The 144,179-nt window shown below is 32.9% G+C and overlaps 12 protein-coding genes and 1 long non-coding RNA gene across 14 annotated transcripts; 8 read left to right on the top strand and 5 right to left on the bottom strand.

Moving 5' to 3' along the window:
* The first annotated feature begins 4,468 nt into the window (after nt 1–4,468).
* LOC122611174 (cellulose synthase A catalytic subunit 1 [UDP-forming]-like) lies at nt 4,469–12,477 on the top strand. Of its 2 annotated transcripts, none has more exons than XM_043784150.1 (14): nt 4,469–4,643; nt 5,263–5,461; nt 5,539–5,717; nt 5,856–5,973; nt 6,077–6,269; nt 6,602–6,868; nt 7,600–7,945; nt 8,252–8,389; nt 8,534–8,659; nt 9,009–9,221; nt 9,621–9,885; nt 10,354–10,550; nt 11,228–11,578; nt 11,679–12,477. In XM_043784150.1, exons 1-14 carry the CDS (start codon nt 4,563–4,565, stop codon nt 12,264–12,266), a joined length of 3,261 nt encoding a protein of 1,086 aa, XP_043640085.1. In that variant the 5' UTR covers nt 4,469–4,562; the 3' UTR covers nt 12,267–12,477. The 2 variants fall into 2 exon arrangements, with proteins under 2 accessions (XP_043640085.1, XP_043640086.1); XM_043784151.1 differs by having other exon boundaries at nt 5,266–5,461.
* A 7,222-nt stretch (nt 12,478–19,699) lies between these two features.
* On the top strand, nt 19,700–20,979 carry LOC122610437 (uncharacterized mitochondrial protein AtMg00810-like). The gene is made up of 3 exons (XM_043783428.1): nt 19,700–19,840; nt 19,898–19,987; nt 20,047–20,979. Exons 1-3 carry the CDS (start codon nt 19,700–19,702, stop codon nt 20,977–20,979), a joined length of 1,164 nt encoding a protein of 387 aa, XP_043639363.1.
* Nucleotides 20,980–24,944: 3,965 nt separating this feature from the next.
* On the top strand, nt 24,945–25,801 carry LOC122579347. Its single transcript, XM_043751507.1, has one exon. It carries the CDS (start codon nt 24,982–24,984, stop codon nt 25,639–25,641), a length of 660 nt encoding a protein of 219 aa, XP_043607442.1. The 5' UTR covers nt 24,945–24,981; the 3' UTR covers nt 25,642–25,801.
* A 1,663-nt stretch (nt 25,802–27,464) lies between these two features.
* Nucleotides 27,465–28,863, top strand: LOC122578165 (histone H2AX-like). Its single transcript, XM_043750067.1, has 2 exons — nt 27,465–27,763; nt 28,506–28,863. The coding sequence occupies exons 1-2, from the start codon at nt 27,560–27,562 to the stop codon at nt 28,728–28,730; spliced, it is 429 nt and encodes a 142-aa protein (XP_043606002.1). The 5' UTR covers nt 27,465–27,559; the 3' UTR covers nt 28,731–28,863.
* Nucleotides 28,864–57,587: 28,724 nt separating this feature from the next.
* On the top strand, nt 57,588–70,004 carry LOC122611269 (putative ABC transporter C family member 15). The gene is made up of 11 exons (XM_043784269.1): nt 57,588–57,761; nt 63,569–65,907; nt 66,102–66,188; nt 66,274–66,906; nt 67,081–67,245; nt 67,319–67,613; nt 67,943–68,157; nt 68,532–68,837; nt 69,067–69,130; nt 69,204–69,443; nt 69,708–70,004. The coding sequence occupies exons 1-11, from the start codon at nt 57,737–57,739 to the stop codon at nt 69,815–69,817; spliced, it is 4,479 nt and encodes a 1,492-aa protein (XP_043640204.1). The 5' UTR covers nt 57,588–57,736; the 3' UTR covers nt 69,818–70,004.
* A 1,287-nt stretch (nt 70,005–71,291) lies between these two features.
* On the bottom strand, nt 71,292–76,826 carry LOC122611353 (ribose-phosphate pyrophosphokinase 1). The gene is made up of 9 exons (XM_043784373.1): nt 76,658–76,826; nt 75,705–75,881; nt 75,360–75,608; nt 75,100–75,243; nt 74,700–74,867; nt 74,313–74,382; nt 73,850–73,931; nt 71,810–71,969; nt 71,292–71,576 (listed from the first exon to the last, which is right to left on the bottom strand). Exons 1-9 carry the CDS (start codon nt 76,739–76,741, stop codon nt 71,538–71,540), a joined length of 1,173 nt encoding a protein of 390 aa, XP_043640308.1. The 5' UTR covers nt 76,742–76,826; the 3' UTR covers nt 71,292–71,537.
* A 7,807-nt stretch (nt 76,827–84,633) lies between these two features.
* LOC122578212 (probable carboxylesterase 6) lies at nt 84,634–85,670 on the top strand. The gene has a single exon (XM_043750122.1). The coding sequence runs from the start codon at nt 84,741–84,743 to the stop codon at nt 85,668–85,670; it is 930 nt and encodes a 309-aa protein (XP_043606057.1). The 5' UTR covers nt 84,634–84,740.
* LOC122578213 (protein BUNDLE SHEATH DEFECTIVE 2, chloroplastic-like) lies at nt 85,567–87,875 on the bottom strand. The gene is made up of 5 exons (XM_043750123.1): nt 87,767–87,875; nt 87,614–87,687; nt 86,983–87,049; nt 86,177–86,273; nt 85,567–85,902 (listed from the first exon to the last, which is right to left on the bottom strand). The coding sequence occupies exons 1-5, from the start codon at nt 87,831–87,833 to the stop codon at nt 85,821–85,823; spliced, it is 387 nt and encodes a 128-aa protein (XP_043606058.1). The 5' UTR covers nt 87,834–87,875; the 3' UTR covers nt 85,567–85,820.
* Nucleotides 87,876–89,721: 1,846 nt separating this feature from the next.
* LOC122610322 (DEAD-box ATP-dependent RNA helicase 15) lies at nt 89,722–94,813 on the top strand. Its single transcript, XM_043783316.1, has 12 exons — nt 89,722–89,833; nt 89,937–90,063; nt 90,922–91,022; nt 91,325–91,497; nt 91,593–91,824; nt 91,902–92,020; nt 92,566–92,622; nt 93,019–93,203; nt 93,579–93,723; nt 93,805–93,888; nt 94,275–94,338; nt 94,541–94,813. The coding sequence occupies exons 2-12, from the start codon at nt 89,942–89,944 to the stop codon at nt 94,549–94,551; spliced, it is 1,293 nt and encodes a 430-aa protein (XP_043639251.1). The 5' UTR covers nt 89,722–89,833; nt 89,937–89,941; the 3' UTR covers nt 94,552–94,813.
* A 3,086-nt stretch (nt 94,814–97,899) lies between these two features.
* Nucleotides 97,900–98,898, bottom strand: LOC122610438. Its single transcript, XM_043783430.1, has one exon. The coding sequence runs from the start codon at nt 98,896–98,898 to the stop codon at nt 97,900–97,902; it is 999 nt and encodes a 332-aa protein (XP_043639365.1).
* Nucleotides 98,899–108,953: 10,055 nt separating this feature from the next.
* Nucleotides 108,954–109,632, top strand: LOC122610439 (seed leukoagglutinin-like). Its single transcript, XM_043783431.1, has 3 exons — nt 108,954–109,218; nt 109,488–109,544; nt 109,592–109,632. Exons 1-3 carry the CDS (start codon nt 108,954–108,956, stop codon nt 109,630–109,632), a joined length of 363 nt encoding a protein of 120 aa, XP_043639366.1.
* A 39-nt stretch (nt 109,633–109,671) lies between these two features.
* On the bottom strand, nt 109,672–111,456 carry LOC122580362. The gene is made up of 2 exons (XR_006320778.1): nt 110,124–111,456; nt 109,672–109,993 (listed from the first exon to the last, which is right to left on the bottom strand). It is a non-coding gene; the product is annotated as an uncharacterized LOC122580362 (long non-coding RNA).
* A 174-nt stretch (nt 111,457–111,630) lies between these two features.
* Nucleotides 111,631–115,986, bottom strand: LOC122578204 (phosphatase IMPL1, chloroplastic). The gene is made up of 10 exons (XM_043750112.1): nt 115,523–115,986; nt 115,222–115,289; nt 114,850–114,983; nt 114,605–114,693; nt 114,152–114,209; nt 113,998–114,050; nt 113,173–113,271; nt 112,574–112,687; nt 112,110–112,211; nt 111,631–111,854 (listed from the first exon to the last, which is right to left on the bottom strand). The coding sequence occupies exons 1-10, from the start codon at nt 115,868–115,870 to the stop codon at nt 111,756–111,758; spliced, it is 1,164 nt and encodes a 387-aa protein (XP_043606047.1). The 5' UTR covers nt 115,871–115,986; the 3' UTR covers nt 111,631–111,755.
* Nucleotides 115,987–144,179: the final 28,193 nt, after the last annotated feature.

Here is a 144,179-nt window from a genome sequence, read left to right on the forward strand (position 1 = left end):
GGATAGCTTATGAGTAATTAGGAAAGATCTTTAATATTAAAAAAAGTTTTAAGAGGTGTCAAGTGTACTACCAAACTCCTCTTTTAGTTATAATACAGCATATATTTACAATGTGATATTATTATGAAAGTTAATTAAGAATTAAAATATAAACACGCTTATGATCTTGTACATAACATTCAAGTACATGTATTTGTTCATGATATGGGCTCATAATACGAATATGTTTATTTTCAATCACTTGTCCTATGATAAATTAATAACAAATAGGATTGTTTTCATATTTTTAATAGCAATTAAAACTTTGATTTGAGTGACAATTGTAACTTTAAACATTAATACGCAAAACTAATCTTATATAAAAAGGAAGAAAATTTTATACCTTTTTGATTGAGAGATAGAGTGAATCTTCAATGGAGTTCATATTGATTTGGATTTAGCATTCAAGTAACCCTCTGTTGTAAATCGTGTTTTGTTTAGTTATCGTCCCATGTTCTGTGAAACCTATTTTGTTTATCCTGAAAAGTAATTTACATAGAATTAGAAGGCAAACGGGCAACAAGCTGCGCCGCTAACCCTTTTTGTATCACAAACTCTAAGCGTTTAAAAACTATATTCGTAGACCTTGGCATCGCAATATTACTGTGCATAAATCGTTGAACCTTGTCAAGTAACTCAATGTTACTGTGTTTAGCATTGACTGATCCAATGATGAGTTAGGGGGTTCACCACCCCCACCCTAAACTCACAATTGTTACGGAGGAAGTTTATTTATTTTAATAGTAGACCCTAACTTGTTAGAAAATTCAATTGGTTCACGTTTATGTCACTACATATATAGCTCTTTTGTGTCCACGTATTAATATGTTAATTATGTTTATTATTGTGAAGGATTGATTCAATCGGCCAAAATTATCTATGGTAGTTACCCCATTTTTAAGTTCCATTTCTTTTTGTAATGCTCCGATCTTGTACAATATACACGGGCTATTCACATCTGTTTTTTGTGTTTTTTTATGCGACTTTGCCAAGTAATAAAAGTATTGAGAGTTAGAGTCTAAAATACTAGTGATTATTATTATCTAACCCCAAACAAAAACTCAACAATCAATGCAAACCCATTCAAAAATTTTTAGTAAGGTACTCTTATAAATCTAGCCCCCATCTTTTAAAATTTCTGGATCCGCCACTGGTGTTTAAGATAAGGATGTTGTATATCGTCATCTGTTATTATGTTTGGGATAGGTATCTAGAATTCATATTGTGTTTATATAAAATATTAAATTTATTATTATTTATAATTTTTAATTATATAATCTAATATATTATTAAATTGGACGACATCATCAAAATTGTATTGACATACCAATCTACGATGTCTATAGGTATCACTTTATAATATTTTATAATGTTTACTTATAAGCTAATATTTATCTTTAGTCATGTTGTCAACATTGGTATTTATATGTGTAAATCTATATTTATTTATAAGATAAAAAGTCAAGAAAAGTAAAAATTACATTGAATACATATATTGTATTTTATCTTTAGAAATAATTTTTTGTAGACAATATTTCATATGTTGAAATTTTTTTAATTAATTAAATGATTAAATTTTTTTCAAGTTGATAGCTAAAAATAGATATAAGTTAAGTATTCAAGGATAAAAAATTATATAATTTAGATGGGAAACAAAAAAAATGTAAATTAATGAGATTTTTTATACAAATATTAATATAAATTATTTATACCTATAGAGAGATTTTAAGAGTGTCAAATGTAACCCCAACATACTATCTCTAAATATATATAAAAAAGAAACCTTAATTCATAATTGTAGAAGTATAGACCTTTAGATGAAGTTTAATTTTTAATTAGAGCCATTAGATCAAATGATATTGTCATATACCTTATTTAACCTTTTTTGATTTAAATTTATTTTAATAAATTTAATTTATTATTATTTCCTTATTTAAGTTTGTAGACATTATTAATTAATGTTTTTAATGATTTAATTATGGAAACTTATATTATTATATTTTATATCATTTTTTATCTTTAAAATTAGTTTTTATTCTTTTAACAATAAAATTTTCTTTTTTTAATGTAACACGTTTTTATCAAATTATATTTTTGTATAGTTATTTTATCATATAACGAATAAAATTTGTTATAAGGAATTTTTTATATAGGATTTTTATCATATAATGTTTTTATTAAATAAATATTTTGAAAACCGGAGCGGATGTCAAACCGTCCTTCTAAATAAAGAACTAAAAACAAATATGGAGTAGTAAGTTATCACAATTATATATCAGAAAAGTAATTGTATGAAAATTGCAATGATATTATGCATAATTTTAAGTTAGATTAACACAACAACTATATTATTCGAGTAAAACGTTAAAGCACAAGTATAATGACAATGCAGACATATCCGGATGAATGAAATTCATCCAAAGAATAAAAACCTTACTTAGCAAGACCTCTAATAGATGATGTATCCATTTTTCAACTGTCTGGTCACTGTTATCCGGAATCTAAACAACCACTAATATATCTTCATGTTTTTTTAATAGTTTAATTCTTACCTTAAATATTTGTCAACTTATAATATTATAAAAAATTAACATGTCATTAATTATATATGTTTCCCGCGTATTACGAATAATAATATAGATCATATTCGTTTCTGGTTTAGTCACTTATCATAAAACTATAAAAGTAATACTAGCTAATGATAAAAAATGACAAACATTTGTAAAATTAGAGAGTATTCATTGATCCATATAAACATTCTTGTATGTAACATTAATTAATCACACATTTGTCGTTAAAAGAGTGCACCGACAGAGACTTGAAGTGTCGGAAAGGATTAACCGGCTATGACAGGTAAACCAATAACTACAGCCTGTCAACAGCCAAACATCCCTATCATCAAAACCGGTGACTAAATTATAAAGATGGGGACTTTGGTACTACCAAAATTGCTTAATCTGTTGTGCTATCGCAATTAAAAGTCTAATTATGGCTACAAAGAGTACACGGCTTGGCTAGCTTTCAATTTCACATAGTAAAATATTATACATTTGTAACTGTATATTGGAATAGTCTTTAGGTGTAAACCTTTAACTTTGATTTAGTTTTTATTCTTTTGAAACGGTTTGTTTCGAATCATCTCCACTTACCCTACAAAGGTAAAACCACTCGACATAACTGACATTGTCTTAAACGGATTTGTGTTATAGTAGAATAGATTCGCGAGGAAACTATACCAAGACATGTTAGCCAAGACTCAAATCCGTGTTTGGTGAGAAAAACTCTATGACTCAACAAGCTAAGCTAGAATGGTTATCGATTTTACCTTTTTTAAAAAATTTATCTTGACTTTAATGTATTTTGTTGACTTTATTACCTTTGAATTAATTTTTAGCTTTTCGTAAATTAAGTTTATCAAGCAAATGAAGCCTAGCTCAATTGACAGATGCATCCCTGGTTTTTCTCATAGGTATTGGGTTCGACTCTTGGGAGTAACAAGTCTATGAGTTTTTTCCCTGAATCACCTGTAACGGCTTATGGTCTACATCTCGTAGTCTAGAGTACGTGCAGGGCTTCACCATTATACGGTGAGGTGTTCCCTGATGTCGAATACCGACTAACTGTTAAAAAAAATAATAATAAGTTTATCAATACGCAAAACTTTACATTTTGTTAATTGCTTTAAAGGTAACAATATTTCTAACTTCTTCAAAGCTTAGTTAATAGTTCTAGTACACATCGTTTAAGAGTTATATTATTTTTTCAGTTTTTCTCTCTTAAAGTACATCATTGTTTCTCATTAATCCCACTTGTGTCTATATTGTTGGTTTTTATTCTCAAGTATATCTATGTTCGCGTCATTTTCTCAAGCATGTCCTTTTAGTTCGTATTGCATGTTTTTGTTTGTTAAATTTGCAAAATGACCTAATTGAGACAAACGACAAAAAAACATATTATGAGCATCATTTGAAACATGTTAGATTGTATAAGATAATACTCGTATTAAGGAATAAAAGTTTGTAACTCATCAACAAAGCCATACATCAATACTATTTAAAGTATATCCAAGATATAGATTTGTTTAATTTAAACTAAGCTAAGTTTTTGGTTTTGTAACGTTTAAATTGTGAACTATATTACCAATGTGCAAAACCTACAAACCTAAAGGACCAAAACTGCAAAGAGTAGTAAACCAAAAATACAGCTCTACTGCGGCTGGCTGGCTAGCTAGCTGATATTCAGACAGTCAAATTCAATTGAATAAAAAAAAAATATTTTTTAGCAGAGAGCCGGAGCTTTAGCTGGTAACCAGTAACCGGTTAAGCCAGTAAACAAGATTTTATTACACAACTAATTCACATAAATTAAAAAATATAGTGGTCCAAAAAGCAGTGGCATATATTATGCATAAATCTATCAACTGATGATATAATACTTATTACACTTTCACTCTGAATATCACATTTACAAAAAATGGCCCATTAATTTTTGGGTTTTATACAGAAATATTTCTTTCTTGAAAAATGGAGGCAAATGGTGGATTGGTGGCTGGATCTCATAAAAGGAATGAATTAGTCAGAATTAGACATGATTCTGATGGAGGGGTATTTTGCTTTTTCCTTTTTTTCTTTTTAATACTTCATAATTTTCATGCATTAAATTTTGATAATAATTTTGTGTGTGTAGATCTAAGTGAATTTTATGATGTGGGTTTTGTTTTATCTGAATTATGAATTTTTTTTATATAGATATATAGAAGATATATAAGTACAATCAGCTCAGTAGACTGTAGAAGCATAATTTAGAAACTTTTTTGATTCTTTTTGATTTATCTATATAAGTTTTCTGTTTGTGATTTTAATTTGGTTTAGGATTTTGTATAATTCAGATACTTCTCTGATTTTTTTGGCAAATTGTGAATAAATATATATGTTTATTTACCTTTAATGTAGTCAGTGCTAATATAATGGTTTTAGTGGTTAAATTTTGATAGTTAAAAGTTCATTTTGAGAATTATTATTTATTTTTTGTTTTTGATGATTGATCTGTCCATTCTAGTGAAACTATCAATAAACAGAATTTTTATTTTCTGTTTATTTAAAGTCGAAATAATCTGATATGTAGAAGCATGAAAGTACCTTAAAGTTCATAGCTTTAATAAGCTGAAACTCGATTTATGGTAAGTTATTGGACTCAATAAGTTTTGGTTTAATGATAATGCAGCAGCCAAAACCATTGAAGAATTTAAATGGGCAGATATGTCAGATTTGTAGCGAGACTGTAGGACTAACAGAAACCGGTGATATATTTGTTGCTTGCAATGAGTGTGCTTTCCCGATATGTAGGCCATGCTATGAGTATGAACGAAGAGAGGGAAATCAGTTGTGTCCTCAGTGCAAGACTAGATATAAACGACACAAAGGTTAGCTTCTTGACTTTTTGTCAATGGTGGAGGATAAATAAAGTTTTGGCTTTTAATAACGTGGATTCATCTTTTAGGGAGTGTGCGAGTTGATGGCGATGATGATGAGGATGATGTTGATGACTTGGAGAACGAGTTTGATTATCCTCAAGGAAACAAGGCAAGACGCCAATGGCAGGGAGAGGATCCTGGTCTTTCTTTATCTGCTAGACACGAGTCTCAACAATCAGTTCCCCGTCTCACTGGTGGCCAACAAGTGAGTGATCATTTCATAGACAAGACTTGCTAATTGAGATTGTCAAGAATGTACAGGACGATAGTCAATGTCCAAAATATATAAAATTGGCGATTACATTCTGTTGTAAATACGTAGGCTTACATTTTCGATTTTCAGGTATCGGGTGAAATTCCAAGTGTTACTGACAATTTGTCTGTAAGAAGTACATCTGGTCCACTAGGCCCTGGTGACAAGCATGTACACTCACTTCCATATGTTGATCCTAGACAACCAGGTGTGTTCTGACTATACCTACTATGGAGAAAAAACTATAAATTGACAGATAATAGTTTCATATATTTGCAAAAATGTTTGATATATTTTGTACTTCCTTGTAGTTCCTGTAAGAATTGTAGATCCGTCAAAAGACTTGAATACTTATGGTCTCAGTAATGTTGACTGGAAGGAAAGGGTGGAAGGGTGGAAGCTAAAACAGGATAAGAATATGATGCAAATGAGTAACAAATACAACGGTGAAGGAAGAGGAGGTGAGATTGAACGCACTGGATCGAATGGAGAAGAATTGCAAATGTAAGGCTCATCTTACTATACTGTATCCTTTTAACAATTTAAATGTGTAATTTTATGTTACGTGTCAAAATTTTGGGGTTTGGCTGACCTAAAACACTTTCTAACAAAGATCATAATGGTTTGAGCTACTTGAATCCAGGCTACTTTTATTTGTTTATTGTGTTTACCTGCTAGAGATTAATTGACAATCTGTATCACCACAATCATATGCACATAGGTCACAATGGCCACTTCTGTTGAAATATTAGAACTATCTAATTGGTATAAATCATTAACCTACACAATGATTAATGATCTTTGATCACATGCTGACTGGGTTTGTGTTGTGTCAGGGCCGATGATGCTCGCCAACCAATGAGCCGTGTGGTGCCTATTTCATCTGCTCATCTAACTCCGTATCGTGTTGTGATCATTCTACGGTTGATCATTTTGGGTTTTTTCTTGCAATACCGTTGCAGTCATCCGGTGAATGATGCTTATCCTTTGTGGTTGGTATCTGTTATCTGTGAGGTGTGGTTTGCGTTATCCTGGCTTCTCGATCAATTCCCAAAATGGTTTCCGGTTGAGCGTGAGACCTACCTTGACAGGCTTGCAATGAGGTAAACTGAACATTGATCGTAACTCTTTAGTTTGGAAAGTATGTAGGTTCGTGCCTTTCAGTAATTGCTAATGATACATACCTCTCGAGGTGACAGAATTGTCAGGCTGGCTGGTTTGAGAAACAAATCTAGTTGGGTGGGTTGGCCCGAAAAGCTTTTTGTCTAAAGCTATTGCCTTTTCAAAAAAAAAAACAAAACGCGTGGTGAATGTAATGAAAATTTTACTTGACCCACCTATTTTGGATGATATAATGCTAGTTCACTTTAACGTTATAATTTATTTGAGTATGTCTGGCGCCCCATTTGTTCTAATCTGTTGCCCAGGAAAAAAGCATTTTTGTCATAAACACTTTTTATCACAAAAATATACAATATTTTGTCACAGAAATAAATTGTTTGAGTACTTAAGAATAATAATCCATGAGGTTTATATATATAAATTTGTATTTTAAAATTGCAATCATTTGGATTTTCCTTTTTAACGAGTTAACGACTACATTTGAAATACTGGAAAGAAATACCATTCTGGTAATATGTCCAAAAGAATTAAAAGCAAATCTTAGGCTTGTTTTTCGCCTATTTCTCTTTTTCTAATTTTTCTTATTTAATCGACTACATATAAGAAATAGCCTGAACAGATCTATTTGTAAGTCAACGAGTCAAAATTGCCAATGCCGCCTCTAGGAAATACATTTCAATATGATTATGAAGAGGAATATGTGTTGTTTCAGATATGATAGGGAGGGAGAGCCATCACAGCTAGCACCTATTGATGTGTTTGTGAGTACTGTGGATCCTTTGAAAGAACCTCCGCTCATCACAGCAAACACTGTGCTGTCAATTCTAGCTGTGGATTACCCTGTGGACAAAGTCTCATGCTATGTATCTGATGACGGTTCTGCTATGCTGACATTTGAGGCACTCTCCGAGACCGCTGAGTTCGCAAAGAAGTGGGTACCGTTCTGCAAGAAACATAGCATCGAACCCAGAGCACCTGAGTTCTATTTTGCTCAGAAGATAGATTATTTAAAGGACAAGATTCAGCCTTCTTTTGTCAAGGAACGTAGAGCAATGAAGGTGAGTAATTCGATTTGATGTTGACTTTTAGGGTCATAGCTAGGATATCAGATTTTCTTAATTGAAAAATTGACATGTTTAATTTGTAGTTAATGAGAATTGACTAACCCTGTTGAACTATGTAAAGAGTTATGCGGAATGTGAAAATTAATTATATCTATTTCAGTCCGAGCAAAATGTTTTCAAATAATTATAATACCAATTAAATAGCCATTGGTCATTAATAGAGTTGTACGAATAATTTTTTCGCAGGTTTATATTTTTTTAATATTTTGCAATTTTATTCATAATATATATTGATGACAGAGAGAATACGAAGAGTTTAAGGTGCGGATCAATGCTCTTGTAGCCAAAGCACAAAAGGTGCCGGAAGAAGGTTGGACAATGCAAGATGGAACTCCATGGCCCGGAAATAACCCGAGGGATCATCCAGGAATGATCCAGGTGAACCATGTTCAGTATATAGATTTATATATGAAAATCATTTTTACTTGCCTGTTGTGATCATTGCAAATTATTCATTTTTTATTGAAGGGTACTTTGGCATTTGACTAATAGTCAAACATTAATTTTGATATGGTTGTGTAGGTTTTCTTAGGACACAGTGGAGGTGTTGATACAGATGGAAATGAGCTACCGCGCCTAGTCTATGTTTCTCGTGAGAAACGTCCCGGTTTCCAACATCACAAGAAAGCCGGTGCTATGAATGCTTTGGTTAGTTCACTCATTTATCTAATCTTTTTTAAGGTTCTTGAAAACATTTTCATGGTGTCAAGATAAGCGGGTCGGGCAGGTTGGACAAACAGGTCAATGGGGGGTTTTGGTCACTTTGGTACTGGATAAAATTTAACGTCTGGTCTGGTTTCAACCCATAGGATCTGTTCCCATTTTACCTAAATTTTTTAATCCGACTATTTGAGATACAATGCAACCCCCAAGTGACCAACTTATAAGTAAAAATGGGTTTAGGTGCCACGTCTTATTAGGAACAATGTACTGTTTGAGTGTTGTATATGTGATGCATTGATTTTTTATAGTGACAAAAGCCTTTATTTTATTACAGATACGAGTTTCTGCCGTTTTGACCAATGGGGCATATATATTGAATGTCGATTGTGATCATTACTTCAACAACAGTAAAGCTTGTAAAGAAGCCATGTGTTTTATGATGGATCCTGCTTATGGAAAGAAGACATGCTATGTTCAATTCCCTCAAAGATTTGATGGGATTGATTTGCATGATCGATATGCTAACCGCAACATTGTCTTCTTTGACGTATGTTTGATTCTTAGCCCCATTAGTTTCTAACACTTGAATAAATTAAATAGACATCGCCCCTTGATTATCTGAATAATAGTTTGATACTAGCTGCAACAAAACTGATCATTTATGGCCTATGGGTAACGTAGTATTACCTAATTGCGCTTTGCGTTTGGTTAAAGCTAATTTTAGAGACTTTTAGTCTCATCTCACATGAGGAGTCTCTTAACAAAATTACCTTTTTGTTCATTTTATGTATTGATTCTTTTGAAGTTCAGAATTGGCCAAACTTTGCTAAGCTGATTATTTTATTCTTCCACCTATAAACTACAAAAGCGCATCTGGTAGATAGTATTGGTCATGAGTAAGATCCATACTCATCTCATTTCCCTTTCAAATATTGTATTTTTTCAGATCAACTTGAAGGGGCTAGATGGCATTCAGGGCCCTGTCTACGTGGGGACAGGGTGTTGTTTCAACAGACAAGCTCTCTATGGATATGACCCGGTATTAACCGAGGCAGATTTAGAACCAAATATTATCATAAAGAGCTGTTGTGGTTCACGAAAGAAAGGAAGAAATAGTAACAAAAAGTATATAGATAATAAAAGAGTAATGAATAGAACTGAATCAACGGTTCCCATGTTCAATGTGGAGGACATGGATGAGGGAGTTGAAGGTTTGCTCTTTTCTCTGCATTTTATCTGAATTATGACTTGTTTTGCTACACTTTCCCTTTGGCATTTAGAAAATCACTCGAGTAGGTTATGGTGTTTGGATTTGTGTTTTAAACTGAGTATCTGATTATTGTGATTTTAATTCTCAATATATTCAATATTTAGTTATTGAACATGTTCTGTTTCCATCCATCTCATATTAAAATCCGATTAACGCAAGGTTCTATAAAACTTTATGTTAAAGGATATTATCTTGGTTCCTGAAATAGTCAAACTTGATGTCTACAAACTTTAAACATAAATCCAAGTACTATCTCAACATCCCGTTTTATCAAAAATGATATATGGTTCTGATTATCCTGATGTGGTTAAACAATTGTTATATTAGGATTTAGGTGGTTATAATATGATGCATTTTGCCATTTTACGAATCACAAGCTTGATGTGTCGACTGAACAATTGTTATACAGGTTATGATGAGGAAAAGTCTCTACTCATGTCACAAAGAAGCTTAGAGAAGCGATTTGGTCAATCTTCGGTATTCATTGCTGCTACTTTTATGGAGATGGGAGGTATTCCACTCACCACAAATCCCGCTACCCTTTTGAAGGAGGCTATCCATGTTATTAGCTGTGGTTATGAAGACAAGAGTGAATGGGGTAAAGAGGTAACCTTATACATCTCTAACCCTTGCAACATGAGCTTCTGTACATGCAAATCCTTATAACTGATGTTATAAACTTGTTGGCGTCCTGGGTACTCTATTTGCTATTAATTTGTGATCTAGTCCCAATCTGCTAACCGGAGCTTGTTAGTTAACAGACTAATGATGTAAAAAACGGTTCTACTACTGAAAGGACCATTTTACACTTCTGGTGATATCCTTACGAACATTCTAGGATTTTCCTATGGACAGTCTTTAAATATCTTGTACCACTCTGCTGCTTTCCATTTTCTACCACAGCCCTCCTCACCTAAGTTATAAAACTTCTTAATATGCAAGGAAATATAATCATATGTTTTCACTTTTCCTTTAATGCGACACTGGCCAGCTTTCCTTTCTAGTGAGTCATTGGTGTAACTTCTTTTTGATCATATGTTTTTCACTTTGCCTTTTATGCAACACTAACCAGCTTTCCTGTCTAGTGAATCACTAGTGTAACTTCATTTGCCAAGATATTAAGCCTATGAACAACTTCCATGTTAATATTTTGTAGTTTAACTTTGTTTTATTATGAAAAGTCTACCATTTTGCAAAATTCATTCCTTAACTAATTGATATTCTCTTTGAAATACCATGAATATGGCTTGACTAATGCTGGTTAATTGTTTATTGATTTTTAGATTGGGTGGATTTATGGATCAGTGACGGAGGATATTTTGACGGGATTTAAGATGCATGCAAGAGGATGGATCTCTATTTACTGCATGCCTCCACGCCCGGCCTTCAAGGGTTCTGCTCCGATCAATCTTTCTGATCGTTTGAATCAGGTTCTTCGGTGGGCTTTAGGTTCAATTGAGATTTTACTGAGCAGACATTGTCCCATTTGGTATGGATATAATGGTAAACTGAAACTCTTGGAACGACTGGCCTACATCAATACCATCGTCTATCCTCTCACCTCAATTCCACTACTTGCTTATTGTGTGCTTCCAGCTGTCTGTCTTCTGACCGGAAAGTTTATCATTCCCGAGGTATGTAACAATGCAAGCTAATTTTTTTTTGTCACTAAGAAGTGTTGGTCTTGAATATAAGCAAAACATGCCTGCTAATCTGTCATCTTCTTTCTTGCAGATTAGCAACTATGCTAGTATTTGGTTTATTCTTCTTTTCATTTCCATTGCTGCAACCGGAATATTGGAGTTACGGTGGAGTGGTGTGAGTATTGAAGATTGGTGGAGAAACGAACAATTTTGGGTCATCGGTGGGACCTCTGCCCATCTCTTTGCCGTCTTCCAAGGTCTGCTCAAAGTTCTTGCTGGAATCGACACTAATTTTACTGTTACATCGAAAGCAAATGATGAAGATGGTGATTTTGCTGAACTCTACATTTTCAAATGGACGGCTCTCCTCATTCCTCCAACCACCGTCCTTGTGGTGAACTTGATCGGAATCGTCTCTGGTGTTTCCTCAGCTATCAACAGTGGCTATCAATCATGGGGCCCGTTATTCGGGAAGCTGTTTTTCGCCATCTGGGTCATTGTTCATTTGTATCCTTTCCTAAAGGGTTTGTTGGGCCGACAAAATAGGACACCAACAATTGTTATTGTGTGGTCGATTCTTCTTGCTTCAATTTTCTCGCTCCTGTGGGTGAGAATCGACCCCTTTACCGGAGACGATAAGCTTGATTCTATTAGAGGGCAATGCGGGATTGATTGTTAGTTTTTCATGCTTGCTTTGGTATATACACAAGAAATGAAAGAATACCAGAAAGATGGTTTATATGTATCTATTTATTTATGACCTTCCTTTTTTCCCAAGTAGTATTTTGGTAGTGAAAACAGATGGGAAGGGATGACTTCCCGATTGCGAGTGTGGGAATATGATGTATAAATAGAAGTCTTGTTTGTGTAGAAGTTGTTTATTGGCATTACACTGGTGTAGCTATATATTTGTCAGGAAATACTAAACACAATGGTTAATAAATCCTTTCAAAACAGCATAAACTAAGATGAACAGATTTTGATTAAAAGCACACAACAACGGGAATTCCACTTTGTTTCGTCAATGTGACCTCACAACTAGTTATTATGCATGTATGAAATAAGAGCAAGATCCAACAAATCTTATCTGGCTCTTAATAGAAGTTTCGTAATTAAATACAATCTAATCTCTAGGTGCTCTTGGTTTTGGATACTTGAAAGGATCGAATGTTAACATTACTTTCAAAGTGGTGGTGGAGGTTAGACATAGGTTAAGTATCTTGGTGTGTAAATTAACTTTTATATTTGTTCTATTGTGCGAATGTAATTTTTCATCTAGTTCATTGGATGTAAGTAACCCCGCTTAATTAAATGTTTAATGTAAAATTTTTACGTTGACCAATCAAAAACTTCTATGTGGCAGCTCATATGATTTGCCACGTATGCACTTTTATATTAATTGTTCAGTTTAGCGGGTTATATATAATGAACCAAATGAAAATTACATTCACACAATAAAAAATGTGTAAAAGTTACTTACACTCCGAGATACTAAGCCCTTGAAACATAAGACAAAAATGGGTCTAAAAAAGAAGGTAAATTGAAGAATCTGGAGGGCCAATGTCTGATTCATTATTACTATGTGCGCGGTGCTTATCACATGAAGAGTGTATTGATAATGAACAAAATATATTAAGTTTTTAACTATTAAATTTATTGATTAAAAAAACGGACTTTAATGTTTCTCTTTTAACATCGGAATTGTGTAAGGAAGTATATTAAATTTGGCTTGACTTGATATTGTGTATATTTAACTTTAAAACTTTTTATAGTGTGTCTTGAACTCTTGTTTTAACATTAGTGATGTATCCAATTTACAACATCTATGTATTAACTTTATTGATCATTTTGTTACATTATATATTCAACAATTGTATGTATCCAATTATGTCTGATTTTTTTATTATGCTTATGCAATTTTAGTTATTTTTGTTATTATATGTATCATTTTTAATCTTGATGATATGTTACATCGTGAAAAGATTAAAGTTGTATTACACATAATAACAAATTAAAAAAAGTTTAGTACACTATTATGTACTAATAAAACTAGATTTAGAACTATGTTAAATACATGAATTGTTTGTTTATGACATATTAAAAATAATATTTAGTTTATGTAATCCAAGAAAAGATGCAAATGAACAAACCAGTGAATTTAAATATAAAGAATGTAGTTAAATATAAAAGAACAAACCGATAAATTCAATTATAAAATAATTTGATGAAAATCAAAGCTACATAATGTAATACTGGAACATTTACGAAAACGCTTAACTTGTTCGTTTATTAATATCATGTCAAGACTTGCTGTTGTAACTGTTTTCTTAACAATACAATTTAAAAAAACTTCTTATAGTTTTGTTGTAGTATTTGTTTTTCATAAAAGTTTTAGATTATATAGTTGTTATCAGTTAGATATATTATTTATTATATCATGTACTAATAAAATGATTGTTAGTTTTAGACACTACTACAAAATTGCCAATTTCCGACGGAAAATTCTGACAGAAAAAATCTGTCGGAAATCTGCCACAGATTTCTGACGGAATTCCGACAAAGAAAAGGTGATACACAAAAAAGTGAGCAACTGTCGAAGATTCTGGCAGATTAGTCACGGAATTCAGACGGATCTAAATCCTGTCGGAATTCTGTGGGAGAAACTCAAAATATTCCGACAGATTACCGACGACATTTTAATATTCTGTCGAAATTCTGTCGGATATATTTTTTAGAATTTTTAATTTAATTTGAAACTTATTCCGTCGGAAATCCGTTAGAACGTTTTCGACGGATTATCGACAGATACACATTTTTAAAAATAAAAAAATAGAAGCTATAGTGTCCGTCGGACATCTGTCGGAAAGATATAAAAAGACGATATTTTGTCGGAAAGATATACATTTTCTGTCGGAAAGATATACATTTTCTGTCGGTATTTCCCTGTTTTGTTGTAGCTAGAAGGGATAAGTGTACCGAAATGTATATAGCTAAGACTGAAAAGTTATATCGTACACGAATTATCAAAATCTCTATCGTATGCACAAACTTAGTATAAATGTTCATATCATGTAACAAAGTTTGTGTATACGGTAGAGTCTCAAATCAATGGTGCCAACAGGAAGCACAATCAATGGTGCCAACAGGAAGCACATTCAAATTTGAAGTAGCACAAATTAAAAATGACAAACACGACGGCCACATATCCACGAAATCAAAAAAGAACTTGACCGAATTCATGTTTGACTTTTACAATAATTATTTGCTATCTACAACAATTTATGTTTTACGCAATTGTAAACTATGCAATAAAACATGTACATTTGTTGTAAATGGCTAATAATTGTTGTAAATATATCACTTCCCCTTAAAAAAGGAAAACTTATATCTTGTGTTAATGACAACCTTAGGGTATTAATTAATTTAATACATTAAAATTTGTACTTTGTCTTGTGAAAATTTAGGGGACTGATTATTGATATATAAAGTACTACTTTTTACGTATGTAATAAGTTGTTAATGACAACCTTAGGGCTGTCATTATCATTTTTCTTATATTAAATAAAACAAGATTGTGATGAAATAAGCATTTTATAGAAATACTTGACTTACAATTCGACTCTTTTTTTCTTGAATTTGAATCATTTCCTCTTTATCGCCATTAGTGTGTTTCTTCTTTTTCTTTGTTTGGTGGAGATCTACTCCCATGCTAAGTGTCTTTGTTGTGTTTGCATGTATCACTAGTCTTCAATGCTTCCGTTGTTCACTTTGTAATGTTGTTTGTCTGCCTCCTCGGTCTTCTTGGACTTGGTTTTGGTCTGATTTCACCCGCACTGCTAATGTAGGCTTTTGGGGGGTAATGGCATCGGCACACTATTCGTCTAAATAAGTTCTCTTTCGTGTTCCAATAGTTCTGACCCGCAAAGTAAAGTTGTTGCTCTTGTTTGTATACAGGCCGGCTAATAGAATAGTATGGGAAATCTGGAAAAGAGGAGTAGACAATCTGGGATGCAAGTTTCCCTGCATGTGGCTCGTCTGTGATAACTTCTTCGGATTTGCGTGAACTAGCGGACCGATCACTAAGTGGGGATGCTCCCTCCAGCATGAGTGAACCTTTTCGAAAGTGATTTGATTCGATTCCTAGGATTTTCATTTTTCCGGGATTTCTCGCTTAATATCTAATGTCCCTAAGGGAATCCTTAGATGTGAAAGTGAGGAGATAGAAGAGTTCAGCCGAGGAGCCGAGTGACGTGCCAGCGCTACTAATTGAGTGCCAGCACGTAGTTGTGCTGTCAGTAAGAAGGTAGCCGGCGCCTTTCGAAGCCTAAGCCCTTTCTATCTGTTTACATGGCAATTTCAAATCTCCTCTCAAAAATTATTTTTTTCTTCATTTATTTGATTATGATGTCATAACATTTTTTTAAATTAAAATTAGTTTTACTTTTAATTTTTATATTTTGATGTCATAATTCTTTACAAAAAAATGTTATATTTTCTTTTCAAAACTTGAATCATTCATATATGGTATTTTACATTTTCATTATCCGTACAATTTTGTTGTAACACATTTTAATTTATCCGCACAATATACCGGTTAATAAGCTAATTATATTTACTTAATCACAAGGTACACTATTCCAAGTTTGTAAGTAACATAATTATGTTTGTTGTTTATGCACACAATAAGTATATTTGATACAAAAACTTGAAGATAGCTATGTGTGTTTTGTTTATCCAAAGTAAAAAATATTTTAGATATTATATATATATATATATAAGAATATGTTCAATCAATTTTGTTGTAAATTCAGTGACGACGGTACAATTTACAAAACTTTATTAATATACCCGGGTTGAACTCGGATTAATTAGCTGGTTAAAAAAAAATCAAAATTACAACATATAATGATATAAATACAAAACGAATTTTGATTTAAAAAGATTTTAATGAAATGTATATATACCCAACATGTAGAGATATGTTTGTATATTATATGTATATTGTAGGGTCCTTTTTATCATTAGCTAATAATTGTTAAACTTAGCTTGTAGTTACTTTATTTTTCATTGTATTCAAGCCACTTATGGTTTCACTTTGAGGTTAATGAAATTTATCATTCTCCAAATTCTCTCTGTTTTCTCATGGTATCAAAGACAAACTTCTTATCTAATCCGTTCATCGCCAAATTCATATTGATCCTTTCTTGATCAATTTCAAAAACCATTAACCAATATTAATTCCATTTGTTCCAGTTCGATTCAATTTTTCTTCGTTCCGTGCATTCCTTTGTTCTTCTGGCCCATTGATTTATTCCCACAATTCCATTATCATTCTGTTCAATTTTCCGTCTCCTGATCTAAATCCAATTGACCTTCAATTTTGTCGCTTAATTCAATTAATTTCTTTAGTATCCCAATTTCATCTGATTCAGTTCATCACATAGCCGCCATCAAGAAACCCTTCTGTTTCATTGAACTTGAGTTTCATTGAAGTTAATTTTCTTTGGACCTAATTCTCTTTGACCTTAATTCCTTATACCTTGATTTCCTTCAAATTTAATCCGTAAATTTAACTTCCATTGAAGTTAATTCCATCGAAGTTAATTTCATTAAACTTAATTTCCATTCAAGTTATTTTCTTCGACCTTATTCACTTTGAACTTGATTTCAATTTCATTGACCTTATACTCTTTGTCAACCACTTTGAACTTAATTCCATTGAACTTAAGTTAATCCATGGATCTTAGTTCTATTGAAGTTAATCTATTGATATTAATTTCATTGAAGTTAGTCTATTCAACTTAACTTCACTGAAGCTATTTTTCATCAGCTTTTGACATAGTGCAGCTTTCTTTGTGTTCACTACAATTCATTATCAAAAAAAAAAATTTAAAAAATCACTTAGGTCAAGACTTCTTTCAGATATGTCAGATAATGCTCAATGGCTTCACAGTTGGTACAAAGTTCTTGTTAATAATGAAGAGGTTGTATTTGGCATAGCTCCCAATGGGAAGAGATCAAAATTTTTCTGTACAAATTGTCGTATATGGGGACACAACATAGATAGATGTTTCAAAGTTCGTACCAGTAGTTCTAACAGGAACTCTAACCATGCGTTTCCAGTTTCGAGGCTATTGCACCACCTGTTGCTACTGTTCCTTCAACTGATCCAGTATTTACTCAAGAGCAGATGCGTCTATTAATAGCTATGATGTCACAACATAATTTGACTCCCAGGATTGGTACAGGAGTAGATTTGTCTGCTGCTTATCTAGCCGGTAAGAGATTCTGTTTTGTTTCATATTGTTTTGAAAAGAGTTGGGTTGTTGGTAGTGGTGCTACCGATCACATGACACCAAATCTTCACATGTATCTTGAATACACAGTTCTTGTTGAACCATGTTACATTGAAATGCCAAATGGTCAAAAGGCAAGAGTTCATCACATTGGTTCTGTTCGTCTAAATGAACATGTCATTCTAAAAAATGTGTTTCATGTTCCAGATTTTCAATTCAATCTTCTGTCTGTGTACAAAGTCTTACATCAATATTGCTTCTATCACCTTTACTACTGCCTGTTGTGTTCTTAACATTCCTACGATGCAACAACCTCTTGTTCTTGGGAACGTTCAACATGGATTATACTTTGTAGCACCTTCTGACAAGGTCACCTCCACTTCGGTGCTTTCTCTTACGGCTTCCAACACCAAGTGTTCAGCTCAAGTTTGGCATTGTCGTCTGGGGCATTTTCCTTTCGATCGAATCAAATGTATTGATTCTTTGCAGTGCTCTTCTTCTTCTGTACCTTCAGATATTTGCACTACTTCCCCGAAAGCACGAATGAACATACTTTATTTCCTTTTAGTTCTATCAAAACATCTGCTATATTCGAGTTAATTCATGTTGACATATGGGGTCCTTATTCTAGGCCTACTCATAATGGTTTTAGGTATTTTCTAACCATCGTTGATGATTTCTCTCGAACCACCTGGACACTAAGAGTGCCGTTGTTCAAACTCTTACTATTGTCATTGCTTACATTGAGAACCATTTCAAGACGACTGTTAAAATCATTTGCACGGACAATGGGATTGAATTCAAAGATTCTAGAGCAAATAAATTTTATTCAGAAAAGGGCATCATACATCAAACTTTATGTAATGCCACACCACAACAGAATGGTGTTGTTGAACGTAAACAAAAGCATCTTCTTGAAACTGCAAGAGCTCTTTTCTTCCAAGCCAATCTCCCTATTTCTTATTGGGGAGATTGCATTCTCACTACTTCATATTTGATCAACCGATTTCCACTTTCAATCTCTCAAATTAAGATACCTTTTGAAATCTTGACCAACGAAGCTCCTTCATATGATCACATTCGTTCTTTTGGGTGTCTGTGTTATGTTTCCACCCTTCAGCATATCATGCTTAAATTTGAGTCTCGTTCTACCCCATGCGTTTTCTTGGGATATCCTTTCGGTAAGAAATCCTACAAGTGTCTTAACCTTCAAACACGTCAAATCATTTATATCCGTGATGTTGTTTTTCATGAACAACACTTTCCTTTTCACTATTTGCCAAAGCATCCCGATACAATCGTATTTCCATTACCACTTGAGGACCCTTCTCACAATTTTGTCCCTAAAAACACTACCTCTATTGTACCGTCTAATTGAGTTTCACCACAAATTCCCGATAATTACCTTCTACAAGATGAACTTTCTACACCTGTTGTTTCAAATAATCCTGCTGGGAATATTTCAGATTCCATAAATGCTTATGTACCTGTTACTTCTGCACCACTCGGTCAACCTAATGCTGAGCCAGTTCCCGTTCGTCGCTCTGAGCGAATTCCCGTGCAACCTACTCATATGAAAGATTTTGCCTGTCCCAAATCTACCACTCACAAACACTGGTGTAATCTAGTTTCTTTCTCTAGTTTGCCAGTTTCACATCAAGCCTTTTCAGTTCATGCTAACACTTTCACTGAACCTAGAACTTACAATGAGGCTTCCAAAGATCCTGATTGGGTACAAATAATGAATAAAGAAATTGATGCTCTTCAAGCTAATGGCACTTAGTAAGTGTGTGATCTTCCTCCCGATAAGGAAGCAATGGGTAATCGTTGGGTTTACAAGGTTAAGCTCAAATCTAATGGTTCATTGGAACGTTTCAAAGGAAGATTGGTCGTTCATGGTAACCATCAACGCGAGGGCGTTGATTATTTTGATACTTTTTCTCCCGTTGTCAAAATGGCAACTGCTCGTTGTATCCTTGCTATTGTTGCGTCTAAGCATTGGAAAATACATTAGATGGAGGTCAACAATGCTTTTCTTCATGGTGATTTTTCTGAAGAGGTTTATATGAAGATGCCTCTTGGTATTCCTAATCCTAAAAATAAGGTTTGTCGACTTCGAAAATCTCTTATGGTCTCAAACAAGCAAGTCGACAATGGTTTCAGAAGCTTTCTACTGCACTTCAAGATCAAGGTTTTACACAGTCCAAGAATGATTATAGTCTTTTTCTCAAGACCGTTAATGGTCAAATGACTATTGTTGCAGTGTATGTTGATGACATCTTGGTTACTGGTTCAGATTCTACTTCTGTTTCCCAACTCAAGGATTTTCTACATCAACAATTCACCATTAAAGACTTGGGTTTTCTAAATTTTTTTCTAGGCTTGGAGGTTCATTATCGTGATGATGGAATTATTATGAATCAAAGGAAGTTTACTCAAGAATTGCTTGCTGAAACAAGTTTCTCAGATGTTAAACCCGTTGTTACTCCTTTTCCTCAAAATATGAAGTTTTCTGACCCTTGTAGCCCTTATGTAAAAGACCAGTCTACTTATCGATCATTGATAGGTAAGCTTAATTTTTTGACTCACACACGTCCAAACTTGTCTTTCACGGTTCAGACTTTAAGTCAATTCATGCAAAATCCACAACAGATTCACTTGGACGGTGTTCATCATTTGTTAAGGTACTTAAAGGGCACCAGCGGTCAAGGTATTTTACTTAACGGCTCAACGAACATGAGTCTTCATGTTTACTCGGATTCTGATTGGGCAGCATGCCCTATTTCTCATCGTTCCGTCACAGGCTATGTTATTCTATTCGGAGGTTCTCCAATTAGTTGGAAGTCCAAAAAGCAGTATACCATTTCTCGTTCTTCTCCAGAGGCTGAATATCGTGCCATGGCCAATGCTGCTGCTGAACTTACATGGCTAGTTCGTATATTGAAAGAGTTGGGTGTCACCAATTTAAAACCAGTCACTCTTCATTGTGATAACCAGTCTGCTCTTCACATTGCGAAAAATCCTGTTTTTCATGACGTACGAAACACATTGAGCTTGATTGTCACTTTACAAGGGAAAAAGTCATGGAAAGATTAATCAAGCTCACCTACCTACCAACACGGAATCAACAGGCTGATGTTCTTACTAAGATTTTGCCTTCAAACCAGTTTCAACAATTGTTATCCAAGCTGGGGATGTCAAAATCCCATCCTCCATCTTGAAAGGGGGGGGGGTATAGAGATATGTTTGTATATTATATGTATACTGTAGGGTCCTTTTTATCATTAGCTAATAATTGTTAGACTTAGCTTGTAGTTACAGTAAAACCTCTGTAAATTAATAATGTTGGGACCGTGATATTTTATTAAATTATCGAGATATTATTATATCGATAAATTAATAAATTATTAATTTAAAGAGGTTCATGTATCACTTTTAAGATTTTCATATCCAATGTACAGTCACACATTAAATGACACAAGAGTCCAAAGCAAATTGCTTTCAACACGATAAAATTCGTTCCATGAATTTAATTGACTCAAGTAATTTAAACGATATAACTATGGAGAAGACATTCGTGAGCTTGAGAGCTCGAGTACGGGTATGCATTATTAGCACAAAACGGATATGAATGAGTTGCGGGATTATCTTGATGAAAATAATGAATGTTATGAGATTCAAAGCATTAAAGAATTTGTGATGGATACTGTTCAAAATCTAGTTGATGATGAAGTTGAGGAATACAATAGTTTTTGAAATCGATCACTCAGAAAGAAAAATTATAAGCGGCTAACAACTTCTCACAACTTTTTGTTGCGACAATGTCTCAACTCTTAAGTGCAATGTAGAAATTTAAATATATATTCAACATAGATATAAAGTTTTAAAAAAAACAAGTGAATATAGATTATTTTTTACTAAACAATATTAAAATTTTGAAATATTTAAGCAATTATTAATTTATAGTTTTGATGGGACCTATATTTTTACCTTGGGGTTTCAAAAAAGTCATTATATTATTATTTTATTGATTGGTGTCTAATTTTGTACTAGTCCCCAGTTGGGACTGAACAAATTATTAGTTTTATCGAGGTTATTAATTTATCGAGTATTAATTTATAGAGGTTATACTGTACTTTATTTTTCATTGTATTTAAGCCACTTATGGTTTCATTTTGAGGTTAATGAAATTTATCATTCTCCAAATTCTTTATGTTTTCTCACAACACTACCTATTACGCATTTTCTTAGAAATTGTTGGCAACTTGTTTGCAGCCTCTTGCCCTCTTTAAAACCTGTATACCTATTCCATGTATTTAACTTGTTAATATCTATGACCCTTTTAATATAGATGAACTACTGGTGTCATATTGGATTGCTTGATACTGATTTGAATCTGACATGGATCAACACCTATAACTAACCTCCATCAAGTAATGAAGAAATCCAGTGTATTGGGTTAAAAGCCTTAATTTTTTATTTTTTTTTAAAGGCGAATTTCGTTAGAAACTTCGTTTCGCAATTCGACAGCGGGAGGTTTAGCATACGTTGTCTTAATCGGGTCCGCGTTAAAGAGCTCTCTCGAAATAGGAATGTCTATTTCAATTACCCGATAGGGGGAAAACCCCCCACTAATCCGCCCGAAAGCACGACGATTAATAGGGGTAAGCCCTCCCCCTCAGACTTGAACATGAGTATACCCAAGTCAAGCCCTCATAAAGATACTTAATTCCTTTGTCCTCCTCAAGGCTTGAACACAAGATTTCATGCAAAGGGAGATGGTCTTTCAACCATTAAGCTAAAGCTCAAAGGAAGAAAAAAAAAACTAAAAGCTAAATTCTGCGATAAAATTGACAATCCTATCGTAATAATAATCTTATTATTAAGGTGCATTAAATTGTGCGGTGATGTACCTTAATCACACTATACCTTCACACTTAGACTATCTTCAATGCTAAGGACCCTCTTAAGTGTTCTTGAGCTGCCACATTATATCCTTACAAATCCTTATACATCTTTATAAATCCTTCAAATCCTATAATTTTATCTCCAACCATACAAACATCCTTACATATTCTTACATAATCTTTTACCTCTAACTAAAAACAAAAATATATTAGGTAAGGACAAGTAAGGGTATGCCCTTAGGTAAGTATATTCTTCAAAAAATCTTTAATTTTGGACAAAATTCAACGGCAAATGATATCCAAGGACACTCAAAGATATCAAAGGACACCCAAAGATATTTAAAGACTATTTTTTGCGCGTGAAATGACAAAAATGAAGTACGAATCAATATTGGGTGCATTCAGGTGAAAGACCCAATTTTAAACGATAAAAATAAAATTGTTCTAAATGTTACATTTACATAAAATAACATTAACATTAAAGATTAATCTCTTCTCTTATATATTAATAAAACAAAATTTTTTTCAAAAATTATTTTTAGAAAAAAAATGACATGACAAACCCTCATATTTTGCTAGCATAATATTTAAATAGATATGATATCATAATCTTTGTATTTTTATTTTCTTATTGTTTTTTTTTTTACCTTAAACATGCTTACTTCATTTAGCTATCTTAAACTTTCATCCATTTTTCTATTCTCGTATAAATAATTTTTAAAATATATATACAATGATAAATGAATAGTCATCAACATTAACATTAAACCTTTTACGAGGTTTTTTTTTAAAATTTTGAACTTTTCAACTTTTTTCTTCTAATATTAATCTGAACAGAAATTGTCTGGGTCATAACCGATTTAACTTAAAAAACCCGGGTTGAACTCGTGTTTAATTAGCTAGTAAAAATAGTGAATAGATATGTTCAACAATAAATGATGTGTACATTCAAAAGGAGAGGATAAATATATCATGAATTTTGATAAATTTATCTTAGGGGGTGTTTGGTATTGCGATTATAAAACAAAATCTGCTTTTTCAAAATAGATTATGCTTTTTCAAAACTGCGTTTTGAAAAAGCATGCAGGTGCATGCTTCTCCAAAACTGCGTTTTCATAGCCAATAATCACTTTTTCATACAAACACTTTTTTAGATTATTTACGTTTGTAAAACGTAATAATCAGATAATTATTTTATAACGCAATCTCAAACACCCTCTTACTGTTTTACTGTAAGTTACAACAAACTATACAAATAAATTATATAATGTAATATGTAGTGTTAATATCATCTCTATCCAAGTGGTCAAGAGTCAAGTTGAATATTGGATGATAACGTATGTTGCAACATGGAAAGGGGGGCCTATTTTCTCAAGTTGCTCGGTGGACAAACCACAATTTAAAGTAAACGCATTAGGCATACGTGGTCCTCATCTCATTCAACATCAATTTGAACCATTGTGATTATATTTTGCAAAACATATACGAGTAATAAAATATTCGATATAAATTAATATGCAAAATGATTAAAAACCATTATTTTTATTCTCAAGACTACTAATACTAAAAACAAAAAAGTAACAATAATAACTTAAAAAAGAAATTAATTAATCTAACCTAAAAAACAACCTAATAATCAACCTAGTAATATAATGATGACATTTGATATAATCAAAAAATTAGATTGAAAGAGAAAATTAGTGTATTACACAATGAATAGATTATATTTGTTATGTAATAAAAGTTTTAGGTTGATTATTGGATAGTGATAAATAATCTACTATAATTAATAGCCATTTAAAACAAATATACATATTTTATGGCACAATGTACAACTGTGTAAAACATGTATTATTGTAGATTGTTAAAATTTATTATAGATTTATCATTCTCTTTGATTATTAGGTTGACATATCATTACTCATTTAAAAAAGTTGTATAATTTTACTTTTTATAGTAGAAAACTTTACTTCTTATATATCATATTTTTTTTTTTCATAACAGCAAGTAGATAATATATGTTCATAGTCGTTTTGACTTTGAAAAGTGTGCATTCAGCGTTGCAACTTTGACTATTCATTACAACATTAATTAAATCAAATCAAATTAAATGTATGTATATACGACTATATATACAACACCATGTAACTAAATGAGATATATCTTCATTCATTCATATCAACCAAAAAATATGGCAACAAAACTCAAAGAAGTCTCATTAACAAGCAACAACCTACAAGACCAACAAATTCTTATGGAAGCCGGTGAATTAAGAGCTAATGAACAACATAATAATTCTCACACGAAAAAAAAAGGCATACTCTCAAGAGCATGGGCTAGATATGTAAACAATGACCATAATTGGCTAGATAAGCAACGTGGAATTTTAATCCTTTGTGCATTAGTCGTAGCGGGAATGGCTTTTCATTCGGGAATTAGTCCACCAGGAGGTAATATTTTGGACTCAAAGAATGGTAGATATGAGCTAGGAAATGCGGTTCAAACGGAAGTAGACATGGACCAATTTATTTCATTTGTGACTTACAATACTTTTACTATGATAATTTCATTGGGTATTGTGCTTGTGTTGATAAGTGGTTTCCAAATGAGGAATAAGTTTTGGATGTGGGTGCTTACAATTGCAACATTGTTTGCACTTGTGTTCATGGTGGCTACTTATTTACAATCACTCGCGATGATGGCTCCAGATATGTATGTCGATGTGACGAGTGTTATAATCTGTTTGATTTGGATGTTGGCTTGTGGGGTTATGGCATTGGTTCATACTATATTTTTTGTTGTATGGGTTGTTATGAAGCTTGCCAAGAAGAAGATGCCGGAGATAGAATAAAGGTATGATGAAAACACAACCGAGGTCGTTTAATGGGGTTCCTTTTTGTTTTTTTTTTAGTGTGTGTGTGTGGATAATCTGTGTCGTTGTTTCTTAATTTGTATCTATATATCTTTTGTATGAAGTTAATTAATCACACTAATGTACTTTATGTTTGAAACTCGTATAGTATGTATATGGTTTAATTTGTTTAAGTTTCTTGTAAAGTTAATTAAGATCAAGATGTTTTCGCCAGTGCGATAATTTGGTTGACAAAATTTACACAACATATATACGTATAGTATTTTCGTGTATGGTTATTGTAATTTATATGGTTTAAAAGGTACGGAGTAGTATTTGTTCATATAGTATGAGTATATCAATTGAGTTTTATAAATGTTAGAAATGTAATCATACAAATGTTCGAAATTACGTTTACTTTATTTCAATGCAAATACATTTTTATCTAAACTATTTTCACTTCTATTTTCACATTTTCACTTGAATGTCCACTTATAATGTTAATACATGTATTTTTTTTGTTAATGTTGACTATTATTGAAACTATGTTATCATTGTGACATCTCGCTTAATTGATTGCTCACTTATACTGCTTTTTATTATCACAACATGGCACACATTGTCAATGGTATTCGCTGTAACGAACGAGTACAATGCTAGTTTTTTTTTAAATCTTTTGAAATTCTAACAGTACGTACTCATTGTATATTTTCGTATGAACGAGTATGGTACCCGCACAATGCGGCGACAGTAGTGGGGAAGACGGTCTGCTTTATTAGGGATTTTGAGTAGTTACGTAAAGAAAAAAAAAAGGCAACTAAGGTATTTCAAAGAGATAAATATTTAATTGGGAGGAGGAGATTTACTTTATTAGGGAGTAGAGATAAGTAGATAACGAATGCACTAATTAAGGTAAATGAAGAACTTTATACTAATATTTTCTTAGTAAGAATAGAGGATATAATGAGATTTATCAAAATGAAAAGAGTATAGTGTTTTATACATTTTCTTAGTAAGAATCTTGAAATTAATAACACGGATTCACGACATATGACCTTGATGAGGTTAGTGTTTTATATATAATTACATAGTATCAATTATGTTATTATAAAAATATAATATGTTTATCTTGTGTATTATGAAAAAATATAATCTAATATGTTTTAAACAATCGATATTTATCACTTATATAATTTACCATATAACCGTATCTAGACGTGGGCAAAATAGTTCTTTTGGAGAAAGCGGTTGCAAACTGGAACCAGTTTTGGTCAACGCGATCAAAAACCGGTTTTGACCAAACCGGAACTGGTTTTGGTCAAAAGGTTAACCGTTTTTTTTTCCAATAAACGAAACGAACCGATATGGAACCAATAAATAAGCGATTATATGAATAAAAAACTGGAACTGGTTTGGAACAGGCAGTTCTTCCAAAAAAGGTTTTCTTTCGGTTTGATTTTTCGAAACTGGTTCTCCCAAAACCCGTTTTTTTGGACTTGTTTAACTGTACCTATACAAATTAAAAATATTCTAACTCTAATTTTAAAGGGCTCGTCAAACGTGATCACATGAGACGGAATATGTCCTTGTGAGGAGGCCCAATCCAAATGGTGTTTTAAATTAGTAAAGGGCCTGGTCTAGTTGGGTTGGTAGTTTTGACTTGGTACAAAATTAACATTCCCGCTACAGATACGTAAAAACCCGGGAGTGGAAAATTAAAAAAAAAAAAAACAATAATGCCACTCTGGCAATCCGTGAGAATCCAATCCAGCCAATCATAAGCGCCAACCTTTCATTATAAATAAATCCCCTTTCATTCGGGCTTTTCTCATCCCAATTTTGAAAATCCACTCTCATTCTAGAAACTACTAAAATAATAATAACGGGTGCAGTTAGGGTTTAATATTAACAATCAAATATGAGCGGCGGCGATTCGGAATCAAAGAAAGGAGGAAGGGGAAAACAAAAAACGACGAAATCCGTATCTCGATCGTCAAAGGCTGGTCTTCAGTTTCCAGTTGGTCGGATCGCTAGATTCCTTAAGGCCGGAAAGTATGCTGAACGTGTTGGTGCTGGTGCCCCCGTTTACCTCTCCGCCGTCCTCGAATATCTTGCCGCCGAGGTAATTAATTAATTTGCTTTTTTTTTTCCTTTCCTTTTTAATCATTATATACACAGGGCCGAGCCATGTAATGTTTTTTTTTTTTTGTTAATAAATTTTGGTTCATCTAAAAACTTTTTTGTGATCTAGGTGGTTTATTTCATATATAAATAGATATATACTCGCGCAATGCGCCGTCAGTGGTGGTAACTGGCGGCGGCGGCGGCGGCGTGCGGCGGTAGGGTAGGGTTTATTAATATAAAATTTGTTGGTATAAAAGACTGTAGTATATTCAGAGGTGGCTCAACAGTACTATGGAACTAGGCGGTCGCTTTAGGCTCTAAATTTTCGAGGACTCAATATTTTGTATATTCGACTTAATGTTTGGATTTTGGACTAACTGCGATATATAATTTGCATTATAGTAACGTCCTTATTGGTTTTGGTATCAACATCCATATCTTTTTTATTACTAGTAGTTTATAATAAAAATCGAGTTATTTTTTTTTGTTTTTCTCTTTTAGTCTAATTTTTATGGTAATGAACTAGGCCTCAAAAATTAATAACTCTATACAAATAGAATATGTATATTAAGAGTATAATAATATTATGTTTGAAATATTTAAACTAGTTATAAAGGAGAGTGGTAGTATAGGTATTTTAAATTTTTTTAAAAAAAATTTGGAAGGTTTATATGATTTATGAGTTAGTATAGATATAGATGTATAAACAAAGAAAGTTTGATAATGAAATGGTGGTGTAGGTATTGGAATTGGCAGGGAATGCAGCAAGGGATAACAAGAAGAGTAGAATAGTGCCAAGGCATATTCAGTTGGCAGTGAGGAATGATGAAGAGCTGAGCAAACTATTGGGGTCTGTCACAATCGCAAATGGTGGTGTTTTACCAAATATTAATTCTGTTTTACTTCCCAAAACGCATGGCAAGGATAAAGCTGATCTACACGCCTCTGCTTCTCAAGAGTTCTGATCACATCCTCTCAAAGACGACTTATATTTCAATTTCTTTTAATCTACAAATTTTTATGATGAATTTTGGTGTTGCTATGCTATGTCATCAATCAGTTACTTGGTAATTTTATTCGTTTGGTTGTTGGCTGATATTTTTGATGGATTTTGTCTTTTGGGCTTTGGTGTGGTGCTATATGACACTAGACATCATTTGTTATATATCTATTATCACCTCTTTCATTTTTAGAAATAGTTACTCAAATGTTATAAGAAAATTTACTAAATTACCCTTTAATAAAAACCTACTATGAAAAGTGTTTTATAAATTACTAACTTTGCCCTTAATTAATTAATTTACATCATAAATTCTTATTTTAATACTTAACACTTTAAACTTTTATCTTCTAAAACTTTTTACTATCACAATTACATAAACCTACACTACTTGACACCGTCACCACTACTAACAGTACCATCACCGCCACCACTAGACTGTCTTCTACACCACTGTCGTCGCATTGTGCGGGTACCATGCTCGTTTCGAAGTTAAAATTATGATGAGGTGGTGTTGCTATGTCATCAAATTTTGGGAATATTATTAATCAATCAGTTACTAATTGAATTCGTTTGGTTTGTTGCTTCCTTCTGACAGATTTTTCTTTTTGGGCTTTGGTTTAGTACTATATGATAGACATCATTTGTTATGCATTTATTAGACTAGAGATTTCAAAGCTTAGAGCTGTAACTTCATCATTAGATTTAAACAGGGTGTTTTAGCTTCACCTTCTCTAATTAAATACTTACATGAGCGACACTTTACGAAAACCTTGAATCACACATTCACAAGAAAACTCTCAGCCATACCAGCCCCTCCTCTCACCCTCTTGTTAATACTATAATATCAACTACGAACAAGTTATAGCGTATATCACACAACAACAGATCGAGCCTATGACGAAAACTACTTGTCTTCTCATTATTTGTATCAATGTAATATACTCACGATAGCCTACCCTTCTATTGACTCAATTCGATCAACATAAACACAATAGCGAACCAGAAAATTTCCATGAATATGTCAAACCCATAAGGTACCATCATTAACCACTCTCTAGCTTTCTCCCTATCTCACACAACACTTGTCTTGGTGACAGGGTCTAAATATCATGATCTACTAACGACTTCAATTTCATGTGTGATAAGAATAACCCAAAACTCAAACACGAAACTATACTAGTAACAGAACCATGATATTGCCCCATTGAGCAACCCAGTTCCATGCAACACAAACGCACAGAGAATAACGGTGTACAAACAGCTATAGATGGAGATCGTGATTATCGCCATCAACTAGCTAGTCGTATTGTGAACGTACTAAAAGGAAACAAATATACTCCATATCATCCGATAACCTACAACTCACGAACCTCCCCCCCCTCAATATCTTATGATCCTCGGGTTCGTTTTCAATATACACAACATATTTGGTGATCGAGATCACCATGGCATATGTTGATCAATACCTCGCATGTCTTTCTTTTTAGGTCTAAGGTTTCTCTATGTAGGAAATTTATATATATGTCATTTATTATGCCAATCCAAGTAAACTATTGAAACCGACTTCATAAGAATTCCTTTTAATATTAACTAGTTCTACAATTGTACAGGGAAACCCCTTATACTTTCATCTTATAATTAAACCGATTCATAGTTAATCTAGTCGAATTTTTATAAATATATCAAGGATAAATGTGACGAGTGCCCAATCCGGATATGTAACCCGAGTCAAAACTTATATATCCAACTTGATCATATGTTATTAATAGTCATTTACTTTGTATATCATATCTATAACTTTACAAATCAAGCCTTATACTATCTTGTCAGGAGAAATAAATGACTATTAAATAATTCACTTAATTTTTATAATAACAAATTTATATACTTACAAATTTAGGATGTTACAATATGCTTAACAGAACACCTGTATTAATTAGGGTTCTTACCGTATATAGTGTCAAGATCATAATCTTCATCTTCCTTCGATCGGATGTTCCAACCTATTTTTGTGGTTGGAATCGTAATTGGGGGTTAGGGTTAGGTTAGAAAGTAGTTTAGGTATGAAATGAGGAATTAATTGATTAAATTGGGTATTTGAGAAGTGGAACTGATATTATACGTGCAAAATTACAAAAATACCCCTCACGTGACTCACACGTGAGGATTTTTTGACGGCCATTAAACGTCCATTTGGTCCATGTATGGTCCGAGTGGGGTTTTAAAAACGTTAGGTATGGTCCGAGTGGAAATTAAACGTCAGGTATAAAACCAGTAATATATAGTAAACGTCAGAGAAATTAAACGTCAGGTATGAAACCAGTAATATATAGTAAACGTCAGGTACCATTTCAGTAACTTACCTATCTTTTTTTAAAACAAAAACCTAAAATCTTCATCTTAACATCAAAATATGGAAATATCTCAAGTAAGTTTTCGTATGTGATTGCATATATGTATTATGTATATATAACTTCGTGACTTCGTGCATGTAATCAGCATCTATTGTGGTGTTTTTTTTTTCTTCGTGTGTGTGTGTTTAATTTTGTATGAGATGATGTTTACTAATTTCAATAAACTCCTAACTTAAAAATCTTTTATACTGTTTTTAAATTTATTCAATGATTATTACTTGTATGATTGGGCAATTTCATAATTAAACTCTTAATACTAATATATTATGCATCGGTAAGTTTAGACTTTAATAGTTTAATGCATAGTTCAAATTTATAACGATTGTTCCCATGTATATGAACTAAAGAAGATTTTTAACAGAAAGAGTGCATATTAAATTTATGTAATTTATTTTTTAGGATGATGATACTTTTGTTGAAGAGACTCAATATGAACAACATGATGGTACTTTGGAAGACGATGGCAAAGAAGTTGAATGAGTTTCCAAAAAAGCTAAAAAGAAGGAAATGAGTGGTCCGAATCTTGATAATACTCTGACGTGGTTTTCAAAAAGGTGGATGGAGTGGAAAAGAAGCACGGAAAGTGCAAGCATTGCAAAAAGTTGATCAAAGCCGACTCTATAAAAAATGGTACTTTGTCTTATAAAACACTTGAAAAGTTGTGAAGTAAATCCCGAAGTTAGAGCTAGGAAACAAAGACAAGCTAACATAGTGTTTAATAAAGATACTAGCGGGGAGGGGGGTAGTAGTGTTAATGTTTGGATACATGTGACCTAAGAATTAAGGAAGCTTTATTAGACTTTTTTTTGTTTGTGCGAAAGTGCCATTTAAGCTTGTAGAACATTGGGCTTTTGTTAGATTGGTAAGCCGATTGAATGCATCGCGTCATAAACTCTCTAAGGACATTGCCTATCTTAGGGAATTTAAATATATATGCAATGTTTTGACTTTTGACAAATGAGACTTTATAACAGTAACAAAATCATAATATATATAATATAGTCATTAGCTAGTTATTAAAATCAAATATATCTATCTATATAACACATAATTTTTAACAATTTCTTACTCCATTCAAACATGTGCCCTGACCGAAGGTTGAATCCCCTCTCTTCCGGCCTCCCATGCTAATAAGAATCATACAACAATTTCTTGATAGAAACTTACACGAAAATTAGATTGTAGCAAACTAAAAATGTAACATGTTGTTCGCTACAAATCAATAAATGCGTCTTTTATCGAGTTGTACTCCTATAAAATAACTTGTCTGCATAGACAGCATAGTACATACCAATGATTAGGCCCAAGTGATATACCAATAAGATGGCCTTTATATCAGATGTATGTTTTTATACAGCAGCCCAAATAAAAGCCTACATACCTTGTCTACTCTCTTTAACAAATAAAAGATTCTGATACAGTATAACTATAAGTTGACTACGACGAAAATGACAACGGCACCCACTCTCGGGAAAAAGTAAGGTATGAGGGGGGTATGATGTAGTCGATCGGCTTTACCTCTACTCAAAGGTAAAAAAATTGCTTCCAAAAGGACCTTTGGTCTTGGTCTTGTCTTTAAAAAATATTTGCAACCGTAAGATTATCATAAGTATTAATGATAGTTGATATGTGATGCAATTTTATTGTTTTTTTAACTATATAATGTATATAATAAAGCAATTACCGATACACATTTTCACCTTATCATTTGCATTTATTATAAAAATAATCAATCTAGACAAATTATACACTTACTATTCTAAATATAGTCCATCACAATTGTGTATCATCAAAACTAGATGGGTACCCGCGTGATGCTGCGGTACCTTTAAAAAGGTGATGGTTAAATGTGTCGGTACCTTTTTGCAGTTAAACAGAGAGAGCGAGGGAGAGATGAAACCAATCTTTTTGTAGGTTGATGTTGATTGCCGTCGAGATAAAACTAATTTTTATATTAGGATTCAGGCGAGAGCAAGAGATAAGGGGATTCATGATAGACATTGGGAAATAGATGGAATAGTAGTACTGGAAAATCACTTAAAAGAGTGGAAGAGATATTTGTTTGTAGGAGGGTATAATAGGTATTTCAAAGGTAGAATGTTTGGAAAAAAAATATGTAGTTTAATTTTATATGGAGTATAGATATAGCCAAACAACATCATTTTATTCGTACTACTGTGTGCATCCTTCAATATTATATATATATTTTCAGGTAACAAACTAACAAAGTATCATCAAGTTACACAATTAATTCGTTTTAAGACATACATATTTAAGATGTCACTGAACAAATTTATTTGAGATTTATGTGGCCTAGTGGGACAAATTAATAACGAGGCACTTTTTTTTTACAGTAAATCTACTTTACTTTTATACAACATGCGTGACGGATTAAATTTTCCAGTTTATCATGTAAAAGACATGAGCTTCTATCAAGTGGACTAACCATATTGACAACAATAAACTAGTTTATGATTTGAAAATTAATTATATCATAACTTTTGATTAATCTATCAATTATGAGCATATTATGCTTGTATAGGTCTGTTATTTGAGTTGTACCAAATTGTACATTAAGAAAAAATCATGATACTTGTATATAGGGATGAGCATTTGGGCCGAAACCCGTGCACATCCCTACTTGTATAAGTTCCCTTAGAATATTAGAAGAATATATTGTTGGAATCACGTTAATGTGACCGTCACTAATCATGTATCATTCCTGATATGATAATTGACAATAACTGAAGTCCTTATGTCTAGGTAAATATATGATAGGCGTATTTACTCTTAGAGACGTAGTATAGGGTTTCCCATTAGGTGATTATAACTAAGAGGACTAATGATACGCACATTAAACACCAGAAGGGTTGAATGTGTAAATACTAAAGGGTTGAATGTGTAATTACCCTCGTTATAAATAGAGGTAATTAACCTTAAGTTAAGATTAATCCTAACACATAATAAACCCTAAAATTCGTGTGGGTATTCCTCTCAAATTCGTGCATCATGTTCTAGCCGAATTACTCATCCCAGTATTACTCAATCACCTTGTTATGGGAACCCGAAATCAGTAGCAATTATGCTTTAATGTTCTTACAGGTTCCACAGGACGATTGGGGATGTTTTATCACTCGAATCGAATCATGTTTATTCCAACATGTGGTATCAGAGCCTCGTTACGAGCTATAAGTCATGATTTGGTTCGAATTTGATGTTTTTCGCGAACTAAAAATCTGCAGAAAGAAGAACACGAAGATGACATCATCACGACTTCGTGCTGATGTCATCCTCGTGATGACGTCATCAAGACTTATGCTCATTTTCATGCTTACGTCATCTTCGTGCTTACGTCATCTTCACGCTTACGTCATCACTCGAACTTCAGCTATCATCGTACGCGAACTCGTGCTTATGTCATCACGAGCTTATGACAACTTCGTGCTGACATCATCACGAACCGAATACATATTCGTGCTTACGTCTCCACGACTAAAGGATGTCTTCGTGTTTACATTATCACGAACTTACTAACTATTTCGTGCTTATTAAGTTACCAGTTATGACTTAAGTTCGTGTTATACTAAAGAAGATCTTAGCTGATGAATGTGTTCGTGCTTACTATTTTACCCTATAATTTTGTGTCTGAATTTGTCTCTAACTTTTCAAAAATAATTTTTTCTAAGACGTTTTTACCATAGCTCGATCCCAGCCAGGGGCTCTGCCCCTTGGACCTCGCTCCCAGGGTGCTGCCCCCAGACCCACGTAATGTTTGGGGGCTTCGCACTAATGTACATGGTTTCATCATTTGTGCCCAAAGGTCAAATGTGATTCTCATGGTGCGTTTTTTTCCTTTTAGCATAATGAATACTTAGTATATTGATTCTGCCCAAATGTGATTTAATATTCTTTGTGTGCTAAAAAGGATTATCTTCATGCATAATATACACGATTCTTGATTTTGTGCCCAAAGGTTAAAAGACAAGCGTTGTGTTGCATGACCCTAATGCTCATTTGTACTTAGATATTAGTTACTTCTGCCCAAAGGTAATGTAAATTCTAAGTAGAGCCTTATGTTAACTTATTGTTTTGGTGTTTACAATAGGTTTACTTATCACTGGCTTCATTAATATAATGGTCTTAGTCTCATTATTCTTAGGAACATTACTTTAGCCTCTTATGTATTTTAGGCATTACGTTAGTTCCATTATTATAGACATTACTTAATAAGCCTTAGATATCTAATTATGAGGAACATTATTATTGGCCCTTAGTTAGTTTTAGGCATTACTTTAGTTCCCTTACTTTATAGATATTGCTTAGTCTGCCTTAGATAGCTAATCATGTCACCATAACTTCATTACTATTAGGCCTACTTATTTTAGGCATTACTTTAATAATTTTCTATTACTTGTATCATAATTTGTTATCCTCTTTATTTCCACTGTAGTACCTAACTTAGGCATTAAGCCGCTTATTGATGCAAACTTTGCTTTATGAAAGGATTAATTACCTCTAACTCTAAAGATGCTAGACCTTGACTATGTCATTCGCCATAATGAACCTACTGCTATTACTGCTAACGTTTCCGCAGCTCAAAAACCGAATTTTAAAAAGTGGGATAAGGCGAATCACTTGTCACTAATGATGGTCAGGAACTTCATCAATTCAAGTATCTGAGGGAATGTATAAAGCGTATGCAAGTAGCTTAAGAATAAAGGAAATAGCAATATTTGTGAACACATAATGAATATGACTGACATGACTCATAAGTTTAAGAGTCCTAAAATTGAAGTCTGACAATTTTCTTGTGCATTTTCTAATGATCTCATTGCATGCTCATTTTGACACCTTCAAAAAAAAAAAAAATAACTTTAGCGCTATGAAGGATAAATGGTCAATGAGTGAACTAAATGCTATATGTGTGCAAGAAAATGGTCGTCTTAAGTTGGGCCAACCTAAAGTGTTCACCTTACTACCACTACTAATTCCATTAAGAGGAAATATATGACAATAATAATACTACAAATAAAGTTCAAAAGGCTAATCATGGTGCTGTTGCTTTTAGCTTTAAGTCCTTGACTAGCAATCCTAACTGCAAATTCTCATTGTGCCCAGATTGCCTTAATTTCAAGGAACTGCTAGCTAATAAATGTAACTTATTTCATGTAATATTTGTTTTATTTATGTTTGATGTACTTATTAATACATGTGTGAGTGATTCTAGTTCTATGATTCATGTTATCAACTCTATAATGGAGTTCCATACAATCCAGAAGCTATCAAATGACCAAAGAAAGCTTAGAGTTGGAAGGATTGATCTCTTATATGTCGAAACCATGGAGACTTATGATTTACATATAAACACTTGAAAGTGTATTAGACTAGTGGATACCTTATGTGTACTGAGAATTTCTCGGAACTTTGTATCTATTTCTCTAGTTTAAGACCTTGAAAGTTATGTAATAATTCATGGTTACGACGAGATTGCCATTACTCATAATAATGAATTTCTTGGTCATAGTTTCTTTGATGAATTGTTGTGTAAGTTAGAACCAGATCATAACTTCTCACATTTTTTGTTGTCTCCTAATATTGATGACATAACTAAAATAAAGACAAAATCACCTAAATAGTTAGAGAATTCCTCCATAATGTGGCATAAACATCTTGGCCACATTTCACGAGTTCGCATGATACGACTCATAAAGGATGGAATATTACATTCTCTTGACTTTTGTGATTTTGAAACATGTATTCAATGGCTTAAGGGATTAAGAAAGGAGCCACTAGAAGTTCCAACTTGTTGGAAATAATTCACTCTGATGTTAGTAGCCCCTATCCCGCATCCATGCATCATTTATTAGAATCATTAACGATTATTCACATTATATGCACCTATATTTGATCTGAACCCTTAGAGACTTTTATTGATCTTAAAATTTTTGGTTTTAAACCAACTTGATCATAAAATAAAAGTTGTGAGATTAGATAGAGGAGGTGAGTATTATGGTTGACATATTGATATTGGTTAAGCTCTTAATCCTTTCCATAACTTTTGAAAGGAACAAGACATAAGTGACCAATATACCATGTTTGGTTCTCCTCAACAAAATTTTATGTTGCTAAAAAGAGAAATAGAACCTTAATGGACATGGTGAAAAGTATATTTGTCAACACTAACTGACCTACTTTCCTTTGGACTAAGGTCTTACGCACAACTGTTCATATACTCAATGAGAGGTCCATTAGAATCTGTCCTTAAGACTCCTGAACAGAAAGGAAACTAACTCTGAATTATATGAATATATGAGACTGTACTGCCAAATCATAACTCTATATCTCTACCTTAACGAAACTGGATCCTAAATCCTTTACTTGTTTCTCTATTGGTTATTAGTCTTACTGTCTTTCCTACACTACTAGCATTATTGACACGTAGCATGTCACATTTCTTGAGAACTAAGAGATCAGTGGGAGCACGACAAATTATAACTTAAAATTTGCAAGAAGTACAAGAAGCGGGGGGAACCACTCGTCGGTTATTATTACTCCTCCGATAACTCCTCTTGTACCCAACACTGCTCCTAAAATGTCACTGATCCACCTTCTCTATCAGAATTCTAAACCTCCTAATTAGAGTACTACTAATGATAAAGCATCTTATTAATAATGCTAAAGCAAAACATCTTACTACTAATGCTAAAGCATCTTCCTTATTGAACCTGAAAATCAACTTAGGAGATCATCTCGGTCACTCATGACCATAACTTTGATGATTTCATAACTTACTGAAGTTGAGGGCATTGGAAAGCTTACTAATCCTATTCCTTATTAAGAAGCCATTAATAGCGATCAGGTCACTTAGTGGAATGAAGCCATGATTTAATAGCTTAATTCTGTGTAACATAATGACGTTTGGGACTTGGTTGAGTTTCTTGAAGAATCCAAATCTATAAGTTGTAAGTGAATCTTCAAAACCAAATTAGACCCGAATGGAAACGTCAAACGCTATAAGGCCATAACCATTTGCGAAGGGCTTTACTCAAAAGGAAGGAATCGATTATCAAGAGACCTTATCTCCTGTCTCATAGAAATTCCTTAAGGATCGTCATGGCATTCGTAACTTATTATGATTTAAAGTTACATTAGATGGATGTCAAGACCACTTTCCTAAATGCAAACTTGCATTAAGACGGATACATGTGAACCTAAAGTTCCATAAAGTAAAAAGTACATGATCTGCAAGTTGAATAAGTCTATATACGGGTTGAAGCAAGCATCACTAAAATGGTACCTTAAGTTTAATGAAGTCCTAAGAGGACAAGACTTCTTAAGAAAATCAAGTTGATTAATGCACCTATCTCAAGATCAGTGGGAGTAAATTTACAATCCTTGTTTTGCACGTGGATGATATACTTGCAAGTAATAACTTGGATATGTTGCATGAGTCAAAGCGTTTACTTTTCGTAGAATGTCGACATAAAAGATATCGGTGATGCCTTTAATGTCACAGGTATCGAAATACATCGGGATAGGCGTAATGATGTTCTAGTTCTTTCTCAAAAGGCTTATATTGAACACATCTTTGAACGCCATAACATGCAACACTACACACCCACTATAGATCTATTAGTAAAAAAGGAAATGTATATGATTGTTTCCAAAGTCTGAATATTGAGATTAAAGAAAGGGCAAATGAGGATGATACCTTACTCATAAATAGTTGAGAGTATTATGTACGCTCAGGTCTGTACTCGTCTAGATATCTCTCATATTGCCGGTATGCTTGGGAGTTAAGTATATAATCCCGGATTAGCATATTGGAAAATGGCTAAAAAAGGTTCTACGATATCTGCAAAGGACCAAAGACTACATATTAACTTATAGAAGAGGTGACAACTTAGAAGTAGTAGGATGTTTTAATTCCAATAAGAAATCTACTTCTGAATGTATATTTATGATTAGCTGGCAAACCTATCTTTTGACGGAGTCATAAGTAGAAACTGACTACAACGTCTACCATGATGTCTGAATGTTCATAATTTCATGTCATGAGATGTTGTTAAAGAACCTGGTCAGTGGACTCGAAAGTCGTCAACTTTATTATTAGACCATTGATGTTTTACTGTGATAACTCAGCTACCGTAATTTTTTGAACAGTAACAGTTCAACTGGCGCTGAGATGTATCTTGATACAAAGTATCTGTTTGTGAACAGATTGAGGAAAATGTTCTTTGTATTGAGTACATAAGTACACATAATATGCTAATGGATCCAATGACCGAAGGTCTTCCTCCTAAAATCTTCGTAGGATATGTATCGAAGATGAGGCTTACTTAAAGACATATTATGATAGCATGTTGTACTTATTGGTCATTATTATTATGTTAATGAAAAATTTTCCTCCTTATTCAGATTTTGTTTGTCTATTAGTTACACTTCGAGCTCATAACAGTATAAAGACATTATATAACAAAATTTGTCTTAGTTAATTGATCATTGCTTATTAGTTTTAAATTTGAGTCATAGTTTGACTAGTGGGGGTCCTGAGTTGATGTTCTTCTCTACGACTGTACTTATTGGCTATGATTTCGGTTTAAAACAAAATGAGTATTATTCCGGAACTTATTTAAATACTCATAGATAAATGATCGCTCAGTCAAGTGAGAGAATGTTGGAACCACGTTAGTGTGACCATCACTGATCATGTATCAATCCTGATATTATAATTGACAATAACTGAAATCCCTATGTCTAGGTAAATATATGCTGGACGTATTTACTCTTAGAGACGTAGTATAGGGTTTCCCATTAGGTGATTGTAACTAAGAGGACTAATGATACACACATTAAATATCAGAAGGGTTGAATGTGTAAATACTAAAGGGTTGAATGTGTAATTACTCTCGTTATAAATAGAGGGTAATTAACCCTAAGTTAAGGTTAATCCCAACACATAATAAACCTTAAAATTCGTGTGGGTATTCCTCTCAAATTCGTGCATCATGTTCTAGCCGAATTACTCATCCCATTATTACTCAATCACCTTGTTATGGGAACCCGAAATCAATAGCAATTATGCTTTAATGTTCTGACAGGTTCCACAGGACGATTGAGAATGTTTTATCACTCGAATCGAATCATGTTTATTCTAACATATATATATCTAATATATATGTCACAGTATAATATACTACGTAGTTATAACAAATCTATACGCCAACATCATTCATGCTATACTAATTTTTAATTAAGAATTCATAATATCTTAAAAACTAGTTTACAATCCAATTCGATGGAAGCAAAAAAAAAAATGTATCAAGTGGCCATATAAGTAAGATCTAAACTAATGTTTAAAATCGATAGCTAAAGTCCCGAAATATAAAGAATGACTTACGTAAAATGGAATTGTTTTTATAGAATATTACAAAAAAAAAAAAAAAATTTTGAACATTCAGGTTTTATTGATCATTGAACTAACAAGAAGATAGGAGTACAATCCGAAAAGGAAGAAATTGATCCAAGTAGAATATTACAATTACAATGGTCGATGACAAAGAAAAAAGAATCGTGCTTTTGGCTGCTTTATGAAATTTCATGTGCCGTGTGTGTGCGCGCTTTTCCCAATTATTTCTTTTCATACTCTTTTGTTTCTTTCGGTTTTTGTGTTTCTTTTCTTAAAATTTTATATATTTATTTAGTAAAAGCATATTTTCGTAGAAAATTAATGCGATGAATTCTTTCACTTTATCTATCTCGTAGTCAAGCCTTCCAAAATAAATAAATAAACAAATCAATATAATAAAAAATTTTCGTGTTCATGTAGTCATTTGAATTTTATATATTAATAATGACTTTTCAAATAAAACACCGTATATCATATAGCCCACTCATTTGTCTATATAGATTTTAAGGGATGTTAGGTATTGCGATTAGAAAACAAAATCTACGTTTTCAAAATAGATCATGCGTTTTCAAAATTGAGTTTTGAAAAAGCATGCAGGTATATGTTTCTCCAAAATTGCGTTTTCATAGCCGATAATCATTTTTTCATACAAACACTTTTTTAGTTTATTTGCGTTTTACAAATGTAATAATCAGATAATCATTTTATAACACAATCCCAAACACCCTCTAAATGTCTATTCTTCCTATAGATATTACTTGTTTATGTTTATTAATGGTACAAAATTTAGAGGTGTTTAAGGTTAAAACATCAACATAAATTTTGGCTTGTACACAGGTGCAACATAACATTTTTATTGACCTATACACATTAAACTTTCAAAATTTGTATATGTCTAGTGTTTTCGACTAGACTTTGACAAAATTTACGAAAACTTTCACTTTCATAAATAATTAATTTATTTGGCAATTTTTTTTCACCTTTGTCACCACTTTTTTTTTTATATACAAATCGTATTTATCCTTTTTTATCATCTTTATATCCTTTCTCCACCAAGCATGTGGAAACATATTTTTTCTAAAAATATTATGGATTTCGTTGAAAAATTGTTAAACGTGTCATATGTTCTTGAACAACAAAAGAAATGAAACTTTTTAACAATATTATGACAAAAATCTCCAGCACTTTGCTATAATATATGTGAAAGTTTATGTTAATTAAAAACTACATTGTGTTATTGGGATACAGAGTGGAAAAACGTTAGCAATTTAATTTAATTTAATTTTTTTTAACAGATGCGGATCAAATATTATAATAGGGTCTAAAATATATTGTTTTAACCGAGTTCGTGCTATATAGAGATCCCCACCTAATACCTAAACCCATTTGGAAACTTTAATATGATAACTTATGTTGATTTTTATGAACTAAATTATCTATATTGAGATAATAATAAAAATACATTGTTATTTTGTTATAACTACCTGTTTAATTAGAATTATACCTTTAATCTCATGTACCATTTGGTATTCATTAATCAGGTGAATTTCAATCACTTAATAATCCTTTGATTATCTCAAATTTGCCTTTAACAAGACTCGAACCTAGAATCCCCTTAGAAAGTAGCGACTAATTGCTAACTGCTATCCTCCTAAATAAGAACTAATCAAATCCAAGTTAAATCAAAGAAAGACCAAAAGATAATTGTTTAAAGATTGGAGGAGACATCCTTAGTTTTATTCATAAGTTTTAGGTTCGATTTATCGGAGTGATAAGTCTGTGAAGTTTTTTCCCTAAATTGTTTGTGAGTACATTTTGTCCGAGTTGCTCGAGGAGGATAATGTTAAAAAAATAACGAAAATAAAAAATTGAAGTTAAAGAAAGATGCGTTGCTGAAGTAAATTGTCTCATTAATCGTCTGTCTCGAGAAACAAATTTATTTTAATTTAGCCCGTTATCTTACTCAATAAACAATATATTTTCATGATTCTACTATGAGATCAAATATTAGATGAACAATGAGTTTGTAATAAATTAGAAGAAAAAGTTAACTGAGCAAAAAATCATTAGATTTGTAGACTCTGATATTTTCTTATCTTATTTAACTATTTTCAATTTTTCGCTATTATTTTTGTTTTGTGACAAAAAGAGTAACTATTTATATATTGGGAAAATATCCGTACTGCAGACTTTACCTAAGCTTAGATACTATCATTTTAAAAAAATTTACAAATTAAACTTTGAATTTGATAAACATACATAGACCCCCTTGAATTTTACATAACATCCCCCTGCTTTACCTAAGATAGGTACTATATGTTTTACCTAATATTTCCCGTTATATATTTAGGGTAATGGAGAAAATCCTAGCCCTGGTACCACATATAGATATCCATCAACTAACTCGTATGAGTCATATGATGTCGGTACAATACATCCATCATAATCCCCACATGATTTGGACAACCCGCGTAATTAAACTTCACATGTGGGCTTAGGCTTCATTGGTCGGGTACCTTAAAAGAAATATTTTTTGTGTCAATTAGGGTTCAAACTGAGACCTTAAGATTAGCAAGTGTTTTTCTTACCATTAAGCTAACTTCTTGTTGGTTATTTATTTATTTTTATCTTTCGACTTATTATGTTTTTTTAATTAATTTCATTATGACAGCTTTTACATATGATATGTATTACACACAAAGATTTATCGAAAAAGTCCAATCAATGAAAATAATTTATCATTTTTTATGAAAAAACATAATTATTTACTGTTAACTTTTAGCTATAACTTTTTACAAATCTAGCATTGTACCTATTGAGTCCTGTTTGTATGTATGTGAGAGATAAATTTAAGTTTATGCTGAAACTGGTTATAAAATTGCGTCAAAAGTAGTATGTTGTTTGTGAGGAGCCAAGTTACCAAGTAGTATACTAGTATATACTAGTAATTTACCCTTATCGCGGAATACGTTTTATTTACACAAAAAGATTTTGGATACAAATAATATATGGTAGTATTAGAGCAACTACATTTATATCAAATCTTCGAACCCAAGTTTAAAAAGGTCAAAGAAATATGTAGAAGTAGGAAAAATAACATATAAGAAGCATAAGAATAATAAGACATAAAAACATAGAACAAGCAAATAACTATATTGATGTATGACACTCTGATAACGACGAAGTTGGTATAATATACTATTTTACTTTAAATGTTACATGAACATAAGACGTAATGATGATTACAATTATCTATACTCCTTATTAAAAAGAATATACCCCCTGTTGAAAGTTATAGTGGAGAAAATGTCAGAATTGCCCTCCATTAAAACAATACCTCCTAAATACAATACAACCCCACTCTAAATGAAACAAAACACCATTAGTCCCTCAACCTTTAAAATAACTATACTAACCATTATATTAATTAGATCTACATAATAGTCCACACTATTCGTCGTCACCACTGTCAGTCGCCACCGCCGCCCGTCACCATCGCATTGTGGACACCGCCGCCGCATTTGTGCGGGTACCATGCTATTTATAAACTAAAAAAAATTATATATAACGAAACGGAAGAATGAAAAGACACCTATTTTTTTGAAAAAATGAGAACCCAAAAATCTGTGAAACTTTTTTAATAAAAACATGAGAACCCGAAAGCTTGGTGTGAAAAAACTAAAAAAAATAAACTTTGATGAGAGACAAAAGTTAAAAGATAAAAACTTAGAGGTTAAAAATAAACATACGTAAAAGTCATATTAAAAGTTAAAAAGTTAGAAGTTTAGGGTTTAAAATGAAATTAATAAAGGTGAAAGAAAATGCTATACTTTAAACTTGAAAACCTGTATTACTTATATTGCATAAGGAAGTTGTACTTTAATGCATAAAACAGTTATAAATTTCATATTGCTATTTAGAATATATATATATACATACATATATATATATATATAAATAGATGTATTAATTAATCTCTTACGTACAACAATTATATAAGTACAACTAGCATGGTACCTACGCAATACGACATTAGCGGTAGCGACAATGGCAATGATGACGGTCTAGTGATGTCGGCGACACGTGGTGATGACAGCGACTATTGGTGGTAGTGGCGGTATTGAGTGGTGTAAATTGATGTAATGGTGATAGTGAACATATTTTAAAAGATAATGAATTAAAATGTAAATTAGTAAGATAAAAACTTATGTGTAAATTAGTTCATTAAGAACCGATTGATTAACTTATTTAGGATAATGATAGGTATGCCTAATTAACATGCCTAAAAGTATGTCTACCTCATTGAATTTTTGACACATGGATTCCATTTTTTTTTCTTCTTAATCTTTATCATTGATCTTGCCATGTGTCAATATTTCGTTATTAGACATACCTTTAGGCTTACATTTTAAACACATTAATCATTCCATTTATAATACTCTTTCATATAGGATGTTCATTAAGGACAATTTTATACTTTCACAACTAATTATTTTGTAACAGTTTTTAAGAATGAGGGATCACTTTTATAAAAGAGTAAATATACTCAAATGAAACCAGCAAACTGAAAACGAAAATGCTGAGCCCAATTTTAACAAGCGATACGATCGCCATCACATTGTAGTCAAGACGACGGGCCTTCGTTGCGACCTTTACTGGCACATGATCGTTGACCGACGTACTATTGGATCAATTTAATAGCCACCACGTTAACTTGTACTTAGAGTTTTGGACGTGTTGAGTCTTTTCTTTATTTTTTTTTCTCTCTAATGCCTTTAATTGATGTGTAATTGGTATTTTACTATGTGGTACCAACACAATGAGAGTCCAATGTAATGTTTACCAGTATAAGTAGTGCAACATTTTCGGTTATTATGTTACTATCTTACTGACGTGACACTAACAAACTGAATTTTAAGTGTGATTATAAAGAGATGACGTTAAGTTGGGACATAGTATTGTAAAAGACATAGAATAATTCGTAAAATAAGACAAAGTTGTCATTCGTATGGCATCCAAATCCATTTTCGTCTTCATTATCTACCGGGACCGAAACCAACAAGGCTCCTTGGACATATGACTGGGACCGGGTTGAACAAGGCTTCTTAGTACTTGGTTTTTTCCACAGGTCTTGTGTTTAACTCTTAGGAGTGACAAGTTTGTAAATTTTTCCACAAGTTTGTAATTCATTATCATACCTGAATTACCTGTAACCGCTTATGGTCTACATCTCGTAGCCTAGAATACGTGCAGGGCTTCACCATTATATGGTGAGATATTCCCTGATGTCGAAAATCCTGAATAACTGTTCAAAAAAAATTATAAGAAAAACCAATTTTGTTGTATGAATCTTCAAATGTGAGGTAACATATCTAGTCGAGAAATGGATTTGAATCAACGTAATGTACGTGTTATGATATAAGTTTTGACATATACCGTAAAAAATGATTTTAAAGTTAACAAATCAACAATTGTATTTGATTTTGATATAAGCATGATATGAAAGTGACAAGATGTAAATAGTTTTTGCATTCCTCACAAAAGTAAAAAGACTCTTCCGATAAAAAATATGAATAAATCTTAAATAAATCGCAATGTTAAATAAGAGGCAAGGGTGTAGTGCCAATTTGTTGGTAATTTGGCAAGTTTTGGCAAAAAACTAGCCAGTGATAAGAAACCACATGTATTTAGTCAAAAACTTGCCAATACTAGCCGATCATTGTCAAATTCCATGGTATAGTGCCCAAAACTTGCCAATACAAGTCGATCCTTGCAAAAAAATTAAACACTCTCCCACATGCACTTTTTTTTTTTTTTGCCAAAACTGGCCACGTGGACTTGCCCAACGTTCACTAGCATCGGCCAAAACTAACCGATATACCTTGTCAAAACTTGTTGATACAAGCCGATGCATGTGCTATAAGATTGCCAATGAGTTGATGCTAGCCGATGCTTTTTACCGACTACACCTTTGCCCCTAATAGATCACATTTCATTAGTGTTGAATCTTGAGTATCGAGCAAATTAAAGATAATTCTTTGACCATTTGGAGAAACGTCACAGCTAATAGTTTGAAGTATAACTTAATACACACACATTACACCATTTTCAAAAGATTTTTGTGAAAAAAGTCTCTATATGATTATCCATTTTTTTAACTTCTCCATACCTCATCTTTGTTACGATTTACATATTGAATTGAATCTGTTGAATTTGGAGAATAATTTAGGAGAGAATCGAAGAGAAATGAAAGTAAAATCTTGTAATTTGTTTTCACTCTTGAGTTAATTAGAAATATATAGAATTGTTTATAACACAAATTGCCTATGATGCCAAACTATATTATGTAACTAGAATTTTATCTGTGCAATGCGACGATGGTAGTGGTGGTGGCATGACGGGTGGTGACGGTGTAGTTATTATTGTAAAAATAATTAATGTAAAAGGTGTAGTGTAGTTATTTTAGCAGTTGATGAGTTTATGTTGTAAATTACATTATTTCATTATAGGTATTATGGATATTTTAAGTGAAGATGTTTAAATTAATTAATAAAAGGGAGAATTAACTATTAATTCATTAAGGGTAGAATAGTCATTTTGTATTGGGACATTTTTATGAGAGCAAGAGTGTTGAAAAGTGTTAGAAAATGGAGTATTATAATTTTATAAAGTAGTAGAGATAATTGTGGGGTTATGTAGGGCTGTAAACGAACCGAACGGAGCCTTGTTCATGTTTGTTCGTTTAATTTAACGAACGGTTCACGAACAGATAAACGAACATAATGACTTGTTCATGTTCGTTCGTTTGTGTTCATGAACGAATGTTCACGAACACAAATGAACGAACACTAACGAATGAAAGCTTTATAAATTAAGTATTTTTATTTAAACATTTCTTAAATAACTAGGTATTAATATATATTATATAAAAGAAATATTTATATTTAAACTATTTTTTATTGTATAGGTTATTATGTGTATATATATGTAAACGAATATAACGGATTATTGTTCACGAACATAAACCAACTATTGCTCACGAACGATGGTTCATGAACTATTGTTTACGAACGACCGTTCATGAACATAAACGAACGAACGTTCACGAACAGATTATCGAACATTCATGAACGTAAATGAACGAATGAGAGCTTTGTTCATGTTCGTTCATTTAACTAAAAGAACGAACACGAACGAACTTTCCGCTGAACGGTTAATTAACTGTTCGTAAACTGTTCAGTTCGTTTACAGCCCTAGGGTTATGTGGGTACCAATTTGATATATGGAGCAAAACGTTCTTATCAATCTATTTTTTTTTTATTTTTTGTTAATTTTAATTGCACTCTTTTGTTTGGATACTACTAGATAGCGATGTGAACCCGCCTTCCTTACCTTTATCAATAGATAGGTTTGTAGTAGGAGCAAGTTATATAGTGTTAACTGCCTAGAGTGGTCATGTGACCTAATTTCTTTCTTATTGTACAAATGTCTTATAATCTCTCTCTTGTTACATTTTGTTTACAATACAAATTGCTCTTCCAAGTTGGTGCTCGAAGTGGAAATCATAGGGATTTATAAATAGAGCTTAAGCTACAATTGTCCAAACTCCCGACCCAAACGACAATAGATATATTTTTTTTATGTACACATTAAATTTTTATTTTTTAAAACAACAAACTATATATTCTATTTATACTCTACAAGAATGTCTGGATGAAAGTTATGACTTCCAAAAACCCCTCAATAATTCAACCCCACATATATAATGATGAAGGAGACTCGAAACCAAATACATTCTCTCAATTCAGGTTAAATATCTTACATTTTGTGTTACTATAAAATCATCATAACATAATAAGCATGTTTACAGATAAGGTTTATATGAGAACCATTTCAATTGAAAAAACAATTAAAACTCTTATATATTAACTTGATGTTTATATATAAACTAGTAGATTTCAGACCCCGTGTTGTGGGGCTCAATTGTCTTGTTAAAACTGTTACGTTATCTTAGTGTATTTGCATTAAATCTTCAACCGTTAAATAAAAATCATTCGGTCATGAATATGTTTAATTTGTTTAAAAGTGTGCAAAAAACCAAGAAGTAACTCGTAGTAAAAAAACCGAACCGAATGCAATGTGGTAAAATCTTCAATATATTAGTTGTGAATTCAATGCATGATGCGATTAGACAAACTCCAAATAGTGGTACAACGGAAAAAAAAATTCAATAAGTAAACAAAAAAAACTCGAAAGAGATACGATATTACGAAATCCAAATGGTGGTATGGGGTGTGATGTGGACGAACACTGATCGCCCAAGTTTTTTAAAAGTGTGCAAAGATCTAGAAAATATCCGATAGTTGAAAACCCAAGTAGGATGTGATAAGGTAAAAATCTCAATATATTAGTTAAGAATTCAAACGGATATGATGTAGCAAAATGTAAGTAATGATACAGGGTGTGACTACTGTTGGAGTGTGATCATTTTATTATAAATCGCATGTCCGGGAATAATTTAAGTCTACGGGGTTACACGAAATGACATGGTAACTCGATAATATTAATTGATACATTAAAGTAATATATTAATTAGTTTGATCACGAAATGATTAATTAAACATAATTAAGGGGTTAATTATATTTAATTGATTAAAGAGGAGGATTAAAATGTGAAAATCGAAAATGGACTTGGACCTAAAGTCCATCATGGGGGACGGCTAAATGAAGGCTTGTTTAAGCCTTTATGTAGCTTATTTTCCAAGCTAAGAAAACCTAATTAAGTCCTATGAATAGAGGCTTAATTCTAGGTTTTTCACATAAGCAAATTCTCTCCTTTTTCTTCCTTGCTTTGAAGTGGCAGAAATTCCTTCTTCTTGAGGGGTTTCGACTTTGAAGTTGAAGGTTCAAGCAAAAGGTTTGTTTGGTTTGTGATCGAGTACTAGCATACGTTTTTCGGGGTGTCTAGTGTGCGATCGTAGAGGGGTTTTGCTTTAAACCCTAATCATTAATAATAATCTTGTTATTATTATTTTTATTGGAGCTTGCATAAGGTACACGACTCAATTCTAGTCTTTGTTAATTAATTTGATGGCATATATGTTTCGATTTCTTCCGTTGCGCTTACTCGTGATTATGTATGTTTATGTACTCATATTCTAACAGTGGTATCACGAGCCACATATGTGATCTATTAATTACAAAGATCAAAAGTTGAAGGGGGGGTTTAAGGGTTGGTTGATTTTAATTAATTGTTAAATAATTAAAAGGTTGTTTTTCACATTTTAATTAATTAAATCGGATCTTGATTAAATAAAAATTAAGTTTTTTGTTTAATTATAATTTCAACCTCATTCAATGGAGATTGAAACCCTCAATCAAGTTTTGAATTATGAATTGACATGATTTATGTGATGAATTGCATGATTATGTGTATCTTGATTATTTAAAGTTGTTAAATAATAGTAAAATCACAAGAAATTCATGCAAAATTTATTGTGATTTTACTGGATATATAGAGATATATTTTGCAAAGCATGATGATCCAATAATTAGGGTTGATTATTAGATAATTATGTGACAATGTGAATTTTTCGTGTAAATTTACTGATGTGCGACAGTTTACTAAAAAATTTATATCAATTAATCGGTAATGAGTTAGAAGCCCAAATTCGAACCGTAGATTTTCGACTCATAGGGCTACAACTTTTTAGTTCTGGTAGAAAGCTGAATCGGACTAGAAACAGGATTAAACTGGTCGTGAAGCTACTGGAAATTTTCAGTCAGCATGTTTTATGTGTTTATATGCTAATTGTTAGTTATTTTGTTTAAAGGCTTACGCAATCAAGGTAACTTGATGCATGTGGTCCTCTTCTTCGGAAGGGGGAGCCGGGTTTAAACATATGCATGAACCATAGTGACCATGTTTAAGTGGCCTACCTTAACTTGTTACTTGATTAAGTAGTTCGGAAATTAGTAAGTTTATTAATTTTTGTATTGTTTATAAGTTGTATAAAAGTAATGCAAAAATTGGTTTTTGAAATAAACTTGACTAAGAACTATCGAAATAGAGATTTCATTAATAAAATTGGAGTCTTGCAACCTTGGGATACACCGGCTCACCCATTTTAACAAACTCTAAGAGAGGTATAAGTCGGAGTGCGCTAGCCTTCTAAAAGGGCGGGTTTTTAATTGCGTTCATCGCAAACCTTTGCCCTTGCGCTTCTTTGTGCGTTCAAATGGAGCTACCGAGCTCTCTTGTGTTGTAAGACTAGACAAATAGTTTTATTAAATATTATGTTTCGAAGATTATGCATGAGTCTTCAAACATAAACTTTTGATTCACATCAAATGCATTACCCATTTAAAGTTAAGTCAATGCCACCCACTTTGCTAAGAACACTTGCCAGTGCTTTTTGCTCTACGTGAGACGTAGGTGAATTGTATCTCTTCAAGGTGGATTACCACTCGTTGTGAGACAGCGGTGGACTATCTACATGTTCTTAATTGGGCGACTTAAAACGAGTTAAGAGGTGAGACCTTAACCCGTGGCATAAGATGAGACAAAACATGTTTACAAAACACTTAATACCCCTTTACAGTGTTGTTGTAAGTCCCATAATTCTAGGAGTTGCATGAATGCAATTATCGATTCTCAATTACTTTTTGAATACCGTCATTTCTAGCAGATCAACTGTTGAAATAATTGTATGTCAAGTTGGATCCTAGCCTTAGTGAAAGTAATTTGTTAGATGAATTTAACAAGGGTAATATTACATTTCTTAAGGATAATTATCGGAATACTGATAATTGAACTTTTGTCTGTTTTGTAGATGGCAACAAACAATACCACTCAAAACATACATCAATCGGCATTTAGGTCGATGTTGGAAAGGGAAAAGCTTTCTGGGCCGAATTTCAATGATTGGTATCGTCAGCTCAGGATTGTTTTGAGAGCTGAGAGGAAATACCAAGTCCTTGAAGAGCCAAGACCCATTGCACCTGCTGCCAATGCTTCTAATGAAGCATTAGCGGATTATGCTGCTTCATATGATAGACATAATGAGGTCGCTTGTCTGATGTTGGGAAGCATGAATGCTGACCTACAAAAGCAATTTGAGCATTCATTTCCATGTGATATGCTTACTGAACTCAAGTCTATGTTCGAGAAGCAAGCTGGCGTGGAGTTATTCGATCTTATCGATGTACTTCATGACTTGCGACATGAACAAGGAACACCGGTGAGCGCTCATATCCTTAAGATGAAAGGATATTTTGAGCAGTTGGAGAGGTTGAATTATCCTTATGCAAAGCAAGTACAAATTGGTCTGATTCTCAAGTCCTTATCTAAGGATTTTGAAGAGTTTGGACGCAATTATACTATGCATAGCATGGATAAAACCGTTATGGAACTTCTTGCCATGGCTAATGAGTTTGAAAAGAAGTTGCCAAAGAAAACTGCTACTCCTAATGTTCTCATGATCAAAGGGGGAAAGGTCCAAAAAGGCAAACAACCGAAGGGAAAGGGCAAGGCTGAAGGTAAAGGAAAGCAAATTGCTACTGCTCCTAAACCTAAGAAGACCCCTCCGGCGAAGAAGGAACATCCCGCTAAGAACCTACCTTGTTACCATTGTAATGAAGTGGGTCATTGGAAGCGGAATTGTCCCAAGTATCTTGCTGAGTTGAAGAAGAAGCAGCCCGGTACGTCCGGGACTTCAGGTATATTCTTCACCATTGAATTATATTCATTTTCTAAGCGGATTTCATGGGTTTACGACACTGGGTGTGGTACTCATATCTGTAATTCATTACAGGGGCTTAGATGGGGAAAGAAACTGAAACCAGGATCTTTACAACTGTTCGTGGGAAATGACCTACCAGCAGCTGTAGAAGAAATCGGAGATTATCATTTGGTTTTACCTAGTGGTTTAATAATTGTTTTGAACGATTGTCATTATGCACCTTCTATTACTAGAGGTGTTATTTCAGTTTCTTTGTTGAAAAACAATGGATTCGTTAATGTCTTTAATGATATTGGTATTTCAGTTTCTCGAAATAATGTTCATTATTTTGATGCTATTGTTTGTGATGGTATTTATGAAATTGATATGCGTAGTTGTGATTCAAAGGATAATTCAATGTATAATGTTAGCAAACGAGTCAAGCCCAATTCGGACTCGACTTATCTTTGGCATTGTCGACTTGCTCATGTTGGCAAGAAACGCATTGAAAGACTTCAAAGGGATGGTGTCTTGCAAACAAATGATGAATCATTTGAAAAATGCGTATCTTGTGTTTCTGGCAAAATGACAAGGAAACCTTTTCAAAATAAACCGGAAAGGGATAAAGATCTACTTGGACTAATACATTCGGATGTATGTGGCCCATTTAGACATGTGTCAAGGAAAGGTGCTAGCTATTTCGTCACTTTTACGGATGATTTCAGTCGTTATGGTTATGTTTACTTGATTAAGCATAAACATAAAGTCTTTGAAACATTCAAGGAATTTAAGAGTGAAGTGGAGAATCAACTCGGTAAAACCATCAAGATCCTTCGTTCGGATCGAGGTGGTGAATACTTAAGTCAAGAGTTTAAAGATTATCTTAAAGCTTGTGGAATAGTTCAACAGCTTACCCCTCCATATACTCCTCAACACAATGGTGTTTCGGAGAGGAGGAATCGAACCTTGTTGGAAATGGTTCGATCAATGATGAATCATACGACTCTTCCTTTTTCGTTTTGGGATTATGCCCTTGAGACTGCTGTTCGCATTCTCAATATGGTTCCAACTAAGAAAGTTGATAAGACACCGCATGAATTATGGCATGGAAGTGTTCCTCATTTGTCTTACTTAAAGGTCTGGGGATGTGAGGCACTGGTGAAACGAGATACGCCTGACAAGCTTGCACCTAGATCTGTCAAGTGCATCTTTGTAGGATACCCAAAGGAAACGATGGGTTACTACTTCTACTTTCCTACGGAAAACACTGTCAAGGTTCATCGATATGCTGAGTTCTTTGAGGAGAAACTCATATCTCAAGAAGACAGTGGGAGGATTGTTGAACTTGATGAGCATCAAGAAGATGTGTCAACTTCTAAAGATACTAGCAATCTTCAACTTGGGGGGGGGGGGAATGTTCAAAGAGATGAATCTCAAGATGAACTTCAAGTTGAAGATGAAGCGATTCCACTTCGTAGGTCCTCAAGAACAATACGTGCTCGTGATAAATTAAATCTTATAATTGAGTCTGAAGAACACGTAGTAGGAGATTTGAATGAACCTCCTAATTTCAATGTTGCATTATCAGATTCGGAATCTGAAAAATGGCTTGAAGCTGCGAATGTGGAAATGAAATCCATGAAAGACAATCAAGTCTGGAGCTTGGTTGATCTTCCACCAAATGGTAGAACCATTGGGTGCAAGTGGATCTTCAAGAAGAAGACCGACATGGATGGAAATATACACATCTATAAAGCTCATCTTGTGGCGAAAGGTTATACTCAACTCTTTGGAGTTGATTATGAGGAAACCTTTTCTCCGGTTGCGGACATTAAAGCTATTCGGATCATCTTAGCCATAGCAACGTACTATGACTTTGAGATATGGCAAATGGATGTCAAAACCGCTTTCTTGAATGGTTTTCTAGACGAGGAAGTCTATATGGACCAACCTAAAGGTTTTGTCAATCCAAAACATCCCAAAAAAATATGCAAGCTTCAAAGGTCCATTTATGGACTAAAGCAAGCATCAAGGAGTTGAAATAAAAGGTTTGATGAAGAGATCAAAAATTTTGATTTTGTTCAGAATCCTGATGAGCCATGTGTATATCGCAGAGCTAGTGGGAGTAATGTTACTTTCCTTGTCTTGTATGTCGATGACATATTGATAATAGGAAATCACATTCCAATGTTGAAAGACGTTAAATCTTATCTTGGAAAGTGTTTTGCTATAAAAGACTTGGGTGAAGCAGCATTCATACTTGGAATCAAAATCTATAGAGATAGAAGTAAACGATTGATCGGATTAAGTCAAAGTGCGTATATAGATAAGATCTTGAAGAGATTCAAGATGGGAAATTCTAAGCGCGGGAACTTGTCTATGCAAGAAGGACTTAATTTATCCAACAAGAATGGTGCTTCTATACCTGAAGAGGTGGAGCGTATGAAGAGAGTCCCTTATGCTTCGGTGGTGGGATCTATCATGTATGCGGTTAGATGCACTAGACCTGACATTGCGTTCGCGCAAAATATAGTAAGCCGATATCAGCAAAATCCCGGAGAGGATCATTGGACTGCTGTGAAAAACATTCTTAAGTACATGTGTGCTACTAAAGAATTGTTTTTGGTGTATGGAGGAAATCCAGATGAAGAGCTTAAAGTCATTGGATATTGTGATGCTGGATTTCAGACTGATAAGGATGATACCAAGTCTCAGTCAGCGTATGTCTTCATTTTAAATGGAGGAGCAATAGATTGGAAGAGTAAGAAGCAATCTACCGTTGCTATGTCTGCTACAGAGTCTGAGTATATAGCTGCTTCGGATGCAACAATGGAAGCTGTTTGGATCAGAAAGTTTATTTCTGGGCTTGATGTGATGCCATCAAATAATACACCTATGGATCTGTACTGTGACAATTCTGGAGCAATTGTCATTGCCAATGAACCTGGGGTTCAAAAAGGTGCCAGACATTACCAAAGGAGATATCACTATGTTCGAGAGCAAATCGAATCACGTGAAATCAATTTACTCAAAGTTCACACAGATAATAACTTGGCGGATCCTTTTACAAAGGCATTGTCAAAGGGAAAGCTCAACAAGCATGCAGAAGGCTTAGGTCTTAGATATTGCTAAGTTATATCATGTAAATCTGTGATTGGTATTTAGATAATGGGATGTTAAACAATTGTTATTTTCAATAAATGAATTTTTTATACGCGGTATAAGTGGTTTCATTTTTATAATAATTGTGTCCTATATTTGCATATTTAAATCCATGAATATTAGTTGAATATTCTAAATGTCTATTGTCGATTAATTATATGTGAATATAATTAAAGTAAGACAATTGTGAGAGATTGGTGAAAATATTTAAGGGAATATTTTGAAGATGGTGGATCGTACCAAACTCACATGATATTCAAAAGGTGAATATTGGACTTACCCCACAGAACGAATTATCATTTTATGGATCGGCGTCATTAAATGAAATTTGTGAAATGGTTACTTTATTTATCCTTTGACTTGAGATACAAGTGAGTTATGCATGTGTGGATTGCATTTCTTGATATAGTTTCTAACTGTCCTGAACAAGGCAGTAATAAAGGGCTATTTTCAAAAATGTTAAGAAACGACATGGCCAGACACTTGTAGTCAATACAGGATTTGTTCCTTCAATTTGAAACTGAAGTATGATACCATTTGGCGCCCTCATTAATTAATTAAGATGTTTGTATGGCCATACCCAAATGAACTCAAGGGGAGGTCTTGACTAATTTGGTAATCTTAATTAATTGTAGAAATGAGAAACATAATCGTTAAATTATGAAATGACATTGATCCATATTCATATTTAACAAGGGTATCTGAACAAAGGGATATTAAAGACTAAATCATTTCAACTTGGCAATTTAAGAATCTATTCTTAAATATTTCCAGGAGCATTGGAGTGTTGCTAGACGCCAACTAATGTTATTGCCTTTATAATAACATGCTCAAGTGGGAGTTGTTGGAGTGTGATCATTTTATTATAAATTGCATGTCCGGGAATAATTTAAGCCTACGGGGTCACACGAAATGACACGGTAACTCGATAATATTAATTGATATATTAAAGTAATATATTAATTAGTTTGATCACGAAATGATTAATTAAACATAATTAAGGGGTTAATTATATTTAATTGATTAAAGAGGAGGATTAAAATGTGAAAATCAAAAATGGACTTGGACCTAAAGTCCATCATGGGGGACGGCTAAATGAAGGCTTGTTTAAGCCTTTATGTAGCTTATTTTCCAAGCTAAGAAAACCTAATTAAGTCCTATAAATAGAGGCTTAATTCTAGGTTTTTCACATAAGCAAATTCTCTCCTTTTTTTTCCTTGCTTTGAAGTGGCAGAAATTCCTTCTTCTTGAGGGGTTTCGACTTTGAAGTTGAAGGTTCAAGCAAAAGGTTTGTTTGGTTTGTGATCGAGTACTAGCATACGTTTTTCGGGGTGTCTAGTGTGCGATCGTAGAGGGGTTTTGCTTTAAACCCTAATCATTAATAATAATCTTGTTATTATTATTTTTATTGGAGCTTGCATAAGGTACACGACTCAATTCTAGTCTTTGTTAATTAATTTGATTACATATATGTTTCGATTTCTTCCGTTGCGCTTACTCGTGATTATGTATTTTTATGTACTCATATTCTAACAACTACAAAAGATTAGATGACTCAAAGAGGTAAAAGTGTGAAAAACAAAAATCAAAAAACAACTTGTAGTAGAAAAACCAGAAGGATGTTATATTGTAAAATTCGAATACTAATACGAAGTGATACATGAACGAATAGCACTCGCCAAGTAAACGAGATACTATTCACATGGTTTTACTTTTAATGTATAATATAATATAATATAATATAATATAATATAATATAATATAATATAATGATACGTGAAAATATTCGTACAAATATGAATTTATCAAATTATATGTAACATTAGCTAGGTTCGCACTTTACCTTAGTGTTTGCTATATACTCCTACATAAGTAGTTACCAACTTACCACACGTTACCATAATTAGTTCTTGCGTGATGATTTCATTATAATAGTTAGTGCATTGCATATTTGGTTTTGTATTTTTGTTATTAAATCATGGAAGACAACTAAGATATGATAGTTAATTCAATTCGTACGTGATTGAATCATTATTATTTTACGACCATTATATATAGTTTTGTCTTTACATCTTATCTCCGTTTCTTTACATATACTTGCATTTCCCTTTTCTTTTCTATCTTTTAATATCAACAACACATTCTAAATGCTTGATGACTCCGTACGTACTTTTTCATATATAACATCACTACCAAACGTTATATAGTTCATATCCCATTTTCAGGGGTGACAATAAGTGACAACATTCAAGTTGGAGAAGATATGCTCAAATCCGGCACCATAACAGGTCGGTTTTCCTTTCGATTTTTTCTTCTTAATTATAAAATCGGTTCTCGGGCATGAATCTTAATCTTCTCCCTAAATTAATTAGACTTGTTTTAGTCGTGAATTCGGATATTGAATTCAATGCTCATATATACTCATATTTAAGATGAATTTATGCTGTCCGAGTAACCAAGAGTTTTTTCATGTAGAAATTATACTAAACATTGAATGAAACTAATAAACACAAAAGAGAAACATAGTAAAATGCCTGTTTTATTTATAAGGATAAACAACATATATACTTGTACAATGTGTTTGACACAATCTATGCTGTCCCGTTAAATCTTTTTGTTGTTCACGTTTATATAAAACAAGATGCATGTAATTAAAACTCTTATTGCCGTTCAAAAAGAAGAAAAAAATCAATCCTTTTTTAATAACCTGTGGGTTATTAAACCCCTTTTCTAACCAATCCTTTTTTTCTTTTGGAAATCTCCTTTGCTAAATATTATCTTTCATATCAAAAACATTCTACTTAAATTCATATTAAATGTATGATTATTTAATACGTTTTAACTACTAACAAAAACAGTTTAGTAAATTAATAATAAGCCCTTTGAACCGGAGTGGTATTTTAGCACCAGCCATTATCTTTTTTTCGAACATTCAGTCGGTATGCGACATCAGGGAAACCTCACTGTATGATGGTAAAGTCTTGCACGTACCCTAGACGACGAGATGTTAACCATGGGCCGTTACAAGTATTCGGAGGAAAAACCCCAAGACTTGTCATCCTTAAGAATCGAATTCAAGACATTGAATAAAACCTGGAATGTCTCTGACCAGTTGGACTAGTCATCATTGACACCAGTCATTATCTTAAAATAAGGAATAGTGTCATGCCACTTTCTTAGCACATTAGGGCACACCCAAAACAGACTTAGAACCAAAATCGGAAACTTGTATTGTTATTATATTATTAAGCTTCAAAAATAACTACTAACTCGGGTACCGAAAGAGGTGCTTTAAAACTTTACTCTCGAGCCACTTTTGATTTGTGTCAATTTTGAAGTTATTTCAAAAACTTTATTCAAAGGAGCTGAGTCATGATCCATCCATCACTTGTAATCTTGTATAAAGCCAATATGCAACTTTGTTTACTTCGAAACTTCTTTTGTCATTTTCACTTTGAGAAAGACTAGTTGTTGTAGTTTCAGAATGAAAAAGAAAAAAATAATGGTACTTGATTTATTTCTATGTGGTGTAATCATTTTTAACTCTAATTCAATATCTCTTCAAAAGCCAACGAAAAATTATCCCTTTTATAAATGAGCTTGATAAAGTGATCGGATTGGTTTATAATGTCTATGTGTATTAAGTCAATACATTTGTTTTTGTTTATCAAGTCAAAAATTAAACGCTTGTATTGACTTAATTAAATTTTTATTAAGTACATAGAGTTCTAAATAAACAGGACCTTAATGACTCTAGAGTTCACTCAACTTACTACTTAGATGACTCTAACCACACGTCGGTTTTAGATGTTGGACAAATATCTTTAAAACCTAAAGGATAAAAACTCTTATAAACTAAAAGGCTAAAAGCCCTACCAATAAAGGTAAGGCTACCGGTTAGTTATTCAGCTAACCTATTGAGAAAAAGGTCCTTGTACACTCTTAAAACGCAAACGATGTTTGGTAACCAAAACTTACCATCTTTAGTTCTAGGGAAAGTTGTGACATAACCAGTGTCGTCCCTGAGGATTTATGGATCTAGTCTGAGAAAAAAAAGGCTTCTAAACTAAGTGTAACAAATTATATTAAATAAACTGACAATCAAAAAATAATTTATGAGACGATTAATAATTTAATAATTAAATCTAAATTTTAAAATTAACAATATAAGATTATGTTTAAATAAGTAAAATCTAAAATCTAAATTTAGAAAATAAATAAAATTTCAATATATTCAAAATAATATAAAGAAAATTTTTTAAAAAATGATAAGCAGCAAACCTGTTATGTTATTATTTTCTTAAATAATATATGAGAAAAGTGAATATGTGATTGTCATGTACCTAAACTTAGGTATAAAACACATCACATATTTTTTTAAATATTTTTTGTATAATGAATATTAAAAAAATGATTGGGCTCAATGTTTTTATGATAAAAAAAATTAAATGTGTGAATTTTATACATAAGCTTAGATACATGATAACTACATATTTCCCATCCTCCTAATATATAAAATGAGAAAAATGACTACTTACGTTGTCAAAAAAAAGTAGACAATCAAGTGACAATGTCACGGCGGTTTGACTGCTCAGTTTTGAGATAACGTACCGAATAAACTTTTTTCTATCTACAAAAGTATGTAAGTAGCTTTTATATGCGGATTAAATTATATGTTTTAAATTTAGATTATTGTTAGAATATATAATAGACTTAGTTAATTCCATATACTAATACATAACTTTTAATATATATAACATTAAAAATAGAAAAAATCGAACCCCTTAAAAATCGGGTCTCGGTCAGTCGGCCACTTCGACCACCCTCTAAGCCGGCCATGGACATGACTTAGTTTTTAAACCGGTATCTTAGGGGGGTTGGCAGAGAACGGAAGAAAGGTGAAAGAGTTTCCTACACCGTGCGGGACACCGCTGCTGACGGTGAGGGGAAAGTGAGAGGAGGGGAACTTTGCCGCAGAGAGGAAAGTGAGGGGAAGGATGAATTCTTGTCTTTTATGGTAGACTATTTGTCTTTTTGTGGATTTTCTTATATATATATGTAGTACAGTGTGATATGAGAGGTCAGTAAGAGGAATGGATGCCAACAAAAATGTGAGGTGAATTAGAGGAAAATAAGATAACATAAATGAATTAGTTGGAAATAGAAAAAGAAAAAAATTAGACTCCATTATCATCCCGTTAATTATATCTAATGAATCCATTCGATCATTGTTCCATGCATAATACCATATAGGCATATATCACTACATCAAATTAACGGTGGTTAACATGCCTTGTAGTTCTTTTTTTTTTTTTTAATCGAAAATATATACATCATGCTCAGAAAGTTCAGTTAAGCGATAATATAATCAAGTCATTTACTCTTTAATTATCTTTTTATCATTTTGTCAACTTAGCAGAGACAGAGAATAAATGTTTTGTTGTTTTCTTATCGTATCATCGAAGGCAGTGTAAAAGATGTGGCCATGGTATATTATTCTTCTTGTCACCCGAGTTGATATAAACGAGTTTATATATCTAGAATTCATGCCCAAATATCTTTTAATAACAAAATAATGTTAACTCTAGATGAGGAATTAAACAAATTTTGATGATAAACCCTTTCAAAGTCTTTTGCCTTTAGATAACAACTAGTGTCAGTCTTTTAGATTTTAAACTCAGAGTTTCGTCTTTTAAAATAACATTTAAATAAAAAATGAAATTTATAACAACAATTATCTAATATCTCATTGAGATGTAAATAATTTTACCTTTTATTTAAAATTGAGATGAATAACACATAGTATAATATTTAAGATAGAAAAGATAAAACATAATTATAAAGTTCGAAACAAAATTAGAAAGTAAAGAGTGATTTTACTTCAGCAACTCATGGTATTGATAATAGAAGAGTTGTTATAATCAAACATTCTGTCTTATATGGAAAATCGAATATATGTCCACGTCTATACATTAGCACTTATTATTAAATTAAGGGCCCGTTTTTTTAGTCATTAAGTTGACAATAATAGAGCCACTAATCAAATTAAGGGCTCGTTTTTTTAGTCATTAATGCATTAAGTCGTTGTATATATAATGTCGGTATATAGTAAAAATAGGTTAATAATGATTATTTTTATTTATTAGATAAAAAAAACATAGAATTTGACTAAATGCGTTAAGTTTTTAATTAGGGTGGACGGGTAGAGTAGGCACCGGACCGGTACCGGTTGGGTGGGGAGGAGTCTGGGCACAGTGGTGCCGGTTTGGATGCCGATAGTTTTGAACGTTACAAAAAAGAAAAAAAAAAAACAACTGGGGCCCAAATGCAACAGTTGAAAAAAAATATATATTTCTCTCTTTCTCTTTCTCTTCTCTTTATCTTTTCTTCTTCACTTTTCCCCTTTTTTTCTTCTTGCCGTCGCTGCTTCTTTCTTCCTTTCTTATTTTATTTTTTTTCAATCAAATCATCCATCTAAACCCACAAAAATGAATAGGGAGAATAAATCAAAACAACCCAGTTACTCAAATCTACCCAAAAAACGCAGAAACCCAACTCCTTAGTTGTATGTTTTACTTGTTTTTGTGTGTTAGAATAAAATTATGTGTTTTAAGTTGTATTAGTTTTAATTTATTAAATAAAATGTTTTAGTTTTAAAAATAAATAGAAATGAAATTAAATAGAAAAGGGTGGGGAGGGGAGAGGTGGCAAGGTGCTCCTAACAATCGGGGAGGGAAGAGGAGGAGAAGAAAAATCAAGGAGAGGAGGGGAGGAGTGGACAAGCTCTCCCCCACCCTTATGAAGTATATTTAGTGGGGAAAAAATGACCTAAAACAAATAAGTAAATACCACAACAAACAGTAAAATCACCATCATAAACCACCACACTTAAACAGTATTTTGTCCAGTTATTTGTTTATTCCAAATTACTTTGTGACATCTTCTCTTTTAATAAAATTAACATCAAAATTAACTGACTTTTTTTCGGATGCAATCATATAACGTTAAATCACCTCTGTTATCGGGCATTATTGTGGTTATCAAATGTTTTTAAAATTTCTAGTAAACAAAACAAAATTAATAGATTAAAAATTACACGACACAAACACATTACGTAAGATACCAAATTAGATATTCAACTTATTATTATTGCATTGTCGTATTTTTTAGATTGTCATCTTCTAAAGTTTTAAATTTCACAGTGAAAATTCATGAGAGAATGAAAACACTTTTGTTTGTTGACTCTTCATCATAATGACATCATATATAAAGAACTTTTATTGGTTCATCTTTATAAATTTGTAAACGAACATGTCGAACTTAAACTCTTAAAGTTCTCTGCAGACGTTTTCGCATAGATAAACGTATATGAGTATAAAAATTTCATACAATGGAATATCATGATGTATATTGTTACATAAAAGGACGGGTCGAAATTGTCACCTCAAATTTCCATAGACAATGTCTTATGATTAATCATTTAATTGAATGGTCACATATGTCCATATATACGTAGGTTTTGGTTTTAGTAAAATAAATATTAAAACTAAACAAATAAAATATATTTTTTGTCATAACTGAAAATAGTTGTGCATCATAAAAAATCTTCTTGCAACAGCGTATAATACTTGTGTTATATGAATATTTGTGCATCCAATTTATCATAATCTAGTGACCTAATATTAATATTAGATTATGTGTTCCATATGACCGTATGTAATATTGCAATCAAAAATGCAGAGGCAGATCCACCTTTGAGCGAGGTGGTCCCAAGCCCACCTTCAAGTTAGCCCATTAACTATTAAATTTTTATATATATATGTCACATATCCGAGTCTAAGCATAGAAGATCATATGTTTTAAAGATCTCATCCAATTTTTTGCTACATACTAATATTGGATATCATTGTACGACATAATGTTTTCATTTTTTATTTTTTTACAATCCATTGAAGTATATTGTCATTGTTAATGTTTGGCGTTGTTTGTGAGAATTTTATGAAATGCCCCTAATGAAAAAAGAATTCTGGATCCTGCAAAAATGTATTACTTTATGAATGCTAGTAAAATGTTGTTATGGTGCATACATAAACAGGTTTGAAGTTTCGTGAGATTTGGGAGCCATGGCTGCAGCCAGGCTCACCCTGCATGTGGGAAAGTGCCAGCATCATTCTCCAGCTCGGCTTCTTGGCAGTTCTGTTAATCGGCATTGTGAAAAGACTCATTGAGTCATGGTCCTTCCACGAAACAAAAGTCAAGAGCCATGAAACATACCCAACCAACATCAAGATCGGTCTCTTTTATAAATCGAGTCTAGCCTGCTCCATTCTTGTACTTGGAACACATATGATGATGCCATTGACCTTAAAAACTAGAAATGAAGCACATTGCAAACTACAAATCGTGATTTTGTCATCTGAAATCATGCAAATTGTGTCATGGGTCATGACCTTGGTTGCATTATACATGATCCCAAAACATAGAAATGTCAAGTTTCCATGGATTTTAAGAGTCTGGTGGCTTTGCACTTTCTTGTTAGCGGTTTCTAGGTCAACTCTAGATGTCCACTTTCTAGTTTCTCATCATGAACACCCACGACTACCCGAATACATTGACTTAATTGCACTTCTAGCCTCGGCTTTCTTATTATTTCTGGCCATAAAAGGAAAAACAGACATAGCCCTGACTGACCAAAATCCAATCACCCAACCATTTCTAGACAGAAACCCAAACCCAAAAGACCATTTAGAATCAAAAAGAGAATGCCCATATGGAAAAGCTTCAGTTTTTCAACTTGTTACGTTTTCTTGGCTCAACCCGCTGTTTGTGGCTGGAAACAAGAAACCACTTGACCAAGATGAAGTCCCGGATGTTGATACCATTGATTCTGGTCGCTTTACATCAGAATCATTCGATGAATGCTTGAGGAAAGTTGGAACCGAAAAGCCTTCTATCTACAAAGCAATCTATCTTTTCACAAGAAAGAAAATGGCAATCAATGCCCTTTTCGCCATTACAAGTGCTGCAGCATCATACGTAGGGCCATACCTTATCAGTGATTTGGTGAATTTTCTGAATGAAAAGAAAAACAGAACTTTAACAAGCGGCTATCTTATTGCACTAGGATTCTTGGGTGCAAAATTCGTGGAGACAATAACACAACGACAATGGATCTTTGGTGCCCGTCAACTGGGACTTAGACTTAGGGCTGCTTTAATCTCTCATATATACAAAAAGGGGCTCGTGTTATCAAGCCGTTCATGCCAAACTCACACAAGTGGTGAAATTATCAACATTATGAGTGTGGACATCCAACGAATAACAGATTTCATGTGGTATATTAACACATTCTTTATGTTACCTATTCAAATCACATTAGCAATGGTTATTCTTCACATAAATCTTGGGATGGGGTCGTTTGTGGGACTAGCAGCAACGATGATATTAATGTCTGGCAACATACCTTTAACAAGAGTCCAGAAATGGTACCAATCGAAAATTATGGAGTCAAAGGATACACGAATGAAGTCAACTTCAGAAGTTTTACGAAACATAAAGACACTGAAACTACAAGCCTGGGATACTCACTATCTTAAAAAACTCGAAGGTTTCAGGAAGGTTGAGTATGATTGGCTCTGGAAATCACTTAAACTGAACGCTTTTGTAGCATTTGTTTTCTGGGGTGCGCCAACGTTTATCTCTGTGCTGACTTTTGGAGGCTGTGTTTTGATGGGTATCCCACTCACAGCTGGGAGAGTTCTTTCTGCTTTAGCTACATTTCGGATGTTACAAGATCCTATCTTTAATCTACCTGATTTACTAAACGTAATTGCACAAGGGAAAGTGTCTGCAGATCGTGTGGCTTCTTACCTCCAAGAAGAAGAGATTCAGACAGATACGGTTGAATTTATTCCTAGAAATCAAACAGAATTTGATGTAATGATTGAAAACGGAAGGTTCAGCTGGGACCCAGATTCAAGAACCCCAAATCTTGATCAGATAGAGCTACAAGTGAAAAGGGGAATGAAGGTAGCCATTTGTGGAACTGTTGGGTCTGGAAAATCAAGTCTTTTATCATGCATACTCGGTGAGATGCCCAAGTCATCAGGAACTGTGAAAATAAGCGGTTCAAAAGCTTATGTTCCTCAGTCTGCATGGATCTTGACAGGGAACATTAGAGAGAATATATTGTTTGGAAATGCTTATGATCAAATGAAGTATGACAAGACAATCAAAGCATGTGCCTTGAGTAAAGATTTTGAGCTTTTCTCTACTGGAGACCTGACAGAAATTGGGGAAAGAGGGATAAACATGAGTGGAGGCCAAAAGCAAAGGATTCAGATTGCCCGTGCAGTGTATGATGACGCTGATATATATCTCCTCGATGATCCCTTTAGTGCTGTAGACGCCCACACAGGAACCGAACTCTTTCAGGTTTGTAATATCTCACATTTAGATGTCTGCGGCACATGACAATACATATCAATTCTGGCAAATGATTTTTAGATAGACAAGCAATTTCTATTTATCAGCTTACAAATTAGTCCTTTACAAAATTCTGTTATTTCAGCAGGATTGCCAAATGTTAACATCTTACAAAAATCTGGTATACTACTGATATAATGCAGGAATGCCTTTTGGGGATACTCAAAGAGAAGACCGTACTCTACGTGACACATCAGGTTGAGTTTCTTCCAGCTGCAGACCTCATTCTAGTAAGCCAGACAGTTTTTTATGAAATATAATACAGAGGATCTTTTTGTAGTTACTATCTAAAATCTAAATATAAATTCAAAACAGGTTATGCAAAATGGAAAAATTGCCCAATACGGAACATTTAAGGAACTTTTGAAACAAAACATAGGATTTGAAGTTCTTGTTGGAGCTCATAACCAAGCACTAGAATCGGTGCAAGCAGTTGAGAGTTCAAGCAGAGAAACCGATCCAACAACAATAGAAGAAGAACCAACTTTGATGACAGAACTAACACAAAAGCAAGATTCTGAGCATAATCTATGTGTAGACATCTCAGGAAAAGAAGGAAAGTTGGTTCATGAAGAAGAAAGGGAAAAAGGAAGCATAGGGAAAGATATCTATTGGTCTTATTTGACTTTAGCGAAAGGTGGTGTCCTAGTGCCTATTATACTTCTGGCTCAGTCATCTTTCCAACTTCTACAAATCGCTAGCAATTATTGGATGGCATGGGCATGTCCTACCGATTCAACTGAGATTGTGACAGGGATGGGATTCATTTTACTTGTTTATACACTATTGGCGTTTGGAAGTTCACTCTGCATATTAGTTCGTGCCTCACTTGTTGCTATAGCAGGCCTTCTAACTTCTGAAAAGCTTTTCAACAATATGTTGCGCAGCATTTTCCGTGCACCTATGGCTTTCTTTGACTCAACTCCAACCGGAAGAATCTTGAATCGGGTGAGTAACTTCATTATTATTCAACTTATAGCAGGCCTCATTAATATCTTTGTGTGTGGATAATAAGTTCTATTAATTCCAAACGCTTCTCTACATAGTTATATTTTATCATGGACCAAGTCCAGGGGATTGGATATGTTGTAATATATATTGTTGACTTTAAATATACAACAGGCATCCACAGATCAAAGTGTTATAGATTTAGAAATGGCAAACCGAATAGGATGGTGTGCATTTTCAATGATTCAGCTTCTTGGAACGATGGCAGTAATGTCACAGGTAGCATGGGAAGTATTCGCCATCCTTGTTCCAGTGACAGCCATCTGCGTTTGGTATCAAGTAAGAAGATTTATTCAAGTTTAAGTTTTAAAAGTTAAAGGAATTTACACAGACAATCTATTCGTGATTTCAGAGGTATTACATACCAACTGCAAGAGAACTGGCACGTTTAGCAGGTATAGAGAGAGCTCCAATCCTTCACCATTTTGCGGAATCACTTACGGGTGCAGCAACTATTCGTGCTTTCCAACAACAGGACAGATTTATTGAGAAGAATCTTTGTCTCATTGACAATCATTCAAGACCATGGTTTCATAATGTGGCAGCAATCGAGTGGCTTTGTTTCAGGCTGAACCAGTTATCAAATTTCGTGTTCGCGTTTTCATTAGTCCTCCTAGTAACTCTTCCAGATGGAATCATTGATCCAAGTAAGTGGATAAACTTGTGCATTAGACATGAAAAATTCAGTGAATCTACTTATAAATGGGTTAATTCCGGTTGTTTTTTACTTTATAAAGGGTTGATTCGAAAAGTAGCTTAAACCAGAGTCAACGGGTTGAAAGTCGCCCGCAGAGTATCTTTTATACATATAGCCCATCATAACCATTGTAATTATTTATTTTGGAGATCATAATTATTTATATTGACTATAAAAGAGACAACCCCTACTATAATCTGACCTATTTAATTTGAACTTATTTTATCTGTTATTGAACCAGATAATTAATGGAAAGTATTTTTGTTTCTATTTTGGCAGGCATTGCAGGATTAGCCGTAACTTATGGAATCAATTTGAACGTTCAGCAAGCTGCGGTGATATGGAATATATGCAATGCAGAAAACAAAATGATCTCAGTGGAAAGAGTTTTACAGTACTCAAAACTTACTAGTGAGGCACCACTAGTAATAGAAGACTCTCGACCATCAAATGAATGGCCAGAAAACGGAACAATCTCTTTTACCAATTTGCAGGTAACCCTATTCTACCTATGATAATGACAATTAAAGTTGGCAATTTCGACTCATTTGATTAATAGATTGGCCAACTTCAATTGTGTCTAACTTGTCATATGGGTCCAATACGCTGAAACGTTTCCATATTCCTTAGGCCACTTTGATTGCATACACATTCTTAAATCATTTTATTCAATAGTTTAGATTGTTATTGTTTCTGTAAAACTATTCAAAAACATGCATCAAAATGACGCGTTTCAACCCAGACCCATAGGCCATATCAACTATTTTCCCAACCCGCCCATCTTGCCAACTCTAATCAAGATAAACTAACTCAATGCCAAAAATTAACTCAACAGGGCATGAAACTTACACAATTGCATCATTTGCAGATTCGATATGCAGATCATCTTCCATCTGTATTGAAAAACATTACCTGCACATTTCCAGGAAGAAAGAAAGTTGGTGTTGTTGGTAGAACCGGAAGTGGAAAGTCGACACTCATACAAGCAATTTTCAGAGTTGTAGAGCCTACTGAAGGGTTCATTACGATAGATGGGGTAGATATTTGTAAGATAGGCCTCCATGACTTGAGATCAAGACTTAGCATTATTCCTCAAGATCCCACTATGTTTGAAGGAACAGTTAGAGGAAACCTTGACCCCCTAAACCAATATCCTGATGCAGAAATCTGGGAGGTAAGTGCTACAATATAACAATGATCGTACGAAGGGTACAACATCAATATTCTAAGTTCAAATTCACAAGAATATCATTACCTTGAACCATTCTTGAACATGCTAAATTATTGACATCAGAGATTTCATTCAAAACCATAGCACTTATTCTTGACAGAACTTATATCTACACAACTTACTGTTATCTGCACAGGTGACCCTATCTAAAAATTCCAATATGTTGTTTCAGGCTTTGGACAAATGTCAACTTGGAGATATTGTTCGTGGAAAGGACGAGAAACTAGAATATCCAGGTGAGATAATTTGAGTTTTATATACATATGTATTCATATGAAAAGGTATGAAGAAACCAAAGTCGTTTTGCAGTGGTCGAGGGAGGAGAAAACTGGAGTGTTGGGCAAAGACAATTATTTTGTCTTGGTCGAGCATTACTTAAGAAAAGCAGCATTCTTGTTCTTGATGAAGCAACGGCATCCATTGATTCTGCAACCGATGGAATTTTACAAAAGATTATTAGTGAAGAATTTAAAGAAAGAACTATTGTCACGATAGCACACAGAATCCACACGGTTATTGACAGTGATCTTGTTTTGGTGCTGAGTGATGGTAAGCATGATCACATACTATTTTTCCTTGACTTTGAATATATTTTAACGCCAAAGTCATAGGCATATAACTCCAGATTAATAAATTTCAAAAGAGAAACGGTAACATAAAACTTCAAAAAAACTGCTAAACTGGATATGCTCTAATGTTTTATTTACAAACAAATTTTCTCGTTTTTGTAAATGAAAAGTGTTGAATTTTGAGTATGACTCATCTGTTATCAAATAACAAAAGCTGAAATATATTAATGTGATTTTTAAACAGGAAAAGTAGCAGAGTTTGACTCACCTGCAAGGTTGTTAGAAAGGGAAAACTCGTTCTTTTCAAGACTCATCAAGGAGTACTCGAAGAGGTCAAACTTCGACAAAAAGTGAGCTAACTAATAGCCTGTACACCGAAAAGGGAGGGATTCTTAGGAGCAAGCTAACATATCCGAACACTTCATTAATGAAGATATGTTTGTGCGTGTAGTTCAGTATTCTTAACGAATAAATGAAACAAAAACATGTATGCCCTTCAAATTCTTCATGTAGTAAATCGGCTAAATAACATTTAAGGAAACCATCTGTCTTCAAAATGCAAGGGCAATCTTGTTTACAAAAACATATTATCTTAACTATCAACCTTAATGCATTAAGATCATCCTTAGCATTTATGCTTTTCCGATCATCAATTGTAACCCGTGAACATTGTGTTGTCATACATCTAACCTAAACGGATGCTAAACCACGGAAATAGCCATGGTTTTAAATTGCAGACAGACCCATAAGTGGGTGATAAACATCTAGCAACCACAGGTAGAAAATAGAAAGACCAGGAAATGAAGTAATTTTATTACAAAATCATTCTACTAATATATATAAAAAAAAAACAAATACTAACATGGTACCCGCGCAATGCGATGCAATGCGGTGATGGTGGTGATGATGCTCTAGTGGTCTATTGGTGGTGGTGACAGTGTCGAGTGGTGTAGATTGAGATATTTTAGAAGATAAGAACTTAGAGTGTAAATTAGTAAGACGAGAGTAAGTACACGCGTGTTGCGGCGGTAAGATGGTAGGATGATAGGTCATAGGTTGTGATAGGTCATAGGTTGTGATATGTCATAGGATGTGATAGCCAAATGTCTTAGCCGTACGGGCTCCACCCTCGAATTTAAAAATTCGTCGAAAGTATATCGAATGGCATCTCTAATGAAAGAGCATGAAAATTTAAGAACATCCATATAATTTTTATAATTTATCGATTTACGGTTTTTGAGATAATAAATTTAGAACGAATTAGAGAAATTTATGGAGAAGAAAGAAATATGAGTGGTTGAAATTTGAAGAAAGAAAAAAAATGAGTAGTTAAGATTTATTCTAAGGGTATTATAAATAAATAATATAGACATTTTAGGGTTTTACTTGTATAAAGTTGAAAAAATAAAGGAAAAACATGCTTTATAATGTAATAGGTCTAGTAGAGATAGTAGAGTTAAAACTTTAGGGTGTAAATTAATTCAAGGGCAAATTGGGTAATATCTAATAACTCTTTCTCTTCAAAGGGGTTATTAGGTCGTTTCCAAATTAACTATCATGTAATCATGTTACTATCTCTAAAATGAAAGGGGTCTAGAAATTTTGTAAAGTAATAAAGATAACCAAACACCCAATTTTTTTAAGCTCTATAAGTCAAACACGAGAATACATCAAATAAGTTTTACCATATCTTTGAGTATTTAGGAAAATTATATATATCCATACCCTTTGCATCCATCGTTAAATACCAGACTACACAACATTTTTTTGCGTCTAAGAATAATGAGCAGATACTACACACACATTACACATTTGTATAACACGCATGTGCACACGGATATGTTTCATATTACAATGACAGTCAAGGAAAAAGATATGGTCATGAGTTCCCATTTTCTCCCGCAATGAAGAGAAAAATGCACAAGAAGTCGTCGGTGTAATTTAATTTATTACGCAGGCCTTTACACAACAAGAGTTTGAATTTGCTAAGGGACTAAATTTGTACACAAGAGGGAGTTGAGATGAGCCAGATGGAAGTAATGAAAGCCATGCTAGACATATATTGTTGAGAGTATCAGTCAATGCCCAGGCCAGATAAGTGTTCAAAACCTCCCTGTATACGAAATATTATAATTAAAATTAGTAGTAGCCCAAATATTAGATCAGAATCAGAAACAGTATGAATTTTAAGTCAAAAAGTGAAATATTCACTTTGGAACATTAGAGTTTTCTTGCTAAAGATGAAATGGGGTATTTTTCCGCTTTCTTTATAAGAAAAACATATAAACAGCAACTGCAAGAGGGACAATCAATGCGAAAAAAGCGTACAAGTTTAATAATACTTACAGAGTAGTCATCGTGCACACGCCAAATGCTCTCACCAAGTAGATTTGCCACTGATAGGACAGTCAGCTGTGGAAAATAGTTCTTTTCTGATATGGGAATAGTATTTGTTATAATCACCTCTTGAAACAGACCGCTTGACAACCTCTCAATCGCAGGTGGACTGCAGTAAACAACAGTCACTTAAATATCAAGTTTTATCAACATAAAACGCAACATAACACCACCATCGAAGACACATTATTATGTTTAAGGTCACATTCATTTGGCAACTATTTTGAGAATTAAAGATAAAATTACCTAAATGGTCAAAAATGATAGTGTATGTCTAGATTTGGACACCTATAAATTTATTTACTAATTTGGTTAAGCAATAATTACTACCTACCTTCTTTAGTAAGAAATGAAAGTATCCCAATAAAATTATGCCATGTGTTTCACATATTAATTTTTACATTTCTATCAATTTACAAATCCTAACCATTAATTATTTCATCTCCTATCTTCTTACTATCTACCTCCACTTGATGTTTATGTTTCATATTTACCGAGGATATAAAAACTACACCATGACAATAGTAGGTTCATGCATAAAAAATGGTAACAAATTGACTTCATGCCTTAAATCATATAACAAACTTGTGAATTAAAATTGCAACTTCAATAACAAAAAAAAATTCGTTTCACTAAGAAAAACACAAGGGAGGCCGACTAAATTACATGACAAAGATATCTCCTCGAATGTCCCTCGGCAAATTTGTTAAATCTTTTTGCAGGAAAAAAATTACCAGTTTTCCTTTTCTAGTGACACTTTGCACACACTAAAAGCAGCATGGTTGGATCAGTGGTAAACACCCTTGCCTCTGGAGACAGAGGTCATGGGTTCGATCCTCATCCCATGCAAAGGTTGGAGGGCCTTTTCTACCATTTAGGTAGAAACTGGAAGCAGCCTCTCTACTTAGGTAGAGGTAAGGTCTGCCTACATCTTAACCTCCCCCATACACCGTCGAGGTATTGGGGCTCAAAACCCGCGGAAGGCGGCACTGAGCAGTTACTTACTTATTTTTTACTTTGCACACACTAATCTTAACTAATCAGTTTCACGTTCTTGGGATTTAAAATCATATTGTGGTGAATAGTTTCTAGTGGTCTGTCTATTTTCTAATACTTTCACACTATTTTCAACCATTGTTTGTGATAGCCAGAGACAGTCAAAGAGAGAGCATAGAACGGAGTCCCTTTCATGCACATATATGATGAATATCAACCACGGGGTGGGATAAATTGAGTCCAGGTCTTAATTTGAGTCCAAAGGGTCCATGTAACTTACACATGTGTAAGTTGTAAGTTGTAACTTACACATGTGTAAGTCGTGGTGGCGGTGGTCACCGTCACCGGAAGATCATGGTGGTGGTCGGAGATGATAGTGGTTGTATAACATACACATGTGTAAGTGTAAGTTAACTTACACATGTGTAAGTCGTGGTGGCGGTGGTCACCGTCGCCGGAGGATCATGGTGTTGGTCGGAGATGGTGGTGGTGGTGGTGGGAGAAGGTGGTTGGGATTTGAGGAGAGGGAAGAAAATCAATGGACCCTTTGGACTCAAACTAAGACCTGGACTCAATTTATCTTAATATTCATCATACATTGTACCCTAAATACTAAAATCAGCATGCAGTCGTACCCTATATATATATACCAGCCATCAACATCCAAATCTATATTATATTACACATAGTTTCTAAATATAATAAGTAGTCATTCTTGGACCCTACATGTAACACATGTCATGATTTTATTGGATACTTTTCTTTCTAACTAAAAAGGGTAGTATGAAGCACTTGACCAATCAAGTAAATAAATTTGTAGGTATCTAAATCAAGATACACACCTTCATTTTTGACCATTACGGTAATCTTCCCTTAATCAAAAGTCTAAAATGTACTTCCAAAAACAAAATGAGATACAAACTACTTATTGATGTACGATTGTAACAACTAGTAAAAAGCAAAGCACCAAATAGTGAAAGGGATGAGAATTACCTAAAAACAGCATGAGTGCTGCATGCATAAACTTCCCTTGCCCCTTCATGATGCAATAGGGCCGCCCCTTTGGAAATAGTACCTATAAAAGCCCAAAACAAGTTCCATATGTCAGCATAGAGAGTACAATAAAAGTAAACTGTAAGATATGCCAATTTCCAGTAGAGTATACAAACGGAATTTCAAAATGATTCTTACATTCGGATGTGTCAAATTCTACTATTTGTACAAATAAAATCCGAGGAAACTGGGATGCAACTACGCACCGAAGTATTTTGTATTTATCTTTTCATTTATGTAAGTTATATATATTTTTTGTAAGTTCAAACTTTTGACTGTAAGACTTGTATTTTCCAGAGTCATAAGATTTACTCATATCCATTATGAACTCCAATCACATGCACACCGCTTCCAAGTTTAAAAAGTAGCAAATAATGGAGTACGGGAGAAAGGAACATCTCACCAGCGGTGTCGATCATGTCATCCACCATAACTGCTACTTTACCCTTCACATCACCAATCAAATTCATTACCTGCAATGTAGCACCTGAAACATAAGGGGATGCCAAAGAGGGGCAAAATATAAAGAAATGTAATCATTCTTACATGAATCATTATAAAGATACTGGTGAAAAGAAAACTTGACAATATAGTTATAAGATTTATAAATAATAGGAATAAAAATAGCTTTACACTGACTGGTTTAAAAGGTTTCATAATTTGATAATGTTGCAAAACCAGGAAAAATTAGAAGTATTGACATAATATCCAACGTGAATAAACTAACTAAAAAGATACTCAGAAAAAGTGCATTCAAAGTTTGTACTTTAAGATGCATAAATAAACCTACTTCGGCTACATTGTGCCCCTGGCGCCGCTTATCAACAATGGCCAATGGTGCATCCGACAACTTTTTGGCAAAAGCTCGTGCTCTAGCGACTCCACCAACATCCGGTGAGACAACTACTAAATCATCAGTTTTAATTGTCTTGCTGGCAAGGTAATCAAGTATCACGGGCTAGTAATGAAAAAGAACACATATTATAAACACCATGAAAATCAAGGTAGAAGATATCTCAGCATATTGTAATTTATCAAACAATAATGAGAAACTGAAACCAAAAGGAAATTACATTAACAAGATGTGTAACTTAAAGTGCCAAAACAACTAACTTAGAGGTTGTATTGCTTACTTCATAACTAATATCAGAATCTATATCTAAAACAAAGCTACAAAACTAGATCATTACCTGACCATGAACGTGATCAACTGGAATGTCAAAATAGCCCATTGATTGCCCGGAATGAAGATCACAAGCAAGAACTCTGTCTGCTCCTGCTTCTGTAATCAGATTTGCAACAAGCTTAGCTGCAATAGATTCCCGTCCTTGAGTCTGAACATTCAATGGAAGAGGATACATACAAGTCATTCTTATTTAACAACCTTAGCCGAATAGTCGACTACACAGTCTATCCATGACAATTTTCATAATGCATACAATTACAATACCTTGCGATCAGCTCTTGCATATCCGAAGTACGGAATAACCGCAGTAATAGTCTTTGCAGACGCTCTGCGGCAAGCATCTATCATAATCAAAAGCTCCATAAGGTTCTCATTTGCAGGTGGACACGTTGGCTGCACAAGATACACATCACACCCTCTAACACTTTCTTGCAGCTGCACATATATTTCCCCGTCTGCAAAACGCTTTATATCAATCTTTCCAAGGTCCAACCCCATGTAACATGCAACTTCCTACAAATAGAAATAAAATTTCAACAAACCCGAATCAGCATTTTAGATAAAATACATACAAACACGATATATAGTGAAAGCCAACAACATATGTACCTCAGATAATAGAGGATTAGCCGTCCCGGAAAAAATCCTAAGTCTGTTATCGTCCTTTTTTATTGGGTTCTTCAAAAACTGATTATAAGTGGAAAAATTAGGCATGGTTTGTTGGTCAGTATCCAGAGTTGTCTGCGTATTCGGCCTTCCATTTTCCTTGAAATTAACCCTGCAACTCTGTTTCGCCAAAATACACGAAAGTTAACTCATCTAGCAACCAAAAATAAAAAAGTTTGGATTTTTTGGCAACCCTTGACCCAACTGGACCGACCCGTTTCTTAAGAACCACTGCAGAAGCAATTAGCACCAGTTACAGTTGCCTTTGAAAAGAAGAGTTCAAACTAAACGAATCAAGCCAAGTTTGAGCTCGACTCGTTTAATTTGGGCTGGACTCTGACTCAGCAAGTTTACCAAATATCAGAATCATTGTACTTGCAAATATATATATATATATACATATATAGGGGTGGGATATTTTAAGACCACCTCTTATTTTAGGACCAACTAGAACCATTGATTTTTGTACACCATCATTATCTACTACGATATACAAGACTTTTTTGTAAAAACACTAAGACTTTTCGGGGACGGGCCTACAGAAAAATCATGTGTTGTAAGTTTCTTATGTGTTGTAAGTTTCTTACAACACATGATTTTTCTTTAGGCCCATCGCCGGAAAGTCTTAGTGTTTTTACAAAAAAGTCTTGTATATCGTAGTAGATGATGATGGTGGTGTGTAAGTTACGAAAATCAATGGTCCTTTGTTGTAGATAACAGGTTCATTTAGGCTCGCAGTTTAATGGGTGTATGATTAATTAAATTTCCATATACATTGATTAAGTGTTGTAACACAAATAAGAAGAGCAAATATATACTTATATGTATATGTTCAGAGTATGGATTAACGAAACATTCAAAGACGGGAGAAAGAGAGAGGGAAAAGAGAAAGTTACAATTAAGGAGGAGGAGGAGGAGTGACCAAATCTGTGATTGGCAAGTGAGAGTTTTCCGGATGAAAAGGAAAGAGAAGCCGCCATTGGCGATGGATGGATGGATACCCAGGTGTCTGCGTACTGTTGATTTTTAGGGCACACTCTACTTGTAGCATGAAAGAAGTGGTGGGTTTTGAACGTTAATCACCAATTGGAATCTATTAAACTTTCGGGCCCACATCTTTACTAACTTGACTACTTTTAACACCGATACCTTCTGAGTTTAGAATAAGAGGAGTGGAGGTGACTTTGTCCGACTCTCGCCCTTTGTCACCAAGAGTCGCCCCCCATACCACCCCCTTGCCCGACTTGTGTTTTGCCCGACCTCTACAGCTCACCCCTTTGTGCTTCAAAGTCAGCCAAATTCGCCCTGAACACCACCCCCCCTCGTCGACTTCTCCTAAATCTACTCATTTTTACCTTTTTTTACATATAACACTTCCCTACCACACATGGCACAAGTCGCCCCACTCTTTAAAATCCACCCATTTCCACCTTTTTTTAATGTACAACTCTTCTTACACCACATGACACATGGCGCAAGTCGCCCCTCCCTCCCTTTCTTCCCACTCCTCTTAGTCTTAGACTGAAAGGAATGGTAAAGACTCTTGCCGACTCTCGCTCCTTGTCACCCAAAGTCGCCCCCACACCACCCCTCTTGCCCGACTTGTTTTTTGCCCAACTTCCACAGCTCGCCCCTTTGTGTTCCAAAGTCACCCTAAACACCACCTCCCCCCCTCGCCGACTTCTCCTAAATTCACCCATTTTTATCTTTTTTACATACAACATTTCCCTACCCCACATGCCACATGGCACAAGTTGCCCCACTCTCCAAAATTCACCCACTTCCACCTTTTTTAAGGGGCAACTCTTCTTACACCACATAACACATGGCGCAAGTCGCCCCTCCCTCCATTTCTTCCCACTCCTCTTAGTCTTAGTAGTGTAAACTACCTTTTGGCTTTTCTTAACTATACCACCTTTAACAACGACTAGTGACGAGGACTCGTAGCATAATTTATCTAGGGCTGAAAAAAATCCGAACCTGATAGGTAAACCAGACAACCGAAAAGTTTAGGTCGGGTCGAGGCAAGCGTATCGGATCACAGGTAAGGTTTCGGGGCAATTTCCAGGGTCCTTTTAAGGTTTCGGGACAGAGACCGGCATATGCCTCAATTGATTTGCTATTTTTCAATGAATGGTAAATGGTTACATAAGAAACTAAAAGCAAGTGTTATTTTTATGAATTAAAACAGACTACTAAAACATGTGCGAAACTAAAGCCACGTCTTCTATTTCTTTAGCTAGTGGCGAATTTAGCTAAATCATCCACATTAATAAAACTTTGAATAATACAAAAATCTAGCTATGTTTTGGAATAAATTTAGACATGTTACAAATTATAAAATTTCTATTTATTTTTCATAAAAATACCAACAAATATTTATAAATCATTAATAGTAATTACACATACTTGAACACGACACAAAATTGGTTGGTATCTTGTCTCGTATAAAAGACTTAACTAAATAGAAGATTTGCATAAAGTAAGCATGAAATATACAAAACATATGCATTGTTTTCAATTTGTTTTACGACTTGAATACAAAATAGAGTAGCCTTTGAAAAAATCTGAAAATCCAAGGACTAAAATGTAGTTTATAAAAACACATAATTTTTTTAGATGAGTTTATAAAGTTTGAAGGTTAAAATGAAAAATAATAATAATAAAACAACTTGTATTTCATTGCTTCATCTTCTTCCCTCAGTCTGTGTCTCTTTCTATGTACGCATCTCGTCATAATATTTTTCTTTCTTTCTTTCTCTCTTTAATATTTATAATTAAATAAGTGGGTATTTATTTCTACTTTCTTTTCAAGTATAATTGTTTTCTTATAAGACCCATATCCTATTTTTTTAAACCCGTAGCACCAATACATAACAAATGAGTTTCAAAAAACTTTTAAATTTCGCGGACAAAATGGCCTCGTAGCCCTGGTTACCCCTCCATTGTATGTAGTGTCACCCCTGACAACGACTTTGTTTTTTTATACCACTTTTAGTATGTAGGTGTCAAAAAGAGTACAAATCGTACACTACCTTTAGCAGCGACATCACTGCTAAATGGTTCCTCGATTGAATCACTTTCTAATACATATCCCACCGACCGGAGTCTATCTCATATTCCCCATTTGTCACTATTAAACCCTAAACCCCCATTAGTCTTATTTTTATTAAACAAAAGAAAAAGTAATAAAGATTTATTAGTCTAGATATAACAAAAATCAGGCAAGTGGTAAGAAAGATTGAGTTAATAATGTTTAGACCAATAGACCTAGTTTGACATTTCAAGCAACTTGCAAACTCTCTCCACTCATTTCCAAGCCTTAAACCAATTTGCCAAACTTCAAAATGAGTTAAAGATACATGACTCAACATTCTAAAAGTTTTCATTTGATCAAGTGTACAATTTACAACGAAATGGGTCATTTACCCATTTTGTCAATCATCCAAAATCATCAAATCCTTTAAGTTGTAAAAGACCATAATTCCAAACTATTATTTTCAGAAATATACATAACAAAAATTTACCAAAACACTTCAGATGTACCAAGAACTATTAGTTCAAAGGAGGCCACTACGGGTTCTAACCACAAACCATTTTACCGCAAAAAGATATCATTTCACATTCCAAATGCAACTTTAATCTTCAAGGTACATAATCTTGTTTTCACTTTCGGGGCAACCTATAAAAAGGGTAACAACTAAAAGGATAAGCCAAAGCTTAGTTGATAACATTGCATACGCTTATACACACGAAGGAGGGCAAAAACACAAATGACTATCACATGTAGCCAATAGCATTGTCATACCATTACCTTTGCGCTAACAAAACATATATGTATCCATATACACTAAACAATATACTTAAGAGGTTATTAGGCAAAGGTTCTTAGGCGTTGTACTCAAGAGGTTCTTAGGCCTCATCCCAATACAACTATGGGGTTCTTAGGCCCCGACCTCAAATTAGGCCTTAACGCCGAATCGCTTATGACACACGGAATCTACCATCATATGATTATCGACCCAATGCATATATAAACGTATGCAAAGTTACTCCCCTCCTTCGCGACAACCAAATCCATGATGACCACAAGAACATAAATTTTAAGCTTTCAATCTAGCAAATCAAATTTAAAACACATATAATGTCATACATGATATTCAAGGCTATCTAACCATAGCCAAACACAAATAATTCACTATCAATCTTAACCCTTTTACATTCTCATCATACTTTAGAGTTGGCTTATTTCAAAATCTCAATTAACTTTCACAACAACATGGTCATAATTTATTTTTACACAAAAATCACCGTTTCACTATCTCTTCAATATGACTATGCAATATTTCGCCCAAAAATCATTATTTCCATCTTACATACAAAATTACATATCAAAAGCTTTCATGAAACTCCAAAGTTATAAAAGTTGGGGACACAATAACAAATCATCATCCTACCCAAAACCCCCCAATTTATCACTTTCAAGAACCTTAACTTGAAATTGCCCAAATAATCCATTTTCACCAAAACCCCTAAATTTCCAATTCTTTCAAGAACCCTAATTTGAATTAGAAAAATAATTAAAGAAGTCAAAAATCATCCATACCTTCAAAAACAATAACTAGGTTAGATCGGAAGTAACCACTTTATCTTTTTCTTTTTTGAACAAATCAACATACCTAACACATATACCTTCACCCACCATTTTCTTGCTAGAATACTTGGATATTATTGTTATTAGAATCTCTTGAACTTTATTATTATCATGAATTTGGGAGATTTTCTTTGATTTCTAATGGATTTCAAAAAGAAACACTACAATAAAAATTGGAATTGATGAATATGTAGTTAGAAAAGAGTAAGTAGGTGAAATGGAGGATGCATGGGTCATGCAAGAGATATGGCTGATACTTTTTCTAAGTGCCACGCTCTTTATCATAATCAAGTAGGTATTATATCGGCTATCTACTAAAGTTCTAACTAAATCAATCACGTAGCTCAAAATCATATACTAGAAAATTACTTTAAATTTAAAACTACATTACAAATTACTTTATTTATCATTTCAGAAATTTGGGGTGTTACAATTACTTGCATATTTATTTCTCAAAACATCAAGAACAAGTAATAATATTTATCAAATCATATAAGTTTTGGTTATTATTCTTGAAAAATAAATATCTTAATCAGGTAGGGTTTTAGATTTTAAGTTTTGGGCATAAATTTATTCCTGTCAAGGTCCCTGGCCGGGTTCGTGTTAGGGTTTGGCAGTACCCGCCCCGTATTCAACCCATTGCCATTTTTACCCAGAAGAGGTGATATTCACACCATTATTTTTTTATGATTGTATTAAACGTACAAGTTTTAAAACTGACTAGATAAATTAGTAATGCATAATTATGATAAATTTATATAAAAAAAATGATACTTTATCAAATCATCTTGGGAATTTACTTATAGTATATTTAAAAGAAAAATGATACAACTTATTATATGCTTAAAAATTAGTACATTATATATTTCTAATCACCCCTGAAGTTATCAACAACAATGTACATATTTTAATGCACCAAATTATTTTTTGTTATTTACAAAACCTTTTTTAAGATTCAAATTTTGAAATGTTCAAAATGTATTTAATATATCAACATCTTTAACTACTAAAACACATGGTTTATTAAAAATACTCTTATTGAATTAATTTACAACATTTATCATTTAACCCTTAATAACTATATTATCTCATTTTATATCAATAACCTACACATTTCGCCATCACCAGCCACTACCACCGCCCTACCACCAACATCATCTCGATGTCGTATAACGCGAGTATTTATCTAGTCTACATTTGAGATAGACTCATTATTCAAATTTTCAGGAAATGAGTAAATAATCTTTTTTTCCCCTTAAACGACAAACTAGTTTATGTTTGAATTTTGATATATTAATTTGTTTTAAATTATTTATTGCTTTTTAAAATAATTAATACATTTGTAAAAGTGTGATATGGTTTTTTATTTTTGAAAAGGATTTGTGTTTTTGGAATAACATTTGTGAAAAGGTAATTTTGGTAGGTGAGTATTGACTTATCAAGGATAAATAATTATACACAAGAAGAGTATCCACAAAATGTGGTGGCAATGGAGACAATGATAGTGTGGTGGTAACGACTATTAGTAGTTGTAGTGATAATAAGTGATGTAATTTCGTTTATTAAAGGTAAATTAGTAATATTACAAATTTTTTAAAAAAATATTCAATACACGATGCAACAAATTTTTTATATAACGAGATGGATACCCGCACAATATAGCAGTGATGGCGGCAACGAGAGGTGGTGGTAAGGATGTGGTTATTAATCTAAAAATAACTGATGTAAATAATAGTGTAGTTATTTTATGGTTAAGGGATGTAACTTTTGTAAATAATATTAGTAAGAGTATTATAAGAATATTAGGTGAAAATATTTAAATTAATGAATAAAGGAGAAAGATAATTTGGATAAATATGGTTCAAAAATATTTTAGGGGATTATTACCTATTGATGTACGAGTAACTAACTATACTAAAATGTCTATGTTATGTAAAGATTTTGTAAAATGTCTATGTTAGTAATGAACTTTCAAATCCCGATTATTGGATGTATCTGATCAATCAAAAACTTACACGTGGCAGCTTATATCGGTTACATCTAATAACCAGAATTTGAAAGTTCATTACATTACATAAACATTTTACGAGATCTTTACATAACATAGACATTTTAGCATAGTTAGTTACATCCATAGGTAATGATCTCATATTTTAGGGATATTTTGGGTAGATTTGGTGTGTTAGTTAAGAATATTTTGAAAGTTAAAAGTACTTTGGGTATTTTAAAGGTAGAAAGTTGAAAAGAGATGAATGATAGTTTGTTTTATAATAGAGTATAGATATAGATAGTAGTTGTATAGAATGTAGATATAGATGTGTTCACCTCAAATCAAGCTTGACCTTAGACTATGCAGAGCAAGGCGTTAATTTTCACTTTTCACGCAAAGGAACGCCCCGTACATTGCCCCAAGGGGTGTTCTGGAGAGAGAAAGGAGAAATGGCGTGAAATTTTGGACACCTCCAATTTCAAAGGAGAAAAGATCTGTTGCTTTTGGTCCCACCTCAACATCAACATCAACATTAGCTTTTTGTCTTTCTTTTTATCTTTTTGTATAATATAATATTAATATATTAAAGTTTTATTTAATTAAAAATATAGAATTGTATTAACTGTGGGTCCCTTGAGGGACAATAATATATAAGGCCTTGCTCCCACAAAAACTAGGGAACGTCCTTTGATAACTAGGCTGTCACGTGTTGCGAGACGCCCTTAGGAGGGGCTCAAAGGGAAGCCTTGCTCATCATAGTCTTATAAGACTTCAAATGAATCTAGCTTGAGCTTATATAAACTTGAGATTGACCAGAAAAAAATAAAATATATAAAGCTAGACAAAATTTAAAAATGCATAGGAAAAAAAAAAATCTAAAAATGAGCAAACTTTAAAATCTATAAGGTTAGTTACAATAGGAACGTCGATGGGTCTTCGATGACTCCATCGATGCCGACACTATTGTTAGCAGGTCGTCGAGAGCCTTCTTCGTCAATCACCATCGACCCATTGAAAAGGTTGGACGAGAGAGAGTGAACGTGTGGGGGCACTTGTGAGTTTTTTTCTCCTTTTTTATTTTTTATTTTGTTGGCTATCGTCGATATATATATATATGTGTGTGTGTGTGTGTATGTGTGTGTGTATGAGTTGCAAGTGTCTACATATATATATAGGGGATGGTAATATAAGGCTATCGGGTATTTAAGCTTAGGTGTGGAACACTCACTAACTAATTTTTTAAACCATAAATATCATGGGGGTCCAAGCATTTATTCATTAAACAAGAAATAATAAAATATTGGTATGTGAGGGGTTCCACACCTAAGCTTAGGTGTCGGACAACCTTATATTCCCTTTTCCCTATATATATATATATATATATATATATATATATATATATATATATATATGATAGGGAAAATGATAAATCCTCCTAACCAATCCTCTTAAAAATCCTCCTAATATATTCACTTGTTAACACATGTAATCCATTAATTCTATTTCCTAACCTCACCCCTGATTTTTCACATGTCCTATTAATTAGGAGGATTTGTAGGCTAATAACTTAAGAGGATTAATCATTACCCATATGATAGTATATATATATAGTACTGAAGAAGATGAAGACAATAGCTTTGACTTTTAAAATTTTTCTATCAATTTTCATTGAAGCCCAAAACTTATATAAGTATTTATTATAATCCCTAAACTTTTTTATTAGTGTTTTTTTTTTAAAATTAATGTAGTGGTTTTGTTTTTAGTAATGTACGGAGTAATATTGTTTTATTTTAAATAGAAGTAAATTTTATTTATGGATAAATATAAAATAAAATAAATAAAAGTTGTGGAAAAGGTGTCGAAGAGCCGTGAAAGAGGTGTTATTATTAATAAGTATGGAAGAGCCGGATATGGAGACAAAAGAAGTGTGAATGAAGATCCTATTAAGACTCGAAAAGAATATAAAAATTCATGACATATTTTAGATTTCCATTGCCCTATCTTTACGTATTTTTTTAGCACCGCTTATAACTCGACTTGCATACAGCCTATATTTTTACCTTGTCTTCAAACACTCATATTCCCCTTTACACTAATAAAACTAATTTCAATTTAAGCAAAATAAAAGAATGATACCAATATAATTGTTTGTTGGAATCTTTAAGATTCACATATTTCATGTTCTAATTTTAAAATCAACATTGGTTCTTGATTCTTGAATATCAAGAAACTAAACCAAAAAAGAATTCAAATAACATGATCAACCTACCTATTAAAATCACATCACACTCCATATAAACCAAACCATTCCGTACTCACTACCACCACTACAATCATGGACACCACCCTGATCTTTGATACCTTTGAATTTATCAAAGTCCACGCAGACGGCTCTGTGGAGCGTTTCACACCCACTACTGCCCCGGCATCCCTAGACCTATACAATGGTTACAAGTGCAAAGATGTGTCCATAGACACACTAAAGCCAATAACTGCGCGAATATTCATCCCCTCCACCCCCACAAATGACACATTTCCAGTGTTGGTATATTTCCATGGTGGCGGTTTTTGTATTGGCTCTACCACATGGCTAGGCTACCACCATTTCCTTGGAGACCTTTGTGACACTTCCAAATGTATTGTTCTTTCGGTAGACTACCGCCTTGCCCCAGAATATAAGTTGCCAATTGCATACGAAGACTCGTACACTTCTCTCATCTGGCTAAGCCAACAAAAACAGATTGATTCTTGGCTCCAAAATGCTGATCTTTCACGGGTTTTTCTTTCAGGAGATAGTGCAGGAGGTAACATAGCTCACCATGTAGCCCTTAGAGCTATTCGGGATATAGAATGTCCTGTTCATATAAAAGGTATATTACCGATTCATCCTTACTTTGGAAGCGAGAAGAGGACTGAATTAGAGATGAAAGAAAGTTCCGTTGATGAAGTCAAATCCAATGATATGTTTTGGAGGCTGAGCATACCTGATGGATTGAACCGAGACTATGACTATTGCAACCTAGAAAAGATGGAGGTGTCAATGTCAGAATGGAGCCGGTTTCCTAATGTGCTTGTTTTTGTGGCAGAGTTGGATTTTCTGAAAGAAAGGGGAGTGACATATGCCGAGTTTTTGAAGAAAAAAGGTGTACAAGTGAAACTCATTGAGACCAGAAACGAAAAACATGTTTTTCATGTGTTTAGGCCTGATTTGCAACCGGCTCGGTTGTTACAGAAGCAAATCAGTGAGTTCATACACAGCGTTTGAATCTACTTGTTACAGAACATGCATGATTATGCTATAAAAAAATATCTGAACAATAAATGAGATATGAGATGATATAAAACTTATTTACATATATTATATTATGCTTGAACTTTTTAATATTTACGTGTGAATCTAATGATCAAAGCCCGCTTATGAATCCTCAAAGCCGCTCAAGAAGCCTCCTACAAAGCCGGCTCCATTGCAATTTCCACATAGCATTTCTTTCTTGCCTCTGCAAGACGAATGACATGACAAATAGCTAAATGAAACGAAGATAAAGACATTTTAAAAAACCAAAGTACCAACACAGAAACCACAAAGAAAATAGCACCGCCATTTAGAGAAGTCTAAAAATGAGAACTGGACCAAATTACTCGGTTTCAGATTCTGTCTTGCTTCAGTTTTAACAGGCGTTGGTCAGGACAATTTTTGCTCAAGCTAAACCAGCATTATAATGACTTTTTCCAAAATAAAAAACTAACGAATAGTTAAAAAGAAGTTGATACCCGCAAAGCCAACATGAGTCCCCGGCTTTAAATTGTCCGTTAAAAAAATCTTCAGGGTTAACGCCAACACCTTTGCATTGTGAACATTGAACTGCGCCTGCGAATCACACCAATTTTATGAAACGCAATCTATAATATCACTAGAAATACTAAAATATGCTCATACATTTTCATTCCAAATAAGCGAGGGGCTTGAGTCAGCTGGAATATAAAAAACATCACAGAGATTACATCTGAACCATAATGTGGTGCTGCAACAATTTGCCCATAGTGCCATGATACAAACCGGATAAAATTGTGTTGAAATATTGAACATGGACAAACTAAATACAGATAGAAATAACTAGCAAGTAAACTATAGTGCCATGATACAAACCGGATAAAATTGTGTTGAAATATAGAACATGGACAAACTAAATACAGATAGAAATAACTAGCAAGTAAACTATGTGCCAACTCTCCATGATAAGAGACCAACTCTTCAAATGATGTTCACTCATTCAATTGCACCCAAAGACCCTAGTTATAACAGAAACATGGACTTCCCTTCCATCGGTAACTATTGGGCTTTTTAAAACATGCTTTAAAATTTTAAATGCAAAAATGCATTTTAAGAAGAAATTTTACACAATTTTGTCCACTGACAACCTACTTCATATCATACAGTTGTTAAGTATCAAGGTCTATATATAATGTTTCATGATATACTAACTCTCGTACATTATCATATTAACAAATCAAACATCGGTATAACGTACAGGGGTATCTCCTGAAAATGAAATTCAAAGGGAATGAAACAATCTTACCATTGCCATTACAATCGGTACATATAACACTTTTTGTTTTAGGCTTTGTTTCCTTGTCTCCTGTAGCCTGCAAACAAGCCACCTTTCAGAACTGTTAAACTTTATGTAAGAAATGCTTGAACTTAAGATTTTTATATAAAGTGTTTAACTTGTTATACTTTGGCAACTCATACGTTCTTCTTTTGGAATATTAACCGATCGTATTTGTGGTTATAGATACAAAAAGAATGATGACCCATGATTTTCTTCCAAAATATGAACTACCATAATTAGAAAGTTCATGGATTGTTCCACTATAAAGCAAGTTGAGTTATCTAATCGCATGGAATGCATACCCAACTTCGATTTTGAAAGTGGTCACTATGACTTTAAAGAACACATCACCTTGAGGGCTAATATAAATTGGCCAATTCAGGTGATATCCTATAGTCAAAAAACGGGTTCGAAAACTGTGTAGAGTGTATTGATAAAGCAAAGAACCTCCTAAATATTCTAATTATGATCTTAACTTTTTCAACTTAGACTTCTGGACACCAACGTGTTAACATATATAGATACATTCACAAACTTTTTAATAAAAAATAATTACACAAATTAGCAAAGTAAAACTAAGATAAAGGAAAGAATTGACCTTGGGTGTCAAAAGGTGAAACTTGAGTGTTCTGTTAAGCTTGTGATTGTTTTCTTTGGAAATGAAGGAAACCCCTGTGAATGAAAACAACCCATGAATGAGCCAAATCAAATTAGAATATGATTTAGAGTGGCTGGAAATAATAAATAATACCTGGGTTGTGAAGAGGTGTCGAGTGTATGGCTACAAAACATGGAGATATTAAAGCCATTGTCATCATGGCTATGCAGATAAAAAGATTGCAAGTGTGGGAGCAGTGGAATGTTTTTATAGTAGATGTTAGCCGCTCGCTCGTTTTTGGATAATAATGACCCTCCAACTTTTGCGTGGGATGAGGATCAAACTCATGACTTTTGTCTCCAGAAGCAAGAATGTTTACCATTGATCCAATCATGCTGTTTTCTTCCTTAACTAAGAAAATAATTGGATAATAATGCACCTCCCTTAACTAAGAAAATAAAGTTAAAAAGAAAGAAACAAACTCCTCAGTGTTGCCTTCGGTTGTTGAGCTCAATACTTTGACGGTATTCGCGGAGGTTAAAATATAGACAGACTTATCTTTACTTAAGTAGAGAGGTTGCTTCCATTGTCTACCTAAATGGTAGACCAGACCCTCCAACCTTTGCATGGGATGAGGATAGAACCTATGATCTTTGTCATCAGAGGATAGGGTGTTCACTACTAAAGTTAAAAGATATATATAATTTGACAATGATGGTCAGCCCAATTCGTTAGAGACATTTTTTGTTTTATCTAAGGTTTTGAGTTCGATTTTCATAGATGACATGAAGTTTTTTCCCTCTGAATACTTATAGCGGTCCATAATTAACATCTCGTTGTTTAGAGTACATGGAAGACTTCACAATTATACGGTAAGGTTTCACTGATGTCTTACCCCGAATGAATATCCGAAAAAAGGCAGATATATAGTTATTTTCTTATAATATTCTTTAGATCCGCATATTCAGTTTATGAGAACGTCGATCGTTCTTTAATCTACCGAAGACTACTTGTCTTTCACTAGTTGAGTAGTTGAACAAACAAATAACTTCTTGTAATCGTAATTTTTTTCTATTTTATTTTTATATTTTTGTTTAGTACTTTTATTTTGTAATTTTCATTTTGATATTTTGATTTAGATGTGCAAATTTTAGATTATTTTTAGCTTTATTGTTAAGTTACAACACCTAGCTAACGACGTAAGTTTGGGGTGAGCCATGTAGAAAGTCAAGCATCGAAGCAATATGTCGTATGTCGGATAAAGGAGCGTTGCCCATAGAGTCTTATGAGCTCTATTCATAGCCCTGTCAGCAAATCCGAAATCGCGATAATAAAAATTAAAAAACCTCAAAAATCAAAATAAAAAAAATATAAAACCTAAAAAACAAAAACAAATCGAAAAACCAAGTCCCCCCCCCCCCCCCCCCCCCAAAAAAAAAAAAAAAAGAAGTTGGAGGCACTTTAATGGATCGTTATGAACAAAGTTGACTCAAACGAAGATCATTTCCAATTAACCAAGCTATTGCCATCTACAGAGCCCGGAAAGTTTCGTAACTTTATTTATGATTTTTCCCAACAATTGAAATGTAAGTTGTTTTAGTAAACTTTCTGTGCTTAATTGAATTATATTTGTTCACACATTCATAGAACTTGGAGATGAAGCTATATGCCATAAAAAAAAACTTAATAAGAGTCCATAAGTAAATTGATACGAGTAATATTCTTCTCGGTTATATGTTTAATTATATTTGTTCATACGTCCATAAATTTTTATTTAAAAGAGGAGCGGTGCTCCTCTGGGATATATGAAAGAGAAGCGGCGCTGGTGGGGTGCCACGAGCGGCACTCCTTCGCCTAGAAGGTCTGATCTTCTTCGCATCTTGCTTCCGTTTATTGTCTTGTGTCTTTGAAAACAAGATTAGGTTACTTATATTTATGATGACCAAAAGAAAAAAAGATCTACGATGACAAAAATCAAAACAAAAGGGGGCTAAAGTGATAATATTCTTTACCCACTTGCCAAACCCTATCTCTATCTCCGTCTCACTCTCACCCCCCAATCCTTCAAAAAGGATTTCGCCCCTCGAAAATATCTTCTCATTTTTTTTAACAATTTTTTTTTTCTCTGCAGCAGAACCGCTTTTGGTTCAAACCCTAATAATAATAATAAACCCTAATAACCTCCTTCTTTTATCATCCTTCATCTCTCACAGATCCAAGGTCAGAAACAACCTATACATATATACTATTATATCTATATCTATATCTATATTTATATATATTAATGAAACCCTAACTAATATTGGATCTGTGTTTTTAATAGAAAAAATGGCGGATACAGAAATCAAGGATAATGATGCTTATGAAGAAGAGCTTCTTGATTATGATGAAGAAGACGATAAAGCCCCTGATTCCGTCGGTGTTAAAGTCAACGGCGAATCCGTTAAGAAGTACTTTTCTTTTTCATTATTCTTACTAATATATTATATATATATATATATTATATCTATATATACGAGCTGAATTTCATCTTAGTTGCTGTACAGTTGATAGATCTGAACTTCGCTTTATTTTTCCGTTTTTAATTTTTTTATAGTTGATAAAAAATATATTTTTAAATGTATTGTATAATTGCATCTGCTATGTGTTTGGACTGATAGTTTAAGGTAATTTTTGAAAAAAAATTAAATATTAAAGCTGTAGAGTTGTTTTTTTAAAATTTTTTTTAACAAAATAGTAAAGCAAATTATTTAATCTAGTGTATACTATGTTATCAATGACTGAAATATCGGCGTTTCGTTCAAGGACCTGTGCTGGTGGGATCTGGGATTTCGTGGGATTTCGATAATTTTAATATTATGCAATATCTATATCTATATATAAATAATTAATGCTTAATAGAAACTTCAAAAGTCAAGATTATAAGTGTCGATTTTTGATAGATTAGTGATAATAGTTGTAAAACTTAGTGTTTATTAAGTTGTGTTCAAGTTTGGACCAAAACTTAAAAACCAAACTGAAATCCCACCGAAAGTTGGACCAAAGTCGCACTGATTTCGGACTTTTGACTGAAAGATTTGTTGACCGAAATGTTGACCAGAATTTGGACTGAGATCCCACCTTAGGACTGAAAACGGAGATCCCACCGAAATTGATATCAGAGTGTATATGTACATATTGCTCATTAGTGATTGTATGTTGATATTTAATTTGGTTACTTGCTCTGATGGTGTATATATCTGTAAAAAAGTACTTGTAAACTTATATATCATAACTGATCTGGGATTTTTATTTTGATCTTTTATCAGGGGCTATGTAGGAATTCACAGTTCCGGATTCAGAGATTTTCTTTTGAAGCCAGAGTTGCTCCGTGCTATTGTGGATTCAGGATTTGAACATCCTTCAGAAGGCAAGATTTCTGTTTATTATTTGAATAAAAGATTATCGATATTCTTGTGGAGACATCTTTAATCTTGTTATTTTCATCTAATGTAATATGCCGAACTTGTTTTGATGATGATAATGCTAGCTCCAAGCATTTCTTAGTCTTGTCTTATATTACTGTTTGGTTAATACTCTTTTAATAACTTTTAGTTTCTGTCTGCAGGTAAATAACAACTATCACCCATGTCATTTGGAGAAGTGATCCGATTTTGGTAAATATTTTTTATTGAAGATTGCTTAGCTACAATTTCTTTGGTTACTCATCAGTGCAACACGAGTGCATTCCTCAAGCTATCTTGGGAATGGATGTTATTTGTCAAGCAAAGTCTGGTATGGGCAAGACTGCCGTCTTTGTTTTGTCGACGTTGCAGCAAATTGAGCCTGCGCCTGGTCAAGTTGCTGCCCTTGTTTTATGTCATACAAGAGAATTGGCTTACCAGGCATGCATCATGTCTATACCTTTCAATTGCATACATTGTGGTCTTTACTTTACCAGCCTTTTATTTATATGTTGTATTGTTTACGTCATTTGTAGATCTGTCATGAGTTTGAAAGATTCAGCACCTACTTAACCGACATCAAAGTTGCGGTCTTCTATGGTGGTGTCAACATCAAAGTTCACAAGGAGCTTTTAAAGAATGAATGCCCTCATATAGTTGTTGGGACGCCGGGAAGGATTCTTGCACTTGCCAGAGACAAAGATCTTGCATTGAAGAGTGTGAGGCATTTTATACTCGATGAGTGTGATAAGATGCTCGAGTCACTCGGTATGCTTTGTAGTTTTTGTTATGACTTGGAATTTAAAGGTTTATCAAATATTAACTTGTATTTATGTGATTTTCAGACATGAGGAGAGATGTGCAAGAAATTTTCAAGATGACTCCTCATGATAAACAAGTAATGATGTTTTCGGCAACGTTGAGCAAGGAAATTCGTCCAGTCTGCAAAAAGTTTATGCAAGATGTAATGTCTCCTGGCCAGCTCTACTTGAATTTTGGAGTCAAAGTTTTCATAATGTCTTCTTTCTCTAGGCGATGCTTAATTGTTCAAGGATGCATGTGATTGCAACACTGCATGCTTGCAATAATTGTTGTATTTAAGATTGCATCTGTCACATAGTTCTTGTTGGAAATGCACCATTTAAATGAGGGAAGGGGAACACACAAGCCTTTGGAGGGTCTGGAAGTAGTTAGGTTCAATTGGTTACAGCAGCCCATGTTCTTTTCTTAATCGTGTCATGTATTTTCTTTGCTTACAAAGTATCCCCGGTCAGTACTGGTGGCGCTCTATAGGATTTGTCTATTTATAATATATCTCTAAGTAGATGGTAGATAGCTAAGATCGAGTACCAACATGGTTGGTCTGATTTTAAAGCGTCTGCAAAGAGGACTAATCAGATGAACCGGAATCTTGATTCGGAGGATGTTCATCCGTCGTTCATTTCCTACTGGATCCGTTAGCTTCTGAAGGCTGCTAATACGCTTTACTATGATATTTGTTCCTTTCAGCCAATGGAAATTTATGTGGATGACGAAGCCAAGTTGACCCTACATGGTCTTGTACAGGTAAGAGCTTGAACTTGCTTTTAATTTTTAGCATATTTTTACAGAAGTGCAAGTTGAGTGGGTTGGGCAACAAATTAATATAAGTAGTTTTGGACTGTTGGTCAGATTGGGTGCTTGATTTAATTTTGTTGGCTGATTTATGATATTTTTTATAAATTATAAATAAATGAATCCGTTACTTATTATTCAGATAAGCTGATCACAAATATAGTCTGATTTGCTGAGGTTGAATGGTTAAATATTGTGCAACTTTCAACCCGTTTGATCTGTTAATGTAAAGCTTTGAAATCATTTTAGTAAATTACAAATTGAAGTTGATCCATTTGTAAGTAAATTTAGTTGAAGTTGCTACCTTTACCTTGTTAAAAGAAACTTTGTCTGTTCTAAATATGGCAGCACTACATCAAATTGAGTGAGCTGGAGAAGAATCGGAAACTAAATGATCTGCTTGATGCACTAGATTTCAATCAAGTCGTCATCTTTGTCAAAAGTGTAAGCAGGGCAGCTGAGCTGAACAAGTTGCTTGTTGAGTGTAATTTTCCTTCAATCTGCATCCACTCTGGCATGTCTCAGGAAGAAAGGTTTGTATTATTGCATATGGGATATACATGAAAATTATTAGTTCATATAACAATTTCTAAGACAATATATTCATCTGAGACTTGATCTTTTAATGCTACTTCAATGATAATCTGTTAAATAGGCTATACTAGTTTTAGGTGTTAAAAGTACACCTTTTAAGCTAGCTTTTGTGATGTATACATTTGACATGCCTGTTAGAAACAAAAATAACCTGAATCCACCCATATATACACTAAATGGGTTTAATTTGTCTCATTTTTTTGTGTGTGGCTATAGAACTTTAGTAAATATTTCTCTCGTGGAGCGTGGTGCATGTTGTTTTATCAGAATGGTATTACGATGATTGTCTTAATCTAACCGGCCCAAGTTTGCAGGCTGACACGCTACAAAGGTTTCAAGGAGGGGCACAAGAGAATCTTGGTGGCAACAGATTTAGTTGGCAGAGGCATTGATATTGAACGAGTGAACATTGTCATCAACTATGATATGCCAGACTCTGCTGACACTTATCTCCACCGTGTAACATATCTCTTCACTATACCTATTCAATGTTTTTTGTGTGATTAAAGTTACTGAGGTGTGTTCTAATAAATTTGACAGGTCGGTAGAGCTGGAAGGTTTGGAACCAAAGGTCTTGCAATAACATTTGTGGCTTCTGCAGGCGACTCAGAAGTTCTTAATCAGGTGTGAACGTCTATCTTTAAAAAAATCAGTTTTGGTCTTGGTTGGTGATATGTATTAAGGGTTTGGTTGGTGATATGTATTGAGGGTTTGGTTGGTGATTTGTATCGAGGGTTTGGTTGAACCGTCCGTCTTTTCATTAGTTTCATATAAAGTAATGAACTAATTTTTTAAAAATATATAACAGTTATTAGGCTGTAAATACTATGTGATTATAAACCGTTTGACTTTTTTTTTTCCCCCAATAGCAAGTTCCCAAGTGTAGCTGTTCGTGACCTACCGTTGATCAATTATAGCTGACTTGTTTTTGCATAAATGGGTTTAGATTGTGATGATTGTATGTTTAGTATTTTGCATCTTTTGATATTGTATTTGTTTGGTGGCTGTAGGTTCAGGAGAGATTTGAGGTTGATATTAAAGAGCTTCCTGAGCAGATCGATACTTCATTATATAGTAAGTGTTTTATAATTATATACACAGTTTGTGTTTTTGTGTATGCAATAATAGTTGTACTACTCAAGAATGGGGTGGCCGTTGGGTGCCTGGGTTTACTGGCTTGTATTCTTAATCTGTTTTTAGAGATCTCAATACCGAGTATTTATTAGAACAAAAATCCAATTCTTCATTGTCGACTGACCTGATTATTTGTTTGCAGTGCCGTCTTAGGACCAACCTCAGGATTCAAAGCTGGTGAGAGCATGACATTTGGATGATGATGCTATCTTGTTATAAGAGACTTGAACTTTGTTGAATCTACATGATATGTAGATGGCCCACTCTTTAATACTTTTGCTTGTTCGAGTTTTGTAACATCTATAACTTGTTTTCTCAGATTTCTTAGTTCAGCTAGAGTTGACTGTCATTTAACGATGCTAAAATTGTTCAACCCCGAAATTTATGCATTACAAGTGGCTAGTATGTGTTCTTACATGCATTGCATTGCATTGCATTGATATTTCCTGTGTGATTAGATAAAGATTATTCCAGTGTCACAAGGCTATATAGGTACTTAGATTTTGAGCGAAATGTTGTATTTTAGGGCTTTGCTTGGCGTTGGGCTTTAGTTAAGCCTTCCGAACTTGTCCAAGCCAATTGCGGCGACTTTTACAGTTGCTTTTCGGAATAATTCAGTTCAATGCAAGAGGTTTAGAATAATGTTAGCAGAATTATATTATACTGTCACGTTATAAGTTATATGAAATCAATTTAAATGACCCTTTTAACCCGTCATACCAGACTACCGGTTACATTTTAAATTTTTGTTTGATTAGGTTATTTTAGTTTTAGTTGGATTATTCTAGTTGTAAGCGTACTTCGTTATATTATTAGGTGTACATTTTTGTTTTTCCAGGTTGCATCTGATTTCATATGGAGAAAAATGCATTTCTAGCAAGTCAATAAAACAAATTTATTTGAAGAATGTGATCTCAAAACTAAAGAAGAATGTGATCTCAAAACTAAAGAAAGAGTACATCAGAAGTAACTGATAAACTGTAAATTGACTATATTTCACTTGATTAATCACGAGCATAATACCTGTGCATTGTAGCGGAATTTTGTTTTAAAAATGAGATAGATTTGGGGGTAGTTTAGATAACTGAACTAGTGATGGTATCATAAAAAGCAAAGTAATCTCCAAGATAGACCTTGAGATGATCGGCCAAGAATGATGAATCAATATATTCATGATGGTGGGATTTGCAATTTGCAAACCAAATACACAATTGTTTGGGAAGCAAGGCCAGAAAAGAATCAGTTGTGAAAGCAAAAAGAAAAAGATAATGCTGAAAATTTCTGATCACAAGAGAATAGGCTTGTGCAAGCACGACTTGCTCTCAAAACCTCTTTGAATTGCAATAAAATGTAAGTTAAGGAAACCATGATCTTCTTCCAAATCTGAAATTTCGCTAGCCAAGTGCTAAACAATACTAATGTAAGTGAACGGATGCCCAAAAGGCTAAGAATTGAATGAGAAGACCAAACGTCGTACAACCAATCAACACTGACCGGAAGACCAAATGTTAGTAGATTGAATGCGAAAACAATGATAACATTCCAAATAGGTTTTGAGACCATTAGTCGTTTCTAAACCTTTGGAACTACGTCCATCACTTTCTTGAAAGTCGTCTGTTTTGATGTGTATGGTATAAACAATAGATGAGGTAGAGAAGAGGAAGAAAATGAAGAAAGATATGAAGTATATAGTTTTGAATAGCCAAAAATATTTCAATTCGGAAGAGATTAAACCAGATAGTGTATTGTAGATTTTCGTGTTTTCTGGGGTTTGATCAAGAACATTCTAATTGCCTATGATTTTGGTGAAAAGGTCTTCAGACACTTTGATACGAGCCAATAAAATTAAAGAGAGAGGAAGGATGATGTAGAGGTTAATTTGTGTAAAGATTTGTTTATAAGCTGAGATTATTTTGAAGGTCTCTTTGAAGATGTCAAATAAGCCAAGTAATTTAAATTGTTCTTGACAGCATCAACCTACAGTTCTTGAATGGTGCTTGCTTAAAGATTGACTTATTCGATTGAGTATACATTCTTATTGACTTGTTACGTTGAGTATGCAAACCGTTATCACTTGCTTTTATCTAGTCCAGAAATATAATATCCTTTTGTTTTTTAAAGTTACAAAATATATTAGGAATCAGTACATAATTTTTAACTAAATTTTTTTGAACTATAAATAGAGTTAATTGCAAGATTCGTTTATGTGGTTTGTTCATCATTTCCATGATTTACATTCTTTTTCAAGGATGTAACTCGTTACATAACTGAGTAGTTTGGACCCTTACATTAAAATTTTGAAAAGAAAAGTAAACCACGATAATGAACAAACGACAAAGATGAAATATGCAATTAACTCCTATAAAAATGAATTATAAAGAATTTAGTGTTAACATAGAAGAAGTTCAAAAAAATTAAAGCCTTGTAAGATCATTTGCAGTGGTCACTCCAACCATGAATCAAAACTAATTATTATAAGCGCAACATTTTTCTCATATCAAAAAATCCTCCCACCAGTATAACCAAGTAGATTTTTAATTTTTATTTTATTTTACTGTTTGTAGTACAAAAACACCATTATCATGACCGCAGATTCTTCACCACCGGCTCGCGGTCATCGCCATAACGAGTTCGAGTTGAAGACTAATGCTAAAGTATACTTTTTTTTCCACTCTTTTAAAAATAACCTGTTTTATTTAAAATCATTGTTCGATACACAAAAATGGACCCCACAAAATATAATAATAATCAGTTATGATAGTTGTATTTTTAAAAATACCTAACTCTATATGCTCCGTATTTTATATAGGATAGAGGGGAATGGTACAATCCTACACAATCTCCATGTGCAAGTGAGTGAACCAAGAATAAAGTTTGTTAGTTCTTCCATTTAACTTCTTTGGGATTTGAGATCATTTTTATATTTTTGCCTAGTAATACGAAATTGAATAATTTCAATTCATATTGCTTTGCTTTTTTCTTATCAAGACAAATTTTCAACTACTTGTATTACTCTCAAATATTAACTTATAGTGGGGTGTTGGAGCGTTTGGAAATAGAAAAACAAAAATTGATTCTCCAACACTACTATTAATTTGGAAAAGATTATGCATGGTATAAAAGCATTGAGATTTTTATGGTACAGATATAGAATATAAAAACAAAAATCTAACAGGGTATAAAATGTGTTAATTTCAACTTACGTAAGCATTTTTAACTCCAAGGCAAAACACTCCCCCTATCAATGTACTTTTACATCCTACCGTTTTGGCAGATCGCTTTGTGATTAAAAGTTACATTTTGAGTATAATAATTAAATGTTTTTTATTTGAATGGAGTTGGGTATATAAAAAGACTATATATATATATATTCTTCACTTAACTATATGGGAACTAATGAAAAAAATAAAATACCCAAATAATCATTTCTCATTTCAAATGTGAAGAATATATATAGTAGCACATAATGTTACAAAATAGGATACCGTTACAATTATAATTCTAAATGTCGAAGCTTTCTAGTTGTACATTCTTTGAATTTAATGGTAAGTAATCTCCAAGATAGACCTCGAGATGATCAGCCAACAATGATTTATCAATGTGTTCATGATGGTAGGATTTGCAGACGAAATACACAATGGTTTGGGCAGTAAGGCTGAAAAGAATTAGTAGCGAAAGCAACAAGAAAAATATAACGCCGAAAATGGTTCTGCTCACGAGTGAACCATCTTGTGCAAGCACAACGTGCCTGTCAAAACCCACTTGAATCGCAATAAAACATAAGTTCAGGAAACAATAGATTACAATAGAAACACCCGCCTTTCCTTTGATCAAGTCTTTGCTCTTTAACATTGCTTTAATACCATAATCTTCTTCCAAAACCGAAACCACACTAGCCAAGTGCCAAACAACACTAATGTAAATGAAAATCGCCAAATAAATGATGCCCAAAAGGCTAAGAATGAAAAGACCAAACATTGTAAAACCAATCAAGGCTACCCATGAGACCAAAACCACCAATGCTAGTAGATTGAATGCAAAAACAATGATGAAATTCCAAACAAATGTGACCATTAATCGTTTCCAAACTTTTGGAACGACGCTCATCACTTTCTTGAAATTCATGTGTTTTGATGTGTAGATACATGCAATGGTGTAAACAATAGATGAGGTAGAGATCAAGGAAAGGATGAGGAAAAATATAAAGTATAGAGTTTTGAACACCCAAAAGTATGTCCATTCGGAAGAGATTAAGTCAGAGAGTGAATTGTACGTCTTTGTGTCTTTTGGGGTTTGATCAAGAGCATTCTCATTGTCTATGATTTTGCCGAAAAGGTCTTCAGATACTTCGATATGAGCTAAGAAAATGAAAGAAAGAGGAAGGATGATGGAGAGTGTAATTTGTGTGAAGATTTGTTTATAAGTTGAGATGATTTTGAAGGTCTCTTTGAAGATGCCAAAGAAGCCAAGAAATTGAAATTGTTCTTGTTCTTGATCCATTTGATAGATAGCTTCAACTTGTAGTTCTTGAATGGTGCTTGCTTAGAGATTATTTATATCTACCTAGCTTTGTTATTGGATTGAATGTGCAAACCTTTTTCACTTGTTTTTATCTTTAAAAATAATATTCTTGGCAAGAATGAGAATACTGTTTTAAGAATGTGTTTTTGGTAACCTAGACTAAGGAGAAGGTCCGAGTTTAAATCAAGACATTGGTGTTATAAAATAACTTTGAAGAAACCTGATTAACAACAAATAACATTTTCCGTTTTAAAAAAAGGTAAATAAATTTGAAGTTACTACTATATATATTATGAATCATCCATAATTTTTAACTAACATGTTTGAAACTATGAATACGAATATTTTAGCGTCAAAACAGGACAAGTGCAATAGAATCAAAGCCTTGTAATCAACGTTGACAAAATGCCGGTTATAACTTAATCTCTCCACGCGATAGGCAAGTACACTTTTTAATCTATTTAAAAACTCATCTTCTATTATATAAAAAATCATTATTTGATTAGCGGCCCGATTTTCCAAGTTTATCGAGCCGGCTTGTATTTTGAATGTCGTAGAATCTATAGAATAAGTTCAACTCTTTATTACAAAGATTATATTTTTTATGTCAATAATATCTTGAAAACGTCTAATTTAGAGCTCGTTACCCTCTCATTTATTGCGATTTGGCGAGTTGTCACATTAAACACCCCTAACTTTATACTAAAAAATGCGCCCTTGGTAAAGATGTTATTTTCAAAAATGGGATAAAAAAATCTTAAATACATAAGGATAAGAGGGAACGTAGAATGCTACACAACCTCCATGTGCAGGTGAGTGAACCAAGAAGAGAATGAATCGAAGTTGGTTCCTTCTTCCCGTTAACTTCTTTGGGATTTGAGATCATTTTGTTTTTTGTGCACATAATATGGAATTGAATAAATTTAAAGTATGTTGCTTTGCTATCAAGCTTTACCTATTTATCTAGGATAAATATCTACAATTTGGATAAATGTTTATAATGTAATATAGTTAAAGTTGTATTCATTATATTTATTTATTTTTAAATTGTCTATTGTAGGTAAAAGTTCATGCATGGCAACCATATATAACGGCCACTTGTTAGTTTTTGATTGGTCAGATACATTTGGATACACACAATAGACATCATTTAAAGATAATTACATACAATGAACACAACTTTATTTATTTCACACTATAGACATTCGTCCAAAGTTTATTACATTCAAAAATACTTATCTTATTTACCTATCTTTATCTCTATCTCTACATAACATTATAAAGCATTTATTCCTTTCAACTTTTACAACTAAGTAGTTGATAACCCTAAGTAACTATCTTCAAACATATATCTAGCAACTTTTAAAATAACTATATCACTCCCTTTAACATCTCTCACTTTTATATTAATACGCACATCGATACCACCACCATCATCATTGGCACAATTGTCATACCGTCACATTAGGCTTTCTATAATCTAATGGTGCTTTACCTACAAATGTCAACTCTTTTTTTTCTTTATGAACTCGAAATCCATATCTATATTTAAACATTTGAGAAAATTCTTAACTTAAATAAATAATTAAAACCTTGATTCAATAATTGAGATTTTGTATAAGGATGATGACAATCATGCCTCCCATGTCTAATCATATATAGCAATCCATCAATGATATACCTTCACGTTATTTTATGCCTAACTCATGCCTAACCCATGACAACCATGTATTCCCATACCTCAAATAATTTAATTTTATTAGTTTTATATTTATGTTATATATATATATATATATATATATATTTATAATTTAAACAACGAATACAAATATAATATATTTAAAAATATAAAATTTGCGTCGAACTTAAAAAAAATAAACAAACGATATATGTGTCAAGCTATAATCAAGTAGTGGTGTATATTTGTCAAACTTAAAAATATAGGGGGTTAATTGTAATAATGTAATGAATGAGAGATTCTCCGTATAAAAGTCAAAGATATCATGTGATGTATTCTGTAGATCATCTTCTTCGTTAACCTCATAATACTTGCCTATTGTTGGATAATATGGAAATGCCGTAATGCAGTCGTGTTCTCATCCTATAAGCCATCAACTCGTTTCGCAACAAATGAAATAAAGTCTCTAAGCTTCCTATGGCTGACAAACAGGTCGACGAAATACCGAGTGGATTGGAACAAATGGAATGCTTTTAATATATAATCTCCTGTAAACTTTATATTTTGACTTTTTTCTTTCCCTTGGATTGTACTCCTAGCTTCTCGCTAGTTTTATGATCAATAAAATTTGAATGTTCGGAAAAAAAAATCACCTGTAACAACTAATTTTTTTTTTTAATTCAAAAGAGTGAAACGATCCAAAAAATAAATAATATAAAATAGTAAAAAGACGTTACAAAGCTTCCAACGGTTAGAAAAGGCACTCTTCCACACCCATGGACGGAGCTGCTATGGGGGCAGTGGGGTCAGCTACACCCACTCCATTTTTATTACAATGTAATTTTTCAAAATTTGAATGATATATTTGTAATTTTTTTTTTAAAATAAGAAAACATAAATAGGAAATACATACAAATGTTATCTCCGTTGTTATAAGCTTAATCTTTGAAAGTCATTGGTAATCGAAGCAATAATTTTGAATTAGATCTCTCTATTGACTAAATAAAAAACTTGAGTTGATTTAATTTTTAATAAAAAGAATGAAAAAAAGTTAAATAAAAAGCTTTCTTTGTTTGGGTATGTAAATGTGTAGTACAGTATTAATGTAGTCGTTTAGGGAAAAATTATTTTCTTTCAAATTATTATATATATTTATCATAAACAATTAATTATAATAATCATAATAGTTATGTAAAATTATATATATATATATATATATATATATATATAAGCTAACTATTAAATAATAAATATATTTTTCGGGTTTCTTACATTATTTACATTTTTATTCAATAAGACTACACGTGCGGTCTTTATTTTTATCAAAATAAACTCGTATTTTTTAATATGAGTGTTACACCCGTTGTGGGTGACAAAATTCTTTTGAGGATCCGTTTTGTATTCTCGAGCTAGGGTCGAATTTTGTTTACATTTTTGGATACGACTCATATAAATATGACAAACAACTTTCAAAATTGCCCCATCGTAAAAAAGGTTTCTGGCTCTATCTCTGCCCACACTCATGCCTGAGCGGCAATGTTTGCCTGGAACCTCCATGCCTAGCTCATGCCTAAAGCATGGCGGCAGTGTTTGCCGCTAGGCATGACCATGCCTAGCCCCATTGCCATCGTCCTAATGTATTCGTTTCAATTTCGTTTTCTAGAATTACTTATACTGCAAACCCTATATAGTTTAGTTAAAACATATCATTGATATGATTTTCTCGATTTCCCCCCTAATATCATGCCTATGTAATCTTTTCTTTTTCTTTCTTGGTTGACTGGAGTATGAACCATCACACATGTCACATGTGTTTTTAAATGTTTATTTGTAAAATTTTTGTCACCCTAACTTCAAACCTATAAATCCCTCGCATTTGTCTTTTGATATTTGAGAATTATACAAGTTATTTTACCTATACAATTTTCAAAACTTGTATGAAGTTCTAACACTAAATTTTCTTCGGTTTCTAATTAAAATCATTGTTATACGAGTAAACCGGTACCCACTATCGATTGGATATATGGAATCAATGAAAATTTTGAAGTGAATAACATTTTGCGTCCAAAAACATGATATAATCCTCTCGTAGGCGGATCTAGTAGAACTAAAATCACCAAATATGAAGAAATGACCATTGTGATACCATAAATCGGAAGCCAAGTGTAACACCCGACATTTAAAAATATGGATTTCAAAAGTTTTTAAATAAAACAACCATTTAATGCGGAAAAGGTCCCTTTTTAAAAGATCATCATTTCCTAACGGAAATATCAATCATAGTTTTGGTGTTACTGTAACACCCCAACTAGGCGGAAACATGGGGCATTAATAGAAAAGCTCAGCACGACATGGGAATTAAGTAGAGACAACTAAATGCATTCAAGGATTTGAGCAATCCATACATAATTCAAATACGAATACAAGTTTTGGATCAAATAATGCACGAGGAGCACAACACCATCAATAGTTTACAAAAGATAGTTCAATGATGGCTAACGATCCTAGGCATAACCCATGAACGGGTGCAATGAATCACGGATCTATAAAAGTCCAAGCTCAATCCTATCACATGCAATGCAATCATCCATCACGTCTTTGATTCACTTGATTACCTGAAAAGTGTACTAAAATGCGTCAACATAAAGTTGGTGAGTTCGTAGGTTTTGACTATAAGAACCAAGTGTCGGGATAACAACCGTTTAACCTTGATACGAACATAGTTAGATCATTAAATGATCATAAAACCTTGAAACCTTGATTTGGATCGATAAACGATCAGACACCTTGAAACCTTGATTGGGTCATTAAATGATCTCATAATTGGGATCGTTAAACGATCACCAAGCCTTGAAACCTTTATTGGATCATTTAATGAACCTCATAACCTTGATACGAACATATACAATCACACAACCTTGATTCACAATCCAAACGAGCACATAACCTGGATAAACTAGCAAACAATCATACGACCTTTATTCACAAAGCAAACAAACACATAACCTTGATAACTAGCCAAACATTCATACAACCTCGATTCACAAAACAAACAAACACATAACCTTGATAAAATAGCCAATCATTCATGCAACCTTGATTCACAATTAAATTAACACATAACGATCAACAAAACGAGTAAACACGTTGTACACTTTCCACCCCAAAATCATATAGAGAAAAGGGGCTACGAACTCACCTTAGCTTTAGAAGTTGTTAGAATGAGCTTAAGCGGGTGAGCGGGGACCACAACGATCACAAACCTATTACATCAACATCTTATAGTCACATTATATCCTACACTATGCCACCACCCCAAGAATGGTTTATAAGATGGATTTAGAACACAAAATATACATAATTAGCAAATATGTGGCACGCAGGAAATGCATGTGGCACATATTTGGCTTTTTCAGATTTTTGGGCAAATGTGGCACATGCATACATGAATGTGGCGCATATTTGACTCTGTTGAGACTTTACACAAAAACTGTGGCACATGCATTACTGCATGTGGCACATATTTAGCTATTTCGGATTTTTGTCAATTATGTGGCACATGCACACATGCATGTGGCACATATTTGACCATGTTCGGAACTTACACAAAAACTGTGGCACATGCATACCCAATGTGCCACACCTGGGCATGTTCTTGCTCAAAACGGGTTTTGACACTAAAATTGACCCAAAACTCATTTTCAATCTTGAATAGACGAAATTGAACATAAACAAACATAACCCACTATATAAATTCGATTCATAACATCATTTCTTGTCTAAAATCGTTCATGACCCATTTCACACATCCAAGAACCCTAATCTTGACCTAATTACACTTTGAATCCGATTTTTATCAAGAGTTTGAGAGGTTAAGCTTAGAAACAAGTTTATAAATCTTAAATGATGAATTTGAGATGGATATACCTTACAAAAATCTTCCACAAAAGCTAAATTCCGGATTTGACCCGTTTTCGAATGAATCCTTGCACTATGAAACCCCAAATTTTGATATATTGTTATTATGATGACAAAGATGAAAACCCCTAACCAATTCTTGCTAGAAACAACTAATTTTGTGTATTAAATTTAGAGAGAGAGAGAGAGAGCTATGTGCAAGAGTTCTTGCAATAAGTGAGAGAGAGAAAAGAGATAGTGAAAGGAATTTGGTGGGTGGGAGGGGATTGAATGCAAGAGGATTAGGTTGGGTCTTGGGTATGGGTTGACCCATGGATAGTTCATTTACCTACTCAATCTAGTTACACCACAAGTTAGCAATCGACCATTACATTAACGACCATTCGATCTCATAAAACACCTTGAATATCATGCAAACACAACTTGACTAAAAACGATCATTATATATATATAAATGCATATTCACCTTAAACACAATTAAATCATAGCCAAACTCGATCATATATAGAGTAAACGATCATCATTAATCAAATGTACACAAAACTAACGGGTCAACAAAAGTCAAATTTCTCGAATGTTACAGTTACTTATTGCATCATAACAATAATCTAAGAAATCCATAAATGAATCAACAACCTAAGGACAATACTATCTCACTAACATAAATTATAAATGTCTAATAAATAAGACAAAACTATGGCAATATAAAGTCTTCCTCAAGCAACTATCTACCCATGTCTCACTCTATGCAATCTTTAATGACCAACCTGAGGAAACACAACATTTTCAACAAAACAATTGTCAGCTTAAAAAGCCGAGTAAGATAACCACATGTTTCATAAAGAGGTTGCCAATTAAATCAATCTTATAAATATCATACGGATGTCAAGCATATAGCAATCATCACATATACCAATCGAATAACACAATAGGAAGATTATATTCCTACATGTGCCTAACAACCTCAAATCATCTCGACAGTTATCGTTGTCAATCTCAATCATCAATAATAGGTTATGCCATTTTCAATCGTTAAGTAGTGACTTATGTCACAAGTAAATCAATCGCGGGTTGTGCGTAGGCGGTCATCCAACCATTCAAGGAACCTTGCACCTGACATGATGGGTAGTCCTTTCGGGATCCATCGGCATCGTTAAGGATAGGCATAACCAAATCCAGGAGAAAGCCGTTTAGAAAAGCATAGTGATCGGTCATAACCACCCGGTAAACTCAAGCAATCGTGACCATGTCGTAAGAGGCATCATGACTACCCCGTCCGACCAACCGCAGCACACCAGCCCCTCTTGGGACTAGCATGGGTTAAGCTTAACACTTTTCAACCATAAGTTTATACTCGAATTTATCAACCGTATTTACCTTAAGGATTTATCAGCCGTTTCAATAGCATAGTTTTATCAATCATTTCAATCTCATCATTTTAGGGCCCCTATCGTGCAACCGTGAATCATGACAATCCTACATGAGTCTAGTGTACTACATGTATAGGTCAATCAAATATATATCAAGCATGTAATCACAATCTCAATTAACCATGCAAATCATAACAATATATCAACCGTAAACAATCGAGTCAAACATGTCAATCATCACAAGCTAAAGCATGCATTACATTAATAAATAAGTTAACTAAGGCATAGCATGCATCAAACCAACCATAAGCCCTCCCGAAATTCCCATAACTTAACAAGCGTATGAAAAGGGTTTTAACTATCGTTAATTATGAAAACTAAGTTCTTGTTGTGTTCCTTGTGTCAAAAAGGTAGTTATCTTACCTCAAAGCAAATGAGAATGCAACTTTACTTGTTACTCTGCAAACTTCAAAATACCTAGACCATTAAATAAATAAGACACTAGTATTAATAATTGATCCACCAAAACACATCCATGAATCTGAGATTAATATCATGAGATTAATATCATGATTAGTTACTATTTTCTTTTATAGAAACACCATCATAATCCTCAATTCGTATTGCTCATGTACACCATTGCCATTTTAAAACATGACTCACGATGGAACTGAGGTTATACCAACTCGCATATTAGGTCGAAACCATTAAGCTACCAACACGACCATTACTCCTGAATGACAAACTTTTATATGTAATACTTGAAACAAATCCCATAGATCGACAAATAACCCTTTTAAAGTTTGAAAGGATTATTTATACTAAATTTGACTAGGCCATTATTTACATATTTATGATGGATACCATAATACGTCACCTAATATTGTGGATTAATATGGCAACCACAAACCAACAATTTTGGATTAAATCAGTATAAATATTTATTAGTGTCACAAGAAAAGCAGATGATGGATTTACATAAACGCAGTAGCAAGTCTCGAACAAATTACCCTGTACATCAAAGTTTACTACAAGTAGACTTAGTTACGTACTACTATACCTCCCAACTTATCGTTTTAGTTATTGGTTCTCGTATTTTATATTTAACCCTACGTAAATTTATATACTTGACTAGAGCCTAACCCATATGCGCATTTAAATGCAAGCCCAACTTTGTTATCATGTAGGAACACAAGTCCGACATTAGCTAAAAGCTTTCTTTCTTTTCTATAAGAGATACATATATTCTTCACCCAAAAATGCCTACTTACAATTTATTTACACACCTAAATAATTAACACTTAATCATTCTAGCCCATAATCAAAGCATAATAATTCCATCAACATTTACTCTAGATTATAATGTTAATTAATACAAATAAAATTTAGGATGTTACACCAAGTTCGACCATAATTCTCGTCCTCCCTAATTTTTGAGGGGCTGGACGTATACATTTATCATAAAAAATAAAAGTAAGTAAGTAACATCAATGCTATCTTTCACGAGTTTTTGGGTCACAAAACCGTCCAGGTTCCATATAAAGTACAAAAGGACCTCCTGCCACTGGCGGAACCAGAATCGAAAATAACCTGTAGCACAATTATTTTTTCATACTAGTCTTGTATCGGCATAAAGTAATGATAACAACGATAACTAAAAAATTGTTACAACTTTTAGCAAACTTTTACTGATTTTTGGCTATTTTTAATGGATTTTAAGAATTTTTGGCACTTTTAATAGTTTTTATTTATCATTTAGTTGTATTGATATATTTATATAAGTTTTATAGATAGAAAAATGTTTTAAAATTTTAAAATTGGTTACATTGACCAGTACCCCATATTCATTTGACCTGTATCACAGTTAAAAATACTCCGTACATCATTTTTCGAAAAATTTAAACTACATGAATTTAGGCATTTAGCAAACCCGTAGCTCAGGCCACCCCTAAATAGTATGTGGTTCCGCCCCTACCTCCGGCCATCAATGAAAATCAGACCTTTGACCTTTATATTCTGAGACAAGAGCGTTAACCACTATCCACCTTCAATGAATTTCCAAACACAACATCCATTTCTTTACAAACACATTAGGAGTCCACTGTACCTCCTGAATGTCCTTTAGCCGAGGAAATTGCATACTCGAATTGATAATTACCCAATAGACTTTTTTGTGGACTCTCTGTCTATCACCATCGGATATTACACGATATATATTCTATGCATACTTCTACTATAAGGTGAAAAACTCACACCTGACCTGGGTTCGAGTCCCGGCGAAGTTAAGGCATACCTTCGCCAATGTCACTGAAGCTACTGGGGATCCGTAAAGAGTAGCCATATCCAGTGCGATCTCCTCATACTCAGGCGTCGCCTCAGATCCCATTTATAAACTCTACAACTGCTCCGGTCACATTGCACCACCCTTAATTTAACGGGCCTTTTCCTAGTATATGAGGGTGGATTATTGGGGTATTTTTCCGGAAGTCTTGGGATACCCAGACATTCGTGTAATTGAGGAGTAAAGGCATGATTGTTTGTCATTATTGAAAAAAACTAAGGAATCTAAATGGATATGCTGAATTTTGGAGGAGCATGATGAGATGTAACCTAAGATCAGAATGCAATCTATGGTTTGGGAACTGCATTCTCTTTTTTGTTTGTAGTATATAGTATATTTTTTGTTGGTAGCTTACAACCAATTCCAACAAGACACACCCAACATTGGATTCAAACCTTTGAATGTATCTCTACCATGTTATAGATCCCATTTTTGTCGAGAAACTGCAATTAAAATGACAAGAGTTGGAAAGAAGTTATAATTCACATAACTAGTTTGTAACTAAAATGCTACCAAAAACAGGAAACAATCATATATACTATCCCAAATGATCCAATCAGTCTCTTGTTACTTTGTGTTTGGTGTTCTTCGTTCACGCATGATCATGCTAATCCTAATTATGCTAATCGTTTTCCTTTCTTTCCCAAATCTAGGATTTTGTCATGTCAATTTCTCGTATGCATCTTTTGATTCAAATAGTTGCAACAAAGATGGTGATTTTATCTGTATGGGATCGGTTGAATCAAGTAATGGGAGTTTACTCATAACTCCGGCCAATGGGCAGGAGAATCAAATTGGACGGCTTCTGTATAAGATTCCAGTCATTGCTTGGCCCGCTAGCTTTGTAACTATTTTTACTATTAGAATCGTGGTTGATCCTCAGTCTAAAATGTCCGGTGATGGAATGGCGTTTGTCATTGCTCAAGATGATCAGCCTTCACCGCAATTAAGTTATGGTTCTTATATGGGGATCCTTGGTCCTTCAGCACAATGTGAGTGACTTGATATATACATACATGATTATTGCTTACACATCTTTTTTATATTTTTATATATATCAGAGCGGTACCCACGCAATGTGACAACCCCTAATATATCGTGGAAGAACCCCATTATTAATATGGTGGTGGTGATAGCACAAATGGTTGGACATAACCATAAAGGAAAAACCAAACTCTTTTTTAGATAATTAAACATATAAACAGAATTGGAATAATATCTTGTCTAGGGCTATATGTGGTCTAAATTTAAATCTTTTCAGGTGGAATTCCTCGCCAACTCGCGGTAGAGCTAGACACATACAAGAACGAGTTCGTGGGTGATCCTGATGGAAATCACATTGCAATCGACACTGTGAGTGTACAGGAACCGGTCAAGGTAAAGAGTCTAGGAAGTTTAGGGATTGATCTAAAGAGTGGAAGAGATATCACTGTGAATATATCATATGAAGGCTGGGGAAAAAATCTTCACATTTCGGTAGCATACACTGGAGAACCCCTAATCGATTTCATTAAGCAACACATTGTCATGAAAAAAACTGTACCGAAACAAGTTTTCATTGGATTCACAGGTGCAACCGCCAGTAAACATCAATCTCATCATATTGTTAGCTGGAATTTCACATCATATGATCTGCCTGAAAAATCACTCAAATCAGGTGTTGGCAGAGGCAAAATGAAGATCCTATTGCTGATCATTGTTCCTGTACTGTTCGCGCTTTTGCTTTTGATCGTGGCTATTCTTCCACTTGCCATAAGAGCAATTAGGCTGAACAAAGAAAGAAAAGAAAGACATAGTGAAATTGAATGTTTATCGCGAAATGCAGCAAATGCCCCTAAAGTGTTTAAATACAAAACACTTTTAAAGGCGACAAAAAACTTCAGCAAGCACAACTTACTAGGAACGGGTGGTTTTGGAAGCGTTTACAAAGGTCATTTATCGAATCCTTTGAAAATAATAGCTGTCAAAAAGGTTTCTGCAACATCAACTCAAGGTTTGCCCAACATATCAGTAGTACTTTGCAGCATAAAATCCTATATATGTGTTTGGCTTCTGGTTCAAATAAAACAAGTATTATAGAATAACAAAAAAAAAACAATAAAATTTAATTAACCGAAAACCGTTCTACATCATGAAACTCTTTGTGCATCAGTGTATACAATGGTCAAGATTTTATCCTATTTGTTTTACTTTAATACATGTTTCACAATAACTAGTTCCTCGTGTGTATATATTATAGGTTTTTCTCAAGGTATGCCGGCTTTCTTCGTGTTGTATATGTATATACATGTATAACTTTTAGTTTATTTTGTAGGCGAGAAAGAGTATTTGGCTGAGATCTGCACGATTGGACGATTAAGGCACAAAAACTTGGTACAATTAGAAGGTTGGTGTCACGATCGTGATCAACTCCTTCTTGTCTATGAGTACATGCCTAATGGTAGCCTCGATAAGTACATTGGGAAACCAATGCTCAACTGGGAACAACGTTACAACATTCTAGCAGGTTTAGCCTCGGTATTAGTCTACCTTCACGAAGAATGTGGTAGCCCGGTTGTTCACCGTGATGTAAAGCCAAACAACATAATGTTAGATTCCCACTTCAATGCACATTTAGGTGATTTTGGTCTGGCTAGGTTGATCCATAATGATACATCGGTCACGACAATGGTTGCTGGGACGATAGGGTACCTAGCACCAGAAGTAAGTTACACGGGTAGGGCAACACCTGAATCCGATGTATATAGCTTTGGAATGGTGGTTGTAGAGGTTGTTTGTGGAAAAAGATCGAAAGGGATAATGGATGAGAACAGCCTTGTGGATTATGTATGGGAACTGCACGAAAAGGACGAGCTTCTGAGCTGCGTTGATCAGAGTTTGTATGGAAAATATGACCCGAATCAAGTGAGAAGGACTCTAATGGTTGGACTTGCTTGTTTGCATCCAGGGTCTAAATTTCGGCCAACTATGAGAAAAATTTCTCAGCTGTTTTTGAATCCTGATGAACCCATAATGAACTTGCCAAAATCGCGTCCTTTAGTGGTTAGTTTGTCTTTTAGCTCATTAACAACGCCCTCTGGTGAAGATAGCACCATGTCAATGCAATCCTTGCCTGATGAGATAACAATTACCAGGAACCCTTCATGTTCAGAAGAAACCTGAAATTAATATATGTGTAGGGGGAAGTTTTATTTTTATTAGACTTTTGTGTTTTTGTTCTTTTTATTGGCAAATTGGTAACTTTCTAGCAAATTACTTGATTAATTGTGTTTGTTAGGTTATTAGGTCATCAGAAACTCATATTTGTAGGTTGTGAATAAATTTGTGGCCTATGGTGGGTATATACTACAACAAAATTGGGCTAAGTTGAGAAGACTTATGTGTATTAAATCTCACGAAAAAGATGACTCAGAATAAGTGTGCTTATTGGATTATTGATTTGTGTAGCATAGGAGGATCAGAAAGCAAGTGTAAAACAAAAAGAAAAAAGAAAACTAGAACATATAGTGACAGCAATACGCGATGTTAATTATACTTCTGTGTTATAATCATCTGGCTTGTACCATAAAGAGAAGTCGATTCCCTTGCCTTTTAGTTCCTCTGTAGCAGGTCCAATTTTCTCTAGAAGCTGCATTTCAAAAGCAACACTATTAGCATTTTCTACCACAAGTTATGTCAAGATCTTTGGGATAATTTGTCAAAGGATTGTTCATATTATTGCAATTAAGATAATGATGATTCGGGGAAATGAACAACAAATGTTTTTTTTATGAAGGAAGAAATGAAAGGGCAAAAGGGAAAAAAACAAAAAAAAATTATATAAAAAAAATTTGTTTGGAATAAAATCAAATTTTTTTTGTACATGCACAACTATAAGACATACCTTAGAATGCAATACACCATTTGAAACCAATAGTGATCTGTCAAACACCGTAAAATTTCCACCATCCATACGAGAAACTGCCCCGCCAGCTTCTTCAACTATCTGCTTAATCAAAAGTAGAAGGTAAACTTACAAGAGAGTAGTAGTATCTGCCACACAACTCTCTACTTTTAATTGACATAGCAGCATTCTTGATTAAAGTTCATGGTAAATAATCGGATAGACTGCTGCAGATATCTAGTGCAGCAAATGGAGCCTAAAACTTGTTAACCAAAAGCTACAATGCAACTTGACAACTAATATTAACAAGTAATTTAAATGCAAAATTGTTGGATTACTAGTTTTCTTTTTATTTATCCTTCTCTATTTTCCAATGCTGGTTGTTTTGTACTATCCATAAGAATCAAACAAGCAAATTAAAGTATAGACTTTGGATCGCATGTCCTGATAATAAGTAGCATTACCAAAACACCAGCAGCCATATCCCAAGGTTTTAGACGATATTCCCAGTATGCTTCTACAATGCCAAGAGCAACGTGACACATATCTACAGCAGCTGCACCCAGTCTTCGCACACCCTAAAAAAAGCACAATGATAACTTTTACAGTTTTAGGTGTCAATTTTGACCCATTTGCTTATAACTGGATTAAATTGGGTTACAATTATATGGTCAAAGAAAAACAGCTTAAAATGAAACGGGTCAAATGGGTTAAAATTGTCACAGTCGCCCAAAATGTACTATACATGCATAGACCTCCTAGCCTAATTTCATTCACAAAACTATATTATATCAGGTTTGCCACACTTAACATATATGTAAAACATTTTAGCAAACTTTTGACAAAATGTGTCCGTTTATGTGCCAGCTTTGACCTGTTAGCCAACTCGCTTTACCCGCCCATTTAGCAACCTCCAAGGTGCTTTTCGGTTTTTCAGACGGAAATGCCTTGAAGATCTTCTTTAGAATATAAACACCACGTAAGGTAGACAATAGTAACTCAAGCTTCACTATAACAGACCAAAATATGAAAGATATATGACTAATATACTCATGGTAATTACCCGGCTGATGTCAGTATATTCTTTGAATAAGTTCATGTTGGTAGCCCATGGATCATCATGTTCGTATCCAAACCCAGTCACAAGTAGAGATCGTGCAACCTATGAGTTGTTGTAACACAGTTTATCAGAAATAAAAATTTTTAATACCAAACTGAAATGAAGCTTAACAGCAGTTGCATATTCAACAATTCTATTGTTATAAATATTTTGTCAAAAATAGAACTATACATAAGTCATAAGAGCATCAAGTATCGTGGTACCAGACGACGCCTGGCACCACATCAGTTTTCGATATTTTATCAATTTTACCCATGTTATCATTGCAAGACACCCCTATTAACTACTCCCTCTATCCCAATGTGATTGTCCACATTACCAATTTGGTTATCCCAAAATACTTGTCCACTTTCCCAAAAACACATTAGATATTCACTTTTTCATCTATTCACAATTTAAGTAAAATGATAACCAAATTTTATCACATAAAAGCTTACTTTATTACACATATCTTAAAATGTAACTTTTTGTTGGTGTCCCATCTTTTTGAAATGAAAGGAGTGTGTAGGTGTGTAGGAAAAAATAAATGAAGATTAAGGGAGAGGCGGATTAGCGTAAGAAGACCAAAACCCCAAAAGTAATGCCAAACGGCTAGTATGGTCGCCGAGCAACGCCAGGCATGAAAGCCTGACAAAGCCAAGCACCATGCATTGTCCCTCTAAGCGGACAAAACTCATCAGCAAAACATACAAAAAGAGAGTTATTTGTCCCTATTAAAGAGAAGCAATTCTCCTCTTATATACATTCAAAGATAGCATGAAACCTTACATTGTCTGTCTGACTAACATGTATCTTTTGTCCATTACAGAATGCACCTCCACCTGAAACAGGTAAAAAAAACTCGTTATAGAAGTATCTGGATTCTGAAAGCAGAATTGTACGGAGTTTACAGGATGCTCTTGTTAAAATAATATATCCATACCAGAAACTGCAGAGAATGTTCGTGTGTTCCAGCACATGGCGCCTCCAACAAACTCCACCTGCCCATAATTTCACGTATGTGAAAACCCTTGGTTCTGATTATACACAATAATAGTTGACACATGATCTTAGTCTTTTATCGATACACTTGTGAATAGTTTCTTTCTTCTTATCGACCATTTTTGAGTAAAACTGATAAGCTTTAAATAATGTTATCAACGGTGATGATGGGTTGCAGATCTGAAGTCTTCACTTAAAGAACTTCACACCAATGACTAAGAAGTCTCAAATATTTGAGATACTAGATCACAAAAGGCAATGAAACGTCACCTTATACCAATTTACAAAAAATGTGCATCATTTAATGTTGCATACCTCACAACCAAACTAAAGTATCTCTCGTATATCTAAGTCATTAAACTTCGAAGTAAAACATGGATCATTTCATTATTACCACAGCAGCAGCAGCTGGCTTTCCTTTAAAGAGCACTCCAACTGAGACTGCAAAGCTGGGATATCCATGAGCAAAGTTTGTCGTCCCATCTAAATAAACATTATACGGGCATAGTGTGACTAACGATATGGAGATTGATGAACAACATCAACTCATATAGAGTACCAAAAAGCCACCTAATTTAACAATAAAAGCCACTATGATGCTAATTATACTAAATGAAAGACGTGTAAGTAAACACATACCCAACGGATCGATGCACCAAAGATAATCAGAAGAGGAATCGCCAATCACCCCTCCCTCCTCTCCTAGAATAAGGTGATCCGGGAAATTCTTTCTCACAACACTAAGAATGGCCGCCTCACTCATTTTATCTGTGCTGCAAGTAAATTACTCTTTTTTGTTATCCTAAAAAAAATAGATAAAACTATCTACATTACACGATAGCCGATACAAACAACATTATCAATAATGAGGCAGTTTATGGTAAAAACTTATGATCTAGTCCTCCTATCCAACGGTTGTAGGGAATAAAAATCATTATATAGAAACTTATATAACAAAGTAAGACAAAATTTATAAATCGAGAACAAGAAAGGAAGTCGAGAGAGGCGTACTCGGTAACCAAATCAGTGAGTCCTTTATAGCTAATATTCCTAGGCTTGCTTACAGCTTCCATGACAACCTGAGATATCAATTAAAAAAATTAAAATAAAAAAACCAATAACTTATCTACAAACTACTAATATAGGGATGCTCTTATATTTCACTTCACAATCTCTCAAGTTCAAAAAAATGATAAAAAAAAAAAAGATCATTCAAACTAATTTCTAGCAATTATTAGATAACTGCAATCATAGACACAGAAACAAATTTTGATGTATCTAACCATCTATATATATATAATATGGGGGTAACCTGAGCACCGGTTTGGGCAGCAAGTTGAACATTTTGAAGAAGATGGTCAGATGAAATAGTGGGACCAACTGTCTGGGCCCCAATTTTCGGATATGGGATTTCTGATACCACTTCAGCTGTTGCTGCTGCTTTTATAATTGTTTTGGAAGGTAAAAATGATAAGAATCTTGTTGATTTTGAAGAAAAACAGGTGCTGGGTTTGATGGTTGGAGGATGAATAAATGAATTGGGGGTTTTATTATTATTGAATTGTGTTGAACTATTATAAATTCTATTTTTTGATGTTGATAATGGTAATGACAATGATGATGGTGATGATGATGATGATGAGATTAGAGATGTTGTCATTGTGTTTTGGTTTCCGGTAATTGAGTTGTCCTGTTGAACGATTGTTTAGTACAGTATACTAATTGTTTTGTACTTTTGTTAACTAGAATGGGTGGGTGTGTAGGCGTGACTAGAAGATGATTGTAACGAATGCACATTTGATGACTAGAAGATTGACTAAGTATGTTTGTGACCGGACGAAGGTGTGAGTCTAAAAAGAACCAAACATTAAAAAAAAAAAAACAAACATTTCATTAACAGTTCATAAACCATTTGATGTCGTGTTTGTTTATCTAGTCTAGTGAATGAAAATTAACAAAAAGAAATTTGTTCATTTATGTTTATGAACCGTGATAGTATGTTTATGTTCGTGAATATAAATGAAATGTTTTGTTAGAACACTATGTGACAACTTATAAAGATCTAGTATAACCAATGAATTAATTTCGTGATCAAATATTAACTTATTGAGTAATTTAATTTGAATATTAATATAAAACTACATAATTATTAAAATATAATAAAATATAATATTATAATAAGGGAAAAGATAACATTTTACTCAAAATTCCTAACAAGGAAACATATTTAGGTTTCATATGTTAAAATGATTTTATTTCTAAAAATTTCTCAATAAAAATAATGTCGTTAGTTTTCATTGTGAGTCAACCGTTAAGTGCCATGTTAGCATATCATGTCAATAAAAAGCACGATTGGATATCTTATGTGGCACGACATAAAGGTATATTGGTCCTTTTATTTCATATTTTTTTCCTCAAAATCAACCAATTTCTATAATTCTATATTAATTGAATCTATAAAAAAAAATTGTATAATAAACATAATAAAAAATCTATCATAACAATAAATAATCTGAACCAAACATAAAAGAAACTCAAACCAAAATAATCAAAATGAGTTTTATCATTTTGACTAGCGTTACCCAAATGCGTTTTTCACTCCCGACTCAGATGAATCAAAACCATTGGACCACTGTTATCAATGATCTATATATACATATATAGAGATAGAGATAGAGACAGATCGGCTGATGATTGTGATAGAGTTGGCAACGGGAGTGATAGAAACGGCTAATGAAGAAGCCGTCAGGGAGGTGGAAGACTGTGGAGTTCGAGCAAATCCAACAAGTAGCCTAAATGGAGTTCGAGTAACTGGAGAAAGTTAGCGTATGGATTGATTAAGTTAGTGTATAGATCAATTTCACCGCTTCTTTATTTCGCAACCATTGGTCAAGACTCAATATCAATCTCACCCAACCCAACATAAATAATATTTTTCTAGCCAATTCTGACCAACGTCTCGGTGTTGTTCCACCATTGTTGCCGCCAATAATAAAAATTTAGTAATTCCGTAGAATTAATCGAAAAGAGAGAGTTTTTATATCAAGATTAATTAAAAGTCATCTACTTCGACTACATGACAATTATTAAATGCCTATTGTTCATACCATTCGCTTTCTCTACTTTTGGGGAATTCGATAAAGAGGCCTTGGACAAACTTTCACGTATTAAGTCTATTTCTAGTATTCACTCATATAATGCTATGAGTGATACTTATATCTTTTATAGGCTATGTTTTTGTATTCAAAAAGGAATGGGAGCACAACTTGTATTTAGGCTCCCATCCAACTTCATGTAAAATGTATCTTTTATATCGAATGGAATCATTATTATAAAGTAGTAATAATAATAATAATATAAAATTTGAATAAACAGGTAAAATTTAGGATGAATTGACAACTAAGCTAAAATCTAATGTGACAATTTTTTAGTATACTAAAAGACAATTGCTTTAATAAGTTATCAACCAATCAAAGCTCTCGATTTTTTAAAGTTGTCATTTGTTTTCAATTTTGACTTTAATTAATATTTTTTGGTTTTTCATTCTAAATTAATACTTTTTAACTAATAATTTCAATATTATAAATTAAAAAAAGCTAGTATCTATCCAATAGAATCTTAATCTTAATATATACTATTAAACAGTTCAACTAATGACTTACAAATTAATATAAATCGCTCAATTTCATCAAATTGACTCTCGTTTATGTCATCCCTAATTTATCTATAAATTAAAAATCCTAATAATTAATATCCAAATATATTATTATATTCGTATTTATATTAATTTGTAAAAAAGTCTCATTAATTTACACTTTTTTGTTTTCCATCAATAATTTACACTTTTTAACCCTGACTATTTAATTTATATTTATTTTTAGCCATCAGCTTGAGAGAATTTTTTTAAAATTTATAATCATTAAATTAATTAAAAAAAATTTCAGTGTATGATATATTGTCTACAAAAAAATATTTCAAAACCTAATGACTTATTAACCAATCAAATTGTTCAATTTCATCAAATTAACTCCCGTTTATGTCATCATTTAATTTAGTTATAAATTAAAAATCATAATAATCATTATCTAAATATATTATTATATTAGTATTTATATTTATATTTGTAAAAAAAGTTTCATTAATTTACACTTTTTTGTTTTAAAAGCACGATTTACAACACATGGTTACTTGAATACTAAATCCAAATCAAATATGAACTTTATTCAAGATTCATTCTCTCAATAAAAAAGGTACAAACATTTCCCTCTTTTTATATATTAACTTTGCATATTAATGTCAAAAGTTACAATTGTCACTCAAATCAAGAGTTGTAATTGTTATTAAAGAATATGAGAACAATCCTAATTAAAGAATATGAGAACAATTAGGATTGTTCTCTAATTATCATAGCACATGCGATTGAAAATAAACTTATTCGTGTTATGGGCCCGTATCATGATTAAATACATATACTTCAATGTCAAGTACAAGATCATAAGTATGTATATGTTTTAATTCTTAATTATCTTCAAAATAATATCACATTATGAATACAACTGGTTTCAAGAAATTCTATAATAGAGGAGTTATTGTAGTGTGTCTTGTGGAATGACTACGACAAACAATTTCATCAATATGTCTCAGCTAATAATGACAGTGATGAACTTGCGATTATTGTATTACAACTTGCAGAGTATAACATCTGAAACCGTGTATCTTCAAAATTATATGCTTTTATGACTTAAATTTATGAAGATCTAATATTGATAATATCGTAAATCTTGTGTCCAGTGTTGGACACGGGTCTAAAATATAGTAATAACTAATATATATTGTAATAATATGTTCTATCATGTATATATAAAATTAATTTTTAAAAACTGACTTTTGTTATCAATTTTTTGACTTTAATAATAGCTAATATATATCCAATCGAATAATAGCTTTTATATATATATTTTAATAGTACGTTTGATCATATAAATATAAAATTAATTAATTTAAAATAAATAAACTTAATGTAAATATTTTAAGATTTTAAAACTAGTTGTACTATTATCCTAGTTTAACTTTTTTTTTTTTAATAATTATTATGATCAATATATATATAAAAAAAACAGAGCATGTAAGAATATAATCTTTATAAAAAAACATATTTAGCATTGTCCTATTCTAATTGAAATATTTACGATATGTTTTATCTAATAATAAGATATTATATTTAATAATGTAAAATAAAAAAGTAATACAAAATGTGTAAAAATAATGCAAATAAAATGATAGTGACATATTATGATTTTTTAACATTCAAGTATCGTTAAGTATGTCACAATATACAACTTTGATGAACATATTATGATTTTGTAATATACAGATATCGCTAAGCTTATCACGATAAACAACTTCGATGGACATAATTAAAATATATTTTAATATAAAACTTAAAATTTAATATATCTATCAATTTTTATTACTAAAAGTAATAACTAAAAATTAAATCATAATAAATTAACATTTAATGTTGGATACGAGCCTAAAATTTAGTTTAACTAATAAGTCTAACTGATGTGACTAATTTATACCCATTACCTACATCATTATTGGCCTATTTCTTAAGTGTTTTAAGTCATTTTTGTATGCATTTGGCGCGTTTATGGTGTTTGTTAGTGTTTTTAGGCTTTAAACTGGTTACGCGTTCATTTGGCACATTTTCGGGTGATCTTAGGTCAAGAAGTGATTTCTGATAGTCGAGAGTTGTTTTAAGTGGAAGAGACGGCGAGTTAAGCAAGTTCAAGATCGAAAGAAGAACTTTTACACAAGTTTGAGACTGCGCCGCAGTGGGGATGTACCTAAGCCACTGCGCTGCAAGCATAATCCAGGGAAAAGAATTGAAGTTACCCCACGCGCCGCAGTGGGGAGTGCACAAGGCTGACTGCGCCGCAATCAGTGGAAGGAGAAATAGGGACGTGGAAATGAACTGCACCGCAATGGTGGTTGGCTTAGCCACTGTGCCGCAGTCCCTTGAAGGTCAAAGTCAAAGACCTCGTACTGCGCCGCAGTGAGGGAGGGCATAGCTCACTGCGCCGCAGTGAGAGCACGGGGTCTGGAAGTTTAGGTCGTTTTTGCATCAGATTTTTGAGAGGGTATATATACAAACAAAACCCTAATTATCAAATTATCCAAAGTCTTTCTAGGAGCTGCTCTACAAGGTTTACTATCAGGTGTCCAAGCCAGATAATTTCTTAGGCGGATCCACTGAAGATTCACGAGCACCCATCTAGATCGTATTAATTTACTGTTCTGCAGTTTTCTCTTTTACTCCAACGATTGGTACAATATGTTCTTCTCTTTATTTGATTATTATTGTTACTTAATCATGAGTGGCTAAACTGTTTATCATCCACCTTGATGAAATGAGACGAATGATGTGATTGCAATATTTCTAATTCAAAAGGGTTTATTTAATTATTGTTGTTCTGTGATCTTGATGATTTTAATTCTTTTTATTAATTAAATTTGATATTGGTTGCATATAATTCTTCGTTGGTGGTACCAGTTGAATGTATATGTTATTTTAAAACGGTTATTTGTTTATGAGTAATTATCACTAGTTCATGGTATGATAGTGAATATTATTTTAAGAAAAGATTAATTTTGTCAACGTGATTCATAGCAGTTGGTGGTACCACGTTGTTGTCACATAGGTGCAATTGATAATTCGATAGTCAATAAAACTAATTGTTGGAAAAAGTTGTCTTTGCTTTGGTGGTACCGGCTTGGGTAATTCAACTAGCAATTAGGTGATTCGGTTATTTGTTCACGGTTGGTGGTACCACGTGAGCACCTTAATCTTGTCACGATTATCTTTAAACTCTTAAGAATTTGGTCTTAATTAAATGCAATTACATTTGAAGTCAAGTGAAGTCAAGGTGGATGACTTTTATTAATATTGTTTGAAGTTCTCTTTTATTTTATGCAATTTGTCTTTACATTAATTTGTTAAAGGATTTTCGAGCAACACCCGTTTTACAAACCATTTCACAAAGCAAGTAGTCATATCCAATCCCTGCGAACGAATACGGTCTTACCTCGTAACTATATTACAAACGATCGAGTCCACTGCCCGTGAGTGCGTAGTAGTGAGTTTGTAGGTGATTCTAGTTTATAAGATTAAAGCTCAATTTTGCACATCACTAACTAAACTTAAAAATATCATATTTTAGTTATACAGAAGAATTATCTACCAATAAATTAAAACAGGATTGTAGTCTCTTTTAATCGACTTGTGACACTGCATTAAAGTGACAAGTGTCATTTTAGCAATATCTATCAAAAAGCTATTTAAGAAATTCTTTATTTTAATCACATATATTCCTATTTAAATCTTTTATTATAGTAAAGCACAGTTATTCTAATAATTTATACAACTCTCGATTTCTTAATGTTGACTTTTGTTTCAATTTTGACTTTGTTTTACACTTTTTTGGTTTCCATCACAAATTCACACTTTTTACCAAATAATTTTAACATAATAAATAAATAATAATAGCTTATATATATCCAATAGAATAATAGTTAATATTTATCCAATAAAATAATAACTAAGATGTATCCAATAATATATTCTATTATATATATAAAATTAAGATTTCTTAATGTTGACTTTTGTTTTCAATTTTGACTTTAATTTACACTTTTTTATTTTCCATCACAAATTTACACTTTTTACTCAATAATTTTAATATAATAAATAAATAATAATATCTTATATATATCCAGTAGAATAATAGCTAATATTTATCTAATAAAATAATAACTAATATATGTCCAATAATATGTTCTATCATATATATAAAATTAATTATATAAAAATAAATTAAATTTATTGTAAATATATTAAGATTTTAGTAGTAATTGTACTATTTTAATTTTAATATATACTAAAAGACAGTTGAACTAATGACTTATTAACCAATCATATCGTTCGATTTCATCAAATTGACTTTCGCTGATGCCATCATTTAATTTTTTACATAATTTTTTTTAATTAATAAAAAAACAAATAACTAAAATAATCATTTAGTATGCTTTTATGAGTTACATGTATTAATATCTAACATTAATAATGTCATAAGTCTCGTGTCCAGTGTTGGACACGAGTCTAAAATCTAGTTAGGATATCTATAACCTAATAAATTTATTATATTATTAATAGAAAAAGATATATAAGGTCTTTGTTATTTGATTTTTGGACTTGAAGCCGTCGAACCAAAAAAAAAAAACTCAAATTCTTTCTTCAGCATGAAAGTAGAACAAAAAACAAATAATAGTAGGCCCTTTATACTCTAGCAGTCATCGAACTTAACATATAAAGTTTTGTTTCTTTTAAGCTGTCGCGCAACAAAGAATAACAAACGCTTGTTTGGTTTTTTTTTAGCTCCTGATATATTGAAGGACTATAATCTGAATGATGTTGATTATGGAGTATGGACCATCTGTAATAATATTAATGATTTTGAATATTGGTTTCAATTTACTCGTGTTCGTGAATTTAGTTTTAATTAATCCACAATGATGAAAGGTAATCGAAACTATTTGTTTATTATTTCTGTTTTGTTTATTGTATATTGTTCGAATTGGTTGTGTTATCATATTTTAGAACCAACAAGTAATTATGTATTATATAACAATGACTAATTAGAATATTATAGATAATAATGACTAATTAGAGATTATAGAGACACAAACATATAAAGATTAAGAGAGTTCTTGTATCATTGATATATCTCTAACAATGATACATGACTACTATTTATAGGGCTCAAGTAATCATACAAACATAAATAAGATGTAGGTTATGTACATATGGATAGTCACAATATAAATATTGCATTTATAACACTCCCCCTTGACTATCCATTTCATACGCATGATGTTGTCTCGTTAAAAACTTTACCAAGAAAAACCTAGTGGGATAAAAACTCGGTGAAGGAAAAAAGAGTGCAATACGTATAATACTCCCCCTCATTTGAATATCCGTCTTCAAAATATCAAATGTCCATCTTGAATACCAATGACTCAATAATCTGCCAAATTATTGCTCGATCTGGTTTGATGAAGATTGATTGTGTCACCGTCTTATTGATCATATATTGAAATTCAATCTATCATTATCTGAGCTTGATCTATATATACTGCACTATCTTCAAATGATACTATTGAATATTTGTTGCTAATATCGCGAAACATTTTTCTTGGGCATCTTCATCATTGATCTTTGACCATGATCATCTTCATAGCTTGATGATGTAGTTGTTGATGATTGTTTAATCTTCATACAATGTGTGGTGTCACTATTTGTGAAAAACTAAATTGTTTATGACTGTCCTTTGAGTGGATCAAGAAAATATATTCAACCATCTTTGACATTTAAATCTTTTGATATCATGTACCGAAATGTGTCGTGAGTTTCTTCCAATGCTGGCGTGTAGATTCGAAGCCTTGTATTGATTAGTACTTTATGAGTACCTTTAGTCAATATAGCTTCGTAAGTAGACAAAAGCCTCATTCAATAAATGCTTGAATTCCGAGATAATACAACACTAAGTTGTATTATATCCATCTTTTTATGAGATTCACTTATATGAATTTGGATCATCCATTATTTATCATGAATCTCCCCTTTGGATGTCCATCTATTAAAGACATTATGCCTCGTTAAAACCTTACTAGAGAAAACCCAATGGAAAAAAAATCTAGTGAATGGAACAGAGTACATAACTCTTTTGATACGCTTGGGGATGTTGCCTCATTAAAAACCTTGATAGGAAAACCCAGTGGGACAAAGCCTTGCTCAAGGGAAAAAGAGTGCAATGCGTATCTTCTCCCCCTCATGATCACATCACTTAAACTCATTGGTTAACACAAATCAATATTACTGACCAAAGTCTCAGGTTATCGTAAGAAGTGTCTTGATAAATCAATTTGATTTTCTCATGAACCAACTTGCTATATGTTGATTTCTCCATATAGGCTCACATGTCCAATTTAAGATTTCAACACGCATCAAACATTTCATTTAAATATATACCTGTACTTCATAAGTTAAACTCTATAAACAACTTCAATTTAAATGATAGCATAATGAGCAATTGATAACTATCAATGCTTTAGTGACACTTTTGAACCAACATTGTGACCATCATCTTTGAAATTCGAGGGGTTCTTTCAACACACGTGACCTCATAACCATGAGCGTCACTTGTCCACAAAAGTATTGTTTCCTCTTTTAGCTATTATGATGCTCAATGATATTGTCCATAACATGGTCAATTCGTAAATTAAGACAGTCTTTGTCTTTTATCTCACATTCATTTTCTAATAATTCAATTTGTATTGGACACTTTCTCAGAATTCTATTAAAACTCATATCATATTTAAATCTAAATTTCTTTACGGAGTTACATGAGCAAACATAGTAATTTATATGACACTTTTTCAATAGATATACACTTTGGGAATTATAACTATATGCCACGGTTTGATTAAATAATATTCTCGAGAAATTTTCGCTCATGTTAAAAGCTTTTAAATCACGAGACATGGTTCATGCATTTTATGTCCCTCAGAGAATCTCAATATCAAACGAGCTCTATCATATATTCTTTAGACGCAAATCAAATATTTTGTCTTGCCAGGCTTTCAATAGATCAATAATTGCTTCCACCATATGACATTTCTTGCCCATAAACAATATAAGGACTGTTCAACAATCTATGTGTCATACTTTATTCAATATTTGAACATAGACCGATTTACATTATATAATTTATGCATTTTCAAGTGTTTGGACTTCATCTCCTGAATACTAGCGTCTTTTCATCGTTGGCCAATCATCCATGTCTTATCACTTATGTGCATGCATGCTTATTCAAGATCCTCATAATTATACATACTCTTAGGACTATTATATTCAATCAACTTTGACATCGTTTTAATTTATTTTCGATTCCACATTTCTCTAGACATGTCACAATTTATTGAGATCTCATTATTTTCGGGTACCCGGGTTTTCTCAAAAACATTCATGTCTAGTTTCTCATCATCAATCATTTATGGGGTCTTTATACCTCGACTTTGACCATTTTAACTTTATGCTCCTTTATATCAAGGCTTTGTATTTGGAGTCGACTTTCTACCACTTTCAAATGTGCGTAAACTCATTAACAATTGGAGCATTAGCAGCTGATATATGTGATTTAATCACAATCTCTTTCAAGTAAGTTAATATGCTGGCAATTACTAAATGTTGTGAATGAATTATCCCACAAACTTTAAGTTTATATTCATTGATGTGAGGATCTTTGATAATTCATTTTTACTCATTTTAATAGCCGCTTTCCAATTTTCCCTAATGTTGGGAACATCTCCCCTAATGTTGGGAAATCCAAATCATATTTATGGGAAACTTAAACCATAAACAAAAATCCCAATAATTGCTTATTGATTACATACACATCTTTCTTTTTTCAACTCATACCTAAAACAGTCATACTAGTGTCTAGTTAATTAGACATTTTCGAACTGAATCAAAGCATGAGACTACACATTTACAATGTGTGCCTATTTTCCCAACAATAATTCCAACATTCTTTGAAGTCTCATCTTTGTGCATTGTGGTGGAGCAGCTTAATTATATATTGCACATTCAAAACTCTTATATGAGACATACATGGTTTCTGACCATAAACCAATTTCAATGGGGAGGAAATACGTTAGACTATTGGCATGATGCAAATTATTGCATGTTAAATAACATGGCTCCAAACTATAAGTCATTCGTTTTGGTCTCAAATGATCATTATAAAATTACTCATTATTGGCAATACAATATGAAACATGCTCGCAATCTTATAAGATGAACATTAATAACGCAAACTTCATGTTGCGACTTTGGTAACCATTTAGTCGATGCATCAATTTTAAACACTAAATGGTCTTTTGGATGATGTAGAGGCCTAGTTACATCTCCTTTGCATATGTTCCATTCTTGGCATATACTTTCTCATAGAGCAAATACACACAATTTAACTAATCACTTTGAAGAGTCTTTTGACCCTTATATATATTTTTGCATCATCATTTACCCGGGATGGTCTATCCGGTCATGCCAATTAATCAAACAATCTATATTCATAAAAATCTGATTTATGACCACATGTGCTTCAATGTACTTGGCATATTTCAAATCAGATCGGAGAATTTGGTACTTTCAAATTCGAACTTCTCCTTCAAATTACTTATACACCTTTTGAGCTATCGTACAATTGAATATAATATTTATATCATTTTTCTAGAGCCTTTAAACAAAATGGCACGTTCAAATGTTGCATATCCCCATTAACATATAATAGACCATGAAATTGCACATACTTGATCAATTAACGAATTGTTTTGCTATAACACATATAAATTGCATAAGGAAAATAATCTTTGCAATATTACAAGCAAATGCATACAAGTCATCTTATTAAACTCATCCATTGTATAATCATTATATTGCAACGTTTCACATATTTTCATCATTAGGTATGATACTGTTGGAATATATAACTAAATATCATTATTTATGAGTACGCAACGGAAGCAAATAAAACCATGTAATTAAATAATTAACCTTGAAATAGGATTAAGGAATACCATTTCACGTAGATAATAAAGTGAAGAACTTTAAAAGGATTTGAAGTAAATCCCTCTACAATCGCACACCAGACACGTCTTATATCGTATGCTAGTACCCCGATTACGAACCGAACAACTGATATGTCCATTTGTATGCATATTTCCATATCGTTTCTAAGTCGTTTTAAGCCTAATTATGTGCAAATTATATGTATATTCGATACTTTGATGGTATTGTTAGTGATTTCAGGCTTAGAACAGGTACATTGGCTAGAAATGGTATTTGGAAGGATAAAAGATGCATTAGGATAATTCTTGGACGAGTACGAGTGAAGACGAGTTGAAAAATACAAGTTTCGCGAAAACTAGAAGCTTGTGCGGCGCACAAAATGAGCATGCGGCGCACAGACTAGTGAGAATTTGGACAGGGAATTTGGCGATTGTGCCTGTGCGGCGCACATATAGACCATGCCGTGCATAATGGGTTAAGGAAAGTCTGAAACATGGAAATCTTTGGTTTTGTGCGGCGCATAGATGGTTTGTGCGGCGCATAAAAGAGGTCGGATGAAGGGTTTTTGATTTTTCACTATAAATACAAGACCATAACCCTCCCATTCGATACACAATCACCTCTAGTCGATTTTAGGGTTCTTTGGGGCAATACTCAGCAGCTTTTTCATCCATCAAGGTCCAAGGGTTGTTTGTGAGCTTCAAGGCATTCGGTTATCGATTTTCTTAGGATTTACTCGTTTTCTACACATTGGTACAATATGTTCTTTTATACTTTTACTCTTTGTGCTTTGTTTATTATTATGAGTAGCTAAATAATTCGTCATCCACTGAGATGAAGTGACACATTGAATAATGGTTGCATAATCTTTTGAATTCAAGTTGATTTGATTTAACGTTGTGTCGTAATCTTAGCTTATTAATTCTTTGTTATTTAACTCTTAATTGCGGATAGTTTTTGCATGATCTCAGTGGTAACTTAGGTTGTGTAGAAGTTATTTTCATTGCTTGGTTAGAAGCAATTGTTTCTATGACGGGTACGGTAGAAAGTAATTAATAGTTAATAAGGGTTAACGGGTTAATGGTTGGGTACAATCAATAGACACAATTGTTATCTAAATAACCAAAACAATTAGTTGGCTAGGAAAGTTATGAAAGACGTCTTGGGGTACCGGACTTAGTAATGGAACTAGTTAATTAAGGGAATTGAACAAAGTAACGAACTTGACGGGTATGGGGTGAGTCTTTGTTAGTTCTCGGTTATAAAATCAACATATTTGAATTGGTTCTTCAATTATATGCAACCTAAATAATGTATATCATGGAGTCGAAGTGGATGTTCTCCAACTTCTTTCTAAAGTACTTAAAACTCGCTAGCTCTTTGTAGTCTCCGTGGAACGAACCTTTACTTACTTTAATCTATATTGCATACGAACGGGTCCACTGCCCGATTGTCTGTAGTATTCGATTCGGAGTATTTTTAAGGATTTTAATTTAACTAGATTTTCACACATCAACAACCCTTTGTTACTATCCCTATTAGTCGAACCAAACAAAACCCGAAACCCTTTGTTTTTGTGTGTTTTGGTCGAAGCCAAGAGAAGGGGAACAAATGAGAGAATTAATGTGTGAATTGAATGAAAAACCCTTGAATTAAGCCCTCTATATATATAGGGAATATTTAGGGTTTAATTAGCTTGGAAAACAAGTTAAATCAAGGCTTAAAAGCCCTTCATAGAACCCCCCCCCCCCCCCCCCCCAATAGAAAAATTAGGGTCCAACACTAATTTTCTATTTTCACATTTAATCCTCCTTCTAATAAATTTAAATACAATCAACCCTTTAACTTATTTAAATTATTTATTTCGTGATCAAACTAATTAATATATTACTTTAATAATATAGAGTTACCGTGTCTTTTTGTGTGACCCCGTAGGCTTAAATCATTTCCGGACATACGTTCATTTTATGTGATCATATACTAACAGTTCCCACTTGAGCTCGTAATAAATGAAGGTTAGAACATTGGTTAACATCTAGCAACACGTCAATGCTCCCAGAAATATTTAAGTATAGTTTCTTAAAGTATATTTAAATGGTTGAGGCATTTATTATCCCTTTGTTCAGATACCGTGTTAAACATGAATATAGATCAATGTCATTTCATGATTTAACGATTCTGTTTCTCATTTCATCACTACTTAAGATTACCAAACATAATCAAGACACATCTGGATTCATTTGGACATGGCCATGTAAACATCTTAAGTAGTTCCAATGAGGGGCAAGTAGTATCATTCTGCAACTATCAGTTGGAGGAACAAATCTTGTATTGACTACATGTGTCAGTCATCATACTTCACTACACTTTCTGAAAATAGACCTTTATATACTCCCTTATCCAGGAGAGTTAGAACTATATCAAGTAAGTGCAATCCATACATGCTGACATGCTTGTATCTTAAGTCAAAAGATCAATAAAGTAACCATTTACTAATTTCACTTAATGACGTCGATCCATAATGTGATAAATTAGTTAGTGGGGTAGTCCGATATGCATCATATGGATACCATGTGAGTTTGGTGGGACCAACCATTATATATTCAAAGAATATAACCAATCACTCAGATTTGTCTATAATTAATCAACAATGGACAATTTAGAATATTTAATAAAATATTCAAGGATTAAACATGCAAATATAGGATACAATTAATATTAAATGAAATCAAACATATCAAGTACTTTATTTCATTATGAAAAATATAAATTGTTTAACATCCCTTATCCAAATACCGAAACAACAGATTTATATGAAATAACTATCTAATTTAAGTCCTATGTCTTCGGCATGCCTTTCAAGCTTGGGCCTAGCCAAAGCTTTTGTGAAAGGATCAGCTAAGTTAAAATCTACGTGAACTTTGAGTAATTTGATTTCTCCTAATTCAATCTGCTCACGAACATAGTGATATCTTCTAGCATAATGTCAGGCACCTTTCTGAGCTCCGGGCTCGTTGGCAATGATTAATGCACCAGTGTTATCATAGTACATATCAGTGGGTAAGTCACTCGAGGGGATCACGTCAAGCCCACTAATGAACTTCCTTATCCAGACTGCTTCCATTGCGGCTTCTAAGGAGGCAATGTACTCAGACTCTGTTGCAGACATGGCAACTGTTATTTGCTTCTTGCTTTTCCAGTCCACAGCACCTCCGTTAAGAACGAAGACGAATCCTGACTGAGATTTCGTGTCATCTCTATCAGTTTGAAATCTAACATCATACAGTATCCGGTCACTTTGAGCTCTAAGTCTGGATTTTCTCCATACACCAAAAACATATCTTTAGTAGCCCGTAGGTACTTCAGAATGTTTTTAACAGCAGTCCAATGGCTTTCACCTGGATTCTGTTGATATCGGCTAACGATGTTTTGCGCAAACGCCACATCGGGTCTAGTGCATCTAACCGCATACATAATAGATCCCACAGCTGAAGCATAGGGAACTCTTTGCATACGCTCCACCTCATTAGGTGTATTAGCACCCTGTTTGACTGATAAACTAAGTCCTTCTTGCATAGGTGTAAACCCACGCTTAGAATTCTCAATCTTGAATCGCTTCAAGATCTTATCAATATAAGCCCTTTGACTTAGTCCAATTAACCGCTTTGATCTATCTCAGTAGATCTTGATTCCAAGAATAAATGCCGCTTCTCCTAAATCTTTCATGGCAAAACACTTTCCAAGATGGGATTTAACATCTTGCAACATTGGAATGTGTTTTTCTATGATCAATATGTCATCAACATATAAGACAAGGAAAGTAACATTACTTCCACTAGCTTTGCGATATACACATGGCTCATCGGGATTTTGAACGAAACCAAACTTTTTGATTTCTTCATCAAACCGCTTGTTCCAACTTCTTGATGCTTGCTTTAGTCCATAAATGGACCTTTGAAGCTTGCATACTTTGTTCGGATGTTTTGGATCAATAAAACCTTTAGGTTGATCCATATAGACTTCTTCATACAAGTAACCATTTAAGAAGGCAGTCTTAACATCCATTTGCCATATCTCAAAGTCATAGTACACAGCTATGGCTAAGAGAATCCTAATAGCTCTAATGTCCGCAACTGGAGAAAAGGTCTCATCATAGTCAACACCAAAACGTTGAGTATAACCTTTCGCCACGAGACAAGCTTTATAGGTGTGTACATTTCCATCCATGTCTGTCTTCTTCTTGAAGATCCACTTACACCCAACAGTTTAAGCATTTTGTGGAAGATCAACCAAGCTCCAGACTTGATTGTCTTTCATGGATTTCATTTCTACCTTCTTAGCTTCAAGCCATTTGTCAGATTCCGGATCTGATAATGCAGCTTTGAAATTTGGAGGCTCATCGAGATCTCCTAAAACGTTGTCTTCTACCATCAGACATATATTGTCAGTAGGACGTCTTGTCCTTTCGGACCTACGAAGTGGACTCGCTTCATCATCATCGACTTGAGGTTCATCACTTTCAACATTCCCCCCCCCCCCCCAAGTTGATGATTGCTAGGAGCTTCAGAAGGTGATACATCTTCCTTTTGAGTCTCATCAAGTTCTACAACCCTCCCACTGTTCTCTTGAGCTAATTTCTTTTCAAAGAATTTAGCATATCGAGCAACGCGAACAGTGTTTTTGACGGGATCATAGAAGTCGTAACCCATCGTTTCCTTTGGGTATCCGACAAAGATGCACTTAGTAGTTTTGGGTTCAAGTTTGTCAGGCATATCGTGCTTCACAAGTGCCTCACATCCCCAGACTCTTAAGTAAGACAGATTACGGACATCTCCATGCCATAATTCATATGGTGTCTTGTCAACCTTCTTGGTTGGAACCATATTGAGAATGCGTACAGCAGTCTCTAGAGCATAATCCCAAAACGAAAATGGGAGAGTCGTAAGGTTAATCATAGATATCACCATGTCTAGCAAGGTTCGATTTCTCCTTTCAGACACTCCATTATGTTGAGGAGTGTATAGAGGAGTAAGCTGTTGGACAATTCCACACGCTTTTAGATAATCCTTAAACTCTTGGCTTAAGTATTCACCATTTCGATCCGAACGAAGAATCTTGATGGTTTTGCCGAGTTAATTTTCTACTTCATTTTTAAACTCTTTGAATGTTTCAAACACTTCATGTTTATGTTTAAGCATGTAAACATAACTATAACGACTGAAATCATCCGTAAAAGTTATGAATTGCTAGCTCCTTTTCTTGACACATGTCTAAATGGGTCGCAAATATCTGTATGAATGAGTCCAAGAAGATCTTTAGCCCTTTCCGGTTTATGCGGAAAAGGTTTTCTTGTCATTTTGCCGGAAACACATGACTCGCATTTATCAAATGATTTATCATTTAATTGTAAGATCCCTTCACGTTGAAGTCTTTCAATGCGATTTTTTCCAATGTATGCAAGACGACTATGCCATAGATAAGTAGAGTCCAAGTTAGTCTTGGCTCTTTTGCTAACATTATACATTAAATTATCATTTAGTGAATCACAACCACGCATATCAATTTCATAAATACCATTAGTATCAATAGCATCAAAATAATGAACATTATTTTTAGAAACTGAAATACTATCATCATTAAAAACATTAACGAATCCGTTGTTTTTCAACAATGAAACTGAAATTACACCTCTAGTAATAGATGGTGCATAATGACAATTGTCTAAAACAATAATTAAACCGGAAAGAAGAACTAAATGATATTCTCCAATAGCTTCAACAAGTGCTGGTAGACCATTGCCTACGAACAGCTGCAAAGCTTCGGGCTTCAGCTTCCTCCTTTTCCTAAGTGCCTGTAATTCATTACAGATATGAGTTCCACAGTCAGTGTCATAAACCCATGATTTACGCTTAGTAAAGGAAAATAATTCAATACTGAAGATACCTGAAGTACTAGCACCGCTAGCTTGCTTCTTCTTCACATTCAACTCGGCAAGATACTTGGGACAGTTCCTCTTCCAGTGCCCGACTTCATTACAATGATGACAGGTCTGGTCTTTAGCTGGATGCTCTTTCTTAGCCGGAGGGGTTTTCTTTGGTTTGGGGGCATTAGCAACTTGCTTACCCTTGCCTTTACCATCAAACTTGCCTTTAGCTTGGTGCGATTTCTTAGCTTTCTGAATCCGACCCCCTTTTATCATAAGAACATTTTGGTCATTGGCCTTCTTTGGAATCATTTTCTCATATTCAATGAGCATAGCATGAAGTTCAGTGACACTCTTTTTCATAGAGTGCATGGTATAGTTTTGCACAAAGCCCTCATATTCCTTAGTAAGGGATTTGAGAATCATGCCAACTTTTACCTCCTTATGATAAGCATACTCCATCGAATCCAATTTGTCAAAAATGCTCTTCATCTTGAGCACATGACTGCTAACCGATTCACCAGATTCAAGTTTCATGTCATGGAGTTCCACGACTAAGTCAAATAGTTCCACTCCAGCTTGCTTTTCATACAAGGATCTAAGTTCTCTGATCATATCATATGGAGTGTAATGCTCGAATTGTTTCTGAAGCTCGGGAGACATGCTCGCAAGCATCAAACAACAAACTTCAATGAATCTAGTGTATTGAAGTCTATATTCAGTTCTTTCAGCTGCTGTTGATTCAACAGTCGGTTCGGTTAGCCAGTGCCTTTCAATGACATCCATGCGTTCTTCAACTCTCAAAACAATTCTCAGTTGACAATGCTAGTCATTGAATTTTGATCCATTAAGCTTTTCTCTTTCAAACATTTGCCGAAAAGCATTGGTGTTTGTAGGAGGATTCATTGCCATCTACAAAACAAATTAAGTTCAAAAATCAGTACTTTCGATAATAAATCCTTAAGAAATTAATTACCCAATGTTTATAAAATAAACAATTAATTTTATTAAGGCTAGGATCCAATTGACATACACTCATTTCATCAGCTGATCTGCTAGAAATGATTGCACTCAAAAGGTAAGTGACGAGCAGTAACTGCATCACATGTGCAATTCATAGTAAGAATGGGACTTACAAATGACACTCGATTCATCAAGTGATTTGTAGTCATGTTTTGTCCCATCTTTTTCCACGGGTTAAGGTTTCACCGCTTAATTCGCTTTAAGTCGTCCAACCAAGAACGCGCAAATTTGTCCACCACTTGTGTACCAGTGAGTGGGATTCGCCATGCAGCTGCCATTTTACCACTGTGTTCCAGTGAGTAAAACAACAGCCACAAATGTCCTTTACGAGTTGGATGACAATGACTTAAGTTTATTGGATCAATCAATTTGATGTGTGATCAAAAAGTTATGTTTGAAGATTCATGCATATCTTCTAAACATAATATGTTTATAAAACTCATTTTTACTGCCTTTAAATACAAAAGAGCTCGGTAGCTCCATTTGAACTCACAAAGAAGCGCAGGGGCAAAGGTTTGCGATGGACGCAATTAAAAACTCACCCTTTTATAAGGCTAACGCATTCCAACTTATACTTCTTTTAGAGTTTGTTCAAATGGGTGAGCCGGTGTATCTTTTGATTTTAGGGCACCAATTTTATAAACAAAATCATTATTTCAATATAATTTAGTCAAGTTTAATTTTCCAAAAACAATTTTGCACACAATTTTCTTAGAGGACAAAACTAAACTTACTAAATATAAACACGTAACAATTAGGTATCCATCCTTGGTTAGGCCACTATGGTTTAAGATTGGCTCCCCTTTCTCAAGGAAAAGGATCACATACATCAAGTAAACTTGATTGCATAAGCCAAAATTTAATAAAAAATTTATCACATAAACACATAAGGTGCTGATTGGAAAATTCCAGCGGCCGAACTGGGCTTAACACAGAACTATAAAGTTGTGGCCCTATGAGTCTACTATCTACGGTTCAAAGGACGACTTCTAACTCCTCATGGATTAAAAGACATGGTTGTTTTAGTGGACTGGTGTCAAGCAACAATATTAACAAATAATTATCACATTGTCAAACAATTAATTAATTTAATTATCCACCTAAATAGACCTAGTGATCAAGTAATTTTATCATTATAACTAAGTAATAATCATGAATTAATTGCATGTAAAAACTCATGATTATTACTTCTATTTAACAATTAAAATAAAGGTAATCTATAAACGCATCCAATTAATACATTAATCATGCAATAAATCAAAACTTGCAATTAGAGTTTCCAAAAAAAAAATTTCTTTTTTAGATTTTCGAATTCGGGTTTATCAAAAAAAAATAATTTTATTTTTATTTCATTATTTTATTACAATTAAACCAATTAATTAATAAAATAATCAAAATAATTACATAAAAATTGAAAAAATATGAAACCCTAACCCCCCTTCAAGTTTTGATTTTTAGGTAATTAAATATCACATGTGTGGCTCATGATACCACTGTTATAATATATAACTAAATATCATCATTTATGAATACGCAATGGAAGCAAATAAAACCATGTAATCAAATAGTTAACTTTGAAATAGGATTAAGGAATACCTTTTAACGTAGATGATAAAGTGAAGAACTTTAAAAGGATTTGAAGAAAATCCCTCTACGATCGCACACTAGACACCTCTTATATCGTATACTAGTACCCCGATCACGAACCGAACAACCATTTCTTACTATCCCTATTAGTCGAACCAAACAAAACCCGAAACCCTTTGTTTTGTGTGTTTCGGCCGAAGCCAAGAGAGAGGGAAGATAGGATAGAATTAATGTGTGAATTGAATGAAAAACCCTTGAATTAAGCCCTCTATATATAGGGAATATTTAAGGTTTACTTAGCTTGGAAAACAAGTTAAATCAAGGCTTAAAAAGCCCTTGAAAGAACCGGCCCAAAACTAGGGTCCAACACTAATTTGCTATTTTCACATTTAATCCTCCTTTTAATTAATTTAAATACAATTAACCCTTTAACTTATTTAAATTAATTATTTCGTGATCAAACTAATTAATATATTACTTTAGTATATTAATTAATAATATAGAGTTACCGTGTCTTTTTGTGTGACCCTGTAGGATTAAATCATTTCCGGACATACATTCATTTTACGTGATCATATAATAATAGATATAAATTCAGAACAAGATAATTTTCTTAGATAAACAATTAAACATAAACGTAAGAGACATGCATGAGACACGATTTTGTTTTCTACATATTCATTCACTTCACTATATTATCAATTATAATGATCAATCATGTATCATGATAAATTTTTTTCGAACCATGTTTGTTCCGTAAGCTTTACATCGATAACTATCAAATAATGATCAAATGAACATGGCATCATCTACTTTACAATTTCATAATTATGTATAACGTTTTACTACATGTATCAAGTACAATTACCATTTAGCCATATGTCATATCTATACTCCATTATAAATTTACCACCTATGGGTTTATTCGTATATCCACACAACGAGAAGGTATCACCACATTTAACCGTTATTTTCTTTTCTTTTTAAAGTTCTGTTGCATCGTGCGGGTATAATGCTAATGGATGGGGTCTCAATTTATACATTTAGGTGCTAATAGATTAGACCATACAACTATTATGACTCATGACATAAAATAGCTAATATGTAATAACAAGTTTTCGACATAGCCATTTAAATCTAGCAACAATACCATCTACTCAAATTAGTGGCATTAACAATGTTTACCATGAATTGTGTATAATTTTATTACCACTAAGCAAACAATAGTATTAGAATATGATAGACTAATTACATTAACAGTAGCAAACAAATACTCATAAGTTAATCACTAATAAGCCAACAGGTAGTATAATACAAAATAAAATAATACATGGTTATCATGGTATGTAACTTAAAATTCCTTTTGTTTAACAAGATAGAATATGGTAGGGTGTAGTACTGTAGTTGCACACCTGTACTATTAATTATTACGTTTATATCCATATGCCCATTTCAATTTCATTAAAATAAACTTTGTAACTGGTTTCTTTACTCCACTTTAATTCACTAAAAAAAACGCATATAAAAGAAGAGAGTAGCTAGGAAATATCTGGCCAAACGATTCAAACTTTCGGGGTGAAATGACTAGAAATATTCACATTCACAATCACAATTATTATTTATATATAAGTGTCAACTTGCTTTTCTATTTACCATTACAATTATTATTTATATATAACCCACTACTATTCAAGCATAATTAATTAAACTTTTCATCTTACATGTTCGATTAACCATGACTTATCAAAACAAAAACTTTATGTATATCATATATCATATCATACCTTTTTGGTAATTAGCTTTTCCATATGACAGTGAAAGAATCAATTACGACTAAAATCATCAATGACATAATTCTTTATGGAAAATGATAATGACAGCCTTAAGGGCTGTCACTAACAACATATTACATGCTTAAAAACTTGTACATTATATATTAAAAACCGCCCCCTGATTTTTCTAACAGCAAGGTACAAATTTTAATGCACCCAATTAGTTTTTACTGACAATCCTAAGGGCTGTCACTAACAAAACCCTTGTTTATAATATGCATATGTATACTTTAGTATCTCACTCTAACAATCAATCCAATTAACTAGCTAGAGAAATTTTAACATTGACAAACCAAATTATAGTATTACTAATATAAATCAATAGCAAATTAATACTTCTTCTCGTAAAGAAAGCAGTTATGGATGGAATATACCCAAGTTGGTGTAATATTTCCATGTTCAGTGTCAAAAACCTTGATAAGTTATATATTATCAAACATTTAGAGTTCATATATCATCAAATATACAAAAACCAGAATTAATATAGTTGCAACTTCTATCAATTTTCGGAAAATAAAGCATGTTACATTTGCAGACCACGTACTCAAATAAGAAGAATTTAGGTCCCATAGAAATCGTCCTAGATAATAACCCATTAATCTGTTTGATTAAAATCATAAAATCTACCTTTTGCGATATGAAAAAAATTAACAAGAATATAAGAGGCTTAAATTGAATGCACCATATGATAGAGTAGATCACTTAGCAGAAAAATACCACCGTTTGGAAAGATCAAGAATTATAAAAATAACATTTATGCATGTAGAGTAATAAATTATGAAACTTTAAGTTGGAAATCAATTTTACCTCATATGGCAGTATCGGGAGATTACAAAACCACAACTCACCATATTAAATAATAGGGAATGGGATGCCTGACGATCAATTCATTGTTGACTACCGAAAATGATCTGAAATCATAAATCTTTTGCAAATCAGTTTCTCAGTAGATTAGATTTCGTGCTGATAATGTATTAAATAACAATGACTAATTAGAGTATTATATATAACAATGACTAATTAGAGATTATAGAGTCACAAACATATAAAGATTAAGAGAGTTTTTATATTATTAATATATCTCTAACAATGATACATGGCTGTATTTATAGGGCTCAAATAATCCTACAAACACAAATGAGATGTAGGTTATGTATATATGGATAGTCACAATATAAATATTACATGTATAACAATATGAACATATTATCTATCTATATAATTATTAAAACAGTAAGAATCCGAATGATTCTAGAAGTTCTACAACTCAAACATATTTTATAATATTGTCACATGGACTATAATTTATGTGGCATCCCCATATTTTTTATAATATGTTATCTTATATATTTATATTAGAATTAGAATTAGAAAATTAAAGTTAGATTAGAATATTAGAATAAAATAAAAGTACATATGATATATTATATAAAAATAAAGATAAATACAATATATAGAAAAGAAAATAATATCATACAAATTAAAGTAAATATGTTGAAAAAGTTGTTCAACATTATTAGTTTTTTTTTGTTGCAAATATCATACAAAATATTGAAACTAAAAAATACAAAAAATTAAAATAATATAAAATTCTATATAAATCTTGGATCAAAATTAACAACCTAATTTAATAAAATTTTACAATATAGGAAACGACTACTCATCAATCATCATAGGTATGGACCAAAATTATCGTCCGAAATTTTGGAAATAATATGAAAAACAGCTCCAATGTGTTTCCTAACCGTAACTTATATAAAGCAAAAATTTTCTTAATTGTTTCATGTTATGGAGTTAGAATAAGCATGCACAAGTGAGTCGGTATTTTAGAATGAGTACATCGATTTCAAGGTAATCAATTCTTTAAATTAACGTAATGTGTAGATCTGTTTATAATCCATTTTTTTAATGATTTAAATTTGTTGTAATACTATGATTTTTCTTTTTATTACATATGTTGTGTGACAAGTTATCTATAAATTTTCTCTATGTTGTATATGTCTCATCAAAAACAAAAAAGTGATTTTGCAACTATTAGATGATTTATTATCCACACCACATAACATATCTCCACAAAATATGATATTTTTTTCTTATTTTGTTTAGGTATTTGTTTTTCTCTTTTTTTTTTGACAAGTAATTTAGTAAATTTAGATGGCTATAATAATTTGGGAATTGACCACAAATTATAACATAGTCAACTTTAACAAAATTAATCTATACAATTTTTTTTTACTCATGTATTTAAATAATTATTTTAACTACCGCACATCGTGCGGGTAAAATACCTAGTATATATATCTATATATCTATATTAAAAAAAGTAGTTATCCTAAGATTCTTAAGCCATCCATCTTAATTTAAACTCTCCTTACACAATGCCACATAGGATTTATCCTATATGTCATTTACATAAAATTTTTGACAATATTTTATTTATTTATTATATATATAATAAAAAAAACTAAACTAAAATTAATCTATATTATATTGTATGAATTTTAAATCCTCTAATCCAATAAAGCAATATATATATAATACATATATTTGTGGTTTGGCATGAGATTTGCAATAGATATTAAAATTATTTATTTTAGATAAAAATTTGTTTTTTAACCAAAAATAAAAATCCTGTAATTAACTGTACGTTTTTACCGATAGCTATTTTGGATTGCATATGTATATTTTACATTAGAGTTAGATATTTTATTTACCAAATTTTTAATTTTATTAGAATAAGTATTGGTTTGCTTTTAGTTTATTGTGTATGTAATTGGTTACGTTTTTCTTGGTGTTTCATAATCATTTATTAAGCTCAATGTGTGATATTTACCATTTTGACAAACATACAATAAGACATATTGTTTAAAAGTATGTTATAATCGTTTCATGATTGCTAAATATTTTATCTAAAAATATGTTGTAATCGTTCTTTATAATCTATGTAACTTAGTCCAAATTCAATGCATGTTGTTTAATTTTTTTGTTGACCGGTTTTGTTGCTGACTATGATATGAAAATATAAGGGGCAACGAATGATATGGTTGTATAAATTAACACAAAACACTTTCACTAATTATCAATATCCACAGCTAGATTATTTTTCTTATATATATATATATATATTCCATTAACGATATTTTAATTAGCCGCACATCGTACGGGTAAAATACCTATACCTAGTATATATATATATAGAGAGAGAGAAAGAGATTAGTTATTGTAAAATAACTATTAAACTAAAACATAAAAGATAACATGTGAGCCGTAAAATCCTCCATCCAAATTAGATCCACAAATAAATTTGATGATGACATTTTTGTTATTTTTTGAAAGTTCAATGGCATGGAATATCCATAACTAATTTCCATGTTTCCAGGTTCCTTAACTACATTAATTCGTTATTCGTATCTAACACCATTTTTTTAAATGTATATTAATTTTTAGTTGAATAAATCATATTACATAAAATCTTATATTGATACTTTTTATTATCAGACTTTTAGTTTGTGATGCATTTATATAATTTATTGATAATTATTCAGTTAAACAAAACATGATGCACCGTTTTAATAGTCTGTGCATCATAATTAGCGTAGAGAATCACAATGCATCGTCTTGATATCAACATAGTTTTCACAACAATTCATTCACATATCATTGATGCATATTTTTTTTTTAAACATTCACGACAAATCATTATGATGCACAAAAAATATAAGGACTTATCTTTTTTATTTACAAACTTTACAAAAATCATGGTATACATTGATCCACATTGTTTCAATAATGAAATTGATGCACGAGTAATGAAATTGATGCATGAGTATTATGTAAAAAGGGATGCACAAGTATTATATGAATAACACCTTAAAATTGCAGAAATGATAGATAAACATATATGATATGTATTAAACACTAATGTACATGCTTTATCCCTTTAATTAAATATTAATACTGATGCACAACATCAACGGCCCAAGTTGATTAATTTCTTTCAATCTTTTGATTTTTCCTAAAACACTTAGCCATATACTCGCTGTCAAAAAAAAAAGGAATTTATGAAAGCATGTTGAATTTCAAAACTTCTTCATATATAAATGGAGTTGCAATAAATAGAATAACGATATACTTGTTTTCATTCAATAGCTACCTAAAAATAATTTTCCATGTTTTTTGTTTTTCTATTTTCATGCTCATAAGTAGAAGATGGTTACTTCTTAATTCGTGAGGGAATTGAAAACACGAGAAGAGAAAGAGAAATAGGGGTGGGAGACCGGTAAATTAGGGTGAAGATTGATTGTGGTAGTCAGACTATAATACGGAGTAATACGAAAGACAAGTTTACAACTTTACCCTTTAATTATTAAAAACATAATTAAATAATAGAAGACACGTGTCAAGCTTACCTTTTGTGTTATTTATTTTATGTTAATGGTTGTTTTATTTTACCCCTAACCTATATATATATATATATATATATATATATATCATTAACAATACCTAAACACAATAACACAAAAATTGATTGATTTAATAAAAGATATTATTGTTAGAGGATATATTGGTAGGGAATATTATTAGTAAACTATTTCGATTTTTAATCTTGATTTTTTTTCTCGGTTATTAGTATATTATTATCATTATTATTATTATTATTATAATTAATATTTATTTTTTATTTTTTTATTTTATAAAAATATTATTTATATTAGAAATTTATAGAGTTTACAAGAAATTAGTGGGAAGTCAAGATACTATCTGGGCGCAACTCCTCTAGCTATTATTATTATTATTATTATTATTATAATAGTATCTTAAGTTGATTGATTCAAGAACGTAATGAATTAGTTTTTTTTTTACAAGAATATTGTTTTTCATATTTTGAATGATTATTTACGTTATGATGTTTTAGGTTTTATGCTTTCTTTGGTTAAAAACATATGATTAAATTTAATTAATTATGTTGATTGATATAGATTTCGTGCTCTGTTTTCCTGATTATATGTTGTAATTTTTGTTAGCACTTGTGAGACATAATGGCTACAGTTCAAAACATCATGTTATTAGTGACGTGATGGTAGAGGATATTACTTTGGAAGCAATTAATCTATCTATTTGTTTACACATAATTTGAACGTGGTAAACACTTTCTTTTTCCAATCCATTGTTGACCCAAACACTTGAGATTATCTTTATTGATAAAAAGTTTGCATTACATATTTTTTTATAGCTTTAACTAGATTCTTGATGTTTAAGAATTATTATAATTATGTTTATGCATATATAAGATTTTATTGAAAATTACAATACTTTGATCGACTACTTAAAGTGTGATTTATTAAAAAAAGATTTATATTATCTATATCTATTTATATTATATACAGGGACGGTTCTACAATGGGGACAGTGGGGGCAACTGCCCCCATTTCAATTTTGGTATAATGTAATTTTTTTAGAGGTATATTTGAAGTAAATAAATAGAAAATACAACAAATGTCACCGTCGTTGTCATAAGCTTCTTCTTTGAAAGTACGTTAATTATGTTGGAAGCATTAATTTTGAAATAAATTCGCTATTGGTAGAGTAAAAATCTTATATTGTTTTGATTTTTAATATAGTTGAAAAAAAGAGGTTCAAAAATGGTGGAGATTCCCTTGAAGTACTTAAAAGTTATTTGAGGGGTAAGTTGGAGGGTTAATAAAGAAAATATTTTACTTGTTTGGGTAAATGTATTATACATTATAGTATAGTTGCATGTAAAAATATTATTGTTTTCAAATCGTTAATATAATAGTTATCACAATAGTCATGTAGAAAATATATGTACAAGCTAAATTGTATATCATTGCTCCAAAATTGCAAAGACCAATGTTCATGTAAAATATAGATATTTTCATAACTGGCACTCACCTGTGCTAAACCTTGCCTTCTCAACACTGATTGTTGATAATCTGACTAAACCTGACATTAACGAAATTCTTTTAGGAGTCCATTTTTTCTACTTACGGGCCAGGGCCTTTTTTTTTAAAATTTCCCTTAGAAGATGAAATTAATAAATATAATAAACAACTCATAAATTTGCCCCATCACAAAAATTATTCTGGCTCTGTCCCTGACTATATATCATAAAAAATAACTGCTTATTTTGGGAAATGTTGAAACTTATATAATCTTTTCACTTATAACCCCTTAAAATATTTCCACCTACACTACCCTTTAATAGTCATTAAAAATTAAATTCGACTATCAATCATGTATTTCTCAAAATATCTTCATTAACTATTTGCACCAATTATTTTTACATTAATAACTTACACCACCATCGACACCACTTTCATCACCAACAGTCGTCCCACCACACCTCCGTATTTACACGAGTACCGTGCGAGTGAAATATGAAAAGTGTTGCTGTTTAGTTAATCAAGTGAAATTGTCATACAAGACGAGCCTATCATGATGTGAAAAATGTCAACTTGTATACGTACCTAACCGCCTGCCTTTATTGAAAGATGCCTCTAGCTTCTTGTTTTATTTTAACAAGTCCTTGTCAAATTATTTCTTTTAATTTTCTTGAAAAATTATTTGTCCCAAAAGCTTTATGCTAAGTCTTCATCTCCAATGTAAAAGAAGCTTTACCATACTAAAGATTATTTTAAAGATATCCTTAGGTAGATGCCCTTACCTAAGGGCATGCTCTTATTTGTCCTTACCTAATATATTTTTTTTAGTGGAAGGTAAAAGTACATGTAAGGATATGTAAGGATGTTTGTATGGTTGGAGATAAAATTATAAGATTTGAAGGATTTATAAGGATGTATAAGGATTTGTAAGGATATGATGTGGCAGCTCAAGGACACCTAAGAACGTCTTTAGCATTAGAGATAGCCTTATTAAGCTGCTTTTTGAATAG

Source organism: Erigeron canadensis, chromosome 8 (genome assembly GCF_010389155.1).
Source record: "Erigeron canadensis isolate Cc75 chromosome 8, C_canadensis_v1, whole genome shotgun sequence".
NCBI lineage: Eukaryota > Viridiplantae > Streptophyta > Magnoliopsida > Asterales > Asteraceae > Erigeron > Erigeron canadensis.

Bases quoted from the DNA above. Each gene is read 5' to 3' on its own strand.
- LOC122578165 (XM_043750067.1), top strand. From the start codon at position 27,560: ATGAGCGGCGGCGATTCGGAATCAAAGAAAGGAGGAAGGGGAAAACAA. The intron at 27,764-28,505 runs GTAATTAATTAA...ATGGTGGTGTAG, and splicing joins TCGAATATCTTGCCGCCGAG to GTATTGGAATTGGCAGGGAA.
- LOC122610437 (XM_043783428.1), top strand. From the start codon at position 19,700: ATGGGTAATCGTTGGGTTTACAAGGTTAAGCTCAAATCTAATGGTTCA. The intron at 19,841-19,897 runs GCAACTGCTCGT...AAAATACATTAG, and splicing joins TTTCTCCCGTTGTCAAAATG to ATGGAGGTCAACAATGCTTT. The intron at 19,988-20,046 runs GTTTGTCGACTT...CAATGGTTTCAG, and splicing joins TTCCTAATCCTAAAAATAAG to AAGCTTTCTACTGCACTTCA.
- LOC122578212 (XM_043750122.1), top strand. From the start codon at position 84,741: ATGGACACCACCCTGATCTTTGATACCTTTGAATTTATCAAAGTCCAC.
- LOC122610439 (XM_043783431.1), top strand. From the start codon at position 108,954: ATGGGATCGGTTGAATCAAGTAATGGGAGTTTACTCATAACTCCGGCC. The intron at 109,219-109,487 runs GTGAGTGACTTG...AAATCTTTTCAG, and splicing joins CCTTGGTCCTTCAGCACAAT to GTGGAATTCCTCGCCAACTC. The intron at 109,545-109,591 runs GTGATCCTGATG...GTGAGTGTACAG, and splicing joins ATACAAGAACGAGTTCGTGG to GAACCGGTCAAGGTAAAGAG.
- LOC122611269 (XM_043784269.1), top strand. From the start codon at position 57,737: ATGCTCAAATCCGGCACCATAACAG. The intron at 66,189-66,273 runs GTAAGCCAGACA...AATTCAAAACAG, and splicing joins CAGCTGCAGACCTCATTCTA to GTTATGCAAAATGGAAAAAT. The intron at 68,158-68,531 runs GTAACCCTATTC...CATCATTTGCAG, and splicing joins TCTCTTTTACCAATTTGCAG to ATTCGATATGCAGATCATCT.
- LOC122611174 (XM_043784150.1), top strand. From the start codon at position 4,563: ATGGAGGCAAATGGTGGATTGGTGGCTGGATCTCATAAAAGGAATGAA. The intron at 7,946-8,251 runs GTGAGTAATTCG...TATTGATGACAG, and splicing joins AGGAACGTAGAGCAATGAAG to AGAGAATACGAAGAGTTTAA. The intron at 8,660-9,008 runs GTTAGTTCACTC...ATTTTATTACAG, and splicing joins CCGGTGCTATGAATGCTTTG to ATACGAGTTTCTGCCGTTTT.
- LOC122611353 (XM_043784373.1), bottom strand. From the start codon at position 76,741: ATGGCGGCTTCTCTTTCCTTTTCATCCGGAAAACTCTCACTTGCCAAT. The intron at 75,882-76,657 runs GTAACTTTCTCT...TTGGCGAAACAG, and splicing joins CCTCCTCCTCCTCCTTAATT to AGTTGCAGGGTTAATTTCAA. The intron at 73,932-74,312 runs GTGAGATGTTCC...GGGCTTTTATAG, and splicing joins TGACATGATCGACACCGCTG to GTACTATTTCCAAAGGGGCG.
- LOC122610438 (XM_043783430.1), bottom strand. From the start codon at position 98,898: ATGGATCAAGAACAAGAACAATTTCAATTTCTTGGCTTCTTTGGCATC.
- LOC122610322 (XM_043783316.1), top strand. From the start codon at position 89,942: ATGGCGGATACAGAAATCAAGGATAATGATGCTTATGAAGAAGAGCTT. The intron at 91,023-91,324 runs GCAAGATTTCTG...GTTACTCATCAG, and splicing joins ATTTGAACATCCTTCAGAAG to TGCAACACGAGTGCATTCCT. The intron at 93,204-93,578 runs GTTTGTATTATT...CCAAGTTTGCAG, and splicing joins GGCATGTCTCAGGAAGAAAG to GCTGACACGCTACAAAGGTT.
- LOC122578213 (XM_043750123.1), bottom strand. From the start codon at position 87,833: ATGATGACAATGGCTTTAATATCTCCATGTTTTGTAGCCATACACTCG. The intron at 87,688-87,766 runs GTATTATTTATT...TTTCATTCACAG, and splicing joins GACACCTCTTCACAACCCAG to GGGTTTCCTTCATTTCCAAA. The intron at 87,050-87,613 runs GTCAATTCTTTC...GCTTGTTTGCAG, and splicing joins TTCACCTTTTGACACCCAAG to GCTACAGGAGACAAGGAAAC.
- LOC122578204 (XM_043750112.1), bottom strand. From the start codon at position 115,870: ATGACAACATCTCTAATCTCATCATCATCATCATCACCATCATCATTG. The intron at 115,290-115,522 runs GTTACCCCCATA...TTGATATCTCAG, and splicing joins CTGCCCAAACCGGTGCTCAG to GTTGTCATGGAAGCTGTAAG. The intron at 114,210-114,604 runs GTAATAATGAAA...AATTATGGGCAG, and splicing joins AGCCAGCTGCTGCTGCTGTG to GTGGAGTTTGTTGGAGGCGC.
- LOC122579347 (XM_043751507.1), top strand. From the start codon at position 24,982: ATGGCAACAAAACTCAAAGAAGTCTCATTAACAAGCAACAACCTACAA.